General features: G+C 34.7%; 1 protein-coding gene and 1 non-coding gene across 2 annotated transcripts; both read left to right on the top strand.

The window, feature by feature from the left end:
- Positions 1–67861: 67861 nt before the first annotated feature.
- Positions 67862–67963, top strand: LOC113184582 (U6 spliceosomal RNA). Its single transcript, XR_003301017.1, has one exon. It is a non-coding gene; the product is annotated as a U6 spliceosomal RNA (small nuclear RNA).
- A 4161-nt stretch (positions 67964–72124) lies between these two features.
- Positions 72125–143304, top strand: Pja2 (praja ring finger ubiquitin ligase 2). Its single transcript, XM_026391306.2, has 10 exons — positions 72125–72256; positions 95643–95759; positions 97304–97504; positions 100482–101526; positions 112318–112503; positions 123461–123646; positions 127269–127380; positions 135278–135392; positions 135778–135899; positions 140655–143304. Exons 2-10 carry the CDS (start codon positions 95729–95731, stop codon positions 140778–140780), a joined length of 2124 nt encoding a protein of 707 aa, XP_026247091.2. The 5' UTR covers positions 72125–72256; positions 95643–95728; the 3' UTR covers positions 140781–143304.
- Positions 143305–144179: the final 875 nt, after the last annotated feature.

Genomic DNA, 144179 nt, shown 5'->3' with positions numbered 1-144179 from the left:
ACTGATATATTTCCAGCACCTATAACAGTCCCTATTCCCTAAAAGATGCTCAGTAAATATTTGTCAAATAATTTAATGAATAAATGCTTTTAATAGTCTCTCACTAGGTTTGAATTGCCTCAGCATCCAAGTTCTGCAAGTATAGAAGAATTTCTACCACTTTGGAATAGAAATGTACAGAATTCATTTCGTCTCCTATTTTCCTTTCTTATCACAATTCCTAGGAATTTTCTTGAGGAATAAGAGCTTACAGGATGAAGACTTGGTGACATGGTTGATCGCCTTTGGATAAATAATACAGGAATCAAAGAGGTCAGAGATAAGGATACACCAGAATCTACAAGATTTTTACCACAGTGAGATTCATGGCCTTTAAAAATGTGTAGAACAAGATGAAACAAATGTTTTCAGTAGATGTTCAGGTGCTCTTTTCTAAAAATAACATACTTAACCACAAATCAATGTTTAAAGCCAGATGGTTAATGAAGGCCAGCCAGGAAACTCCTATAATTCACAGTAATGAGTATGGTAATGAGCTCCCATTATAAACCAAACTGCATCGTGACACACTGTATCTATTTCAAATAACAGTGATTAGATTATTTCATATTTTTCAGAGCTCCAAAGTTAATTTACAGGAAAAAAATATTAGAAAGCCTGAGTGATGGATGAGTTATCATGCCCAATGAATCAAATAGAAGGTGGCCTAAATTTTATTAACCAGACCTGCCTGTTGAAACATCAGATGTCATCAGAAATAAAATCATACTCAAACCCAAATAAAGATTAAGATCCTTCAAAACATGAAAGAAGTCCCATTTCTATGGTTGAAAATAAATGTTTTTCCCTCAACTCTTTGATGTCTTTGCTTTTCAAATAGGACTCTGGGAAAGGTTATGTTCTGCTGAACAGAATGCTTTAGGGATTCTTCCACTATAGAAAAAAAAATGCCAGGGATTGAATTTTATTTTTAGTATCAAAAGCAAATATTTATTTTTACACTCAAAGTTCACCTGATTTCAGAAAGAGAGTCTGAAAAGGCCTCTCTAGATATTCAACAGGACGTGGGCAGAAGCATAGCACATGAGCAGACCAGTGAGCGTGGCTTCATGGAGCCACCTGCTCTTGGGAGACATGTCCCACTGTGCCACCTTCTTATAATGGGATAGGATGCTTAGAGTTGAGTAGTGACAAAGTGAGGGGTATGATACCCATCGTCATCTCCATCTAATGTGAATGAGGCTACTCACTCATTGGGTGTTTGGAATATGAACCATTAAAATTAATGTCCAGGTTCAATGCTCCATAATAATATTACTTGCTCTTGGGAATTCTGAGGCATTATTTTCCCTCAAATGTGCCAGTATAAACAGATGAGCTTGGACTACTTCTGATCTCCTATAAAATTTCTGAATAGGCCTCAGTTATATTTCCCGAAAATTAGAGGTTTATTTTCCAAAGTATATACAGGAGATGACCTCTGGCCTAAAAGCAAAAAGATGAAATTAAAGTTGTGAGTGCTGTATTGAAAGCTGGAAGATTAGGTATATTATATAGGTGAGTTTGACCACTTTTCCTCACTCAGCTCCCTATACACTGGTGTCCAGGAGAAAGATGAAAGGTCTCTGGACTATAATACTAACCCAAGATGAAAGTTCTGAAGATGCTAAATCAGAAACTTCTCAAGTAAATAGTCCAGCTTTGTCATCCCATATGAAATTCACAATGGGCACACCCACTGGAGCTCAGGCTCAGCCTAGACCCATCTCGCTGACCTGTGTAGGACCTCGGGCCCAGGGTAGGCCTGAGTCCATCCCATCACCAGAAGATCTCCACCAGAGCTCAAACCCAGCCCCAACACTTCTTGCTGACCTGTGCAGGAGCCAGGGCCCAGAATAAGTTGGGCCTGCCCCCACCCCCCCCCCGCAGCACCTGGGAGCCCAGGTCTAACCCACTTATATCTTGAGACATTGCAGCCATCCCCATTGCCTTCCCCATGGAGTAGTCTCTACCTTTGGACAACAAGCAGGGCCTAGAAGCAGCTGCATCTTGCAGCAGACATCCCAAAGCTAGGCCCATCCTTTCAGCTCCATCTCTGAAAGATGCTGCATCCATCTTGGGGCACCTCTGCTGCTATCATGATTTACCTCCTGCTATTGCTGCCACCACCTTAGTTGGAGTAGCATCCATCCTGGGACACCAACAGGGTCTGGAAACCCAAAACCAAGGTGAGATACAGATAATCTGCACAGATACTGCAAGATTATAAGGTAGAAACTGTAATACCTCGTATCCACATTGCAAGTAAGGAAATCACATAGACAACATGAAAAAACAAGGGAGGAAAGTCCCTCAAACAAACCAGGATACTACAATAACAGAACCCATGGACAGCACAGTTGATGAAATGTCAGAGAAGGAGTTCAGAAGGTTCAGAATCAAAATCATCTGCAAATTAAAGAATGACCTAAATGAGCAAATATAGGCAAAAATTGATCACCCCAACAAAGAGATAAGAGAGCAAATATAGGCAACTATTGATGACACCAATAAACATATATAGGAGCAAATACAGGCATCTACTAATCACAACAACAAAGAGATAAGGGAGCAAATACGCGTAGCAAAAGATTACTTCAAGAAAGGGAGATTCCAAAAAATAAAAAATCCTTGAAATGAAGGAAACAATAAACCAAATAAAAGTCTCAATAGAAAGCATCACCAACAAACTCAATCACTTGGAAGACACAATGTCAGATAATGAAGACAAAGTATACAATCTGGAAAATAAATTTGACCGTACAGTGAACCATGATCATAATATCCAACAATTTGGGACAGCATTAAAAGACTAAATCTTAAGAGTTATTGGGATAGAGAAAGGCACAGAGTTTCAAACCAAAGGAAGGCACAATCTCTTCAATAAGATAATATCAGAAAATTTCCCAAATATGAAGGATGAATTGGAAAATCATATACAAGAGGCTTACAGGACACCAAATGTACAAAATTACAACAGAACTACACCAAGGCACATTATAATTAAAATGCCTAGCATATAGAATAAGGATAGAATCTTGAAGGCAGCAAGAGAGAAGAATCAGATCACATTTAGGGGGAGACCAATTTGTATCACAGCAGATTTTTCAACCCAGATCCTCAAAATTCAGGAAATCCTGGAACAGCATATACCAAGCTTTGAAAGAAAATGGATGCCACTCAAGAATCTTATATCCAGCAAAACTAAGTTTTAGACTTGATGATGAAATAAAAACCTTCCATGATAAACAAAAGTTAAAGAATTTATAACTAGAAAACCTGCACTATAGAGCATCCTCAGCAAAATATTCCATGAAGAGGAATTGAAAAGCAACAATGAAAATCAGCAACAGGAGGTATTACACTAAAGGAAAAACTAATCAAAGGAGAAACCAAGTCAAGCTAAATACCAAAAATAAACAAAAATTGCTGGAAATACAAATCATGTCATAATAATAACCCTGAATATTAATGGGTAGCCGCACTGGATGCAAACATCTTTAACAGCTGATGCACCAGGTTCTGATCAATTATTGCCTTCAGTCTGGCACGGCAGTGTCAGGTCTAAGTAACTTGGTTATTACCCCAGCTCAGATAACAAGGTATGGCTCCAGAAGTAGGTGAAGCCTGTTGGGGTTGAGTTACACTCACCTGTTTCTTTGTAATCCTACCCCTGTGCCCTTTGGGGGATAGAATATTCCATGGAATCTCCCCTTGTGTGTCCCCTATATAAGAATAAAGAATTCCAGTGGCTCTCTTTCTCTTTCCACAGAACCTTAAGGTCACAGAGCCATCATGGATTATTGAAAAGGTACTTCTATGTGTTTGTGTGCTTTCTTTGTAATTTTCTTAAGTTATTGGAATAGTCAGATTTTGTGAGCCCAGCATTAGGTCACCATCTAGAATAGATGGCAATAATGGATTTCATTCCTTAAAAGAAGAAAAAGTCAACAAATAAAAGACTTAACATTACAGCTCAAAGCCCTATAAAAAGAAGAACAAATCAACACCAAAAGCCGAAAACAGGAAATAATTAAAATCAGCTGAAATCAATGAAATTGAAACAAAAGAAACAATTAAAACTTTGAAAAAAAAGTTGGTTCTTTGCAAAATAAATAAAAATTGGCAGACCCTTAGCCATGTTAATGAAGAGAAGGAGAGAGAAAACTTAAATTATTAACATATGTGATGAAAAGGAACTATCACAACAGACACTACAGAAATTATTTTGAAAACTTGTACTCCAATAAAATAGAAAATATCAAAGGCATTGACAAATTTCTGGAATCATATGATTTGCCCAAATTGAATCAGGATAATATACACAATTTAAACAGATCAATTTTAAGTGATGAAATAGAAGATGTCATCGGAAGCCAACCAACTAAGAAAAGCCCAGGATCCAATGGATACACAGCCAAGTTCTACAAGACCTTGAAGAACTAATACCAATACTCTTCAATTTATTTCAGGAAATAGAAAAAGAGGGAGCACTTCCAAACTCATTCTATAAGGCCAATATCACCCTGATTCCAAAACCAGGCAAAGACACACCAAAGAAAGAAAACATCAGACCAATATCTCTAATGAACATAAAATCAAAAATTATCAATAAAATTCTGGGAAATTAAATACAAAAACATATCAAAATGATAGTACACCTCAATCAAATGAGGTTCATCCCAGGGATGCAAGGTTGGGTCAACATAGAGAAATCAATAAATGTAATTCATCACATCAATAGACTTAAAAGATAAGAATCACATGATCATCTCAATAGATGCAGAAAAAGCATTCAACAAAATACAGCACCCCTTCATGTTCAAAAAACTAGAAAAACTAAGGATAACAGAAACATAATTTCAACATTATAAAAGCTATCTATGCTAAGCCCCAGGCCAACATCATTGTAAATGAAGAAAAATTGAAAGCATTCCTTCTAAAAACTGAAACAAGACAGGGATGCCCTCCTTCACCACTTCTATTTAACATAGTTCATGAAACACTGGCCAGAGCAATTAGATAGACAAAAGAAATTAAAGGGATATTGATAGGTAAAGAAGAACTCAAATTAGCACTATTTATCAACAATATGATCCTATACCTAGAAGACCCAAAAAATTCCACCAGAAAACTTCTAGAACTAGTAAATAAATTTAGCAAAGTAGCAGGATATTAAATCAACACCCACATATCAAGGCATTTCTGTATATCAATGACAAATCCTCTGAAAGAGAAATGAAGAAAACTACCCCATTTACAATAGCCTCAAAAATAAAATAAAATACTTGGGAATCAACCTAACAAAAGAGGTGAAAGACCTCTACAATGAAAATTACAAAAGGCTAAAGAAAGAAATAAAAGAAGACCTTAGAAGATGAAAAGATCTACCTTGTTCTTGGATAGGCAGAATTAATATTGTCAAAATTACCATATTATCAAATGCTCTATATACACTTAATGCAATTCCAATAAAAATCCCAATAATATTCCTCATATAAATAGAAAAAGAAGTCATGAAATTCATCTGAAAAATAAGAGAACCAGAATAGCTAAAGCAATCCTTAGCAAGAAGAGTGAAGCAGGTAGCATCACTATACCAGAACTTAAACTAACTACAGAGCAATAGTAAAAAAAAAAAAAAAAAAAAAAAAACAGCATGGTACTGGCACCAAAATAGACTGGTAGACCAATAGTACAGAATAGAGGACACAGAGACTATCCCACAGAATTACAGCTATCTTATATTAGACAAAGGCCCCAAAAATGTACATTGGAGAAAAGGTAGCCTCGTCAACAAATGGTGCTGGGAAAACTGGAAATCCATATGCAACAAAATGAAATTAAACCCTTAACTCTCAGAATGCACAAAACTCAATTCAAAGGAGATCAAGGACCTAGGATTAAATCAGAGACTCTGCCTGCACCTAATAGAAGAAAAAGTAGGCTCAAATCTTCATCATGTTGGATTAGGACCTGACTTCCTTAATAAAACTGTATAGCGCAAGAGTTCATATCAAGAATCAATAAATGGGATAAATTCAAACTAAAAATCTTCTTCTCTACAAAAGAAACAATTAGTGAGGTGAATAGAAAGCCTACAATTTGGGAATAATTTTTTTTACTACACGCACATCAAACAGAGCACTAATCTCCAGTATATTTACTCAAAAAACTTAACACCAAAAAAAAAAAGAAAAAAAAAATAACCCAATCAATAAACGGGCCCAAGAACTGAACAGACACTTCTCAGAAGAAGATACACAATCAGTCACCAAATATATGAAAAGAAGTTCAACATCTCTAGCAACTAGAGAAATACAAATCAAAACGACTCTAAGATTTCGTCTCACTCCAGTCAGAATGGCAGCTATTAGGAATACAAACAACAATAAGTGTTGGCAAGGATGTGGGGGAAAAGGCACACTCATACATTGCTGTGGGTCTGCAAATTGGTGCAGCCAATATGGAAAGCAGTATGGAGAATCCATGGAAAACTGGGAATAAAACCACCATTTGACCCAGCTATCCCACTCCTTGGTCTATACCCAAAGGACTTAAAAACAGCATCCCACTATGATGCAGCCACTTCAATGTTTATAGCAGCACAATTCACAATTGCTAAATTGTGGAACCAACCTAAGTGCCCTTCAATAGATGAACAGATAAAGAAACTGTGGTACCTATACACAATGGAATATTACTCAGCATTAAAAGAGAATAAAATCATGGCATTTGCAGATAAATGGATGGAGTTGGAAAATATAATGCTAAATGAAGTTAGCCAATCCCCAAATGTTGATTGCTTTCTCTGATTTAAGGATGCTGATTCATAATGTGGTTGGGTGGGGGAGGGTCATGGGAGGATTAGATGTACTCTATCTTTTCTCCAGTGTACTCTAGATAGGGCAAAGGGGAAAAGGGAAGGGAGGGGAAGAGAAGGGAAGGGAGGGGGTATGGGGGTAGGAAAGACAGTGAAATGAGATGGACATCATTACCCTAAGTACATTTTTGAAGACATGAATGGTGTGACTCTACTTTGTGTAGAAGGAAGGAAGGAAGGAAGGAAGGAAGGAAGGAAGGAAGGAAGGAAGGAAGGAAGGAAAAAAGGCCTATAGGATAATAAACAGGCTTCTACTTATGAAATCCCCCCCCCAAAAAAAAAGAAAGAAAGAAATTTACCATCTGTAAAGTTTGTTCATGCACTCCAAGTAGCCAGTGAGCTATAAAATACTATGAAACATGGGCAATATATGCTAAATGTAAGAAGACAGCAATATACATGCATATATAATTATATATGTATAAATAATATATGAGAAGACAACACAGGGTTATTAGACATTGGAAGCCAGCATATAATTTAAAATACAGAGACCCAAACAAATAAATGTAAAGCAACTTAGAGGAAACAGAGACTATTTCCTCTATATCTGCAGAAAGAAAAGAGAATATCATGTATCCTAAAACATGAACAGGATACCAGAGTTAAAAAAAAATCTCAGACAAAATAAAGGAGAGATATTACAAATTTAAATATTATACATAAAAATGAAAACTTCCAAGAGGAGTCTTTGGAAAGAGTCTCAAGTAGAATACACACCTGTAACCCTAGTGACTTGGAGGTTGAAATAGGAGAATCACAAGAGATGAGCCCATGCAACTTAACTAGACCCTACCTCAAAATAATATATAAAAATATCTGAGGGTGCAGCTCAGTGGTAGAGGGCCCCTGGGCTAAATCCCTAGTACAAAGAAGAAGGGAAGGAAGGAAGGAAGGAAGGAAGGAAGGAAGGAAGGAAGGAAGGAAGGAAGGAAGGAAGGAAGGAAGGAAGGAAGGAAGGAAGGGAGGGAGGGAGGGAGGGATGAAGGGAGGGAGGGGAAAGTTATTAAAGAGTGAGTGGTTCAATAGTGATTAAACTTAAAAATGAAACAGATGAAAATAATTTTAACTCCAGGGAAAAGAAAATGTCCAGGAAAGGAATAGTACTCATACCTCACTACATGTCTCCCCTATAAATAGAATTTACATAGTCATAATAGTACATTAATATGTAATATTATTTTAATTAAAATTACAGTATTGCTCTACCAGAGGAAAAAACAATGAGAAGCCTATTTGTATGTGGAGAGGAAAAGTGGAAGGGAAGGAAAAGGAACCACCTGTAAGTCTCATCTTCCACAGCCAGAAGTAATTACCAATTTCCCAAACTGAAATTTCAAGAAGTAGTGATGAGGAATGCTACTTGGAGTCATGAAGCTAAATAACAGCATAACCAGGTAAGAGATAAAAGTAATTGCTTCTAAAGAGGACAAGAAAATAAAGTTGGGCAGGGATGGAACAATGCTATGCTTCACAGAAAACCTTGTAAACTACTGGAGTCTTTAGAAATGTATGATCAACATTACTAAAAACTAAAAGAGAAAGAAGGATTGTGTTGAGGCAGTGACAGCCCTCCATGAATAGTGCAGGAGGAAGGAGGACATGGGTTGGTGATGGTCAGTATAGCTTTGTGTCTCTTCAGGAAACATGCAACTTGGGAAGAGAGAGAGTCAATGCTAACATGTTGAGCAGAGGTCCATGAGGTAGTATAATCAGCAGTGGGATTTACAGATCCTTGGCCCTCGGACATGTCTTGTTAACTCCTGGCTCACCAGTGACCTTGGACAAGTTACTTAACCTGCATACCAATAGCATAGCACTTCTCATTCATCTTGTGTTCTTCATAGCCTGTAGAGAGTGAGCACACAGATTATTTGGATTTATATTTTCTTTGGGAAAATATTTCCTAAATTTTAAAAAATGGTAAAATACATTTGTGTAGAATAACCTGTTTGGAGACTGACAAGACATATAGATAGTCCCCTATAATGATCATATGAAGCTTTTTACATAAATCAAATGTGGCCAAATCATTTTTAAGTTTCTCTGTAGTAATAATTACTTTCAAAAGACAAAGAAAAGAACTTCAAAAATATTTTTTGACTTACAAAATAAACACATTTATTATTGATAACTTTGGGAAATACAGAAACACCTGCAAAATTAGTGTTGATCCTACCGTGCAGAAATAATAAAAGAATTTGAGTATATATGTAGTTTAAAAAAATAACCTGAATATGCACATATTTTTTAAACAAATTAAAGATGTACTCCACATTTTATCATCTGATCTTTTTCAACTAGTATGTTCTGAATATTTCTCCTTTTCATTAAATATTATTCTTACAACTATTTTAATAGCTTTGTAGCATTCAACAGAAACATGATAATTTATTGCTGGATAAAGCTAATATTTTTCATAGTTCATTTTATTTATAAAAATGAACTATTTATAAATAACATTGTGACAAGTAATCTTGTACATAAATTTTTGCACACATCTATTTATTTCAGTGGACGTTATTCCTAGAAATAGAATTTCTGGGAAAAAAAAAGAGGGTGCATGTTTTTTTTTAAATTCCTGACACTTACATACCAAGCAGCTCACATTTCACATTTTTTTAAAAACTGACAAATAACAATTGTACATATATAGGGGATACAATGTGATGTTTTGACATATGTATACATTGTGGAATGATTAAATCAATCTAATTAAATCTTGGGATTTTTGTTTGTTTGTTTTGGTAATGGGAATGTTAAAAACCTATTCTCTCAGCAACTTTGGAAAATCTCAATATATTACTATTAAGTATGGTTATGGAATCTGAAAAAGTCAAACTCATACTTTTAAATATCCTCAAAATTGACAAATTTTGTTAGGTTCAATGGTGCACACCTGTAATCCTAGGGACTTGGGAGGCTGAGGCATGAGAATTGCAAGTTCAAGGGCAACCTTGGCAATTTAGTGAAACCCTGTTTCAGAATAAAAAAAATAAAAAGCTCTGGGGATGTAGTTCAGTTGTAAAGCGTTGCTGGGTTCAATCCCTAGGACCAAAAACACACACACAAAAAAATGACAAATTTTGATTTGGGGAAATAGTCTAGTTTTTACTATATATCCTATTTGCACTTCAAATTACAAACTCCTAAAATTCATCTTTTATATTCCCCCAAATGCCAAGAAAATGTAATTTTATATTATTAGTGATGAATAAGGTCAGTGATCAAACAGGGTGATGCAGTTGGAGTCAAAATAATATAACTATAAAGTAACAAAACTGAAGTGTACAAGCTTTGGAGCATTGACCTATCCTTACTCATAAACCTATAGAGAGCACAGCTATTGGAGAAGAAAGTGGAAAATACATTTCCTCTGGTGGTATCTTCAAATGGGTAGTTATATTTTCAGATTATTAAAAGAAATTACCAAAGCCATAAACCATATAGACAATAAAAAGTGCATTCTCATAAGTATAGTATTACATAATGAGACAAAATTAAAGTACAGTAAATACATACACATAGATGAATAAAGTCAGCCTCAATGAAAAGCATGAAGGACACATAAGCATTGTTTTGTTATTGTATTAAATCATCTTTTAATGGGGTTGGGGGAGAAAGAGAGGTAACCATTGATTTTTTAAAAGGAATTTGCAAGAAAAACTCCTTCAGCTGCTGTCTAAGAGTGCTATTCAAAGCTGCTCAATGCCCAGATAGGTGTTCATATGTATTCCCAGTGTTTTGCACCAGAAAAAAAACAGAGGCCTAATCTACACCTTTACAGGGTGGAAGAGGTGGTCAGAGTCAGACACTGCTGTAACAGAGGAGCTACTTTCCCTCAGCCTCTGACGTAAGGGCCCAGTGCCTCAAAAATCTGTTCAACTTCTTGTAATCCCTGGTGATTCATCTTGCCTGGCATCTCCATCTGAGGTCATCATTAGTGATGATCTGGGGCACCTCCCTCAGAGCTAGGTGCACAGCTACTTTCATCTGTAGTGGGCACTTCTTCTCTTCAACCCAACTTGATTGCTCCCTAGGTTAAGGCAGCTGAGGGTGCTGTGGGGAGAAAAACAAGCTCAGGCCTTGGTGAAAAAGAGAGCAGGTGTTTTTCCTGCCTTCTGCACAAACAAGAGTCATAGCAAGCTGTACAACTAGTGCTTCATCTGCAAGGTGTGAACATGAGGAGATGGGCTGGAAGGATGTATCTTGTACTTATTTAACCAGCTGTGGATACCGTTGAGGTCTCTGAGTAAAGTTTGGCCCTTTAGTTAAAATTGTAGAGGGAATAAAGTTTGTCATCACTTAAAAAACAAAACAAACAACAACAACAAAAAAAAAAAAAACAGGGATCCTTCAGCACCTACTCCAGTTCAGATGCCATCTTAGGTATTTGCACATTTCTTAGTTCATTTAAATCTGACAACATTGTAGGGAGTTGAAATAATGACTCCTGCTTCAACAGATGAAAAACTGAACTAAAGGAAGTACTGCATCCAAAGTTAACCAGTTAACAAAGGAAAATGTCAAAATGTAAACTTGGGTCTTATTAATTCTGAAATCTTTTTAAATGAACGTTCCCTGTTTTCAGTTTGATTGCTGGTGCCCCATCTTTTCTGAGTTTTTCCTGTTCAAATTGACTTTCAATTAACTACCATTTGAGAACAGATTTAATAATATAACTCCCAGAGTATTACTTTTTAAAAGTTTTGGTTGCATTTGAATAGGAAGCAGCCATTTTAAAAGTAAAACTGGATATCAGAATAATAATAAGAAATATTTCAAGATTATAGTGTCAAAGTTAAGCATAGTGGCACACGCCAGCAATTAGGAAGGCTGAGGCAGGAGGATCACAAGTTTGATGCCAGTCTTAGAACTTAACAAGACCCTGAGCAATTTAATAAGACCCGGTCTCAAAACATTGAAGAGGACTGGGGATGTGATTCATTTGTAATGAGCCCCTGGGATCAATCCCCAGTACCATAAAAAAATATACGTATATAGTCCCAAAAGAGGCGGCCAATGTTTCTAGTAGAACACCAGACAGTCTCAGGGGTCACATGTCTTTGTACACTTCTGTTGGAGTGATACGAACAGAGCACATTTGATAAATACCTTTGAAGAGTATGATAAAAACCCTGTGTTGGAGCTTTAAGAAGAAAAATATCTAAAGAAGATGATAGTAAAATTAGAATTCCTTTGTATGAACATCAATATCATTTTCACCCTTTTTCTGGCCTCTCAAAAATATTGTTATGAGTATAAACCTCGCCTATCCCTTTCAACCCTTAATTCATTAACATGAACACTCAACATAATTGAATAGGGAAAATGAAACATTTTCTTGTCACTAGACAAAGAAAATGTGTTATGCAATCCTCTTTAAGTGTATGTTCTGGTAATGTTGAAAAGAATTCGAATGAGATGTAAAAGAAGAATTATTTTCCTGAGTTTACATAGAAAAATGTGAGCTCTGACATTAAGCATGCAACTTAAAATTCTATAAAGCAGATATTCAACACCCAGAAAAAAATTGTGTGGTATCTGAACCTAGTAGGAATGCCTTGGTTATCATCCTCAGAGACCCAAATAAACATTCATTGAGCATCTAGTATGCTTAAAACTCTGAGACGTAGAATAAAAGGCAGAGGTTTTTAAATATGTTTTAAAACAGTGTCTACTAACCCAACTACACACTAAAAGAGCACGAAGTAGAAGCTATTGTGTTGATGTCTTCCATAAGTGACCTAACTTTACCACCAGCATCTCTATGATGTCACATAATTTTTCTTGCCTATGAAGGGGATCTACTGCCTCCTTTCACCTTTTCACTTTATTTTTTAGCACAGAAAACAAAGTCAAAGTTTTATCACAGTGATTAATATCTTTTTTATTTTTCTTAAGATATTTTTTATTTTGAGATGTTAGGCTTATGAAAGAGCTTTTTTTAAAAAAAAAAAAAAGAGTACAGAGTTCCCTTTCATCCAGTTTCCCCTGATGTTAATGTTATATAACCAAAGCACTTATCTCTAAACTAAGAAATTGCCATTGGTACAAGGCTATTAAACTACCGACTTCAGATTACATCAGTTTTTCTACTGATGTCCTTTTCCAAAATTATTCCAGCTTCTAGGATCCACACTACCCTGATTGCACATGCATCCTTATTCTGATCCAAGTTTGACACTTTGTTAGTTTTGTTGTCTTTATTACCTTGAGACTTTTGGAGAGTACTTATCAGTTATTTTGTAGACTTCTCAATTTGAGTTTGTTTGATATTTTCTCATTCTTTCAGGTGCATTACTAGACAACAACGCACAGAAGTGATATATCTATCACCACTATCATATCAGGTGTACGTGATGTGGGTATGTGTCTCATAATTGGTGATGTTAATCTTGGTAAAAGCTGTGTCTGCCAGATTTTTTTTCTCTGCAAATGTACTAGTTTTGATTTGCAATGAATGTTTATTTACTTATAATAAGAGATACTTTGACATTATGCAGATTCCCTATTTCTCCTCCAATGTCACCCACTAAACAACTTATATTTGAAGAAAAGGCAAACCTAATCTATTGGTAGAGAAAATCTACCAGTGACACAAGAAACCAGTAGTGATTTGGTGGCTGTTATAATCATCTTAAAGTAAAGAACATTAGAATTGCTAAAGACAGAGCATGTATAGCCAAAGCACCTTCAGAAGGGCATAAACAATTTGCATCAAGGCTGAGAAAATTCTCCTTTTCAATAACTTGAGGGCAGAGCTAAAATAAATGGATAAGATGCAAAGAGAAACAGAAGGACTTCCAGACGGATTCCACAGTTATCAGAGTTACATTATCATTTGTATTTCTTAACTCATTTTTGTATCAGTAAGTTATATGGTTCACAGATGGTTTAAAATCATATTTCCAGTGTTCCTCGGATCAAGTACATAAAGAACTATAGGCTTTAGGGTTTTTGAGTCATTAAAATTTGGCAGACTATTGAATGTCACTCGTTTGATTGGCTTATTAATTTTCCCTCAACACTGAATTATAATATTGCAAAATCAATATTCAAGTTACACTGTAAAATATGCCTTAAGAATTACTTATATACTTCCTATCCATAAGAGGCAAAATATTCATGAACCCAATTTTTACAGAATTTACCTGACCTTCCAAGAATTCCAGCTGAACAAACTGGAACATGTATTCAAAGGCATGCCACTGTCAGCTCAAGTGTCACTTGAGGAAAAAAAGTATTTTGAAATTAATTCATATACAATACTAAAATATTTGCCCTACTAATGAATGATTTATATACTGGTTTTATCTGGGATAGTAATAACATCAACAGCTCATATAATATTTAATATTTTCTATATGCCAGTCACTAAGTTCTTTACACAGTTTATCTCATTAGTTTTTACAGCCATATGAAGTGTCAAGAATTGTGAAGGGTCTGAGAATTTACCGTACTTGTAAACTAACAAGTTAGCCTACTACAGTTTTATGGATGTTGGCAGAAGACATGAGACTCCTGGGTCAGAGACAAAGGACTTTATTACCCACAGAAACAGTAGTAACCAGAGCATCAGCATTTTCTTGTATCAATTCTCCAATCCTTATTCCTCACAAGTGACACAAAGAGGGTCATCTGAAACCTGCACAAAAAGGGGATGGCATTGTGGGAAAGGAATCCCACCCTTTTGAAATGAACAGTAGGCATACTGCTATTTCCTCCAGAGAGAAACACTATCACTATTTTCCAAGGCTGTCAACCATACAAATGAAGACAGTCAGTGCTTCTGTCCTCAAGAAAAGCAGAAATGCAAGACATACTCATGGAGAATTATCTCCCAACATGATTAGGTACCATAGTTACTTCTCTTACAAACGAAGGACATTAAGCTTAGAGAAAACTACATGGATTTAAGGAGACTTTCAATGAAGGCGTAGGTATTTCTTTTTGCATGGGATTATTTTAGTATTTACAAGTGTATTTAATTAATTACATGGAACATGCTTCCCCATAAAAGGTTGCAATTCACACCTGCATGAATTCACAAACTGTGAAAGAGTGGGATTAGGCATAAAGATATACCCAAGATAAGCTTTCCATTAGACATTTTGGAAACTATATTGTGACTTCCTCTCTATAATGTCATTTTTAAAGTGTAAATATTAACTTCCACTGATAATTTTATGTCTACTATGCTTAGGGAGGAAATGTGCATCAGAAAAAAATATGAGCTCTGAGGCTAGATAATGTCAAGTTGGGATTCCAGTCTACATGTACTAATTTTTCTGGGGCCATTTCCCCATCTGTGAAATGGGAATCCCTTATAGGGTCATTGTAGGAACTAAATTAGATAAATGAACGCAAAGCTCCCAGTTCAGTGTTCTGGCACAAAGTGCTCAACAGTAAAGAATAATAATGATAACTTGTAGAAGGGTTATAAGCAAAGTCCCTCTAACATTTATTGCTTTCAAAATTTGGGAAATTCATGGGCTGGAGTTGTGGCTCAGAGGTAGAGCACTAGCCTAGCACATGCACATGCAAGGCGCTGAGTTCGATCCTCAGTACCAAATAAAAATAAATTAATAAAATAAAGTTATTGTGTTCAACTACAACTAAATATATATATATATTAAATTGGAGAATTCAAGAATACAACTAGAAGGAAATTTTTAAGCCCTGTTTTTCCCATGTAAAAGCTTTTCCAGGCATTGAGGATGTGTCATATTGAATTTGACTTTTTTCATTCAAAGATTAATTTTAAACGTGGAGTAAAAACTCTTCAAGCTGTCAAAGCATCAGCTTTTAGCCATGGAATGGATGTTGTTCTTTTAAAAGTTCTCCTAATATTTCTTTTAATGTGTTGGAGCAGGAAAGCTTGTCATTTTCCCTAACACCATGTGAATAAAATACAAATAAATGGTGGGAACCAGAGTCGGGAGGAGCTCAATAATATACATTTGCTATAATATGTGTCCTAGTGATCAATTCAAAGGGCCTTATGACTTTACATGGGGAGTTGTGCTGTGTTAGAGACAGCTTTGTTGATCTTTCTTCCATTCACATGGAGAGGTATTGGAAGATGAAATTGTTTTTTACATTCACTTAAAAGTTATGACACAGCCATTAGATAAAAGCAAGAATAATTGCCTGCTCAGTGGGCAGACTGCTACAGAAGAAGAAGCACACTCATCAAACAGTTGTGTTTTTCAGCTTTGGCAGATGGAACATCACATTCTTTGGTGAGTTCTTCCCCCTGTAAAATTTAATGATTTGCCCTCCCTGCAGATTGCTGAACAAATTATTGTCCATGATAGCTTGATGTCTATTTGCTTTCGAAAGCCTCTCAACTTTAACTAATAGTTGCAATCCAAATTAACAAAAACCAAGGAAGTATGGAAATTATGGGTGCATTCTGGTAATTCACTCCAAACTAAGCTTGTTATCTGCATGAAATACAACTGTGGCTCCATGAATAATTCTCAAAAATGTTGAATTTAAAATGAGCACTGGGTAGGATAAACAGTAGTTGAATAATACTTAAACTCCACCATCTGGTATTCTAGTATTTTAATGTGAGTTGAATTTCTTTTATTAGGTACTTATTTGAGATTCTTTCTGTATGGATTCTTTCCTTGTGCATAAAGAGCTCCATAAATTGGGGAGGAGTAAAAGTTATGATTCAGGACAATTTTCTATTATAGTAATTCTCTTAAAGGGAAGTATGAATGTTAAAATCTCACCCATTGCCCCAAGGGGCAACTAAAGAATTCCTGAGACAGTTTGTGTTAATTCAGAGAATTTATTTGTAAGACTCCATAAGGTTGGTGCATGTAGAGGGAGGAAAAACCACTTAGGTGGTAGGGAGATAAAGAGAGAAGGAGGAAGAGAGAATGTGATAAAGATTAGCAACAGAAAACAAACAAAAATGACAAATTATGCACAATGTAAGACTAAAAAATAATTTAATAAATGTACATTAATGGTCTTTGGGAGTAAATAAGAGAATACGATAAAGAATTTTTGAAAAAACAAAATGAGTTATCATGAAAGGTAGATGTAATAGGCTCACCACATTTGGAAAAAATATCAATGTTATTTCCCCAAAGTTTTATACCAAGCTATTCCAGTGACTTAATGTGAAATTTGCATGAGATATTTTTTCTTCCTGATATGAGAAATTCAAAATGAAGTTACAGGGTAGAAGCAGAAGACAATAATAATGACATTTACTTCCACATGCTGTACCCCTTTGATAGACAAGAGGTAAGCAGTGCTGATCTCATTATCCTTATGCAACATCACAAACAGATGTTGCTACTAAGTGGAAGTAGCCTGAGGTCAGTTTTACTTGAAAATTCCGAACTTTGGCTGGACCTGGTGGTGCATGCCTGTAATCCCAGTGGCCTGGGAGACTGAGATAGGAGTATCACAAGTTCAAAGCCAGACTCAGCAAAAGTGAGGGGCTAAGCAACTCAGTGAGACCCTGTCTCTAAATTTTTAAAAAATACATAATAGGGTTTGGAAAGCGGCTCAGTGGTTGAGTGGCTCTGAGCTCAATCCCTGTACCAAAAAAAAAAAAAAAAAAAAAAAAAAAAAACTCATCTTTAATTTTTGTGTTTTAAATTAGCACTTACCAACTGGCAAGGATATTTTGCATATGTTCTAAGCACAATTATGATCTGCTTGAAATGCAACTTCTGACCCCAGATTCAATCTAAGGATATCTGCTAAAGAAATCTGGCTCTGAAAAATAACCCTTAACTGCCTTAACTTCTCTAATCATCAACTTCCTGGAGTAACACTGATAGAGCAGTTAAAATGTTAGGAAGCACTTTTGGATCCATCATCTCATTTAATACTCATAGAAACTGTCTAAATATTTATTTTTTCTTTGAAAAATTTAAATTGAGAGTTGGTTAATTGTTTGGCTGAGATTATATCAATAATAAATGTTAGATTCAGGTGTTCCCTCAAGATCTCTAACCCACTGCCTTCCTAGGAAACTGTATTGGGTTAGACACTTTCTAGGGTCTTCTCCAGTTCTCAAAGACTCAGTGGGAGAATCTACTGTTACTCACATGTCGACACTGTTGTACTGGTAAATTGGATAATGTTTGGGGGGAAAAATAAAATATTTTACTGACAAGTTACTAAAGCACTCTCCGACACTTCCTTTTTTTTTTTTTTAAATAATCATTGCATCGAGAGGGAGGAGAGAGAGAGAGAGAGAGAGAGAGAGAGAGAGAGAGAGAGAGACAGAGAGAGAGAGAATTTTTAAATATTTATTTTTTAGTTATCGGCGGACACAACATCTTTGTTTGTATGTGGTGCTGAGGATCAAACCTTTCTACAAGAAATTGTGACAAGTGTAATGGAAAGAAGATGGACAAAACCTACCCTTGAAGACTGTATGCTCTAATTGGGGGCATAATATAGAAGCATCCCTGCCAAGAAAGCACCAAAGATGAAGTTCTCTGAGAGTCAAAGAAGGGAGGTAACTTTAAGCCTTATACCACAGGAGGAATTTTAAAACTCAAGAGACACTGGGTTTATTGGCTCACACCTATCTATAGTCCCAGTAGCTTGGGAGGCTAAGGCAGGAGGATCGCAAGTTCAAAGCCAGCCTTAGAACTTATCGAGGCCCTGAGCAACTTAGTGATACCCTGACACAAAGTTTTAAAAAAGGGGGAGTGGGCTGGGAATGGGGCTCAGTGGTTAAATGCCCCTGGGTTCAATCCTGATACTAAGAAAAAGAAAACAAAACAAAACAAACAAAAATTCTCAAGAGTTTGGGCCATACCTGGTACTAAGAAGAAAAAAAAAACAAAAAACTCAAGATACTGGAGCAAGGGAGAAGAAAAATCTCTTGTGCCATCTACCTTATTAGCCCCTATAAGTATCTCTCTTCTGTACCAAAAAGACATGGAGTGTTTTTTTTTTTTGTTTTTTGTTTTTTGTTTTGGTAAATGATTAAACAACATTATTATTGTCTGTAGTATTATTAATTATCATTGTAGCTCTCCTACCAAAATAGAGTTTAATAGATATTAAAATTCATTTAATATCTGAAAGATGATTATCATGAATATTCAAATTCATTAAAATCACAAATCCACAGAACATACAAACTTGAGGGACCAGCTTCACTCTTATCTTCAAAGAAATCTTTTCTTCTGTTTTGTTTGTTCTTATCAAGATCTGCCAAAAAAAAAAAGTCATTTAAATGACCAGTTGAAATATTTTCTCTCTTTTTCTAACTTTCAAAAGTAGGATAGAAGATTAGGAATGAATGAACAGCGAAAAACCAGAATGGACAAACAACAAAAACAAAGGACCAAGGTAATTAGTCTTAATAAGTCTGAATAATTGATAACTGATGAACCTTTAAACCACCCCTAATAATTGTGTAGTCTATTAAGATGTACCCTGAAATATTGCACCTAAAGCCAAAACAATTTGCCCACTTATGCTTAACTTGTAATGATGCACATAGTGCAGATTTTTCTGCACTACGAAACAAGTAAGATGGATGTCAGAGCAGTCCTTGGAATATATTGAAAACTGAGAACTCGATAGTGGATTGCTCTGGCAGCAGATTAAATAAGTAATACATGAGCATCTATTCTGAACACTCTTTCCATTTAAATTTCAGCACTGCATCAAACATCAGGCAAATGTATAAGATGTAGTAGGACCAAAGCAAGAAGGAAATTATAATAATGTAGCTTGCAATACAACTTCATTTCAAATAACATCTTTCATATAAACTGGTATCCAAAGTACTTTACTGAATAAAATAGTATAAGAAAGTGGACAGCATGTGGTATAAATTACAGAAAACAGAGGTGCAAGGATATTATATGTGGAGCAAATTAAAGTATTCCATCATAAAACCAGGAACAGTGGGAGAAAATCTGAAAGAAGTACAGGAATGTGTACAATTTTAGATGAGGTATAAGAAACTTGGATTGATACAAAAGCCATTTTCCTCCCTAGTTAGTTTTTTTCTTTTAATAAGTACTCACCATTCTCTTTTTGTAGAATGCCTTAAGCTATGTATTTGATAAAACTGAATTTTAGGGTAATTCAGCTTGAATATTACAAACCAGTCAGAAAGGATAAGAGGTTCTATGTGAAGAACCAAGCAACTTTGCCTCCAAATAATCTGATTGTCTGAAAGTGTCAAGTGTTGGGGCTGGGGTTCTGCCTCAGTGATAGAGCATTTGCCTAACAAGCCTGTGACACTGGATTTGATCCCTGGTACCACATAAAAAAATTAAAATAAATAAAATAAAGGTGTTGTGTGCATCTACAACTAAAAAAAATATTTTAAAACATTTTATAAAAAGTGTCAAGTCTGCAGATGGCAAAATTCCTCTTACAGGTATCTATACCATAGTAGTTTTGACAACAGACAACATTGTAATCTGATAAGTCAGTTCCATATCCTAACTCTGTCACTTAAGAACTGTAAGGTCTGGACACTGTATAATCTGTCTTTGTCTTTACTTACTGTAATGGTTAATTTGATTGTCAGCTTGATTGGAGTAAGAGATGCCAATGATTAAGAGGCTTCTGGGTATATTGATGAGGGTGTGTCTAGGAATGATTGGCATGTAGTTTCTAAACTAAAGTAGAAACCCTTCGTAAGCATGGGCAGCACTGTTGAATAGGATGATGGCTTGGATGGAATTAAAGTTGGAAGAACAAGGAAACAGCAGTAGACTTAAGCTCGATTCTTCTTCTTCTTCTTCTTCTTCTTCTTCTTCTTCTTCTTCTTCTTCTTCTTCTTCTTCTTCTTCTTCTTCTTCTTCCTCTTCCTCTTCCTCCTCTTCCTCCTCCTCCTTTTCTTTTCCCCTATTTTTCTTGAAAGGGCTTTTGATTGCTGCTGCAATTGTCTGAGTATATCAGAGTCTTACCTTTTCTCTCTTCCAAATTGGACTTTGCCAGTGATTCTCCAGGGAGTTTCCAGAAGCCTTTCCAGAAGGTCTCAGACTAGGGTAGCACCATTGATCCCTATTGTTGTGAGGCTTCAGCCTCTTGGACTGCACAGCTACTGGTTCGTCGGTCTCTCCAGCCTGCAGATGGCCATTGTGGACTATACAGCTTCTGGTCACATAAGCCAATCTAATAATTTCCCTTTTTTTAATAGTTATACTTCCTGTTGATTCTGTTCTTCTAGAGAACCCTGACTAATACACCTAATACTAATACAAAGGTTCCCATCTCTAATATGAGAATACAATAATACCAATGTAATAGGACTGCTATAAAATTAAATAATAATTCATACAAAATGGTTAGCAGGGGGTCACCAGCATAGCCATTTAGAACATTAGTAACTTCAAATATTAGGTATGAAGATTAGGTCCAAGTCCCTATGGAACTCCCACATCTCCAGTGAAGACCTCCAGAGTCAAGTAGTCAGGATTCACTTCAGAGCACTCCTGCACAAGAGTGAGGCACTCACATACCTACTTTCAAAGTCTGGGCATTCAAAGATAGGAATCTCTTAAAGGACTTCCAGTTTTGTAATCAAGAATCTGAAACAAAAGAAAATACACACTCCTTAAATTCTAGTAGAAGTTCCAGAAGCAGGGAAGACATTTTTTTTCCAGGACTGGGGATTGAACTGAGGGTGTTTTACCATTAAGCTACATCCCCAACCTTTTTTTATTTCTTATTTTGGGACAGGGTCTTGCTAAGTTCCCTAGGTTAGTCTCAAACTTGTGATCCTCCTGGCTCAGTTGCCTGAGTGGCTGGGATTACAGGCCTGGCCTGTACTATTGCACTTAGCCAGGGTATATACCTTTTGTTAAGAGGTTTTAAAGGGAAGTTAGAGCACATAAGCTCAGACTCCCTGGATTATGACCATCCTGTGTTACCTTACTTATTTCTGTCTTACATGACTTCCATGAATGTAACCCTCTATGGGAACCTTCAGTCTCCATCCTTTCTTCAGTATTGGTTCCATATTTCTGGGTAGCAAATTAGCCCCAAACTCAGCACTGTCAGACAACAAACCCTCATTATCATATAGTTTCTAAGGCCCAGGAAATGGGGGGTGGCTTAGCTTTGTGGTTCTGTGGTTTCTCATGAAACTGGTTTCTCTACAAAGTCAAGCATCCAGCTAGAACTACAGGATCTCTTTCCAGGGTCACTCATGTGGCTGTTGGCAGGAGTCCTCAGTTTACCACTATGTGGGCCTCTTTTAAAGGACAGCTCATCATCTAGGAGCTGGCTTTCCCCAGAACAAGTGATCCAAGAATGGAGAGAGAACACGGCATTAGCCACAGTGCCTACCCTGACCCGACTTCAGAAGTAACATACCATGATGTCTGGCATATTCTATCAGTCACACAGACCCAACCTGGTATAGTATGGTAAGCCTGCACCAGTGTGAATACCGGAGGCAGGTCAAATTGGGGGCCACCTGGGAGGCTGGCTACCATGCCACCTTCTGGCTAAACATTCTTCTGCCCTGACCTCTGCTGGACACTTTCAGTATATGTGTGTGTGTGTGTGTGTATACACACACACACACACACTCACACACACACACACACACACACACACACACATATATATATATATATATATATATATATATATATTTAGTTGTAGGTGGACACAATACCTTTATTTTATTATTTATTTGTTTATTTTTATGTGGTGCTGGGGAGCAAACCCAGTGCCTCACTCACATGAGACAAATGCTCTACCACTGAGCCACAGCCCTGGCCCCATTTTCAACTTATTGATGACCATTTTTCTAGTTTGTCACCATTTTTTCTGTTCGTTCCAGGCTAACCTAGTTTTAAACTGTTATATGATTCTGAAGCTTTTCTTCCTCAAACACAAACAAACACATTCATCTTATTATATATAACATAAGTCCTTTAGGGCTTTGACCTGTTGTTCCTCCCAGTAAACTTGAATGTTTTTGAAGAAATTAGAATGCAAGGATCATGTGTCTACGACTGACTACAGAGAATCTAGCATGCCATCCTGGTTTTTGAGAACTGAAAAATGTGATTATCATTAGTAAGTGATGCTCAGAGAAAAGCACACCTCGAACTTCACCCCCACCTCCCCCACCCCCCCACCCACCCCCCACACCCAGCCCCGGTCTTTGCTCAAGTTTTTCTACTCATTCAGAGTAGCTTTCTACTCCTTCCCCAAACTGTGCATTTCTGTCTTCGTGGTCTACTTCAGTTACACCTCCTTCAAGGAACCTTCCCTTTTCTACCATCCCTTCCTCTTCTGCACTACATTTACACTTCATCTGTCCTCTCTTTCCATGGTTTACTTCTTAGAAAGTAGAAGGCACCAGACACTGATCATATGGTGGAATCTGTGTCTAGAGATGGTTCACGAAGGTGAAAAGATAGTACCAGAAGACAGCCTGCTAGATGTGTTGCACGGTTACAGACCTCACAGGTGGAGAGATTCTCAAGTCATTCAATTTAAAAAGAACCTGTCAGCCAGATACAGGGTACACACCTCTAATCCCAGGTACTATGGAGACTGAGGCAGGAGGATCGCAAAGTTTGAGGCCAACCTGGGTAACATAGCAAGAATCTAAAATTAAAAAACAAACAGAAATAAACAACTGTTTTAAAGGACTGGGGATGTAGATCAGTTGCAGAGCACTCCTGGGTTCAATTCCTGGTACTGCAAAGAAACAAAAACAAAAATGTCAATTTTGCAATAGTCATGAAGATTTTATCCCTAGGATTCCAGGATAATGTGTTTTCTTTCCTGGAAAAAGTAAATGTTTACCTTCCTGTAGTCCCTGATGGTCAACAACAGAGCATGATCTTTTAAAACTATTTGTGCTGTAACCTTATGTACTCAACCCAAATTGTCCTTAGTTGCGTCAGGCAGAGCCAAGCATTTGCCCTTGCAGGCAATGGGGGTGGTACTGATCCCCAGTTTTCTCAGATTTCTCTTGCTCAGCACTTCTCAGTGACTGAAATTTTGAGCCTGCCTGCTTCTGTGCGTTATTTTTACCTCTTTTTATAATAAAAAAAACAATAAGCAATTTTTGGAACAACTGGAAAAAACTACCCCAACGATCCCATCACCCAACTGCAAAGGAAATGGAGTCTGTGAGGGCACTCCTGAGCATTCTCTGTTAATAAATACGTGTAAGTTCCTGATTTCTTCTGTTGGTCCTATTAAAGCCATTTCTTGTACACATGCACACTCCCGCACCCAATGTTTTCTTCTTCTTCTCCTTTTTATTTTTTATGGACTATTTCCTGATTATCTTAGTTTATTGGACACAAAAGCAAGCAACATGTGACATGTGTTCCCTTCCAAATTTTTTGTCCACGTGTATGAAGTTTACACACAGTTGTACCATGGACATCTATTTTTCTACTTTTCTGACACTTAAGATAAAATCATAAGCCAATATGAAATATATGGTAGTTCCATGTAATTCTGTATAAGAATTTTTGGTGTTTGATAGACCTGGGGTCTGGTTCCACCTCTGTAATTTAGTAGTTATATTTCCTTGGACAATTAATTAACCTTTCTGGGAATCGCTTTATCTCTAAATATAGTTGACAATGTCTGCTTCATGCTGTCAGGAGTAATTAATGAGAATTAATGAGAACTCAGTCTTAATACTGGCATAAGCTAAATGTTCAATAAATTTTAGCTAAAAGTCATAGCCTTCATAAAATATATATGTTTATGGTGGCATAATATTCCATCAAGTGGAAAGTGAAAGTTATTTTTTAAGATATAACTACTTTTATATATGATGAAATAAATGGTTATTATTATACCCACAATCTTTTTAAATTCCATTTTCAGCCACTTGAGTCTGATATTCATCTATTGTGCCTGAATTTGGTGGTTTCTCTCTAATTACAGGGTGTATTTCCTTTTATTCCCCTTGTCCTTACCTTCCTTCATACTGGATAGGCATTTATTGAGAGAGCTAATAATATTCAGCTGCTGGTGTTAATGTTTACACTGAATATATCCAAGGATGATCTGTAAGTTTTTTGTGTGTATGATAGTCAACATTGCAAGCAATAGTAGAATTTGGGATGTTTACATACCAGGGAAATAAGTGGTTAAGAACCCAGCAAATGAATGGAAGGCTTTGCAAAGATCAAACATGTGCTAATGAGGAAGTTGTCAGCTTCGCAGGTTCTATTTGAATCCTCAGATTATTTGTGAAACCAAGGAAACAGGAAGAATGAATTCTGCTGATAACCGCAGAGAAGAGGAGCAGTTTGGGCTAGAAAGTTATTTTCTTTTTAATTACTACAGCTCTGTAAATAAATAAATAGCACTGATTTACATTAAATTTTTCTTGTAAGTATCTATAAATATGGTTGGTCCTGATAGTAATAAAACCATTAGCAGGGAAATTTTACTAGTGTTGAATTTCGTTTGGTTTGCTTTGTTTCTAGGCAGGAGGAAGTGTTACCATTGGGCTAATATATTGGGCAGTTTTTCATTTCAATTGACAAAAACCAACTTTTGCAAATTTGAGTTGAAAAGGAATTGGTGAAAGAGAGTAGATATCACAGAACTTCTAATAGGGCCAGAGGATCAGATGACAAACTGAGCATCCTCGAACAGTGGCCAACTATTTCTTCTCTAGCAGATATACCATGGGTGCTGGTACCAAGCATTTAAGATGTCAGGACTGGGTTCCAGAAGTGCTGCTGCCCCAGGCCCCAGGAACTGGATCCTACCACACCCAGCTTGCCAGACAATGAATACCTTAGATGTATCTGCTTTCCCGTGTGGTTCCTTCAAATCTGTCTCTCAGGGAGAGTGAGATTAGAGGAAACAAGGTCACAACTATATACCAGGATGTAGGGAGTCTGGGAATACAAATTTACTGGATTCCACTTTGGGAAGGAGAGGCAGATAAGGTGGGAAATATCACAATGTAGGGAGAATATTCAAAGGCATCATGTGACCCAATAGATGAATGGACATTATATGGTCAGTCATTTTGAGTGTTCTGTAAACACTGATTGAGGATTTCTGTTCCGACAAGAGAAATTTCCTGCTGAGTACTTCTCAGCTTGTTGATGGTGGTCCCCACATTTCCCTGATCTCAGGATTGTTCAAACCTTTTGGTACCACAAAAAAAAAAAAAAAAAAGAATTCACAAAACATGTAGCTCTGTTTCCTCTATTCTTCTCCTCAAAATTAGCCTGGAGATATTGAGATGATGACAATAAAACTGACAAAAGTGTATGTGTTTGTTTGTAGACATACTAAATACCACACATTGTCACGACTCAAAACCTCACCTCTGGTTAATGGTCAGATACAATTGTAACAGAAAAAGGAGTACATTGTTCCCTAGAAATTTGAGTGGATTAAGGAGGGAAATAGGCCCTTGGGCAGTGGTGCACACCTGTAATGCCAGTGGCTTCGGAGGCTGAGGCAGGAGAATCTCGAGTTCAAAGCCAGCCTCAGCAATTGCAAAAAAATATGCACCTCAGTGAGACCCTGTCTTTAAGTAAAATATTTAATAGGGCTGGGGGTGTTGTTCAGTGGTTGAGTGCCCCTGAGTTCAATCTCCAGTACCAAAAAAAAAAAAAAAAAAGAAGAAGAAAATAGGATTCGTGGATAAGATAATTATAAAATGTCTTATAAAGCTAGAAAATAATATGTAATTTTACCTTTATTAGATATGAGATCCTAAGGTAAAATGCTAATTACTGTAATTGAAAACATAACAAAATAGTCAATAAATAAAAACTGTAGAGTAGTTAGATGGGAAGAAAACAAACCTATTCTTCAGTGATATATTTAGAAACCCTATCAATCTTTGACATTCATAGCTAAAAAGGATTCAATCTGCTTTGTTAAATTTACTTGTAGGCTAAATAATTAGTGTATAGAGAAAATTAATAAAGATATGTCAAGGTAATCATGAACCAAGTTTGAATAGCTAATTTAAGTAATGATAAGTTTCTCACTGAATCATCTGTATATCTTAGAGTGTTTCTCTAGTGTCATAATAATGAATTTTAAATGTTTTAAGATTACAAATATAACATTTTCATTACAGAAAATTTGGAAATAATTATTTTTAAAAATAAAGAAATCATTATCTCATATGTGTTCATCTGCTCAGGTACCCATAACAAAATGCCATAGACTACGTTCTTTAAACAGCAAATATTTATTTTCCTACAGGTCTGGAGACTGGAGTTCCAAATCAAGGAGCCAACCAGTTCAGTCCTGGCAAAGGCTCTCTTGCTGGCTTACAGATGGCTGCCTTCCATGCTGCCTCTTTGCATGACAGAGAAAGCACTTTCAGATGTCTTTTCTTAAAAACATTAATCCCTCTACAACAACCCAACCTACATGACTTCATCTAAACCTAATACCTCCCCCAAATCCCAACTCTAAATACCATCACATTGGAAGTTAGGACTTTAACATATTAATTGGTGGGCAGGGGTAGGGGACATACAATATTCATCTCAATAACATCATGGTCAGTATACAACCCCTGTCAATGTTTCCATTCTGAGTTCTGCACAAGAACAAAAACAAATTTGGTAAAAAAAAAAAAAAATGAAAGTATACTGATTTATGACTCACTTTCTGCTCTTCATTTAATATTATTCTGAGAATATCTTTCCACTTAACTGTGTATTACACAATTAAATACATTTAAATATTTTAAATATCTTCAAATATTCTATAACATTAATGTTATTAACAGCATAGAATTCTACTATAAATATATACTATTCTTAGTTTCCCAATTCACATATTGAACACTTTCATTTTTTTCTAATTTTTTAAAAACTTCAAGTAGTGCTATGAAAAAAATTCTTGTAACCCCTTTCTTGTTGCATCCCTGTAATTATCTGAGTAGTGGAATTTCTGGGGCAAAGGTTACATGTATTTTAAGACTTTTGAAAGCAATGGAAATTTCCCTTGAGAAAGTTTATTCCAAATATATTCCCAAGTAGCAATATAAGAATGTCTGTTCTTGATATTTTTGTCCCTCACTTATACTAACAGAGAACATTACATTTAAAATATTTTACCAAAGACATAACTCTGATGTTTTGCTTTACTTTTCTAGGTTCTGTATAGTTCTTAATTAACATTTACCCTAAAAATTATATGGGCCATTAGAAAGGTCTTCCCCACCCAAAAGTTCAGTAAGTTTTCACATGTATTTTACCCTTACACTGTTAAAGTCTTACTGTGTAATTTACATTTGTAATCCATCTTGAGTATATTTTGAATTTACTATCTTTTTCAAATGATTAGCAAGATGTTCCAATGTTCTTGAAATTGAGTTAAAATATGCATAAGATTTTGTTATTTCTCACACAAAGAAAAAACTTTAATGAGTAAGATATAAAAATAGGCCACATTTTAAAGGGTCCTTAACTATAAAGTCTTCATGGTACAGACTCTGAGGATCATGTTATTATAAATGTCATGTGCATTAACTCTGGCTAGCTGCTGCTGATTTTATTTTTTAAAACATTGAATGAAAGTGACCTATGATAACTCCCCGAATAACAATCTTGAAAATTAAATTTCTACCTATACAACCTGGCTCCTGCATGGAAGGTTGTATATAATTTTCCCCATAAGCATAACTGCATTCTAATCTTGACATAAGCAACATTAAAGACTACAGACATAATTAATTTTGATGTTTCAAATTAATACTTGCTGTTTCTTGACATTTCCAACAAGGGTATTGATTGTTGTTGTGATTTTTTAAATGCAAATACCTATCCAGTAAAACCTGGAAATGCATTTTACAATTTACTTAGAACTTCAAACTGCCACTAGATGGGGTCATTAGGTAATTGTCAAATTAGGTTTAATATAATGTAATGACCCCCCCCCAAAAAAAATCAATAATGGTTTAGTTAGCATTCCTATATATTTAATTATGAACCCACCCATAGATAACCACAATTCTTACCTGAGTTGAAATGGAAGTCAAATTTATTTATTTTATAAAATGGAAATATTGCAAGTTAGACTTAATCTTTCTTCTCAAGATGAGCTAACAAAAATCAATAACATTTCTATGTATACTTACAATGACCAATTGAAAACCTATATAAGATGGTTCAATTCATCATAGATACAAAACATGTAGAGCACCAGGAATAATTCTAACAAAAGCTATACAAGTCTTTAATGTAGAAAAATCCCAAGCACTATCAAAGAGCCTTCAAATGTCCTAGGAAAAAATGAAGAGATATACAATGTTCATGGATGGAACGACTAAAAAATACAAAGATATTATCTCTCCAAGTTAATCCATAAAGCATAAGAAAGTTCACTCAGAATATCAATACCATTGTTTGTGTAAATTAACAAGATAATATTAAATCATAAATAATAACAGGTCATCAAATACTTTGTTCAATTTGAATAATAAAAATATGGGAGCAATTTGCCTTACTTATCCAATGAAACAGAATTTAAATCCAAGAAAAAGAAAAATCCATGGTGGCATCCCTCCAAACCAAAGAAAAGACAAAGAATTGAATAGTCACATGTGGTAGAAATTAAAAGTAATTAAAATTAATTTTTTTATCTCACATAACCCAAAAGTAAATCCCAGGGCAATGAAGAACCTAGATATTTTAAACTATAAGAATAAACTGTAGAAGCTTTTTGTTTTCATCTCATGATAGGGAAGAATTTCTTAAAGAAAATACCAAAATCTAAAACAAAAGTGATAAATTTTCCCATATTAAAATGTAACACTTAGGGGCTGGGGTTGTGGCTCAGTGGTACAGCGATTGCCTAACATGTGCAGGGCCCTGGGTTTGATCCTCAGCACCACATAAAAATAAATAAATAAAATAAAGGTATTGTGCCAACTACAACTAAAAAATAAATGTTTTAAAAAATGTAACACTTATGTGTATCAAATGATACTACAAATAAAGGGAAAAATACAAACACTGGACTACAAAATTTTAAAAAATTATTGGCTACTATTAGTATTAAATTCATGGCAGTGGTCTTTTCTGGGGAGGGTGAAAAAGGAGAAATAGAAAATTTTACTTCATTTTGTTTACAAAAAGAAAACTCTCAAACAAATAGACAAAATTTGCCATATGTTCAGATTTGATAAAGTTGAGTAGCAAGTACATGGTATTAATTATTTGTTTAAAATGACATAATGCTTCATCCTTCAAATTTTTTTCAAAGACATAAAAAAACAGTCTGACCTGAACACACAGTTGGGTGACTAGAAAGCCACTTTTACAATACTATCTTATTTTTATATTTAGGAAGAAACTTTCATAGCAAATTGCAAAGTGGGATCTGTTGGGCATTTGGGGGGGTTGTTTCTGAGAATTTTATTTTGTTCTATTTTATTTTTAAAACTGTTTACTTCCAGCACATTCTTACAGGAACTAGAATTCTTATTTTGGTTTAACCATTTGAAAAACAATCTCTAGAAGCATGCAGACTATTAAAATCATGTTTCCAAAGTCCTATAACATTACTGGAAGTTTTGTAAAAGTACATTTTCTGTTATTAGTTTGGTTATTGAGTCACTCATCTTCCAGTTACTCTAAGACAGCCAAAAACCAGAAATTATAATTCTACCCTCTATGCAGCAAAACTATAGCTCTATTCAACAGATTCCTCCATCTCATGCCCATTTCTCTTTTGCACCCACTATTTGACATTTCTATGCAATAAATTTGGGCTTTCACTATAAAAATCATATTAAATTATATACTGTGTAGAAAAAAATAAAATAAAACCTTCTGAGGTCTTTAACCAAATGGCAAGAGCTGTTTCTCTCATGCTGTTATCAGTCTCCATCTAACAAAATAAACCTGCAAGTTTGAGTTTTTCTGTTGTTTTATTTGTTTGGTTGGTTTTGCTTTCAGTATCCCATAAATCATATCCTAGTTACCTGAAATAAGGGGAGGAAAGATTAGTGATTCATTTTTATTTCATGAGAAATAAGACTGACATTTTTAACCCTTCATTATATTATCCTTAACCTAAATCAGCTATCCTTAGTGTCATTTTTCCTCAAAATTATGAAATTCGTATGCCATTTGATCATATCAAAGGAAATTTTCAAAGTATAAATTTCAACTTTATCCCTTACTCTAGAAACTGGCAAGAAGAAGGGGCAAATATGAAAATCACTTAGGGATAAGTTTTTGTGTAAAGGAGACAATTTCCTTTTCTTCTAAAAATTGGATTTTATGGAATATTCAATTGCTGACATTGTTCAACTATGGCTTAGGTTTAGGAGAATATGATATGGATTCTCCTCCATCTTCTGATTTAGATGGCATGCTAAATTATGATTAATAATTAGTCAAATTTGCCATTTGGATGTATTCTAAGAGCTGCTGATGGAATTATTTGTATATCATTTTATCCTGATTATAGTAGACAATTTGGAAAATATGGTTTAATTTTTTTACTTAGCATTCCATATTAAATAGGACAAATGTTTAAAAGTTTTCAGATTTGAAAATTCACACACACACACACACACACACACATAATTTAAGTAAAATCAACAAGCACTCTCTAGTCATGTTTTACTGGAATAATTGGACATAAGGTGATGTGTTAAAAAAAATCTACTCAATTTAATCTTGAAAGTGCTTCTCAAAAATCATTTGTTTAAATAAAATTCTGTTACACTTAAATGTATTTAATTGGTCTTAATGTAGTTCATCATTTATTGAAAATTCCCTGAGCCAAATTGTTCTTACTCTTCCTGTCCCTTGCAATTCTTTTTGTCACAGAATTGAGGGAAACAATTAGCAATCTATAGAGTCATAAACAAAGATAACTCAGGGAACAATATTTTACATTCTACTCAAGTGCTCTTTCCCCCAAGTTCCATTAGAATGATGACTTATCTTGTACACTTATTCAGTGCTTGGCGTCAGAGTTCATTTCAGTATTCTCTCAAATGGTGGTTTGTGTCATTTCCACTTTTTGAAGTTCAGTTTGTTTGTGTCCACAATGCATTCCTGGAGACCACTCCATAAAGGGGTCTATGGAGACACAGGCTACTTCCTCCACAAGACCAGGGTTATTACTGAAGGTCTTGACCATAAATAAAGTATGCAAAAACAAACTGTAGCTATTTCTAGTTAACTTGCCATAAAAATGAAGATTCAACAATGAGATATGTCCATAATTTTAAACAGTAAAAGTTATAATCTATACCTAATAAAATGGGTATGGAACTTCCAATTACATTGAGCATAGATTGGACAAATATACTTAGAGCACATAAAAGGAATCAAATTCATAATTACCTAACCATTAATTAATTTAATAGATTCAATCACCTTTACTTTTAATGCATTTTTTTAGAATTTTCAATGGTAGAGTAATTTGTTTCTATTGTTCCAGAGCTTTCAAAAAAGTAACCCAAGGAATCCCCAATTGTGTCTCTTCCTTTTCTTCTTTATAAATTTCCACATATGGTCATTAAAACTCACTTCACGGCACCCACACATCAGAGCTAATGGTCTCCAAAGCGTAGGGAGAGGTAGCCTAGAAACCAATCCCAATAATCAAACACAATTCATTTTTTAAAAAGTGAATACAATATGACTAAAGTGAGTTGATTCTATTAATGCCAAATTGATTTAACATTATAAAACTGATCAATGTAATTCTCTGTATTAACAGAATATTAATAGTTGAATGTGTACATAAATGTGGTTTATTCATGCATAGAATAATACACTGTATTATAAATGATTATAACTGAACGTAATATAATGTCAAAAGTCAATTTCAAAAACTAATGAATACATTTTTTTAAATTTAAGTCCCAAAAGAATATGTACACTGTGACTATCTTTGTAAAGTTCAATAAGATGCAAAACAATAATTGCTTAAGAACAAAAAAATTATAGTAAAATGAAAAACTAGAAAAAAAATCACTTCATGGAATAGAAAGGAGAGTTTAATGGATGAGTTTATGGATGTTTGTTTATAAGAAAAAAAAAAAGATGACAGAGACAATTCAGGGGACATGCCATGAACACATCTTCTCCTTTTAACCTCACCCAGTACCTCAGTTGACTCAAAGCTGCTCTTATGGCTGTTCTGAGTCAGACCAATGTGTTGATGCAAAAGTCATATCTCCTTCCAATCCATCAACACTGCAAATAAGGCTTTCTTTGTTCTGCACAAGATTTGGGTGAATGAAAGCATAAGAAGCAGATTTGATAGCTATTATGATGGTAGATTCTGCATCATTTTAATAAAGATAGGTCATGATAGATGCTATGGTTTGGATGTTGTTTGTCCCTCAGTTTCAAGTGTTGGAGGCTGGGTCCTCAGGGTAGTGGCAAGAACGGTAGACCATTAAGAGATAGCCTAGTAGGAGGTCCTTAAGTCACTAGGGACAAGTCCTTATAAGGAATTAAAAGACCCCACCCTCTCTGTTTTCCTATTTCAAAATGTGATCTCTTCATTCAGCAAGCACTCCCACCATTGGCATCCACAAGAGTTGATGCAGCCAAGAGGGTACTTCTCTAGAGCTCCCTTTGCAATACTCAAGACTTTCGGCCTCCAAAATTATGAGTTAAAGAATCCTCTCTTCTTTATAAAGTTAGCCTACCTCAGCTCTTTAATTTCAATAAGAGAACTAATATGGTAGATTGAAAAGTCTTCAAATATTTTGCTCCTTCCATTGAGAGGCTCCTTTCATTTGTCTTGAATCTCAGCTATCTTAATGAATTACTTGATCAATGAGACTTAAGATTAGGTCATAAGAAATCCTGCAACTTCCTCCTGGTCCTTGTAGAATATTCCCACTTGTTGCTTAGCTTCCATGCTGTGAAAGAAACCCAAGAAACACTGTGGAGAGGTCTACAGGGAGAGAAACTGAGGCCTCACCTGACAACCCAGCAAAGTTCCCATCCAACAGCTAGCCCTCTCTGGCCAGATGTGATTGAACCATCTTGAGTCACACTGGTCAACACAATGTGGAGAAGAGAAAAGATGGACCTTACTCAAATTGCAGATTTATGAGCAATTAATAAAAGATTTAAAATGATAATTGTCTATAGTTCTTATGCTATATAAGAGGTCTGAGGTATCCCCCCAAAGCTCCTGTTAATGAATATTCTGAGGTAAATAAATAGATATAGAAACTGTAACCTAGTTGGTTCATCCTACTTTGGATGGAATAAATGGGTGGTAACTGTAGGCAGGTGGGGCATGGTTGGAGGAGGTGGGTCACTGGGGGGCATGCCGTGAAAGGGTGCATCTTGCCTATGAACCCTTCAACCTTCTCTTCTCTCCTCTCCCTCCCTCCCTCCAGCTCTCTCTTTATTGACCCCACCATAATCTCAGCAGATTTCCTCTGTTGGCTCCTTCCCTCGTAAAGTGCTGCCTCAACTTGGGTCCCAAGCAATGAATTCATCCATCTATGGACTGAGACCCCTGAAACTATGAGCCCCAAATAAACTTTCTCTCTTCTAAGTTGTTCTTGTCAGGTATTTTGGTCACAGTGATGCAAAAGCTTACAGAAAACAATAGTTTAAAAGTTTTGAAGTAAAATTACACAAAATAGACTATTCTTCAACTATTTAGGATATTTCTATATGATGTGAATAGTATGAAAAACTGTGGATATATAAAGGATATTGCTAGAGACTGGTGAAAATTATAATTTGGGGTTAGTCTTATTTACCTTGTTAGCCATGATTTAATATCAACCTCTATAAAAATATGAAATCCAATTAAATCTAAAGTGAACTGCAAATTTATTTGAGAATATACATGTCAGAGAGTAGAAGCTTTTAAGGTAAGAAAATATTGGTTTCATTATTAAACAATTTAACTAGATAGAATATTATGATTACCTTCAATAGATATGAATTGTGTAAATAATGTATAAGATCAACATTGGTCTCCAATTCATCAGAAAGGAAATTATGTTAAAGTGCATGAAAAAGCAACATTCAAAACTATCTTGACTTTCTCCTTATTTCCAACAGGTTTAAGGAAGTTTGCAGATGTTGTACATCAATTTCCCATAAAAGTTATCCTAATGAGAATGTGCAATCTAAAAAAAATTTAGTTCAAAAAAGAATTCTTATATTTCAGAGAATATTTATAAATTTATATATATATATATATTTATTTACAGGTGTTTGTCAGGAATATACCTATGTATAAATTTCTTCTAAATACACTTGGTCATACAATGTAGCCATAATGAAAACTGTAAACCTACTTTTTTTTCCAAAAAATAGGCAAAACTCCCAAATAATGTCACTTAAACCAATAATTTTAAAGAGAAACCATTATTAGAATAAATAGTTGCTTCTTCAATTTATTTACGAATGTTTTAAGTAGTTGGATAACACATCTTTCACCCTTACTTATGGGTCCTACTGGCAAATATTTTTCAATAAATGACTTATATCAATCCATCCAGTATGGAAGATTTGCATTTGGCACTCCATCTGCTTTGTTAAGGAGTATGATGACAACTATGTTTTATAAAGGCTTCAGTAAATAGACTTTAAAGTTGAAATTGGAATTATTGAACTTCTTTTCATGTGTCAAGAATTTTTAAGAGCATAACTCACAGCATCTTTCTAGTGAACCAAAAGTCAACGTATTTTTACAGTACTCAACTTTTCATGGAATGGCTTTCACCTTTTTCACAATAGGTCAAAACAGAAAAAATATTGGAATCCCTTTCATCTACCATCCCATTAACTATAAATATTCTTTGTGTGTACACTGTCTGTCACATCTTAAGAATGAAAGTAGAGATGAAGGAAGGGAACCTGGGAGAGAAGGAGTAGGGGAAGGGCTCTTTTAGAAATCACTGTTGCTTCATATTAAGAATCAACCTGAGACATTTCTGCTAGTTTCTATGATTTACAGTTGCTGTGCAAAACAGGATGCAAATATACATTTGTGCCTATAGGGTAATATGTCATAGATTTGGAGGAATGTAATTTCAATAGGGTGATTCTGGTTTAAAATATGAAGCACCTCTCTTCTCTCACTGCAGCTATTGCAATCTAGGACTACCTCACAGATCTCATAGCATCACTTTTATTAGGGCCACTCCTAACAGTCAGGCCAAAAATCTCAATCTTACAAAGTCCTGCAGCTGAAGAGACAACAGAAAAAGGAATCTCCTTTGCCATTCTGTTATGATGACTAACACATCACTGGGAAGAGTTTAGCTTTAACTTACAAAACTTCAAAAATTTAGGTTATATGGCACTCAGTCTGTTCTCTGTATTATGTATTATCAGAACAGCTGATATTAGAAGAAGTTATAGTAAGGATCATAATAACTACTACTAAGTGACCATAGGTTCAGATACTTGTTAAAATCTTTGTATGCATTATTATTGTGCTGAATTTACTATAAAAGCCCACTATGATAGTATTGTTATTCCTATTTTGCAAATAAAGAAGTAGAGGTTAATGTTTTCATAAGGAATGGATCTAGGATTTCAACTCTAGAAAATCAGTCTCCTAAATCCCTTCTTTCCACAACCCCTACCCTTATATGCAGAGCAACTGCCTTCACTGAAAAGCTATGGGTAGCCATCACCATAAAAGTAGTTGGTGTATAATATCATGAGTTCCCAAATTTACTTCAAAAGACCTACCATCTAAATTTTCCTAGGAAATCCAACTTCTAGAACTCCCTTCTTTATCCAAGTCAACTTGATGAGTTTTATAATTGATATAAGATCATTAAAGATACCCCAATTTGAGAACTTTAAGAGAGCTCCAAGATTCTGGAGCTCAGATCTTGGGACAGGATTCATTCCACACTTACTGAATATCAAGCACTTGGTTTGATATTGAAGATGTATCAATCATGACATGTAAATAACCTTGATCTTGACTATCCCACAGTGATATCTCTATTTGCTGTTGTTCAAGGAAACAAAATGCAATAATGTTATTGGAATGAGAAGAATGTATTGAAGGGAACAAATGACACCAATCATTTGGAGACTTCAAATTGTTAGGTCTGAAAATTGTTGAATTGCTAACTATTTATTAAGAACCAAATTATCTTGGGTCAGACAAAACTAAAGATCTCTCCTGGGACCCCTTAGGCTCCCTCTTTTGAAACTAAATGTCAAAATATGATTCTGTAATGCATTCCCAAACAGAAATTGAAGCTCACTGATGCACTTTAAATTCCATCAAAGGATTAAAAAGGAGAAGAAATGTAAGAGAAGCTTAGGATATGGTTGGGCACCCTTAGAAACGGTTAATACATTTTTAATTCTGCTTCCAAATACTATAGATATTGAAGAACAAGGAGAAATTAAGGTGAGGCATAGTGAAGCATTCTTTGCCAGGAGAAGAAGTTCAGTCTGTGACCTATGACATTACTTATCTAATATTTTTTGATACCTTTCTCTGTTGTACTTCCACATAACTGTAAATGCATCATTCTGTTTATTCCTCCTGCTCTGTGCCTCCATTCACATGCTTCCTTCAAGTTAGGGAAATCAACTATCTCTAGAGTAAAAATATTACTGACAACTACAAAGTGAAGACAGCTCTAATGGGAAATACCTTGGCACTATCGCAGGCGCTGCCAGCACGGCTGTTTCTGGCTATCAGTTAGGAACCAGCAGATGTTAAATTGACATATGTTAGGAAATAGCTTTCTGAGACTCATGTTTCAAAACGTATAAAAGAAAAACAGATGACATTACTTTTTTGGGCTTAAACCAGATAACTAGAAAATCACACCAGATGTGCTAAGATGTTTCTCTTTAAAGCCGTGTTCTGTTTCCTGAGAGCGAATATATAAAAGCAGAAGTCAGAGATGTGCTCCTCAAAGTACACATTGGTCTTCTCTACATAAATTTTAAATTTCTATAGTGACTGATATATTTGGACCAAAACCTATGGAGCAAAAACAGTGGATTCAATATTTTTATAATCATTAGAGATTTTATAAATTGATACTAAGTTCCCCATAAGAATTGGTTAGTGGAAGATCTAAATAGAATACCCTGGGGAAACACATCATAGTGAAGCCAGAAAATGGGGAACAATTGAATAAATTAACTCAAAAATTGAAAAGTTAGTATCACTTGTCTGACAAGTTTATCATAAATGATTCATTTTCACATAGGTAAGATATTAACACATACCAAAAAATGTTATATATACACCATATTTAGGAAGTTGGCATTGTCACTATACAAATTACAAGTTGACAAGGATATTGGTTGCTTTGTCAGCTGGTGTTCATTCTTCTTCAGATGTCAGCAACTGTAATATGTGACAGCAAGGAACCATACCTTTTCCACACACCATGCAGCAGTTCTCTGTGACTGGATTGGTCTCCAAAGGAGAGCATATGACAGATTCTAGGCCATGTTACAATTCATGCAGTTTTGGGTACATGACCCATATTCCTTCACTTTGGGTAGGATCATTGAGAAAAACAAGGTTTATTATCCTGTTGGAATTAAATGCTGTTGGGATATGATCACTGAACTCTCAGCAAACATTTTGTCACCACAAAGGAAGGATATATTCAAGAATTAAATCAGCCCAGAAGAAAAAAAGAGGGATAAGGTAGAGAGAAGGATAGAGAGAAACAGAGGCAAAAAGACAAAGACAGACAGAAACCAAGTTTGGATGACAATTTTTAGCCTGTAGATCTGATCTATTTGTGAACTTCTAAATTAGTTAAGCTCTAATTCTTTTCTTTGTTTAAGCATGGTTTCAGCTGAGTTTCATTCGATTGCAATCAAGAGTACATGATGATTACATGAGAAATCACTTTAAGGAAGATTCCTTGGAGAAGTAGCCCTGGGCAGGATCTTAAAAGAAGCTAGACAGGAATAAGCAGAGATGGAGAGAGAGGCATCGCTGATGATCTGTCTGCATGGAGGGACCAGGGTCAATGTGAAAGGGTGGCCACAGTCACTGAAGTTCAGGAGGCATAAAAGACTCCACATGGGGTCTCAGGTCTCAGCCATTGCATCTAGACTGCAGTCAGTCCTGATGAACACAGAGTATTCCATGGGATGGGAGGTACTTTCAGGGAGAATGGATGTGCTTTTGTGGAGACATGCAGTCAGTCTGGAGTCTGCACAAATAGACTCTGTGCATAAAGGAAATGGAGACCAAAGAGAAGCACTAACCTTCAAAGATAAGAACCCCAGACCCACAGTCTGAAACTCCAGGCCCATACAGTATGAGAACTTCATATCTTTCCTATTGATATCATGCTTGCTCAAGGAGAACTGCAGAAGACTAGTTTGCCTAGCAAAGGCTACCACTGAGCATGGTGCTTTCTAATATTTTCATGCTCAGCAAGAAAGACCTGTTGTCAGAACACATATGCAGAGAAAAAAAATCAAAAGTTCATACATAAGTGCTTACCTTTTATATTATTTTATTTATTATTATTATTATTTCCCTTTATTAGTTTAGTTACCATTATTTACTTTTATGTTTGAGTTAATGACCCACTTTCAAGCCAGCAGTTTGAAAATCACTGACCTGACAGTGTTATTGGGAAGCACTAGCAGGCACAACTGTAAGTGACACACTAGTGTAATAACCATTGCAGGTGACCATGGTAACACTTGCTCCCTGTGAAAAACCATAGCATTGCTTTACTGTTTATTTTTCCTTTTTTTTTAATAGGTCAAGTAGTCATATGTTCTGCATTTCAAAAATACAAAAGGGTACACAATGAAAACTCTCATTTCAATTCCTGCTTCTTGGTCATGCAATTTCCTTCTTCATGGGCAAATCAAAGTTACTTGTTTCTTCTATTTTCTTCCAAATATAGTTTATGCCAATACAAGTACACACACACACACACATATACACATTCTTTATTCCCTTCTCTTACAAAAATAGCACTATTATAACACTGTTCTGATGCACCAGTTCTTGTTATTCCTAAGCGTATCTTAGGGATTATTCCACCAATACAAATAAAGAAAACACCTTCATTCTGTTTATGATTGCACAGTATTCCACTGTACATAGTGCCATTATTTATTTAAAGAGACATCTGCTGGCAAAACATTTGAGTTGTTTATGTTTATGAACATCCCCTGAGATGTTTAAGAAAACACTTAATGTGTTTATTAGTACAGCCTTATTAAATATTAATTTTACCTTAACTAGGAGTTACAACTTTCTCACCAAGAATGATTAGGTTCAGGACCACAACTGTTTCATTGTATTTTCCTTTATTAACCTTACCCCCTTCCTAAATTCCACACTGGCCTTTGCCAATTAGATAAATGCTTTTGAGCTCTTCTATAGTTGCTTTAGAATGTGACTAATCATAAGATTTTCTAACAATGGGTTCAGGAGCACTGTTCACCTTTGCCATATCTAGAATCTTCTCATGTCCTCTCATTCTCTGGAGATCTGCAAGTCACAGTCCTCTGTGCTGGCCCTACCATTTTAAATGGTTCTTCCCTGCTCAGTAATTCCGGTTTTCAAGAAAATATGTCAGTCATAAGTTCTGAAGTATTTTCCTTTTTGTAATAATTCAGGCTTTTTTTCTGACCCAGAACTTTTAAAAAAGAGATCATTGACTAAGAAGAAAAAAGGAAAAAGTATGATTAAATGATATTCATTTTCATTAAACCTTTCATTTGGGCACTAGGTACCCAACTTCCCAAATGTTATAGCTTGGTACGAAGTGTCCCCTGAAAGCTCATTTGTAAGACAATGCAAGAATTTTAGAGGTGACATGATTTCATAATAAGAGGCACAGCCTAATCAGTGAGTTAATCTACTGATATGGATTAATTAGGTGGTAGCTATAGGCAGGTAGGGTATGACTGGAGGTAGGGTATGACTGAGGCAGTATGTCACTTGGAGCATGTCTTTAGAGTTTATATTTTGTCCTTGGTGAACAGAGCTCACTCTCTCTAGCTGCTTCCTGGCTATCATGGATTGAGCAGCTTTCCTCCACCACACCCTTCTACCATGATGTTCTGCCATACTTTAGGCCTACAGCTATGGAGTTAGCCAACCATGGACTGAATCTCTGAAGCCATGAGCCCAAAATAAACTTTTCCTCTTCTAAGTTGTTGTCAGAGCTTTGGTCACAGTGATAATAATAATATTTTAAAAATGACTAAAACACTGAGACATACACATACACCGAAATAAATTTTTTAAAATAAACAACTAGTATATCCTTTACAGGTAACTGATCTTCAAAAGGCCATAACTTTGGGCCACCAGCCAGAAGGTTCATGACTCATTCTTTCAGCCTTAAAATTAAATACACTTTCTCCCAAATCTCTCTTGTTACATTGTCCATCTTGACTCCAGTGACACTGTTGGCCACCAGCAGCCTTGCCCCAATTTGGTCCATGACTGGTATTGGTCACACAGTGTTCCATAATTAGACATCTCCTTTCTTAGCTCCTCTGATCATTGGGTTCAGCAAGTCCTTGGTTTATATTTCAGGACACAACAAAGACCTTGGTCTACTGTGCCATGTTTTGCAAAAGAAAGAATAGCTTATATAAGAGAGCTACTGACTTTGAGTTCTTCTCCATATGTCCCTCAGCTCTGTGGTTTATCATTATGATGTTGCAACTAAAGACTGTACATGGGAATTAAACAAATATTTTTTCTATTTTAGCTTACTTTTTCTGAAGCAATGGGAGCTAAGAGCTCAAAATATGCTTTCTCCATTTTTCTCATTCATTCTTAGCTAATTTTTCCCATCATTGTTGCTGATAGCAATGTGAGAAAATCCCCTTACTTACTTTTAAAGCTTTATTTGCTTGTTTATTTGTGGGTTGTTTTGGCTAAAGTATGAATTTGCATCACTTCTAATAGTAGAGTTACTTTTCAAGATTTCACCTATTACTTACTTGAGACTATAAAGGGTTCAGGAGCAGAGGTGGAATTAATAAATATTATACCAATGCTTAGATCTGCCAGGCAAACTACCATATATAACTCTTATGTGATACCTAGTAGGTCAACCCCCAGACCTCAAATGGCAGCTATATGACCCTTTCCAAATGCCCTTAGTGCCAAGGAAAAGTCTCAGTGTGTTAGATATAGAGCCATTGAGTCCCTTTTGTACTCAGGATGTCTTCACATTAATAAAGCAAACCAACAGCAAATATTTCAACATTCACTGACCATACTTTAAAGTTTGAAAGGGGAAATTATTTTAAAAAAATAATTCTAGTGGCATTCAAAATGGCCTGGAACTATAGAATTTGGGGAAACTTTTTAAAATTATAAATATACCTCATTTATCTTTATGACATTTATAGAGTATTTTATTAGATATCATTTCATTTTTATTAATTCTCAGCTCTATCAAATGGTAATGCAGTAAAAGTTGCAAGATCATATTTATTGTCAGAGACATGCAACCTTTTTTGATGGCAGTATTTTCTAAAAGCTAAACTGAACTCTTGATGGGAGACTTTCATTCTGACAATACTATGAACTGGTATATTTTTACATTTCTAGTCCCTCTTTATTTGCAATATCCAATCAAGAAAAAACAAATCATGACATTAAATCTTGAAGGCAATAATAAGCCAGGGTTTTTCATAAATTCCATGATTAGATGGCTGATTGTATATGAGTAGACGCCATCATGAACAGAAGGAATCAGAGATGAGTAACAGCTCTAATTTTGTTTCAGCCACAGAGGTTCTCCTTTTCCAGGAATAATTGGTACCAGAAGAACTATTTGCAAAGAATCTACACTTAAAACTGTGGTGCAGGCAAGTCTTTGTGTGCATCAGAATCTGTTTCATTTCTTTTCCTGCACACAGAACAAAACAGCATTTCACAACTCTCCTTGTACTTAGGTTGGGGGCCAGGTGATTCATTCAGGCCATCAGTGTGTAAGAGGAATGAAAAGGGCCTCTGCCACAACCATATGTTGACACAGCAGAACCTCAAGTAGAGGCTGTCTGGATCCCCAAGTTGATCACCAGATAGCAGCAGAATTCTTCTTGCACTGGAGTTTGTTATGAACAGGAAATGAACCTTGTTGTGTTAAGTCATAGACGCTTTAGGATTAGTTTGTAGTTTGTAGATTAGTTTGTAGTCAGGATTAGTTTCTAGTAGCAGAATAGCCTAACCTTTCTGAACACAGTCCGAAAGCAAATTTTCAGTATAAGGAGTGGGAAAAAATTAAAAATAAAACAAATTGTAAAAGTGTTTTCTCTTTTATTTAATAAGATGTAAGTTATAATGTTATTACAATTGTATTTATGCTTACAACAGAAAAATGAATCAAATGTTAGAGGTTGTGGCTCAGTAGTAGAGTGCTTGCCTAATATGCATGAGGCACTGGGTTCAATCCCCTGCACCACATAAAAATAAACAAATAAAATAAGTTATTGTGTTCATCTATAGCTAAAAAAAAATTTTTTTTAAAAATGTTAGGCTTTTGGAATGGCACATTTTTATTTTTAAAATTTCTTTTATTTTCTTTTATTTCTTATGATTTTTAAAAATGTATTATGATATTTTATTTTTGGTATTGGGGATTGAACCCAGAGGCATTTTGCCACTGAGTGACATACCCACATCCCCATCCCTTTTTATTTTTTATTTTGAGTCAGGGTCTTGTTAAGTTGCTTAGGGCCTCATTAAGCTACTGAGGCTGGCCTCAAACTTGTGATATTCCTGCCTCACCCTCACAAGTTTCTGGGATTACAGGTGTCTGCCACCATGCCTAACTTGTTTATTTTATTTTATCTTATTTTTATTAAGGACTTTAATAAGCCTAATAGCCTTCACAAGGCTACTCCAAAGACAGAGTATGTCTCTTTCTCAATCTTTCGAATTACTAAATTAAAATAAAATATTCATTCATTTAGGATTTCTCTTTGGTAAAATTATGAAATGTAACCATCAGCCATTCAGAGAACATCTTTCAAAGTTAAAACAGTTCATGCAGAAAATTCTTTTGGAAGTCTTAGATAAATTAATGTATAAGAAAATCATATTTTATATACTTCTTGGAAAGAATAGATACTATTATTTTTATCAAACTTCAGGGGTTTCAAAAAAATCCCAATTCTGGATTTTTGTGAAAAACAAATTGGAATATATTCCAGGCAGTTCAGATGAAATCAGTGAAAAACAACTTCTTGTTTAGCTAAAAATAAGTCCAGAAAGGAGGCTCTGACAGGTTAGATGCCATCCCAAGATTGATAGGGAATAAATTGTTCTCATCAAGATGCTTTAATACAGAAAGAGATAGAGACTAAAATCAAAGGGATGGAAATATTTTGAAAATTTTAAAACAAAAGTTATCATATGTAACTGATAGCATTGTCATAGAGCAATATTATAAATCTAAGTATCTAAAATAATAGAGTATATTGCATATAAAGTAAGAAAAAATATCCTTGGTTTACCAAGAGATTTTTTTTTATGTTGTAGATGGACACAATGCCTTTATTTATTTTTATTTTATTTTATTTTATTTTTATAGTTGTAGATGGACAGCATGCCTTTATTTTGTTTGCTTATTTTTATGTGGTGCTAAGGATCAAACCCAGGGCCTCACATACGCTAGGCAAGCACTCTACCACTGAGCTACACACAACCCCAGCTCTACCAAGAGATTTTGATGGGATCTTTTGGAAACTAAAACTTCAACAAATATTCCTTAAGAACCAGAAAAATTCTACAATTTTTATTACTTAATTTCCCCAAAAGTAAAATTGTTCTTTTAACACTTGTATATTCTTAAATAAATTCTCTGATGACCATGAAGATTTGATCCCTCCTTAGGTATATGTAAATTTTTTCTTGTGCACTTCTCATACTAGAAAGAAAGAAAGAAAGAAACAAACAAACAAACAAACAAGGGTCCCAAAGCTTTTTAGCATCAAGATAATGCTTTATAAAATATCAGAATATTTTAATTTCTTGACTGAGAGCCAGAAATGGTTAATCACCAAAATATAAATAAAATGTTTCCCCAGTCCAAATATTGGGAAAGGTCTTCTCTTTTCCAATTCAGATACATTAATGATTTTTACCAGGGATTTATTGCATGGATTTCATGCAAATGATGACTTAGATCATTTGACCCATTAAACCCAATGTTGATTTCAGAATAAAATTTGGGAAGTTTATATATCTTGCAAACATGATATAGATATTAATAGGAGAGTTATTAATATAATTAATTTTTGTTTAATTTATTGATGTGTGTTATATTCATATATATATATATATATATATATATATATATAACTCAGAAACCTCAGGAGGTATGCAAAACATAAATTATATCCACTATACACATTCCTCAGCTGCTCAGGGCCCACTCTGCTCTATGTAATGATGCTTCTTAAATTCTTATGAATCATTTTAGTGTTACTCTATATGCATATGAGTTGATGCAAATATAGACCAGTTATGGTTTTCACTTCTCAGTTTACTTGTCTCTTCTGCAGCTGTGAATGTGGATCCCTATGCTCTGCATGTGAAAAGTCCCTTGGCGCTTCCTGGTTTTTCCTCCCTCTCTACCACTCGTCTTCCTTCTCTCTTGTAAGTGGTCTTCCCTTGTGTCCCTCACAAACAGATTATTCCATTTCCACATGTTCTGTTCTTCCCAAGTAATCTATTCTCATCCAGCATAAAGAAAGGTATTGCCATCAAAGTAATTTGTGGGCTAAGTCTTGGCAGAATAAGGAGGAGTTTGTTAGAAAAGAAAGAAAGTAAAGGATTTCTAGACAGGGGTAATAGTATATAAAGACACGAATAGATGAAAGAGGGGAAAAGATGTTTTGGTTTAGCTTTTTTGCTGCTGTGACCAAAAGACCTGACAAGAAAAATACAGAGTTTATTTTGGGGCTCATGGCTTCAGAGGTCTCATTCCATAGATGTCAACTGCATTCCTCAGGGTCCCAGGTAATACAGAACATCATGGCAGAAAAGTGTGGCACAGGAAAGCTACTCAGTACATGGCACCAGGAGAAAGAGAAAGAGATTTTCCTTACCACTGACAAAATACATAACCCAAAGGCAAGTAAGCCCTCAATGACCCACCTCCACCAGCCACATCCTACCTGCCTACAGTTAATCCCCATCAGTGGATTAATGTACTGAGTAGGTTAAGGATCTCAAAATCCAATCTATTCACCTTCAAAATTTCTTGCATTTTCTCAGACATGACCTTTTGGGTGATACCTCATATCTAGCATAACACAAGACTTTACAAACTAAGTCACCAGCTCATCTAACTTAACAATATTTGTAGCATTAAATGCAAGAATGAGTAATAGCCAAGAAAAAAAGTAATTATTCTGCTAAATCAGCCATGAAAATTATAGAAACTGAATGAAATGAAATGAAAACTACAAGGACTGAGCCTATGAGCAATGCAAAATGTGAATGAGAGTGAAAATGATCCTTGCTCTACTTACCAGTAAAATGGTTCTTGATCTACTGGAATCGCCAACATGATACTCTGCTTAGGGCACCTCTGTGTGGGAAGGTTGTCCACAGAGCTTTACAGACTGACAATTTGTGGACCTGTCTCCCATGCTATACCACACTTCACAACAGTACTTGAATAGTCACTTTCAAATGGGTGGAAGATCTTCATTTCCATGTTTACTGTTTCTTAAATCTCTCAACCCTAAGGACATGTCAAATACCAGTTGCTTTCTAATGTAACCCCTTACTGACAGGTTGAGTAGTATGAAAAGCATTAGCTTTTTTTTTTTTTTTTTTTTGATACAACGTTTATGGTAAACATCTTAGCAGTTTTAGACTTATCTTCTCAGATGAAAGAATAGTTTCACAAATTTATAAATTCGTGCCCAAAAACTGGAATGAAAATAAGGCATGTTTAGCCTATTTTAGCTAAAGAACATCCCTTCCTCTACGAAGAGAGTGTTTTGACGGGGTTACAAGATTTTTAGCCTTAACAGAAAATGTTCTGTTGTTTAACCTTCACATTCTTCTAAATTGATTGTTTTGTCTCGTGAGACTCCTCTAGCTGTATCTACAATAGACTAAGAACCTGGGGAATAGCTTCCACATGCAGAACCAGAATGGTGGCCCTTGCTCTGTCACTTCATTTCTCTGTAGCCCATTATCCTCATCTGTGGGTGCTAGCCACAGAACTTGTAAGAGAATCATACAAAATAAAACTGATTTTAAGGCATAGAATGCCATCACACAGTTTTAGGGATCTGCTCAACTTGCATGTATCTCCTATTTGATGCTATACTGTGCTTCTATTCGTTTCTATTGCAATGAGAGGGGACATGGCAGACCAACAGTGATGGAGCCTTTCACTCTCCTTCGTTCCCTGAGTGGTGTGATGATGAGCAGTAGCCAGGGCCTCCAGTGTTCTGCCCAAAGGTGAGAACATTCATTGTCTGTCCTGAGACCCTGAGATCTCTTTTGTGGCAATCAGGAAGTAGATGATAGGAGTTTTGCCCATAGTTTTAAATCTAAGTCTCTGGGGTTGGGGCTGGGGGGGACGGTTGGGGGGAAGCCCTACATTAAAAAAAAAAAAGGTATATCTGACCCTTTTTAGTTGTTCCCCAAGGCAAAACTGTGACCTCAATGAGAAATGCAATTATGGCTTCATTGCAGGAGATTTACAGATATTACTCACGTACCTTCACTAGAGACATGTAGCTCTTTCGGAAAAGGGCATAGTGACCCTGTCATCCATTACTGGAGAGCAATGGTCATGACCTAATGATCCCATGTTCCCATGAGAAGAAAAATCATTGGTTAGAAATGCCAGAGGTCTCCAGGTCATTTGGAAATTTTCAGGAATGTCTTCTCATCACAAGAAGTAGTATAATATGGTATGATTGAAAAAGAACTGAGCCCAAATAAGAAGAGAATCATAGTCTGGCTATTACTTTGTGCTGTGTGACCTTGACAAGTTCAAACCTATGCTGTACTGTTCCCTCACCAGCAATGGTCATCTGTATGGTCTCTAAGATCCCTTATAAATCCAATACTCTGACTTTCTAATTGCAGCTGTCTTTAAGTACATGAATCTGGATGTAACTTATTAGAGAAGAGAATAAAATAGAGTTTGAATCTCTCAGTCTGTTTCAGTGACTTTTAAAAAACTAAACTTTTTAATCAGAAGGGAAATCTTTAGTGAAGCTAATAAAGGCCTGGCAATGACTTTCTTTTTTTCATGCAAATGTGGAAGGACTCTATCTGCATGTAGGCTAATTTTGTCCATCACTGAACCAGAACAGATGCAATGAACTGTACCTGAATGTCTACCTCAGTGCAAGGAGCATTGATGAGAGTTGAGATGAGAGGAGATAGGGTCTCTATATCAAATAAATGATCTGTTTGCATCTGAAGCCACAATGTTTATTCAAATGCCATGTTTTTGAAGGGCTAGTTTAAAAGTAATGCAGCAATTTGGGGGTTTCTAGTAAGGAGAACAAAAGGAATGAGCCAAGAATTCTAAGTTCAGTTCAGAAATGAAATACCTGAGCAACCCCATGTTAATAAATACAGGCTTAATGTATAACTTCCCTGACAACTCTATGTCTCTTGGCTTATTCATAAATTTTAAAAAACAATTGAATGCAGCATCAAGAGTTGTTCTTGCATTTGTTAAGGTGATGGAATAAGGATTTAAGTACAGGGGCATCATCTCACAGAAAGCTTGAATTTAATTTTTTTTAAAGTCTTAATTTTCTCTACATGAAGGCAATCAGTAAATTTAGATAAACACAAAAATAAAAATAATAAAATAAATCTATAAACCCAGAAATCTGCTCATATTTCATGTTTTCTTTTTTAATATTCTTTTTTCATGTATTTATGGGGATGCTCATTTCTTTAAACAAAAATGGAACCATAGCACACATACTATTTTTTATCCTGCTTTTCTCACCAACACTGTATATTAAACATTCTCACACATCTCTGAATTTTCAAGTCTAAACGGTCAGTTTCAAAGTGCCACTCTTAGGAGACCTAGGGCTTTCTCTGAGATGCCTGAGGGGTTTCTAGGATTTGGAGTGTGGTTGAGGAAACTGAGTTCTATCCCTCCACCTCTACTTAATCAACAGGACCTTTAAAAATTCTACCTTATATATTTAAGAGTTCTGACTGCTAAAAAAATAACAACCATTGCTCTATATCATGTTTAACATTTATTATTTTTGGCCCCTAAATATGTATCACATTCCAATGAATAGATCTCTTTTGGTATAACAGGTAAGACTAAGGCTTTCTGGGTTTAAATCCCAACCCTATAATGGAACAACTGTGTGACAATGGTAGTTTTAGGATATACTCGTACCCTCATGAAGCAGTGGAGTCCATTCTATTCCCCTGAGATATTAGCCAGTTTTATTGATTTGTTTCTAATGAAGAGACTGCTTCAGAAGTAACTTGGCAAGACTCACAAGTAGGTCAGAGCTTGTAACTGAAGCAAGGATCTTGGCAAGGTACTACTTCTCTTTGTCTCACTTTTCTTATGTATGAGATGAGAAAAATAATAGCATCAGTTTCATAGGGCCTTTTATGATTTCAGAGTTAATATTCACAAAAGCCTTATCATAGGCCGCTTATAAATACCATATAATTATCAACTACTATTATTAAGTTGCTTATCCCTTTTTAGATATTTCTGCCTGTGTATGGTAAACATTTGACATATGGTTAAATCTCTGCAGGCAATATCATTACTTTCTTAAAAATTTGTAGGCATAGAATCGCTGGATAGAGGTATAATGATTCATTTAGAAAAAGTTATTGTTAAACTCAGTTCTCACTTTGTAGTGAGAAATTCTGTTCTATGTAATTGTAAAAGACACATAACATCATTGATTCTTACTTACAGGGTGAATATTCATATTATTTCTAATTCAGTTTCATATTTTTATTAAAAAATAAAAGCAAAGAAAAATAAACCATAATATACTTGAGTTAGCAAGAACTTTTATAAACCTCTATGTCTTTTGCTATAAGAGTAAGAAGACAGAATTGTTGATTAACCTACATAAATTATTCCCATAATTATGGGAATGGATAAGAGTATAACATGAAAGGAGGTTGTAATAATACATATACATACATATTATATAAACCAAGAGCTTAAATTAATTAGAATGCCTTCAATTGCGATGACAGATAAGTCAACCAAGAATAACTTGCGAAAAAAAATTATTGACTTACATATCTATTCATATTAGCTTCAGGAAAGGCTAGATCCAATACTTATCTTACATCCATCTATGCTAATTTCAGTTTCAAGCTATCTTCAGGTCAAGGCTTCTGAAATCTCCAGGACTACTAGTTTTATGATGTTAAAGAGTTCTTACTTGTAGCTACATCCTCTGACTCTGAGGATTACAGAAAAGGAGTCTATTAAAAGACTACTTTGTAGGTTACAGGATTGTTTATAAAGGCTATGGAATCTTGCCTACAGCCAAACTTCGAACAAGAATGTTCCAAAGAAACTATAAACAGAACTGCTGCAGCCACCACCACCAACACAACTTTGTTTGCACTGCTGCCAAGAGCTCAAACGCTACTTCTACCAAGGCCACTGGAGGGCCAGGAATTCAACCATTCAAAGGACTGCCAGCCCCCAAAGCTGCACATCTCAGTTACTACCCTCACCAAATAATGCCCCCAGAGCTTCCTTCCTTGACTTGTCAGCTTCCCAGACAAATGTAACATGACTGAGTGATGGTGAAGTTATCTCTCACATGTGCCTTCCTCTGCTAAAGAGCCTGAGAAAGCAGGTTTTCTGTGTTCTACCTTGGTGAGGCAGATCTTGCAGAAGGAAATTCTCTAAATGTTAAGAATTTTTCTCAAAGGCACTGGGCCAGAAAACATGATGAATGTCTGCAAGAATAGCTCCAGGGATAAGAGTGTCTTTCTACGTGTTATACCCAAATTCCTGAATCTAACTGTCATGATGCTGGCCGAGATCAGGAATTGTGGCTTGAGTAGGCAGTCCCAAATGAACCATGAGAACTGATAAGGAAAAATGGATACTAAGAAGCAAAATCACCCAGTGTCCACCACAGACTCTATTCTGGTCCTTATAGGGCTACACCAAACCTCTCAACCAGTTATCACTGCCCATTCCTCCCTGGTGACAACTGATCTACAAGTCATAATTAATTCAGGCTCCAAACCACAGGCCATGTTACAACCCAGCCCACACCAAGAACCTGATGAGCCAGGAACCACAGCATTATGCGAAACTATCTATTCTGTCTTCTTGGTTTGGGGAACAAAAGACACAGAGGTGGGAAGACAGAAGTGAGTTCCTTTGGAGGAATAATTCTGGGAGCAAAGGAGAATTGAGGAGAAAGAAAGAGAAAAAGCGTTTCTTTCTTATACGCAGAGCAACTTTTCCTTTTATACGTAGTGAAATTCTATCCCATCTGCTCTCTGGTTCTACCCTAGATTTACCCATTGTGTATCCTAATAGTTTAAATAATTTAAAAATGTTTAATTTCAGAACAAGTTGTCATATGTTATTTTATAATTTTAGTTTGTTTTTCCTTTGAAAATCTATAGTTTTAATTTTTCCTTTGATCTGAAAGTTGTTTGATAAAGTGTAATTACTTAAAATGTGTATATTGAAGGGCTTTTAAATTGTTATTATTTATAGTTTTAGAACCTCATGCTGTGAAAGTGCTATTTGTATTATTTCTAATATTTGGACTTTATTGAGATTTGTTTGTGGGTGCATGTGTGTGTGTCAGTGTATGTATGTATCCTAAGGTATGGTCAATTTTCATGAATATTCCATGAATATCAAAAGACAAGATATAGTTCATATTATACACAGATATCTCTAAGCTCTTGTTTTACTGGTTGCAATTTTAGTTCTTCTATATACTTACTTTATTTTGTTCATTTTATCTGTATTGGACTGAGAGGAAAGTAAAGGTTTTATTTTTAATATGTTTCCAGTTATTTCTTTTTGCATTTCCTATTGTTTTTATATTTCATAACTAAAATCAGGTCAAGACAAACATTGAGGGATAAAACTGAGGGAGACAAAAATCACAAAAAAAGGCTGTAGGAGCTGTGAGTGGAGAAGTAGAAAAGATCACCCCTGTTTTGCTTAAAAATAGAGAGGAAAGAGAAAGATACATCAGGGATGAAGTTCTTCATAAAATCTTCAGATCTTTTGTTGCATTGATAAACCAAGTCACTCCTCTACCCAGGGCTCCTCAGGTTATTGCCCAGGCACTAATGGCATAAATGCAGAGCCAATATCACCATTATTCAAACTTAGAATGGTTTTTTGCTCCAGTATTGATTCATTTCCAGTCAGGATATTCATCAGTATGAGCCAACAACAAAATAGAGGGAGGTCTTCCTTTCTAAAATCCTTCTAGCAAACATCTATTGCATACTGTGAGCTTTTAAAAAAATGGGGTAGAGGGGCATGTGCGAAATGAAGCTAACTTGGCAAACAGTCAAAATAAAAAATTGCCATGAGTTGATGACATTTCATAATTTTAAACTTGGCCTAATAGAAAAATAATTGAGATTTATCAGTACCTCTATGTGAAAGATCAAGAAAGGAAAAAAATGTATAGACATCAGTGTCTGAACAGCTCTGAGCTTATAATACAATTCCTCTGGTACTGTTAATATTATGTTTGGATCTTTCACATGGATATGGATTTGGTCTTCACAAAATGGTTCTAGAACATTATTCACTCTAGAAAGAAGTATTTCCTTGCCTGATACTGATCAATACTGTTTAGTTATTAGGATAAAGATGCATCAAATATTAAAAATCAATTAAATCACAGAAAACATGATATATAGTTCAAAAGGATTGCATGACATGTTGGCTCAGAATAAATTTCTGCTTTTGTTACTTTATGGATATGTCTTTTATAGTTAATTTAACTTGACAACTCAACATTTTTGCACCTGTCTATTGCCTTTCATAATATAAAGAGAAATTTCTTACAATTTTTCTCTCCACATGGCAACAAATTGAAAATGCTATGTTTGTCAGAATCTAGATGTGGCATATATTGGATAGTACATAAATAGGTGGCCCTCAAGAACTTAAAAATGAAGAAAATTGCTTTATTAGACATCTACTCTTAAATGAGCACAATTGCCAAATATTTGATTGGCAAATTCTCCTGCATATAAGACACTTTCCTAAGGCTTCAGAACCATAATGCAAATGTGCTATTTTCATGTACCTATCAGATCAGCCAAGAAACACAGAAAAGGAAAGTCATAGAAGATAGTTTGGTATTCTTAGCACACACAAAGGAAAGATGTAGAGGATAATGTTGGCAGTATCCATCTCAGCAGGTTTTGGATGAGAGGGAATCATAGAATCATATGAATTCTATAATATTTTGAGTACTCTGGTCACTATGGCAAGACTATGTTCATAGTGATATGGACACATCAACTTGAGAATAACAAACATTCATTTAACTCCCGAAGATTTTTATGTTCACATACCTTTTAATCAGATGCACCTTGATTACAGGAAGAGAACAAGCTCTTCATTCTTTTTTTTAATTGGTTGTTCACAACATTACAAAGCTCTTGACATATCATATTTCATACATTAGATTGAAGTGGGTTATGAACTCCCAATTTCCCCCCCCCAAATGCAGATTGCAGAATCACGTTGGTTACACATCCACAATTTTACATAAGGCCCTATTAGTAACTGTTGTATTCTGCTATCTTTCCTATCTCCTACTATCCCCCGCTTCCCTCACATCTTCTCTCTCTACCCCATCTACTATAATTAATTTCTCTCCTTGTTTATTTTCCCATTCCCCTCACAACCTCTTATATGTAATTTTGTATAGCAATGAGGGTCTCCCTTCATTTCCATGCAATTTCCCTTTTCTCTCCCTTTCCCTCCCATCTCATGTCTCTGTTTAATGTTAATCTTTTCTTCCTGCTCTTCCTCCCTGCTCTGTTCATAGTTGCTCTCATTATATCAAAGAAGACATTTGGTATTTGTTTTTTAGGGATTGGCTAGCTTCACTAAGCATAATCTGCTCTAGTGCCATCCATTTCCCTGCAAATTCCATGATTTTGTCATTTTTTAGTGCTGCTTAATACTCCATGGTGTATAAATGCCACATTTTTTTATCCATTCATCTATTGAAGGGCATCTGGGTTGGTTCCACAGTCTAGCTATTGTGAATTGTGCTGCTATGAACATCGATGTGGCAGTATCCCTGTAGTATGCTCTTTTAAGGTCTTCAGGGAGTAGTCCAAGAAGGGCAATAGCTGGGTCAAATGGTGGTTCCATTCCCAGCTTTCCCAGGAATCTCCATACTGCTTTCCAAATTGGCCGCACCAATTTGCAGTCCCACCAGCAATGTACAAGAGTACCCAACTTGTTGTTGTTTGATTTCATAGTGGCTGCCAATCTTACTGGAGTGAGATGGTATCTTAGGGTGGTTTTGATTTGCATTTCTCTGACTGCTAGAGATGGTGAGCATTTTTTCATGTACTTGTTGATTGATTGTATATCCTCCTCTGAGAAGTGTCTGTTCTTGATTATGGGTCTTCAACTTTCCATGATAATTATTTTTCATTTTAAGTTAATAAACTCAGATTCCAATATTTCCTACTGTCTTCTGGGTGGTTGAAGTTTAATCAGTGTCACAGAATTCACACAAAAGGACAAATATTAGTGGCCTATCCCTAAGCCAATTTGCAAATACCAGTCTATCTATGGACTTCCATACTGGGTTTAGAGACCATGGTATCATGGCCACAATATTAGAAATAACAAAATTTCTGTGAACTAAATGAGAATTCACAGTTTACTAAGAATGAAAGAATCAAGGAACAGCTGCCATATGAGACATTATCTCTTTTGATAGGAGACATTCCTCTCTGTGTGTTCTCAATTTTATGGTTCGCAAATGGTATGTGTGTATGAGAGAGAAAGAGAAAGAGAAAAAGAACGAGAGAGAGAAAGAGAGAGAGAGAGAGACTGGCTATGGATTTTTTTTTGATGGCACACCTAGAAATCCAAATTAATATTTGTTCAAACATGTCACTAAGGTAGCTCATATGATTGATATTTATAATGCATGTAGGAAAGAAGGAACAGTAACAGCCATTTATTATAATTATTGAGTGCTATGTACTGTACATAATTGTATTGCTATTCTTGGATACAATAGGCAATGCAGTAGTTTCATTTACAACAGGATCACCATAAACACAAAAGTAACACATTGTGCTCTGACCTCACAACTGCAATGCCATTAGGCAATACGAATTTTCAGCTTTGTTATAATTTTATGGGACCACTGTCATATATGTGGAATAAAGTTCACCAGGATATCATTGTGTGGCATTTAACTGTACTTAATCATGTGGTTTTCAAATTTTTCCCCATTTTATTAAGTTGTTGAATATATAAGTGTATTGTTTTTGTAATGATTTTTTATTACCCTTCTCATTTCTGCACAATCTGTAGTGATATTTCTTCTTAAATTCCTGATATTGGGTAATTATGGTCCCCTCTATTTTTCTTTGTCAGTCTTGATAAAAGTTCACCAATTTTATTTTCCTGGTTCTAGGGATTAAACCCAGGGCTTCATACATGTGAATGAAGCAAGTGCTCTACCACTGAGCTACACCCTCAACCCAAAGTTCATCAATTTTATTAATCTTTTCAAAATAGTTTTTATTTTAATTGATTTCATTATTCTTATGCTTTTCACTTCATCAATTTCTGGTCTTAAATTTGTTATTTTCTCATGCTTGCCTTCAATTATTTTGGTTTTTGTTTCTTGTGTTAGAAACTTGAATTTTTTTCTCAAAACTTTTCCTATATAAGTATTTATTACTATAAATTTCTCACTAAACACTATTGTGACCCATAGATTTTGATACATTGGATTTTCATTTTTATTTAGCTCAATATTTTTTGTTCCTCTTGAGAATTATTTTTTGACAGATTATTTAGAAGTTTCTTTTAATTTCCAACTGGTAGAAGATATTCCTGATATTGTACTGATTTTTGAGTTTAATTCCTTTAAAGGCAGAGAATATATTTTACAAAATTTAAATTTCTTAACATTTGTTGAAGTTATTGTATGACCAGTCTCTCCTGGTAAATGTGCTCTTCAAAACAATGCGTATTTTACTGTTATTGGGTGGAATATGTCATAAATGTCAACCAAATTCAGTTTGTTGATAGGATTCAGATTTTCTCTGTCACTTTTCTGACAATGAGGTCTGTTCTACTGAGAGGGAAGTTTGGAAGTCCCCTTTGCTATCTTTAGTAACAGAACTTCAAAATCATAGCTGGACGTTCTGATGCCTTGTTAGAGGTCATGTTCCTTAGCGTCTTTAAAGCTGAGTAAGATTTTGTGATTAAGTTCTGGCAATGAGATGTGAACTGAAAGGATGCATGTCATTTCCTAGTCATGCCAAAAAAGATTAAAACTATTTAACTCTTACCCTTTCCTGCTCATGCTGGAGAATAAGAAAAGTCACAGCAGAAACATCTTCATCCCCCACATGAAAACCATGTTGAAGATGGCAGAATAGGCCAGCTCTGCCCACCTCTGAACCATTATGTGACAGAGAAAATGTTTATCTAGTTTTAAGCCACTCAATTTTGAGGAGTTTTGTCTGTTATTTAATTTATACACTACCAGATATCAAAATTAGAAGTATATTAGATTTACCTATTTGATACTGAATTGAAAAAAATCAAACCTTTCAGTGAAAAAAAAGGAAGTTGCTGAATGATTTATACGGAATGCTATTATGTATTTAAGTCTGATAATGTGAAAAATAAAATTACATGTTGCTTATGTATAAATAATAGAGTCATAAAAAATAAATGAGAGGCTGGGGTTGTAGCTCAGTGGTAGAACACCCGACTCGCACATGTGAGGCACTGAGTTCAAGCCTCAGCACCACATAAAAATAAGTAAAGATATTGTATCCATGTACAACTAAATATTTTTTAAAAAATGAATGACAGAAATGACAAATTGAGGTTGAGATACAGTTAGGGAATTTGGGAAAGAGATGAGATCAAGAAAACTATTATCAAGGGATTTTATTCTACTATTTTATTTAGTTTTAAAAATACTGAAGCAAATATTACAAATTTTATAATTTAACAAAACTGGTGGTAAACATGTATAATCATGATAAATTTCTTCAAATTTTCATAAACACTTGAAATATTTGAATTTAAAAATTAAAAATAAAAGTCATGATAGTGGAAGTGATATTTGCCTCGAAGGATATATAGGATTTATGCAGTCATGCTTTGTGAAACTTAATAATTTTCCACTACTGCTTTAAAAAAATTATCACAATTTACACTGGGTGTGGTGACACACACCTGTAATCCCAGTGGCTTGGGAAGCTGAGACAGGAGGTTCATGTGTTCAGAGCCAGCCTTAGCAACCATGAGGTGCTAAGCAACTCAGTGAGAACTCTATCTCTAAATTAAATACAAAATAGGGCTGGGGATATGGCTCGTTGATTGAGTGTCCCTGAGTTCAATCCCCAGCACTCCCCCCTAAAAAATTATCACAACTTAATAGTTCAAAACAATATAAAATTACTATTTATAATTTCAGATTTCAGAAATCCAAAATAGATGTCACTGAGCTAAAATCAAGATGTCAGCAGGGCTGTGGTCCTACTCCAGCTCATGGTTCCCTTAGATCTTCAAATCTAGCCGTGGCTGTTATATCTTTATTATGATGTCATATGTCTGGTTTTGAGTCATCCGTTTCTTTCTTTCCATTCAAGTGTTGTATGATTATACTGGGGCCACCTTGATAATCCAGGATAGCCTCTTTTCCTTCACGTCAGCTGATTAGTGACTTAAATTTCATCTGCAACCTTAATTCTCTCTTGTTTTGTAGTAAAACATGTTACAGGTTTTGGGGATCAGGATGTAATTAAACATCTTTGGAGAGTCATTATTCTGCCTATCACAGGACCCACTGGCTCTTGGTTTACAAGCAATAGAAATTGTCTCTAGATTGGGTTTTTATTAGAGGAAAAAAAATTACAGAAAACCTAAGTAGTTTTATATCCAAAAAGAATGTGAGATCTGGGTGTCTAAAAGTAGGCGATAATTGGCAATCTCTTAATAAGCACTACTATCTTGATGAATCGGCTCCAACAACTTTTTGTTATTATGCTATTGAAAATTCAACCAGGGGAAGATAAAATATAACTGGCTTTTCTTGAGTAAAGAAGTCACTTCTTAACCAGAGGTAGGATAAGCACCTTAGAAGAACTCACCAATGGGATAAGGTGCTTTTTTGAAATGGGATAAGGTTCTTCCTCAATGAAAATTCAAAGTATCATATCATAAGAAGAGAACATATGTAATAGGCAGGCAAAGCCAGAGATTTTCACTGTACTAGAAAATCACAATTTGTCTGATAAGAGCAGTGTCACTTAGCTTGTACTGGAATCCTAATAAATTGTTGTTTTAGTCAGTTTTGCATTGCCATGAACAAAATACCTGGCCAAAACAACTTAAAGGAAGTAAAGTTTATTTGAAGCTCACAGTTTCGATGTTCAGTCTGTAGTGGACCAAGTCCATTGCTCTGATGAGGCTGAGCATCATGGTTGAAGGGCCCAGCAGAAGGTGGGGGTCTGGGGAAGTTGCTCAACTCTTGCTGGGGTCAAGAAGCTGAGAAAGGGGAAAAGGTTGACGGGGAAAATGAACCCTTTGAGGGCATGCCCCCAATGACACACTTCCTGGAGCCATATTTCACCTCCCCACAGTTAGCACCCAGTCAGTCCATTCAAACTAAGATGGACTGATTAGGTCACAGCTCTCACAGTCCAATCACTTCACCTTGGAACAGTATGAGTTTTAGGGGAACATATCATATCCAAATCATAACAATTGTAAAATTTGTGAACAAGCTTAGTTTTGCTGGCATGAACATGTAAATAACCTTCACAGGATAACCACTGGGAAGTAGGCATTGGTGTGTAGAACTCTCCCTGAATGCCCAAGGGAAAGATTTTGCCCAAAGTCACAAGGAAATGGACAAACATTAAATGTTTCAGGATAGAGGAAAAATACAGTTGGAATGGTTGTTCAGGAAACTCAGGTAAATGGCTTTATTAACAAATAGACAAGGAAGGGGTCATATTCTCTAGTAACTAACAATAAATCTTACCCAGCTATCTCCACTTTCTCTTATTAGATACTGAACTTCTGGTTAGTGACAGACTAGTCTGCTTTCCTAGAGATCAATAATTTCTTCGATCTTTGGAAAAGGAAGTAAGATTTAAGACTTTCTATGATGACATGTCTGTGTCAGCCCTCCACACAATCAGTATAAGCTCACAAAATAACCACAGAAACAAGCACATGCAGAAGTCTCACTCTACTCTCTTCATTTTTGTCTGTCAGACCCCATAATTTTCTCTCATTGTTCTTTCTTATCCACTAGGCATTTCCCCAATTATTCAATGAAGGAATTATACATTCATCCTAGCCACATTCTTAATTAGTATGTTCCACATAAAATTGCTAGGTGATTTTCAAAGAAAGTAACCCAAAAAAATCACAAGTTTGAAGGGTGATCTTTAGTCTTCACAAAGACAAATGACTAAAGTAAGTCTTTTGAAGGTCATAAATATTTACAACTTACATATGCACCAGACAGATAAAAAGAATTCCTGGTCAGAACTACTCCTCAGTAGGAATCCTGGAAGCAATGTGAAACCCAAGCTGTGAATCTGAAAAGGAATGTAAAGTATTAAAATGTACTATCAATGTACCATCACCATTGCCTAGAAATATTTTCCCCTTGCTTCTGAAACATCATCCATTTTTATCTGGATTATAACAGCTCCTCTTCTGTCTCCCTTGCTTTGCTGGCCAGTGGAATAGATGAGTCATTTCACCATCTGGGCTAAAGGAAAGGGAGATGTATGGCTGAATAAAGCTGAATATTATCTGCATAATGACGGCCCTGTAGTCCAAAATATCTCTCTTTTTCAGTGTCCTCATCTACACTTAGTCTCTCTCCAAAACAAAATTAGGGGGTGTTCTACAAAAGCAATTTCTGGCTACTTATTCCCATGTCTAAGTCAACATTTTCAAACTTTTGGCAATAGCAACTCCTGGCGATACTGACTTTTCAAAGGTTTGGTACTGTCTAAAAAGGTTGGATTAAAATAATTTAGCAAAATATATAGAACCATATGTTTTTTTAAGTGCCATTCAAAATCCTAAATAACACCAATCCCTGAAGACAAACTCAATACTTGAAAAAGTAAAGCTTGTAGGTAGAATTAGTGTTGTTCAAATGCTGTAAGTTTTCAAAATATTTGTGTGTATACATACACACATAAATTCTGATAAATATTAGGAAATCATGAAGTTAGACATTTATCTAAAATATATAAAAATATAGACTGTATGTAGAATAAATATAAGCTTCTAGGAAGAAGAGACCTCTATTTAAAATGTTACAGTATAGATAATTCTTGCTTAGCCAAGATTAGAGTTGTTTTATAAAGAATTAATGAAAATCTGGGAATTGTGGCACATGCCTGTAATCCCAGTGGTTCAGGAGGCTGAGGCAGGAGATGGCAAGTTCAAAGCCAGGCTCAGTAAAAATGAGGTGCCAAGCAACTAAGTGAAATCCTGTCTCTAAATAAAATACAAAATAGGGATGGGGAGGTGGCTCAGTGGTTGAGTGCCCCTGAGTTCAATCTTCAGTACCAAAAAAAAAAAAAATGAGAGCTATGATTCATTCTTTTATATTGTTATTCTTTGTGTGTATATATATATATATATATATATATATGTATACATACACATATATGTGTGTATGTATACATATATATATGCTACATACATATCTAATGCTCTATTTTCAATTTTTAAAATACCCTTAAGTTATTTGAAGAAATAAGCCTACTAATAAAATAATAGCCTTAGTGTTACATGCTAAGAGTGACATTGACAAGCATTGTTAAGGAAGGTGACAAAGGCTACAATGAGTCTAGCATCAAGTTATGATATAATAAGAAATAAATATTTTTGGTTTTTATGTTCATTTCATATAACACAGTTCCTAAAACCTTATACTTTTCTAAGCAATAGGGGTTGTTTTACTATTTGGTCTTTTGCCATGATTCCTGACCTAAAGTTCTTAAATCCCTTAGAACCTCACAAGTGACAGGAGCATCTTTTGTTCTAATGAGGTATTTTCTGATGAGCTCCTGCATAGCTTTAGTATAGGGGCTAATAACGAGAAAGAACAAACTATAATTAGTAGTTTGGAACTTTCAGCCTCACCCCATTCTCCACTGAGTGGTGCTATATATTGAGTTAAGGATTGATCATTTCTATGTGATGAAGCCTCCATAACAATCCCTAAAGTGGAAAGTTAAAAAGCTTCTAATTCATAAAAACATCTATATGCTGGGAAAGTGGTGAATGTCAACTTTACAGGAATTCAACCTCTTGCATTCAGGAATCTACTGAACCTTTCACATGTACCTCTCTATCTGGCTGTTCATCTGTATCCTTCATCATATCTCTCATAATAAACCAGTTTCCCTGAGTTCTGTGAGCAATCATAGAAAATTCTCAAACCTAAAAAAAAAAAAAAAAAAAGAGAGAGAGAGGTTTGTGAGAACCTTTATGTGCAACCATGCAGGACAGAAATGTGGGTAACGTGGGGACTTACTAATTGTGATTGACATCTAAAGTTGGAAGTACTCTTGTAGGGCTGTGAGATCTGACACTAACTCCAAGTAGATAGTATCAGACTTGAACTGCATGGTAAGACACCCCACTTGTGTTGGAGAATTCATCAATGTAGAAAAAGCCCATACACATTTTGTTGGAAGTATTGTGTGTAGTGGAAGAAATAATTTGTTTTCCAATTCAATTTCCTATGCAAGTTATATAAGGTTTAGTTGAGAGAACTGATAATGTTCAGTACCAAAAACATGATGTAAGTACACATAGAGTTTCCGAATTTTAGAGATGAAAGGGATCTTTATAAAGTAGACCAAATATTTCATTTTGCAAAGAGAGTAATATGGTAACTTCTGAAGTATGGAATTAGTAGAAGAATCATATTACAACTGAAAAGTCAGTTCTGTGTTCTTTTTCCAATATCATTCTACATTTCCATTGCAGCTGACTCTTAATTTTGGAAATGAAATCATCATCATCATTAATCAGTGATCATTGTCACTAATTACTGAATGCTCACTATGTTCTGGTTACTGACCTAACCACTAATTATTTCATTATTCTTCACAGTAACTCTTTAGTAGGGGCTGTTATGAACCTTGTTTTCCAGGTATAGAAAACAAGATTCAGGTCACCCAATTAGTAAGAAACAAATATGGGATCCAGACAAAACATTTAACTACTGTGCTTTAGTCTGAATAATGAGAGCCATCAGATATGGAACTCATGGGTGGATGTTGTAAGAAGGAAGATTGCATCTTATCTGAGGAGTAAATTTCTGACATTCCATTTTTAACAATTCACAGAGTTGAAGTGAAACCTTATTTCAATGAGCTTCACAAATATTGCTAAATATTGAATGGATCTCGGGAAAGAATCTGCACACTGAGTAAGAAGATAAACATCAATATCAACTCTTTCTTCTGATTCTTCAGATTTTTATTCTTTTCAATAATCAGTAGACAAAGTCTTATGTATCTCACAGTCTATTGTCTCTACATTTTTTCAATTACTACAATTAGAGTATATATTTTAAAAGTACTAAACATTCACATTTTAAAAAGTCATGTTAAATGTTTGTTCTTACATTGGCTAGGTGTTTTGCTGGTACACGTGCTATTTCTTTTGGTTACCTGGAATCTGAACTTATTTTATTTTATTTTGAGGAATTCCCTATCATACAAATCTTAGGCAGAGGCCGAGCTGCCCATTATAGTAGCAGAAAATGTCAGCTACCTAATTCCTACTCTTTACTGGCACATGACTTAGGCTCTGGTAATCAGATACCCCTTCCAGGGACTCTGGCTCAGGCCCTGGTGAGATAAAGAAGCATGATCAGGGAAGGATTTACTTTGACAGCAGCAGCAGCCAACTCTGAGTGGTCAAGTTGCCAAGAGCACCACCCTATATTGGAGCAGTTTGTGTCAGCTGGTGCTCAGTGAAATGACAGCAGTGTCCTTGCTAGCCTGGTTATGTGGCATGCCTCAGGCTAGGATTTCAATAGCCAGCCTCCCCTTGCACCTGCTAGTTTCCCAAGTCTGCTTTTCTAGTCTTCTGGGAGCTACCTACTATCTTTTTAATTCTTTTCTTTTCTTCTTTAATCAGCCAGTTTTAGTTTTAATCCTAACCATTGATAAGGAAACAGGATTAGTTACTTGCAGTTTGATGTCATCCTCTTACAAGTATGAGATTCATTAGAAGTTAAATGAATCTCTGTTTACAATGCTCAGTTCTAGCAGTCTTGAAGAAGTACCTGGGCATGTAACCTAGGGAATGTCCACTAGGCTTGAATAATCTATTTGTCAGAGAGTGTTCAAAACAGCATGTTATTGCCTCTTCGTCCTGGACCTATAGTAAAATAGTATTTTAAATGTAAAAGTATAAGTCCTCAATGGAAAGGCAATGGGAATATATCAGCATCTGAGAGATTTCAGCAAATTTTTAAAGAACAGTTCTGAGGAGTGTAACTAATGATAGAAAAAGTTAAAATTCAAGGATTCTCAGGAAGAGTTACAGCTAACGTGAAAAACTAGTGAATTTAAACTTATCCTAGACATATGTAGGATTTTAGAATGGTAGGTATTAGTATAAAAGACAAAAAAGATACAAAAGTACAAAAGACAAAAGATAAAGTACTGAAAACAGAAGACATCTTTGTATTAGAATAGGACAATATATACATTGAATCATATAATTTTAAATTTTCAAATAGCAAATTAAAACAAGTAAAAAGGTGAAGTTTAATATATTTTATCTAACATAATATATTAACGTTTTAATCAATATAAAATTTGTTAGTGAGCTTTTTATATAGTGTGTGTGTGTTTGTATGTGTGCGCGCGTGTGTGCGTGCACTAATCTTTAAAATTTGGGTTGGATTTCATATTCCCATGCAACTTGAAATGTGCCATATTTTAATTGCTCAGTAGTCATACATGGCTGCTGGCTACTATATTGGCCAACAGAACTCTATATGATATTCTGTGCAGAAAAAACATTAAAAACCCAGGTGTCTGTTCTCCCTTATAGAAAAGTTAAAAATGTTTTGTTTATAAATATATATATACATGTATATATACATGTACATATATATGTACATACATATATATGTATATATACATGTATATATGTAATCTTAATGGCCCTGCAACAAAATTACGAATTTTCAGCATTCATTGTTTCCCCAGAAGAGTTAGCTATATTTAAATTGAAACTGTTAATCAACAAACTCAGTCACAGAACTCCCAATTAGTTATTTTCAAATTAGAACACAAGCCCAAAGTATTGCAAATATAGCAGAGAAATATTTCAATAAGAAGGAGAACTATTAAAGTTGAAAATATTGTGACACTGAAGAAAATAGAGTTCAAAGAACAGAAGGGAACTTTAAACAATAACAACAAAACCTTTATTTGGTATCTTTGGAGGTATTCAAACAATATTCTGTCCACAAAATGAGTATAAAATGAAAAGGAAGAAATCATAGAAATTAAAAGTATCATGGTTGAAAAAAAATAATTCAATAGAGGAAATAAAGTTCAAACACTCTCCTGGAAATTTAGACAAAAAAAAGAAAAAAGAAAAAGAAAGAAAGAAAGGGTGTAGAAAAATATTGAATGATATCTAGAGAATAAAGAAAAAGAGAAGGGAGAATCAATGTAATGATATAGAAAAATTTCCCTGGGAACAAAATTTTAAGTCTTTATAAAGAAAGATCTACCCAATGCCCAGCACACAAATAAAACTGACACACGAAGGAGAAATTGTTGTAAAGTTTTCAAGCACAAACTAGAGAAAGTGCTAAAAGTCTGGGGGGAAGAGAATAGTGTTACCTGCTCTATCATTTAGAATCTGTTGTAGAGATTCACTGTAGCAATAAGCATCAAAGAGATTTCTATTTGTTATCCAATGGCTTTCACTACTGGTGGGTAGGCTGACAAAATAAGCTCTAATTTGAGCTTCCAATAATTACCTGCATATCACACTGCAAAACTGGGCCACGGAAAGAATATTTGCCCTCACCCTGATCAGGAAAATACCACCTAGATCTGCTTGACATTTCAGGGAAACCATCACCTGCAGTTCCCAGCTTCCCAGCATCACACCATGTCCAGCATAAGCTACACAAACAAAATGGATGACCCATTCCCTAACTCCACACTGCCACAGAACTCAAGACCACACAATGAAATCTCTGTCACAAAGAGAATTGTTACCAATGAAAATGGGTAACTTTGACTTACAACATCCCTTTTCCCTTCTAAATTTCATGTGAATGTATCAATTAGCAGAACCTAACCTGGTAGCTCCAGTAACAAAGGTATCTAGGAAGCAGAGTTCTTAGTTTTCTAGTACCTCCAGCATAGGAAATTGTGTTATAAAGTTATGAAGGCCAAAGAAGCCAATCCATAGTCCCTATTTTAACACAATGATCTTTCTATTCTTGAACTTTTACACAACAGTTCCACGTAATGGCTTAAACTCTACAAAAGGAGAGAAAGTCTTTGCAGTTACTGCTCCCATGTCTCAACACAGAATTGATGTAGAGAAGTTGTGGCCTTTCAAAGACTAGCTTGCATTAGAATCACCTGGGGAGCAGGTGAGTTGATTAAACAGGTAACTGGGCCCTACTTTGTTTCTGATTTAAATGGAATGAAATACAGCCCCAAATTTGTATTTATAGCAATTCCTAGGTTGTGCAGATGCTATTTGTTCATGGCAACAGTTTCAAAACCACAGCTTAAATCTATAGAATAATTATGTTACTAGCTATAATTGGTATTTATAACCTTTTTCTGACAATTTCATCTTCCTGTCTGTCACTCAAACAGCATTCAGCTTTTAGCTCTTTGGTGGGGATTATCAAAAAAACTGGGAACATTGAGTTGTAGATGGCTGCACCTCTCCAACACAGGGTCATTGAATTACAGCAGAAAGCAGAACCTCTCTCCAAAGCTCTCTCTCTCCCACCAGTAGGTGAATATTATCTATTCATGAAATATACTTCTATTGGGTTAAACCATAACAGTTTAGCCTTCATCTGTTACATGAACTAATGTTGCTTAATGAAAACAAGATTTCTTATAATAAAATATTGAAAATATGTGGCACTGGCTTAAGAGTTGCTTAGTGGATAGTGAAGCTAAGTGCTAAAATGATAGAAATACATGCTATGCAGTCTCAAAGCATTTGGTTAAAAAATTGCTATCACTGTGGCAATTTGGGAAGCAGGTATAGTGCCTGTTGAGTTTATAATTCAAAGGAAAAAGATTTTATAATAGAATATTACAGTTCCTGACTGGTTAGCAAAGTATAAGATGAAAGAGAGAAATACAGGCAAGAAATGGCTGTCTGAAAATAGAAATGAAACAAATTTCAGAAATTTGGAACTGCAAATGACTAGGAATATGGACTTACACTAGACCCTAAATTCTTGAGATAAAACACTGAGGAAGGTTTTGATCAACAAAGGCCAATTAAGATTAATCTTTTCCTTAAACATTTTTTTAAAGTTAAAAAACAAACAAAAAAAAAAAGAATAAACTTTATGGAAAAAAAATTCAGTTTAAGAACCTGGCTTTCCTATTCAAGCCCAAAGGCCTAAAGGTAGTCACCATTAAATTGAAACACAGAGGATGAAGGTGAGGAAGGAAAGATTCAAACCAGATTTGAAATTAAATCTGGGAAAGAACTCTGAATATGGATAATTATTCACAAAACTGCCTGGAAGGAAAATATTTTCAGAAGTTTATTAAAATTTGAATTTGGATTTATTAAAAGATTTGCAAAGGAACAATGAGTCTAGACTAAAAATGTGTTTCCTGTTAAAAGCTTTAAAAACAATTATCTGGTAGACTTTTGGTTACAACTGCTACTGATTGACTTCTTTCAGACTATCCTTCCCACCAAAGACAATGACAAAAAACAGGAAAATATATAAAACAAATATTTGAAGGCACCGAAAACATATCCATGCAGGTAAAACTTGAGAGCCTATGATCCTTGAGAAGGGAAACACACGAGGTGAGCTTCCAAATCATCCAGAGTTTACCAAATTGTGGTGTCAAGGAAGAGTTTGAGCAGAAAGAGGCATACAGAAAGCACCTTATTACACAGAGCAGACAGGTCAGAGAACAAAAGTGCCAAAATAGCTGAATTCATGGAGAAAAATTCCCAAGAGGAGAGAACTACAAAGAAAGAAACTCAAAACCTTTATACAAATTCCCCTCAAATTGTTGACGGACTCCTAAACGATTCATATGAAGAGTACAATTTTCAGAAATTCAGCAGAAAACAAAAGAAATTGGAATAAAGCAAATCAAAATGCTACAAAGTTTTCAATTCTTAAAGAAATTCAGTCATTTTTCTTTGAAAAAACACTCCCCAGATTGCAGAAACTTTTGATCAATTTTCAGAGTTCTGGAAAAGTTGATTCTGACAATTTTGCCAGCATTCTCGTGACTTTTATGGAAAACACATGCAGATTTTCAGATGTCCTTATTGCCTCCATTTTTGCTGACATCAACACAGGTTCTCTGTCCATAGCCATTGCATTTTATGTGCATCAGAACTAGCTGGAAGGCTTGTTAAAAATACAGCAGTGCCCTACACTTAAAGTTTCTGATTCAGGTCAAAATATTTGCATTTTTAAAAAGTTCCCAGGTAATACTGATGCTATTGGTTTGAGAATTGCTCTTTAAGAATTACTGCATTCTGTTTGCTTTGGTGACACAAATACCAAAATTGGATCAATACAGAGATTAGCATAGCTCTTGCACAAAGATAACATAGAAGTTTGTGAAGCATTCCAAGAAGGAAATTGAAGAAGACCTTAGAAGATGGAAAAACCTCCCATGTTCTTTGCTGGGCAGAATTAATATTGTCAAAATGGGCATATTATCAAAAGCATTAAGCAGATTCAATGTGATATCCATCAAATACACATCAAAATACCCATCAAAATGACATTCTTCATAGAATTAGAAAAAAACAGCCCTGAAATACATTGGAAGAATTAAAGACCAAAAATAGCCAAACAATCTTGACCAAGAAGAATAATGCCAAGACATCAAAATACCTGATATCTCAAATTATACTACAAAACTACAGTCACAAAAAGAACTGTGGTATTACAAGTGGAATAGAATACAAGATACAGAGACAAATCCACACAGATACAGTCATCTGATACTTTAAAAAGGTGCCAGAAATATATGTGGGAGAATAGAAAACCTTTTAAACAAATAGATACTAGGAAAACTGGATATAGATAAGAAGAAGAATGAAACTAGATCTCTATCACTCACCCTGAACAAAAGTCAAGTCAAAGTAAATCAAAGACTTAGGAATTAGGCCAGAAACTTTGAAACTGCTAGCAAAACTGCTAGGATTAACATTCTATCACACTGGCACAGGTACCAACTTCTTTAATAAGACCCTTAAAGCTCTAGAAATAAAACTAAGAATTTGTAAGTGGGATGGCATCTAATTAAAAAGCGTCTGCACAGAAAAGAAAATGATTAAGAGCATGAAGAGAGTGTGTACAGAATGGGAGAAAATCTTTGCCAGTTACTCCTCTGATAGGGTATTAAAAATCTAGAAAATATAAAATCCAAAAAGTTTAACACCAAAAAACAAATCAAGAAATGGCAAAAGAACAAAATTAATATTTCTCAAAAGAAGAAGTACAAATAGCCAACAAATATATAAAAAAAAATGTTCAAGGAAATGCAAACCAAAACTACATTGAGATTTCATCTCACTCAAAAAAATACCAATAATAATAAATGTTGGTGAGGATATGGGGGAAAAGGTATACTCATACATTGTTTGTGGGACTATGAATTGGTGCAACCATTCTGGAAAACAGTAGGAAATTCTTTTTAAAAAATAAAAAAAATAAGCTAGAATAGGAACCAATATGTAATCCAGCTATCTCTGTCTTCCATGTAATCAGTGGCATTTATTCAAAAGAACTAAAATCAGCATATATAAGTGATACAGTCACATCAATTTTTATAGTAGTGCAACTGCAATAGCCAACTTATGGAACCAGTCCAGGTGCTCATCAATAGATACATGGATTTTTAAAATGTGGTGTATATACACAATGGAGTATTAACCATAAATAATGAAATTATGGCATTTGTTGGTAAATGAATTGAACTAGATAACATCCCGCTAAGTGAAATAAGCCAAACTCAGAAAATCAAGGGTTGAATGTTTTCTCTTAACCTATGCAGAAGCTAGCACAAAGTAAGAGGAAGAAAGGAAGGGGGTCAGATATTATTAGAGGAAAGACAAGTGAAGTAGGAGATTGAGGGGGAGGGAGGAGGGACAGGAAAGGGAGGAAATGAGGAATGAATTAGACAAAATATGCTATGTGCATGTATAACCATACCAGTGAATTTTACCTTCATGTATATCTATAAAGTGCCAATTATAAATAAATAAATAAATAAAAGGAAGACCAGTAGAGAGAGGGGGAATAGAGAGAGGAAGGCAATGCAGGAAAGAAGAGGCACCCCAGACTGAAAAGGAGCAAATTAAATTCCATGCATGTGTGATTATGTCAAAATAAGTCCAACTATTATGTATAACTATAATTCACTAATAAAAGGATTTAAAAAAAACACCAAAAAAATTGCATTATATACCATGTGGTTAGTTCAACTCATTGGCTTAGGGAGTGCTTCCCAACTCTAGAATCAATAATACATTGTATCTATATATGCATACACTAATACAGTTACATAAGCTAATATGTATTTAGTACTTCATTCTATGCATCATATACTTTATGTTGATTAGGTTATTTAATCTATACAACCCATTTAATCTACATAACCCATACATAGGTATTATTAGTTTCTCATAAAGAGGAATTCAAGGCCAAAGAGGTAAGTAGGTTGCCTAGAGGCAGGGAACTAGTATGAGAATATCTCTTTGTTTCTAGAGTTCATTTCTCAGAGTAACATAGATCACTTCTGATACTTTGGATGACTGTACTTGCGACATGCATGCAAGATTAAAAACAATGAGTCACACAGTGAGCAAGTGATTGCTATTTTGGTTCTATTTTTCTATCCTTTGATGGTTATGATAAAAAATGTTTTTGTGCTGTCTTTAATATTTGTTTAATGCTTGATAATCTATCTTTTCAACAAAAGATGTGTTTTTTAGTCTCAGAGCCTTTAGTGGGCAATAGTTTTTAACCAGATCCCCCCTCCCACAACAGGATCTAGTTAAATTGCTGAAGACTGGCCTGAAAGTTGCGATCCTCCTGCCTCAGCCTGCGAAGTCACTGCGATTATAAGCATGTGCCACGGTTTCTGGCTCTAACTAAAACATTATTTCATGGGTACCTTTACAGTTCAACTTAGGATAAGTGATACTAAGTTGCTAATTTACAGCACTTTCATCAAGTTTCCTTCTTAAAGAAAATGAAGAAAAATACATTAATTCAAAGAAAATAATGCTGAGTCATATACACAAATATGATATGAAAAAGATTGAAATTTGAAAAACACTACCCCCCAAAAGTAGGTTAATACTTTCTATAAGACTAAAGGGAAACTATAAGAATGTAATTAAAATATGAATTCTCTTTCAAGGAGGGAGGGACTTGGATAGAAAGTACAACTCTTAACAGCAGCATGTGTAAAGGTGGAGTGATATCAAATTGGAAATGGTTTCTTGGTGAGATATTCACCATGAAGGATGGCTGGGAATTAGATTTGCTTTCCCAAAGTGTCTAGCAAATTCTCATAGCCTGTTTCTGCAATAAATTTCGGATAATTTGTTTTCATCAATAGCGGGGGCGGGGGGGGGGACTCAGTTCAACTGGCGGATTTTACAGTTACCAAAGGACAGCCAAAGCAATAGGGCTCTTAATTCGTGGGGGAGGGGACGCGATAAATATATCCTGGGCACTAGGCTATGGGGATGGGGCGGGGTGGTGGAGTGGGCTGGGGAGTTGAGAGAGGAAAGCAGGACTGTAATCGGAGAAGCGGACATGTTTCGGGATGAAAGAGGAGGAGATGTGCGGAACGAAAAAACAATTTTGCATGGCTGACATAATTAAACTGTTACCCGCGTTTAAATTAAGCAAGATGCCCGGGGACTACAGCTGTTGTATTAATTCTGTTTGCAAGTGATGGGAGCTGTTACTTCCCGGCTTGACAACCGGTTAGCCTCAAGACGTAAACTGCAAGGCTTCGGTCAGGCCAAGGCTATAGAGAGGAAAGGCAGGCCTTCCTTGGTCTGACAGCGGGGTAGGAGGGTAGACCGAAAAAGCACTACACAGTGCGTACCGTCAGGGTAGACAAATACGCCCTTCCTCCTGTGATTTTTTTTTTTTCTCCATTTTTCCCCACTGATTCGTGAATCGCAAATGATTGCATTTTATGCTAGGAAATCCTAACCTTGTTAGGTTTCCAGTCGAATTGAGACCGATTTTAAGGCCTCCATCTTGGTAGCTGCTGTTAGAATTTCTGAAAAAGTCTAACTGCGCCAGTCCTTCCCTCGATTCTCCCCACCCGCATCCCTCTCCCTGAGACCCCGCCCTTTTCTCCCAGCCCAAACCACAAAAGGCTGTGCCGTCTCGGCCCCAACACGCTGCCCCGCCCCCTCCCCCAAACGTCGCAGTGCTGCAGGGAGAGGGGGTGGGCCCGGACTGGGGGGGGGGGGTATGTGGAGTCGGGCTTCGTCTTTCCGCTCTTCGCCCAATGGGTACAGTCCCTCCGAGAGATGGGGGAGTGGGGCGTGGAGACAGTCCAAGTATTTTTCCCTTTTTCTGCCACGTCCCAACCATTGACGTGGGCCCACTCCTCAGGTTCCCATTGGGTGTGTGTATTTTTCCCCGCAGAGGGACGTTGAGCCTATTGGTCAGCGCGGTTCTGGGGGCGGGGCTTACGTGTTCTCCTCCTCCTCCGCCTCGGACGCGGCGAAAGGGGCGGGACTCGCCGCCACCGCCTCTGCTTCCGCCGCCGCCGCCGCCGCCGCCAGCCGCTGCGCGTTCGGCGGGGGAGGAGTCGGAGGCGGAGAAGAAGGCGGTGGTGGCGGGTGGAGGATCGAGCGCTGTTCTCGCTCCGGAGCCGCTGCACATTTCGGTGAGGGGATTTTTTTTTTTTTTAATCTGGCTGGTTCTGATGTCGGGAGTGTGGGGGTCGGGGCGAGGAAATTGCTGCCTTCAGCTCCTCGATTTCTTCATCTCTTCTGGAGAAGGAGCGGGGCCTGTCCCTGGCCCGCTGCGCCGGCCATGGTGGGTGGGGTTGATGGCTGTGAGAGGCCTCCTTCGCCTCCTGGGCCCTGTCCAGCCCGGACCTGGGGCTGCGCTCCTATCTGGGGCTGCCGTGTCTGCTGCCTCCCCCGAAGGATGGCATCGATCGGTGTCGGGGGTCTCCGCCCGCTGCCTTTTCCTGCCACCTCCTCTGCTGTCCTTGGTGCCTCGGCCAAGGACCCTGCTGCCGCTCTCCCCACACTCGCAACTGCCCTAGAGTGTGCCGCCCACCAACAACTCACACCCGCCTTCTCTGCCCATTTTCAGTCACCCCGCATAGAGCTGATCCATGTTGCGCCACAGGCCTGCAGCCCCCCTTCTCGGAGAAACCTCCCGTTGCGGCCGCTCTGTTGGGTATATTTGTATTTTTCTTGATTGTCACGGGGTCTGGGCCCGCAGACAACCTGTTCAGACCCTAGAGATCGTTCTCTCGATGTTAGCACCATTCCATCAATGCTTCTCCCCGTTAGGATGTCAGGTCAGAGCATGCCTCTGGCAGATGCACCTCCAATTTTGGCCTCCCTAAGATTACTGCTGGTAAATCATTTTGCGCACATTCAAAATGGTGAGTTTAAAGCCATAGAACAAGTTGAAGGAAAGGAGAGGAGGTAAACGGTTTCTCTTTTTTTTGCAGGAAGGTAGAATAATCGGGATTTCACTCCTCGAGTATTAAAAAATAATTTACCATCCGCATAGATAGTGCTTTCAGTCTGCTGGTTCTGTGAAGTGTACGTTTTTTTTTTTAAAGGTTAAAATACTTTGTTATTTTTTTCATGAAATATTTGGTCACATTTCTTTTAAAATGGCAGTCACCTTTGCTGAAGACTACAGATCTTTTGGAGACCATGTAAATAAACCTGGAAATAACAGAAATAAACGTTTAAACTATTTTTTCAATTTTGTAATTGTCTTCTGGATTCATGTCATTTGTATATGAAATAACTAATTTTTTTATTTAATTAATAAATACAGACATGCATGTTTGATGTAAAATTTAAATAAACGAGTATTAGGTAAAATGTGAATATTTCTTTTTATTTTTTCCAGCCCTACTGCAGTATCTGGAGTTAACAATTTAGTGTTCACCTTTCAAAGTCTTTTTACAAATGTCCTTTTAAACACACATAAAAATGCAAACTTTATTTGGGGGGTGGGCATATACTGAGCACTTTTGTATATCACTTGCTTTTTTACTTAATTGTACATCTTGCACATCATTTCCTTAGTATATGTAGGTCTCCCAAATACTTTTTAAAGGCTATATGGTATTTCACAGTTTGAATGGCCTACAATTTAACCATTCCCTTATTGAAAGAGGTTTAAATTAGTTGCAGTTCTTTTTGACCCACACAAATCATGCTTTATAATAAAGAGAGCTTTCTAATGTATTAACTGATGTTTAATTATCAAGTCCTTCATTTAAACAATTTAAACACTATGGGAGAATGTAAGATTTAAAAAGTGCAATTCCCATTTCTCTTTCTAGTTTTACCTGCATCTTAAGAATCATCCACTGTTGGTCTGGAGTTGTAGCTCAGTGGTAGAACACTTGCCTAGCATGTTTGAGGAACTGGGTTTGAACCTCAGCACCACATAAAAATAAATAAATAAAGGAATCGTGTCCATCTACAACTAAAAATATATATATATATATATATATATATATATATATATTTTTTTTTTTAAAAAAAGAATCATTCACTGTTTACAATTCAGTAAACCTTATGTATTATTATTTTTTCCTGAGGATGGATTTCTAGAATAGAATGAAAAGGGTATGCATACTTAAAATTTTGATAACTGTTTCTCCCTCAGTATTCTTTGTGAAAATGTTATTGACTATTTCTTAGGTATTTCTTCTTCTATAAGAACTTTATACTCAATTTGTTATTTAATTTTTAAAACTTAGTTATTTTAAATGAGATTATATTGAAATTTTAGGTTAATATAAAGGGAGCTAATATAGCATTTAAACACATACACATATTGAAATGTGGTCTTGTCATTTTAGTCACATCTTGCTTTATATTTTCAGGGAAAGTTTAATAGTCCCCCCCTCCATCTCCCATGTTTATGACATTCCTTCTCAGTATTCCTAGCTGCTTTATGGTTTGATTGCTATGGGAAATGAAAACTTACAGTAACATGCCCCCACCTCCCCCCATAGTAAAGCTTTTGAATTTTGTTTATCATGTATCTAATCATTATTGTATTGATACTTATTTATAAATATTCATAGTATTGTGGTTTCCTTTTCAGTTTTGATAATATTTTTCTCATTGCTTTGGCATTGTATCTAATGTTGAACAACAGTTCTAAGAGCTAAAAACTATTGGTTTTGTCTAAGGGAAATGCTTCTGATGTTTTTGCATTGAATATGAATGTTTGCTGAAGCTTTCTGATTAATAGCCAAAACTAAGTTTAAAAATTTCCTTCTATTTTTGGCTTTCCAAGATATTATCATCGTTTCAATTTTTTTGACATTTTTTAAAACTATAAGTGTGTATTAAATTTCCTTAGATTTTATTTGACATATTTTAAAGTGGTTTATATGGGCATCACCAGTATTCCCTGGTTAATAGTTTAAAAATCAACTTTATTGAGATACCTTATATACAATAATTTGTACTTATTTAAAATTTAGTTAATTTTGTTCTGAGAAATGTGAGCACCTGTTACCACCATCACAATTAAGAGTCAAATATTTGCATACTACAAAGAACATTTTCATCTCCCAAAAAGTTCCCTCCTGGGCTTTTGCAATTAATCATGCTTTTACCCTCAGCCCCTGGAAACTACTCATCTTTATCCCACTATATAGTAGTTTCATTTTTTCTAGAATTTCATATAAATGAATTTATGTGATATATACTCTATTGCATCTGTTTTATTTATTTTTTTCCAGCATGATGTTTTTAAGGATCATCCTTTTTGTGTATTTAACTGGTTCATCTCTTTATTCCTAAATAGTCCTTGATATTGTTTTACCACAGTTTGTGGCCCTTTCACCTATTTATGAACATTGGATTGTCTCCAGTTTGGGCTGTTATTAATAAAGCTTCATTTATTCATTCTGAGTTCTTGTGTGAATATATATTTTTATTTTTCTTGGTAAATACTAAGAAATGGAATTTGTGGAATTGTATGGTAAGTTAATATTTAATCAGTTAAAAAAAACTGCCAAACTGTTTTTCAAAGTGGTTGTCCCATTTTACATGTCCATCAACAATGTATGACAGTTCCAGTTGCTTCACATCCCCATCAACACTTGGTTATTTCTGTCTTTTAAATTTCAGCCCTTCTAGTGGGTATGTAACAGTATCATGTACTACAGATATTATCTCCTTGATCTTGTGCCTGTAATTTTGCCAAGTACTACATTGTCATAGTGGTTTTACTTTATAGTACATCTTAAAGTCTGGGAAAGTGAAGAATTCTTGAGCTTTTTTCTTTCTAAAAATCATTTTGGTTAGTTTAGTTCTTTTAGTTTTCCATAAAACTTTTTGAGGCATCTTCTAAGGGGATTTTAATTTGGATTTTATTTAATGCCTAGATTGTTTGGGAACAATTGAGGCTTCCAATTCACGAACATAGTTTGTTTCCATTCATTTAGATAATTTTTAAATTTCTTTCATAAACATTTTATAGTTTCAACATTCAGCTACTGTTGTTCATTGTGTTAAATTGTATCTAAGTATTTCATACTTTGGTTGCTATTATAGATGATAAATTTCAGTTTCCATTTATTCATTGATGATGTATATAAATACAGTTGGTTTTTCCATGTTGACCTTGCATTCCGCAAACTCGCTAAGTTCATTTATTCTACTTTTTATTTTGGGAGGGGGGTGGATATCTAGTTAACTTTTTTGGTAGATGCTTTGAAAAAAATTTTAGACATGTTATTTGCAAATATTTGTGGAACAGTGTTATCCTTTTTTAATTTGTATATTATCCCCCTGTCCTTTTTGTCCTTATTGCACTGGTAGAACTTCCAGTATGGTGTTGAATAGGAATGGTAAGAGTGGATAATTTTTGTCTTGCTCCTGATTTTAAGAGGAAATCTTTCAGTCTTTCATTAAGTATGATAGAGAGGTGCTACAGATTGAATATTTGTGTCCCCCTCAAACTTTCTATTTTAAAACATAATCCCCAGTGTGAGTATTTGGGAGGGGTGGGATCTTGGTGGGGGTAATTGGATTATGAAGGTTAATGAATGAATTAGTGTTCCCTGCTTTTTTGGAGACTGGGTCTCTATGTTACTCTGACTCACCTTCAACTTGTGATCCTCCTGCCTCATCTTCCCAGTATCTGGGAAGATTAGCTAGCTTCTTTTTAAAAGAAGATCACGAAAGCCTCCCTTGTCCATCCACCATTGCACCATGTGAAGACACAGTGAAAAGACTGCAGTCTATGAATCAGCAATCAACCCCTCACCAGATTGAATCTGATGTCAACTTGATATTAGACTTTCCAGCCTTCAAAACTGAGCAATACATTTCTGCCTTATATAAACCACCTAGTCTATCCTAGTTATTTTTATAGCAGCTTTGAATGGTATAAAGGAAGTGGCCTTTTATCATTTTGAGAACAGTCACATTCTGTTCTTAGATTGCTGAGATTTTCTGTCATGGGTAGATGTTTGTTTGGTCAAATGATTTTACTATATTTACTGAGATCATATGATTTTTTTTAGTCTGTTAATAAGACAAATTACATTATTTTCAAATGTTCAGTTAACCTTGCATTTGTACCTTGTACTTGGTGATGCTATTTTCATTTTCAGAAATTGGTGGTTTGTATTTGCTAATATTTTGTTGAGGTGATTTTTTTTCCTTCTTTGTTTTCTGCCTCAGTGTCTATGCAGGATACCTTTTCATGTGATTATTTGTATCAGGGTAATACTAGCCTCATAAACTGGGGAAGTGTTTCTTTCTCTTACATTTCCTGAAAAAATTTTTGTAGGATTAGTATTATTTGTTTTATAAAAGTTAACTATAGTTGCAAGATAACGTTCTGGGCCTACAGTTTTCTTTGTTAGAAGTTTTGAGGGGCAAAATCAATTAATAGGTATAGAGTTATTCGAGTTATCCATTACTTCTTAAAAGCTTTTAGTCTTTGAGAGTCATTTCACAATTCTGAGCTTTTGAAGTTTTTGTCTTTTGAGAAATTTATTTCAAGTCAAGCTTGATGGTGTATGCCTGTAATCCCAGCAGCTTGAGAGGCTCTTGAGTTCAAAGCCAGCCTCAGCAATTTAGGCCCTAAGCAACTCAGTCAGACCCTGTCTGTAAATAAAAATATAAAAAAGGGATGGGGATGTGGCCAGCATGTAAGGCAAGCACTCTACCACTGTGCTACAACCCCAACACCTATGTTAATATCTTAAGATATGCCCTTAGGTTATTGATTTGTCACCTGTTCCTTCTAAGTAATGCATTAGATGCTCATACAAATTTACTATGTTGATATTTACTAAGTTCTTAATATGACTTCCACTTTGACCTATGAAGCTTGTGAAGTTTGTTTTTCTTACTAATTTCTATGTTTGTTCTTGTTGTAGACTGACAACATACTTTATATGATTTCTTTTCAATGTTTTGATGTTTGTTTTATATCCAGAATTTGGTCAGCCTTAGTCACTTTTCTATGTACACTTTAAAATAATATATATTTTGCTATTTTGGTTGGAGTATGTTCTCTTAGGTATTAGGTCAAGTTGATTGATGGTGTTTGTTAGGACTAATACTTCCTACTGAGTTTTTGTTTACTTGTTTTTTTACCATGGATATCAGAGTTGAAGTCTCCAAGTAAATGAAGGATTTGTCTTTTTCTCCTTTTTGTTCTGTCAGTTCTTGCTTTATGTATTTTTGAGCTTTTGGTTTTGGAATATATAAATTGGGATTTTTCTGTCTTCTAGGTGAATTAATGAAATTTTGTTCTATAATGCCCTCCTTTTTATCTCTGATAATATTTCTCATCCTGAGTATACTTTATCTAATATCAATATAGTCTCTCTGTCTTCTGGTTAGTGTTTGCATGATATATCTTATATATCTTTCCCTTTCCTTTCTTTTTTTTTTTTTTTTTTTTGGTACCAGGTATTGAACTCAGGGACCCTCTACCACTGAGCCACATCCATCTATGACTTTTTATTTTAAATTGGGTTTGCTTTGGATAACCTATTTTTTCAAGTCATTCTAACTCTAACCCTTAATTAAGATTCAATGTACATTTGATGTAATTATTGTTTTTCTATTTATCTGCTTTCTTTTTAAAAAATAGTAGTCTCACTGTGTTTTCCAGGTTTAGCTCAAGTGATTCTCCTACCTCAGCCTCTGAGTAGCTGGGTCTCCAGACATGTCCCACTATTCCCAGCTTAAAACTTTTTTTTTTCCCAATGCTGGAGATCAAACCCAGGGCCTCACACATGCTAGGCAAGTCCTGTACTACTGAGCTACTTACTGCAGCCCTCTGATCCTGTTTTGTTTTTTTTTTTTAAGTTTATTTTATCTTTACTAGTGCCTTACCTTTTATACTATTTTGCTTTTTAAAAATGTACTTTTCTCTATGATTTACATTATAGATCTTAAATCATAGACTATGTTCAAGCAATATTATGCTACTATTTGTTTAGTGTAAGCTCTGCCATAGTATCTTTCCAGTTTGTCCTCACTGTCTTTTGTGCCACTTTGTTCAATTTTTGACTTTTACATATACTATATACCCATAATATCTTTATATAGTTGTCATCTTTCAGGATGAGTTCTAGGACTTCCTCTTGGATACCAGTATCCATGGATGTTCAAGTTCCTCACGTTACATAAAATGGCATAGCATTTATATATAACCTATTAGCGTCCTCTTGTGTATTTTAATCATCTTTAAACTGTATTCATGCTATGTAAATATTTGCACTGTATTTAGGAAATAATGACAAGGAAAAGTCTGCTCATGTCAAGTACAGATGCAAGGATTTTTGTTTGTTTCCTCCAAATATTTTTGATCTGAGGATGGTTGAATCCATGGATGTGGAACCCATGGCAATAGGACAGCTGTATGGTAGTTTTTTAGATGTGCACCATCCAAGGATGGTAGTCACCAGCCAGTGTAGCTACTTAAATTTGAATTTAAAGTTGGTAATATAAATTTAATTTAAATTCATTCCTTCTGTTTTACTAGCCAGTTTTCTTTTTTATTGATTTTTTTAAAAAATAAATGATAGCGGAATGCATTACAATTCTTATTACACATATACAACACAACTTTTCATATTTCTGGTTGTGTATAAAGTTTGTTGACACCAATTTCTGTCTTCATAACATGTACTTTGGATAATGATGTCCATCACATTCCGCCATCCTTGCTACTCCCCTGCCCTCTCCTTTTCCCTCCCACCCTTCCACCCCATCTAGAATTCATCTATTCCTCCCATGCTCCCCCTCCCTACCCCACTATGAGACTATCCAGTTTTCAAGTACATGTTGCTTCTACTTAAAGAACTTCCTCAAACCAGTTCTTGTTTCTAGTAGTTCAGATCTTCTGGTAACAAAGTGTCTCAGGTTGCTGCAGCAATATTTGTTTTACCTTTTGAAAGATGTTTTATTAGAAATAACATTTTTTTAACTCAGAAATATTTATTTCTTTATTTATATTTTATCTTTTATTGATTTTATTTTTTTAAAATACACAACAGCAGTGGAATGCATTACAATTCTTATTTATTTATTTGTTTGTTTTTGCATTGCAATTCTTGATACACCTTAGAAATAACATTCTTTGTTCACAGTGTTTTTCTTACATCCAGAATGCCATTTTATGACTTTTAGCTTGCATAGTTTCTGACAAGAAGTCCCCTGTAATTCTTCTCTGTTACTTTTTTCCTGACCATTTATATCAAAGATGTTTTATCTTTGGGATTTTTATAGTTGGTTAACTGTGATGTTTCTTGTGTGTGTGTTATGTTTATCCTGTTTCAGGGAAAGGAGTTTCTTGGATTTATGATTTTTAAAATCATATATGGAAATTTCTGAGCACTGCCCCCCCAACTTTCTTTATCCCAGGGCTTGAACCCAGGAGTACTGGACCTGCACAATTGAGCCAATCATCATGTCCTTTTTGTCCTTGTTTCCTTCTGTTTCAGGTTACTTGACAGTATTACTACCTCAAATCTATAATCATAATAAACATGATTTTGTTATTTATATGGCATTTTCTTATTGTTGGCTGGAGATAGCACTATATTCTAGTAAGATGTGGCAGCCCTACAAATGGTATATTTTGAATATATTTCTATAAATATTTATGATTATATTTAATAATGACTTTGTATCTTGATGTTATAGCTGGCTGTCTTCGTTTATTCCTTCAGTTATAACAAAATACCAGAGACTGGGTGATTTATAAAGAAAATCAATTTTATTCTTATCAAAGAAAATCAAATTTATTCTGAATCCTAGAAACCCAAATCAAGGTGCTGGTAGATACAGTATCCAGTGAGAACTTTCATCTGCTTCTACGGTGGTACCTTTTGGGTTCATACAGGGCAGAAAGTGGGAGAACATAAGGGGTCTACCTGCTTCCCTTCAGCATGTTTCACCCACTAATGACTTCTCAGAAGACCTCACTTCACATTAATTTTATTCATCAGTTTTGGAAGGGGGCCCTGGTGTTCAAACCATAGCACTAGCTATATGCCAAGTTCTTTTGTGTGTTTCACATTTTCTATTTGTTTCTTTTTGACTTTTTAAAATTGACGTTTTTAGGGCTGGGGCTATAGCTCAGTGGTAGAGAACTTGCCTAGCATGGGTAAGACCCTGGGTTTGATCCTCAGCACCACATAAAAAAATAAATAAAGTTATAAAAAATATATGTTTAAAAAATTGACTTTTTAAATATTCTCCCCTAATAATTTTTGTGTGTGCCCCTCCCTTTCCTTCTACTACTCCTCCTACCAGAACAGTGGATACTACTAAGTAGAAGTGATGATTGGGCATTTAGAAAATATAGAATAATATTTACATTTTACCATTTGATATAACTTTGTAGCTTTTTAAAAAGATTTTTTTTAGTTGTAAATGTACACAATACCTTTGTTTTATTTTTACTTCTTTTTTTATGGTGCTGAGGATTGAACCTAGTGTCTTACTCGTGCCAGGCAAGTGCAGTACCATTGAGCTACAACTCCAGCCCCATAATTTTGTAGCTTTTTGATTGACATATTTTATAAGGCTTGAGACATTCTAATTTTTAGTTCTTCCTCTTCATTAAAGTTAAATTTTGTTGAGTGCTTTTTCTATTTCTACAGAGATATGGCAGTGTAATTCTTCACATGTAATGAGTTCATTTTGAAGTAGACTCAATTTGTACCTTTTAAAAACATCACGATATTTGATTTGCAGGTATCTTGTTCATACTTTTTTGGATTTTTATTGCTGGAGTCATCCTGTGATTTTTCAATTTTGTAATGTCATTTTACAAAGATTTTATTGTGCTCATAAAGTGAGTTATGTTAGTTACTGATATGAGTTTTTGTATTCCCCAGGGTTTGTATAGCATTGGGCTTACTTCTTCCTTAACTGGTTTATAGAAATTTCTAGTAAGACCTGGGCCTAGTTTTCAACTTTTGGAAGATTTTACCTTTTTTATTTTTATTTTGAGACAGAATCTGTCTTAATTTGCTGAATCTGGCTTCAAACTTGTGATCCACCTGCCCCAGTCTCCTAAGTCTCTAACATTACAGGTGTGTGCCACTATGCCTGGCTTTGAATTTCTTTCTTTCTTTCTTTTTTTTTTTTTTTTAATATTTTTCCAGTTGCCAATGGGCCTTTATTTATTTATTTATATGTGGTGCTGAGAATTGAACCCAGTTCCTCATGCATTCGAGGCAAGCACTCTACCACTGAACTACAACTCCAGCCCCATGGCTTTGAATTTCTTTAATGATGAAGAATCATAATTCATTTATATTTATTTTTTCAATCAACTTTGGCAATTTAGTTTTCTTGGACATTGTGCATTTCATTCAAATTTTCACATATTGTTTATGTTTTTGTCTTTCAACTTCTTCCTCTGGAATTCTGTTCATATAATCATTCCTATATTAATTATTTGGACTTCCTCCTCATCTTCCTACCCACTCTAGAAAGCTTTGTCTTTTCCATAGCTTCTCTTAAGGTCTTCTTTGTTGGTGAATGCACTCTTTGTCTCCTGTGGTTTTCATTGCACTTGACTAAAATAATCTTTTATTTATCTTCTTGAGATTCTTTGAGCTTTGTGAATCTAAGAATTCACTTTTATTGCTGACTATTGATATTCATCTTTCTTCTTTGACTATTAATCATTTGACTATTGATATTAATCTGTTCTCTCTTCTCTGTGTTGGAATGCTGCATAGAATTATTTTCCACATTTTTTATTTTATCCTCCATGGCTCTTTTATATTTCTATTTTATTCATTCTCTGTATTACATCCTTGGCATTTTCTTAATATCCCTCTTCTATTATGCTGATTATTTTTTCAGCTAGGTCTGATCTCTTCTTTTATTCATGTATTGTGTTTTAGTTTTAATTGCATATTTTATTGTTAGAAGTTCTAATGGTTCTGTTTCTAATTTTCCTAGTCATCTTTAAAAGTTTCTTTTTCTTTTCTTTCTTTCTTTCTTTTTTTTGGTACTAGGAATTTCCCTTGGGGCCACTCAACCACTGAGCCACATCCCCAGCCCTATTGTGTATTTTATTTAGAGTTGGGTCTCACTGAGTTGCTTATTGCCTCACTAAGTTGCTGAGGCTGGATTTGAACTCAACAATCCTCGCGTCTCAGCCTCTCAAGCCGCTGGTATTACAGGTGTGCACCACCCTGCCCAGCTAATAGTTTCTTCTTTTTTTTTTAATCATCCTTTTAATGTCTTTTTTGTTTTTTATATATTAAAGAAAAATTTTAATACCTGATAATCTTAGTATCTAAAGTTGTTGTAGACATTTTCCTGTTGTATCTTGTTTTGCCAACTCTTGCCAGCTTTAATTCTCATCTGTTTCACATACTTTTCATAATTCTCATGTACTTTTAATTGTAAGTTCACATCCTTTAAATATTTATATAAAATTCACCCTGGATTGAGACAGTGTACCCTGAGACTACAATATTCTTTGCTTGTGGTTTATAAGCAACTTATGCAGGTAGTATGGTTTGCCGCCACAGATCTAGGTGCGGTACAGTGTGTGGCTTTGAATTGTTAGGCAAGCAGTACTCTTCTTCCCTACCATCTGCCTCTAACCCAAAGCTAAGACATTTTCATGTGCTTTGATTTGGGAGGTATTTGTTGTTGTTTGTTTTGCTTTTGCTTTTGGCTACTATACTGTTGAAAATGGAAATTGCGAAATCGAAACCTCATGAGATGTTGTACTCTATTTATTAGGAGTATGACCAGATGTCCTGGTATGCTCAGGATAATTCTACTTTATGCCTTTGATTTTTGCATAATTATTAATTGCATCTCCCTGAACTCTTAAAACTTACTTTTGACAACCTAGCTTTAAAGTGGCCATAAAAGCTTGATACTAATAATGACATTATTGGTCCATTCATCAAGTGACATAATGATCCTTATTCTACCTTATTCTTTTTGAACGTGATCTTGGCTCTCATTTAACTTTTAGAATCATCTTGTCAATTTCTACCAAAAATAAATAAATAAACAAAAGCATGCTGGGATCTTATTAAAATTGCATTAAACATGTTGATTACTTTGGGAGAATTGGCATTCATAAAATTGAGTTTTCAAGCCAATGAGCATCATATTTCTCTCCACTTAGTATGTCTTTTTAAACTTCTCTCAGTAGTTTTCTGCATCTTTTATTGGGTTTACTTGGAGATTTGATTTTTTAAATTACTATTGTAAAGTATATACTTTTAAAATGAAATTTGTAATAAATTTAGTTGTGTAGCTATGCATTAGAATGTTAATGCATTTTTATATTTGTATCTGTCAATCAGCTAAAACATTTATCATTGTGGAAGTTCGTATGTAATCAGTCTCTTCCAATATTATTGTATACAATTATTGTTATCTCTGAATTAGATTTCTTTTTTCCTTTCCAATCCTTAAAATTGTGTTCCTTTTTTCTTTTAATTTTATTGCACTGATAAGAAACCTCAACTATTAGATTTTTGAATACATTAATTTAGCAGAGATGGCATAGACGTCTTAACTGAAATTATGCAAGCTAAAAGACAATGGAATTATTTTTTTTTAATTTCAGAATGAAAAAAGAAGAAAAGAAAATACAAATCTAGATTTCTATTCCTTTGGGAAATATCCTTTAAAACTAAAAGTAGTAGTTTTAGACAAACAGAAGCAGAGAGGGAAGTTGTAATTGGCAGACCTATAATATCTCAAATATTAAAGGATATTATTTGGGCTGAAGATACATTGGAAAGTCAAGACATGGAAATGGAACAAGGAGTGGATATCTTCAGGAAGGAATATTAAAAATTATTTTTGTTTGAAAAATACATGGTAATTTTTGGTGCTTATTCACATTGAACTACATAAAACTGACAACACAAGACATTGGGGAGTAAATGGAGTTCAACTGTTGTAAGGTTTAAGAAGTAGTTTGGAATAGACAGTAGGAAAATAGCTCATACTTTCATGTAAGAACAAGCAGAAATGGACTTGCCCTAATATAAACCAAAACTGAACTACTGTAATATTAAGGTGATTTGGTTGCAATATAATTGCCTGCCAAATGAAAAGGAAGATAAGTTATCCAGAACTTTCAGGAGATAGCACTCAGCATGTAGTAAGAATGCATTTTGTAATTTCTAGGGAAGATTTGATGAATACCAAAGAAGTTAATAAAGAAGGAATTAAAAGAACAGATAAAATGAATGAGAATTAAAACAAAGTGGTACACATGGGTCAAACTACATTGTTAAGTATGTAAATGGATTAAACATTGTTATAAGTAATGGATTTTAAGTGTAAAGGCACAGATAAGATGGAAATAAAAAGATGAAATAAGTATTCTTGGCAAATACTAAAAGCTGATATGGATATAATAACATCAAAATAAGTTTGAGGAAAGAAGTATTGTGGTAGATTAGAAGGAAAATAATAATTTGTACATAATAAATGGGTACATTCATCGAGAGATGATGATCCTAAATGTGTGTTCACCTAATATCACAGCTTCCAAATATAAAAGGCAGAAGTTAATATAGCTTCAAGGATAGATAGCTTTATATTTATAGTGGAACATTTTAAGTATATACCTAAAGTAACTGAAAACATTTAGATAAAGATATTGGTAAGGGAATGAAAAAGTTGACAGAATTAATCAACTTGACCTTATTAACATTTATACAACATCATATCTAACAATTGAAGACTACATTATTTTTAAGTGCACATGGGATGTTTGCCAAAATATTCTGAGCAGTAAAGAACTCATTTTCAAAGGATTGAAATTATATAGTTCCTGGTTTATGATCACTCTAGAGTTAAATTACAATTCAGTAAAAAAATAACTAGAATGGTTCCAAATATTTGTAAATTAAGACACTTCTCCAGTGGTCCATGAATTAATAAATCAGTTACTATGGAAATTAGAAAACATTTTAATTTGATAATAAAAATATTACCTATCAAAATTTATGGAATATAGCTAAAGCAATTCTTAGAGGTGAATTTACAACTCTTTGCATTAATTAAAGAAGATGAAAGGTTGGAAGTGAATAGTCTAAGCCCTTAACTCAAAAGGGCAACATATCAAACCCCATTAAAGTAGAGCCAGCATGGTGGTGTACACCTGTAATCTCAGCAGCTCAGGAGGCTGAGTAAGGAGGATCGCAAGTTTAAAGCCAGCCTCAGCAAAAAGTGAGGTAGTAAGCAACTAGTGAGACCCTGTCTCTAAATAAAATACAAAATAGGTCCAAGGATGTGGCTGAGTGGTCCAGTGCCCTGAGTTGAATTCCCAGTTACCCTCCCTCCCCCAAAAAATAGAAATAAGTAGTATAAAAATAAAAATCAGTGAAGCAAAATTTTTAGTCTGTTGAGAAGATTCTTGTAAAATGAAAATGTGTAATAATGAACTGATTAAGAAAGAAAAAAGGGGGATAAAATATAAATTATCAAGACCAGTTATGAAAAATATATTACAGATCCTATTGATATTAAATTGTTAGTAAAACAAAAAAATTATGCAAACACTTTTTGACCACTTAAGGGTCATCATTCCTAAAAAACATAATTTATCCAAAATGACATGTGAAACAATAGAAAATCTGAGTTATTAATGCTCCAGTCCTGAGCATTAAAGTCAGTAAACATTCTGTCAAAAACAAACAACAACTGGGGATGTAGCTCAGTTGGTAGAATACTTGCCTCCCATGTACAAAGGCTCTGGGTTTGATCCCCAGCACCACAAAACAAACAAACAAAAAAAATTGAACCCATGAAACCTTTTCCAAAAAGAAAACCCAGACCCAGATGCTTCACTGGCAAATTTTCTGTTTATTTAAGTAAGATATATACCAGATTTACACAGACTCTTCCAGAGAATTAGAGGGGAAAAAAAAGGAAACATTTCTTGAATTTTTTTTATAATTTTAGCATAATCTTGATACAAAATCTGACCTCAGCTTGATAAGAAGACAATTATAGGCCAGTATTTTCCAAGAAAATAATATAGGTATACATAAAAAGGATAATATATTATGACCGACATGGATTTGTTGGTATAGATCCTGTCTATAAGGTAGACAGGAATACAAAATTAGTTTAATATTTTTATTTATTTTTTTTAAAGAGAGAGAGAATTTTTAATATTTATTTTTTAGTTCTCGGCGGACACAACATCTTTGTTGGTATGTGGTGCTGAGGATCGAACCCGGGCCGCACGCATACCAGGCGAGCGCGCTACCGCTTGAGCCACATCCGCAGCCCCAGTTTAATATTTTTAAATCAAAGTAAACCATCACTTTAACAGAATAATGAAGGAAATCCATAGGGTCATCTCTATAAATAAAATCATTTGACAAAATTCAACATATGCTTGTTAAACACCATCTTCCAACTAGCAATAGAAGGAAACATCCTTAATTTGGTAAAGTGTATCAATAACAACAAAAAACTATAATATCATGCTGAATGAGAAACTGTTGATTCATATACAGTATCTCCTGTATTCAACATTGCATTGTAATTCTAACCAGTTTCCTTAGGCAAACAAAATAAATACAAAAACTAGAAAGGAAAAAGTAAAACCCAATGCATTTGCCAGCAAACAAAAAAGTGATTTTAGCAGGGCTATTAGATTGGAATTTGTGTACTAGTAATCAAAGAGTGTGAAGTAAACATTTTAAAGTACCTGTATAATAGTATCAAAATATATAGGAAAACTAAGACTATCTAATAAAACTTGATGAGACTTATGTACTAAAAAATATAAAAACATGATATTTTAAAATGCTTGAAAAAATATTCCATTTCTTTATAATCAGACTTAGTATTGTTACAAATATTAAACCCCCACTTGATCTATAGATAAAATGCATTCAGCAATTAAAATTCTATAATTTGGTCAAGTGAATTTTGAAATTTATGTGAAAAGCTACTATCTTAGGTATCAAGAATTGCTATGAAGTTATAGTAGGACAGTTTTGTATTAGAATAAACAGTCAAAAGATCCATGGAAGAAAATGAGAATCTAGAAATAGAACTTCACATGTAATTTCTGTCTTTATAACAAAAGCTCTACTGAGGTTAATAGAGAAAGCAATTATTTTTAATAAGTTGTGACTAGGTCAACTCAATACCCATAGGGTCAGGGGAACCTTGACCATTGCCAAATCTATGTTCAAAGGTTAATTTGAGTTGGATCACAGATCTAAATTTAAAAGGTGAAAATATTAGGCTTCTAGAGGAAAACCTAGGAGAAAATCTTTACAACCTTGGTATGAGCAAATAAAATATATAAGGTAGACAAGATAAAGTTAGGAATTTCTATTCTTCAAGACATCATTAAGAAGGGAGAAAGGCAAGCCACAGACTCCAAGAATGTATTCACAACAAATAAAACTGGTCTAGGACTTGGACTGAAAAATGATAAATAACAAAGAAATCTAAAAAAAAAAAGGTGGATAACCCAATATTTTAAAATATGCAACAAGATGAGCAGGTCTTAACAAAAGGAGACATCCAAAAGGGAAATTTCAATTTGGGGAAATACTGCAAAATAAATACAAAATAAAGTACAAAAATAAAAACAAAATTTAAATTCTGAATTTACAGAGTATCAATATCAAATTTACCTAGCTATGAAAAAATTGATCCTTGGATATTGATGGTGGGAATATAAATTGCTTTAGCCACTTTAGAAAACTGGCAGTATCTGTTAAAGCAAAACATTATTTCTATACTGTCTAATTCCAGGTCATATTTGCCTTAAAACAATGAAACACATGTTCAAGGGTGTTTGTAACAACCTGAATGAATCCCCAAAATGTATTGAGTGAAAGTAGATAGGCACAAAAGAGTTCATACAATATTATTCCACTCATGAAATTTAAGACAAGAGAAACTAATCTGGGCTATTGGAACTCAGGAAATTGGTTTTCTCTTAGTTGGGAGAAAGTAAGGACTGGGAAGGGGTAAAAGAGAAACTTCCAAACTAATGGTAATGCTCTACATCTTGATCTAGTTGGTAATTGTTCATATTTATATACCTATAAGGAAGTTTGTTAGGCTGTGCATTTAAGTTTTGTTCTTTTTAGACATAGAAAATTCTTCAGATTACTGCAGAGAAAAGGAAAATACAAGTTGTTATTATAAAAATTTCCAAATTTGTCATAAAATGAAATTTATTACACTTTGGAATGCACAATAATGTTGAGTTTCTTATTTTCCTATATATTCCCTTATTTCTGTTCTTTTCCTGTACCATTAACATAGAAATTAGTCTCTGCTGCTGCTTTATTCTGATGTGCTTTCTGACTTGTGCATTTGAAAGGAGGGTAGAATGAGTTTTTGCCTGGTATGTTGGACACTGGATTTGATCTCTAGCACCACAAAAACAAAACAAAACTTATGTACCACATTTTAATGAGCAATCTTCCTAACTAAATGACAGGTGAAGTTGAGGAGAATTTTATTTTATTTCATTTTTTTTTCTGTAGTACTAGAGATTTAATCACTAAACTATATTTCTAGCCATTTTTATTTTGAGACAGGATCCTGCTAAGTTGCCTATCTGGCATTGAACTTATGATCCTACTACCTCAGCCTCCCAAATCACTGGGATTACAGGAGTATGCCACCATGCCCAGTTCATTTTGGTTTTTAATGGGCTGATTTTATTCTTTCATGGCAATTTGTCATGGCAGTCACCCTTTATCTCCGCTCCCTTAACCAGTTATAGTCCTAGGATCAGCTGAACAATTTTTCATTTGTGTATGTGTATCGGTAATCATATGTGCTTGTGAGTAGAAGATGTGAAAACTCTACAGATAGGTTGAAAAGAGTATGCAAGTGTAAAAAGCTTTGTTATTCAAAACACATATCTACTAATTTCTTGAAATATTTGCCTTAGCAGCTAAAAATAAAGATGAACTAATGTTAGTAAACTACATGGTAGTTAATTCCAGCATATACAAAACAGCTTCCTAACAATATTTGTCATCATTTGTCATCAACTCATTTTGTCATAAAGTTCATATTTCTGAATTTTTACCTCCGGTGTGCTAAAAAGTGTAAATTATCAAAATTTTGTGTGTCTAAGGAATTACTTTAGTAAAAGGAACTGCAGGCTAAATAAATTATAGAAGTTTATTTTAGGAAAAACTTTAAGAACATTTTAGAGGTGTATGTATAAAGTTAAATACAGGAGTATGTAAAATAAATATTCTAATGGGATTCAAAAGAGTAGTCAGGACTTTCCCTTTAAGTAAGAGTCATATTTCTCAAATACCCTTTCTTTTTCTAGAAAAGACACTTTAAAAGTGACTTATTTCTCTAGGCACCATTGCGCACGCCTGTAATCCCAGCAATTTGGGAGGCTGAGGCAGGAGGAGTTTAAAGCCAATCTCAGCAGATTATCGAGGAATTTAGCAACTCAGTGAGATATCCTGTCTCTAAATAAAATATAAAAAGGGGCTGGGGATGTGGCTCAGTGGTTAAGCACTCTGGGTTCAATCCCTGGTACCAAAATAAATAAATAAATTTTGAGTTATTTCTTAGCTCCCCATAGATGGCTCACAAGCTACCAGTTAAAACTTCTGGAAGTTCGACTGATTCTCATTTACTCCCCCAACCCCTCTCTTTCTGCCTAAAACTTTATTTAGATCAGTTGTTAAAGTAAGTGCTTCTGATCCAGTATGTATTTAATGAGTGCAGGTTCTTGAGCAACAGTTCCAACATTGCCAACAGAAGACGAGTATAAATCATTTTGATATTGCCAACTTCAACACTTCACTTTTCATGTTGATAATAAGTAGATCTTCTAAAGTGAGAAAATACACTCTCATGAGATGATATTAGCAAACTTTTTTTCTAGTAATAGATGGAAAAGTTGGGCTGGGAAAGTAAGAAAATCCAGGGGGCTGGAGCTATGGCTCAGGGGTGGAGCGCTTGCCCAGTATTTGGGAGGCACTGGGTTCCATTCTCAGCACGACATATAAATAAATAAAGTAAAGGTCCACTGACAACTAAACAATATTTAAAAAAAAGAAAGTAAGAAAATCCAATATTTAAGCACATGTTTTTATGTTATTTGTGTTTGTTATCTATTGTTAGGATAACAATATCCTTCAGTAAACATAGTAGCTCAGAAGTTTATCACACAGTTTCTATGGGGCAGAAAATCAGGAGCAGCCTCGCTGGGTGGTTTTGGCACAAGGTCTCATGAAGATGTACTCAAAATGTAAACTGAAACTGCAGGTATCTGAAGGCTTGACTGAAACTAAAGGATCTGCTTCCAAGCTGGCAGAAGACCTCAGTGTCTTAGTGGTCTTTGTGGTCAATAGTGCTTTGTGGCTATTGGCAAAACTCTTGATATTTCAACATGTGGATCTTTGCATGATATGGCCCCTGGCTTCTCCCAGAGATTAAGTTGAGAGACAGCAAGGAGGAAGCTATAATGCCCTTTATGCCTAATCCTGTATATCACAGTCTTATTTACCAGATTATCACCGAAAGAAAGAAATCATAAGAGAAGCCCCTAATACTAAGAGCAGCTATGAACTTACTCAGGTATCATTGTTGGAGTTTGAATCCAGTATGCCCAAACACGTATCATATTTCATTATATTATCACATTTCCATCAGAGAAAAGAACACAAAATTGTCTGGTTCATTCATTCAGCTACTGTTTTAATGTATACTACGTTAGACAATGTAATAGACTAGTCCATTCAAATAAAATAAGGCCCTTTTCTGAAAGTTCACTGGTTTATTGTATGGAGTTAAGAATGGGGAGTATTCTATTCCTGTACTTCTCTTTATGTTCCTTCAAATGTTGTCTATATGGCCTGTCTATGGAGCTGTTGGCATAACGTATCCTAATTAAAATGCTAAAAATGATGACTTCTAGGTTAGTAACTGAAAGATCTAGAATTGTTTCCTTAATTCACTCCTTTAATTCTTAGCAACACATTTATATATTTTTTTAAAAAAGTAAGAAGTATATTAAAAACCCAAAGCATTTGAAATGAATAAGTGTCATATGTAGAGAAGAGTCATATGTTATTTATTAGGTGACTAATACCTAGAACAAGAGACTAATTCAGTAGAGACTAATTCTGTAGAAATAGCTACAGAAAACTAAGAGTAAATGTTCCTATTTTACTTTATATACAGACTTGGAACAGATAAACTAATCATTTTAATCCTGATCCATAACTATGATCTTTATTTTATTCATTCCCCTTTTCTCCCTTTTCTGTTTTTTTTTCTTTAATACTTCAGAGATAGAAGCTAGAACACTATTATAACACATGATTATAGTGGCCTCAGATAAAATAGAGATAACTGATATCTATATAGTCTAGTCTAGTCTATGTATTATTCATGAAACAAGAACCATTATTGAAAATAATCAAGATGAAGAACATTAAAAGAAACAAAAAATATCACTATTACTAATGGAAGACTAGAAAAGTGTATAAAATCTCCCAGTCCAAAGAGTAAAATTATGAAAATTTTAGAGACAAAAATTAATCCATGTGGGCCAAATACAGAGATAATAGGAAGAAAGAAAGGCAAAACCTTGTCTATGTGACACGGATAAGACGTTGAAATTGAAAAGGCGAAGCCTTTAGTATATAGGAGAAATTTTTAAATGGCCTGCTCCTAAATAAATCCTTATGAAATTGCAGATACTAATTATTAAAACAAGATTTTAAATATTCCACAGAGAAAAATTTAGTTTACCTCTAGAAAAAGAAGAAATAAATTTGCAAAAGACTTTCTTAATAGTAACAAGGAATACTAGAAAACAGTGTATTTCATAGTCTAGAAAAAATGATTTGATCTTGAACTACACTTAATTATGAGAGAAAGAGAAAAAATATTTTCAGACATGTAAGGACTCAAGAGTTTAGCTCCTCCCTATACCTACCCCCAAAATTTTTAGATGGTTTTCTAGGAAAGAAAAATAAAAGGAAAATATGGAAATCAAAGCAGGAGACTAAACTCAGTAATGCAATCAAAATTACCACAAAAGTAGTTGGTAATAGGCCTTGATAACAAATAGATCAGGATGTTGGAGGATTAAGAAACAGTATTTTTCATGATTCCTATACTCTTTCCAATTCCTTCCTCTTATTCTCTCTTAACAGCTTTCCATTCAGGCTTTTGAACACAATATTCTATCAAAGGTACCCTTAACAAGATCTGTGGTATCTTCTGTGCTGATGGTCAAGTATAGGTACTCACTGTACTTTACCTTTTGGCCCAGTGGATTGGTTATTCTTCCTCAAACACTTTCTTCTCTTGACATACACTCCTGATTTTTTCTTTGTTCTTGCTGGCCCCTCTGTTGTTTTTTCTGGTACTTCCCCCCTGACTTCTTAAAGTTGAATTGTTGCAAGACTCAGTCCTTACACTTCTTTATTTCTCTAGGTATGCTTAATTACCTCGTCTGAGTTCATGCCTTTTTAAGTATTTTCTATGCACTAACAACTACCAGATTATACTAACAGCTCAGATTTCTTTAGTCAACTCCGGACTCCTGTTTAATGTTTCCACTTGAATATCTAATAGCTAAAACTTAACACCCAAAATTAAAGGCAAGATATTTTCTCCAAACCTACTGCTTTAACAATTTTCCCCTCTCTTTTCTCCAGTTGCTCAGATGGTAAATCTAATTGTCATCTTTGACTCCTTTCCTTCCTTCGTATCCTTTATGAGTAAATATTGTTAGCTCTGTTTTCATAAAATATCCAAAACCTATTTCTCACCACCTCTGTTTTTTACCCTGATCTGAACCACTATGATCTCTTGCCAGTATTATTTTGTGAGCTTTGTAGTCAGGCTCCCTGCATTTGGCCTTGTTCTTCTTTAGGCTGTTAAACATATTCAACAAAGTAGGTGGAGGGGTCCTACTAAGCCAAAAGTCACATAATGTCTCTTCTCTGCTCAGAGTTGTCAGTGGTTTTCCATCTTGAAATAAAATCTGCATTTCTTGCATTAGCCTATAAAGGCCTGTGTAGTATGTTCTGCTTCACTCCCCTCTCCTTGTCTCCATTATTTTCTAACATTATTACTTTCTTGTTCATTCTCTCTGATACTGATTATTACTTGATTATTTCTGGAAGCTTTCACTTCACAAGTTCTCTGTATTAAGCCTAGAATCCTCTTTCCCTAGATTTACACATTTCCCTTCTTTACTCCAGATGTTTGTATCAGGGATCCCTTTTCAGTGAAGTTGTTCACCCTCAACAACTGGTTATTCTCTGCTTTTTTTTTTGCCCATAATATGTATTATTTAATTATTTTGTTTAGTGTCCATGCCTCATATGGTAATTTTAGAAAAGAAGAACTATTAATCCAATATGTAGTCCTTGTACCTGCAGCTCTGAAAATAGTGTTTGAAACATGGTAGAATAAGCCCTTATTCTAAGGAAAAGATTTTGGGTAAAATATTTGTTATATATACTGATATCCATAGTCAGTCTTTTAAGATTGCCATGTACTCCACTATGATCTGTGAATATTCAAGTTATTTAAGGATTATTTTTCTTATTAAAACAATGTTAATTAGCACCTAGTTTTTGTCAGTATGCTAAGATTGTTTTTTATTTAAGATTGTATTTTATTCTCTCTTTATCTATTGCTTATGATCTGACTTGATCCAGATACATTAGAGGATCACAAACTGTTAATGAACTTGTGATTCATATGAATGAATGTGGGTGTGTACCTTATGTATGCTAATATGTAACTCTTAGTGGTCAGATAGATAACACACACAATTAAACTCATTTGCTGAGCTGTCATCTTTTGGACTAATGGTAGGCAAATGCAGTGGCTCAAGTGTTTAAATAACTAAGGTTTCTTTAAATAAAAAAAAAAATTGAGCCTTTATTAAGTTTAAAATAAAAGCCACAAGTTGCAACTTCTCAAGGAGTAAATAGATGGTTTCATTTCAAAACAGAAGAAAGTTTTTTTGTGTTAAATGGTACATTGTAGTTTCTTATGACTTAGGCTAGACTTATTTGGGTTTATTTCATCAATTGAGTGTTGTGAAGAATAAATTCATCATTATTTACACATAGTATTATTAGCCATTAAACATTTTAAAAATTGAGTTTGCATTCTTACATTTAAGAATTTTAACAATTTTAGGGGTAAAGGGAAAATAGTACTTGATGAAGAAGCAGCGATAGCGTTATAGTAGACTCCCAAATAGTTTGGTTAGTCATGTATCTCAGCCAGCATTTTTTCCAATGTATTTGCTTATACTTATAAATTATATGTGTATTGTCAGTGGCAATAATAAGGATGATACCAAGGGCAAGATTTATCAAGAGCAGATGTAAATCTGAATTTCATATAGCTTGTTTTGATAGTTTTGAGGGTGTTTGATTTGTCAGATCAGGTTATGTTTTTTCTAAATTATAAAACTAACAGAAATTTAACTAGGAGGAGAAGTATCAATCTTCCCATTTTTATTTTGTGCTTTCATTACTAATATTTGTTCAATACATTGTTTCTTTGTAGGAATCTTTTGCAGCTTATCCATTGTGTGAGTAAAACTAAATCACATCCATAATTCTACTAAATTGGACACACAGAAACTGCCATATATGTCACAGTACACTGAAAAGGAGCCATCAGGTAAGGAGGATGTAGTTCTTCTACATTAAAGACTTCTTGTTTTTCTCTTCTGTATACTTCTCTCTGTATACCTTTTGTGTAATATGTGACATGTCATCATCTGATATATGGTTTAAAGGCTAGTTTTAACTAAACTATAAAGGCTAGTTTTGATTCATGTATTGTATATTTGTAAAGCTTAATTTCTAACTTTTGATATAAAATAAGTGGAAATTCTGATATTCTTTTCCATACCCCTTGGCTTCTGTTGTGCCTTCCACTGTAGAGACTATTCGTTTGGTTGTTAATGATATTGGTTCTTAGACTTTTGGACAAATGGCCTAAACACTTTATTTTAACTTTTCTATTTTCACTTTATTTAGTTTTTCTATTTTCAAAATAGAATACAGAATCCACCTAAAGGTTGTTTAAGGGATTAAATAAGATAGTGAAACATTTGATATTGTGTTATATACACATGTTTTTCTTTGATGCTCAGAAGTTATTATTTTAATATAAAACAAAAGTATGAAACTGTTCCATTTTTGACTATTCGGTACACATTCTGCTCCTGCCTACTATATGTATATTATATGATTGACTAAACAAATTTAGACTTTATATATATGTGTATAAATATAATATGCTATTTAGTAAAAGATGCTACTGTTTACTATTATGTATCATTCAGTCATCAAAAATTAACATCCACATTTAAATGTTGGTGGCTTTTTTTTTACCATAATGTATACCATTCACACATAGATTTGATAGATAAGGTAGCATCTGTTTAACTTGGTCCGTGACTGTTTTCTTATGGAGAATTTTATTGACCCTAGGCTTTGGGACATATTTTATTGTGATCTGCATGGAACACATACCATTTTAAGAAGTTACCTATCACCTTTGATAGGAATGTATTTATTCCTGAAAGGAATTGAAACCATCATATTGTGTTCTAGAAATTCATTATATTCATATCGAGCACTTTTATGGAAGGTACTTTATTTAGGTTATTTGGAAGATCATTCTCCAATCCAGAGAGAGCTTTGGTGGTATAATAATTTGGTATATAAAAAATATTTTCTGGTGGATTTCATTATAAAAATATAAAATACCAGCCAGGCATGGTGACACATGCCTGTAATCCCAGCAACTAGAGAGGCTAAGGCAGAAGAATCACAAGTTCAAGGCCAGCTGCAGCAAATGATTGAGGCCCTAAGCAACTTAGCAAGACCATGTCTCAAAGTAAAAACTAAAAAGGGCTGGGGTAGTTCAGTGCTTAAAGTGTCTCTGAATTCAATCCCCAGTACTGGGGAAAAAAAAAATCCAAAATACCTTTGATACCTTAGAAGAACCAAATTTTGAAAGGAAGAGGCAACTAAGTTGCGTTATGAAGTATTTCATGTTGTCTTATTTAGTGTGTGAAAAAGAGGTTTTAAGATACTAATAAGGTGCACTTGATATTCAGTAGCATATGATTTAGTAAATGATAATATAAACATTAGTTCCTCTCTAACTAGTTATCATTGATGTCCTTCTTTTGTTGTTGATGTTTTCTTCAGCAATGGATCAAGACTCCAACAAGGCTGGTTGGCCCAAACCAGCAGGAGGCTATCAGACAATTACAGGCAGGAGATATGGAAGAAGACATGCCTATGTCAGTTTTAAACCATGTATGACCAGACATGAAAGAAGCTTAGGTCGGGCTGGTGATGACTATGAAGTATTGGAACTAGATGATGTTCCGAAGGAAAATTCCTCAGGTATGTAACGTGTTATTATAGGGTTATTAATAGATACATAGGAATTGGTCTTATAATATTTCAGATTTTGAGTGGGTTTTATTTATGTGTATGAATGTAAATATAGTACAGTTTCCCATCAAGAAATTCTATATTGAAATTTTTATTAAATTTACTATTTGGGGTGGGGGGAGGGTACCGAGGATTGAGCTCAGGGGCACTTGAACACTGAGCCACATCCCCAGCCCTATTTTATATTTTATTTAGAGCCAGGGTCTCACTGAGGTGCTTAGCACCTCGCCATTGCTGATGCTGCTTTAAACTTGTGATCCTCCTGTCTCAGCCTCCATAGCTGCTGGGATTACAGGCATGCACCACTCTGCCCAGCTAAATTTAATAGTATATACATTTAAACACAGAAGGAAATAGAATATGAAGAAACGTTAAAATAGAACTATATTGTTATGGAAGTGATTACATTATTACATCCTTTTTGCCAAAAACTATTCTTTTCAGCAACAACAACAAAACTCTTTTTCATGTAAACTGAAATATATTTCTCCCTGCATACTACATTTAAATACCTCTTCTTTTAGATTTTATCCTCTAAATAATTTAGCTCAGCTAGTTTATTTTTTAATCACTTTATAAAATACAAAAGTCAAGTAATGCTTAGTTATTCTAATAAAATTTCTTAATTACACAGGGATTTGAAATGTATTTTTCAGATATTGATGTATTGTACCTATACATTTTTTTCCTGTCAAGAAACTTTGGTTTTTTAGTACCAGGGATCAAACTCAGGGGCACTCAATCACTGAACCACATACTCAGCCCTTTTTTGTGTTTTATTTAGAGACAGGGTCTCATTGAGTTGCTTAGTGTCTTGCTAAGTTGCTAAGACTGGCTTTGAACTCATGGTCTTTGTGCCTCAGCTTCCCTAGCTGCTGGGATACAGGCGTGCACCACCTCGCCCAGCTCCTGTCAAAAAACTTTTAATCAAACAAAAATCTCATAAGAAAATACATGAGCATAATGAGAAAGTGTGAATATTAAGAAAGAAACACAGCAATATATAAGAGGCATACCTAACACTGGTTTTTGAGAGGTGAAAAAAAAGATCAGGGGTAGAGGGGAGGCTAGGTAGAAATACTAACACAAACATTTTGAAGTGAATTTTGGAACCATGTACCCTGCTAATAGGAATGCAAAATGGAAAATAGTATGGAGATTTATTAAAAATAGGCTGAGTGTGGTAGTAGATGCCTATAATCTCAGTGACTTTGGAGGCTGGGCAGGATCCTAAGTTTGAAGCCAGCCTCAGCAACTTAGTGAGATTCTGTCTCAAAATGAAAAGAGAAAGGGCTGGGAATGTAGCTCAGTAGTAGAGTGCCCTGGGGTTCAATTCCTAGCATGCGCACACAGACACCCCCCCCACACACACACACACTTTGTGTGATTTAATAAATTCCATTTCTAAGGATATACTGAAAAGAACTGACACTAGGGTCTCAAAGTGTAATTTTGTACGGCCATTCCCTTGGCATTATTATTTACAACAGCCAAGTGTTCATCAACAGATAAATGGATAAATAAAATATGCCTCATACATACGATGGAACATTATTCAGCCTTAAGAAGGAAGAAAATTCTGACATATGCTACAATATGGATGAACCTTGATGGCACTGTGCTAAATTAAATAAGCCAGACACAAAAAGACAAATGCTACATGATTCCACTTATGTGAGGTACCTAAAGTGGTCAGAAAGTAGAATGCTGATTGCCGGGTCGAAAGGGAAATAACTGTTTAACAGATAAGAGTATTGGTTTGGAAAGTTGAAGAAAGTTCTAGAAATGGATGATAGTGGCAGCTATACAACAACTTGAATGTACTTAATATCAGTGAACTTAAAAATGGTTGAGGTGGTAAATTTTATGTTACGTATATTTATCATAATAAAATAAAACCAAAAATCATCTTGGTCCTTAAGGAGGATACAATCTAACAGGCAAAACAGACAAATAATCATTAAGCAAAAATAAAGGTAAAATACCTGACCCACTTAGTGAGGGTAATTATACATTTTTAACTGAATTCACCATCCTCATTTTATCTCAAGCAGTAATTCTAGAATATTTTCACTGTCATTTATATCTAAGAATTTGGATTAGTAGTTAAGGTCATTCTAATAAAGAAGCTTGTGATAAGATTAAACATTTATTTTATAATTTATAAATTTTTGTTCCAACAAATATCTGTCTTTATTATTAAATTAATGATGAAAGATAGTCATGCTTAGAGTAGTTTATGGTATAGATTTTATTTGATTCATGTTTTAGACTTTTGACAATCTATGGCAAAGAGAGTCAACATACTGAATTTTTTGTTGTTTTTTTTCAGTCATAGCTATAATACATCTAAAATGAACTCATTATAAATATCTTACAACAATTCATTTTGGAGATAGAAATCCTGTGTCTAGAAATAGACACAGTCTTTTGAATTAACATCAAAACACAATGGTGTCTCACTTCTCTTAGATTCTATTGCTTGTTGATGTCTTTCATAAGTACTTAAGAAATTTTTTCTTTTTTCTTTTTTTCCACCTGTATGTAATAAAAGTAGGTAAATTTGAGATTACAGCAAGGGCACATTAATTCCTCCATTACTCCACTTATACTTCCCATTGTTTATTCTCTCATAAGCTTCTCCTTTATTTGGCTTGCAGAAGGTTTTAGGTATTACTTAGGCAAAAAACCATCTGCAAAAGAAATATGAGGGAGAATATATTGAGAATCTACACAGGGCATAAATGAACTCTTAGGGTAACCATTCTGCCTTGCCAATTAAGTTAGGAAGCAATAAAATCAATTGCCACATCACTCATTTTCAAATAGGTAATAATTGGTATAATTTCCACATAAATGATAGTTATTCCATAAAATTTTATCTAAATTAATCTTTTCAAAATGTCTTCTTTTGTTCTCTATGAAGGTTCCAGTGCATTGGATCAAGCTCATTCTTTACCCAATGAACCCATATTTGAAAAAAGTGAAACAGAAATTCCCACCTGTGGTACAGCATTGGATCAAACCATTGAGAGCAGTCCACCCGCTGCTGCTGTGCACCAGAGTGAGGAAGGCAGGGAGATCTTAGGAAGCAGTGAGAATGTTCCTAATCACTCTGAGGGAGAGTACACTCCAGGAGCTTGTAATGCCTCAAGTGTCCAAAATGGAATTGCATTGGTTCATACTGACTCTTATGATCCAGAAGGCAAACACGGAGAGGATAATGACCATCTTCAACTTTCTGTACAAGTTGTGGAAGGTGATAAATATCAGGATGCATTAGGCAATATAGTAATTGAGTTGGAAAATGGAGAGGCAGAGGCATACAATGGTCTTTCACCAGTTCCCTCTCTTAACTGTGAAATAAGAGATGAGTTTGAAGTGTTAGATTCAGCACCTTTAGTGAAAAATTCCACTGGTGATACTGAGTTTGTCCATCAGAACGGCCAGGAATTAAAGAGGTCCTCTTCTGAAGATGAAGTTGTTAGAAAGAAACAAGATAATACTGACCAGGAAAGACAAACAGAAAATTCAACTGAAGATGCCACCTGTATTCCTGAGCGTATTTGTAGTGAACAAAATGGCAGTGATAGGGACAAAAACCGTGGAAGTTCTCCTGAACAGGTAGTGAGGCCAAAAGTTAGAAAAGTGATAAGTGCAAGTCAGGTGGACCAAGAAGTGGGTTTTAATAGGCATGAGGCTAAACAAAGAAGTGTTCAGAGATGGAGGGAGGCTTTGGAAGTTGAGGAGAGTGGCTCAGATGACCCCTTAATAAAATGTGAAGAATATGATGGAGAACATGACTGTATGTTCTTGGATCCACCCTACTCAAGAGTTACACAAAGGGAAACAGAACATCACCATGTAACACCTGAAAGTGGAGCCACAGCCGGAAGGCAAGAAGTTCGGGATAACAGCTTTTGGAATGGCTGTGGAGATTATTACCAACTCTATGACAAAGATGAAGATAGGTAAGTCCTCAGGAAGTACTTGGTCAGGTTATGTTGAATAAAGTGGTTTATTTCTAGTGTGAGGCTTTATGGGCTCTTGGGTATGATCAGGAACTTAGATATTTTGACTTATAAATATTCTTAGAGAGCATTAATCATTAGAATTTTTCATAGGTACTTATAACATTATAACAATCTACAGAAATTAGAAATTCAGATAATGATTATTAGTTATTAAGGGTAAAGATGCTAATTATTTCAATTCATAGTATTTCAATGAATGAAATGCAAAGTACCTGTTATATTAAAAAATTCTACATAAAGCCAGTTTGGGGTTTAAAAAGTGATTAAAATCACAGGAATTATTGACTAGTAATATTGCATTAAGCTTGCAAGTAGTTGTTAATGTCATCTATTTCCCTTTTTATTGGTTCTTCCTGTTGCTCTTCCTTTCATTAGGTTTACTTTTTATTTATTTATATTTGTTAGCATTTAAAAATTATCATCAACCACTACATTTGTAAGTACTGCTATGTCCCCCAATAGTAACTGAGGAACTGAAGCGTAAAGAATTAACTAACTTCTAAGGTTACAAAGTGACTGAATGATAAAGCTGGAATTTGAGTTCCTATTCTTAACTCCAGAGGCTGTGTTCTTCACTGTACTATGCTATTTTCAAGAGAATGTGTAACTTTTCTTATCCTCAGCATTCTGACTCCTTTTACATACACAATTCCTTTTTTTCCCCCTCCTAAACAATAGGACATCAGAACAAAATGGAGAATTTGTTTGTAAAACTGGTGAATTTTCACCTCCTCAGAGTCCAAACTTTCATGCATCCTTTTAAGCTGTTACAACCCTGACAGTGCAATTGTAAGATTTTATTAACTAGTAAAATAATCATCTTTTTTTTTAACTAGATAGTAGCATAAAGGAAAAAAATTATCATTTCAAATATGAATGAACTTTACTTCATGTCATAAAATAGTGAACATTTGATTGTTAAGTATGAATTAAGTATAATATAGTATGTTCAACTTATTTTAGAAACAACTAAAATATAATTTCTATTGCTATCATGAAGCTTATAAGCTTTAAGGGATAGCAGAAAATTTTAGTGTTCTGTTTTTTAAGCTAAGAGTAAATTTAGTTAAGAAGTTTTGCTTGACTTCTGTTTTTTCAGTTTGATTCTACAGCTTTTTATTCAAAATCCACAAAATTATGAAAACAGAAATTGGCTACAAAAACTTGACCCAATGTTAACCTTCTTGATAGCTGATCTGAATCTGATCTAAAATGAGGCCCTTTTTTCAAGTATTCATGCATTTTAATACAGAAACATGAATCTGCTCAGTTATTAGTTGTTGGCCTGAATGCCTTGGGTGTTGTTAAGTAGTATTTGTAAACCTGGTGTGTATTGGGGGTGGGGGGCAGGGTATATCTAAATTCCTCAACATATTCAACCCTCAGATTTTTGGATTGGATTGTGAACCTCTCTTGTATCTCTAGGTTACTATGAAAGAAAAGGTCTTTGATAATCTATCTTTTGGAAAACATAAGGTTGTTGCATTTTTTTCTTAGTTATATTTTTGATTCTTAGAAGAAAATTGCTTAACTTGACTATGCCTTCACCATTGTGAGAACACTAATCAAAAATGGAAACCCCATAGTTTTGCTTGTTTTTTTATGGTCAGGTTGAATATCATATGATGAAGTTAATGAAATATCATGTTTGTCAGCCCTCAGAAAAAGGGTAGTTTCTTTAGCTTCTGGGTTTGGGTTTTTTTGTTTTGGTTCAAGGGCTTGAACCTCCCCCCAGCTATGGAAATGTTACTTTTCCTAGAAGGACTCTGGACTTTAAATGGTTATATGGTATTTTCTTAGTATATTTATTTGTAATTTTTTTCCTGAAGTGATACGTTAGCATTATTAATGATGACTGGTTTTCTTTGTTTGTTTGTTTGTTTGCAGGGGAGGGCAGTTACTGGGGATTAAACTCAGGGGCACTCAACCAGTGAACCAGATACCCAGCCCTATTTTGTATTTTATTTGGAGACAGGGTCTCATTTAGTTGCTCACTTTTGCTGAGGCTAGCTTTGAATTTGCCATCCTCCTGCCTCAGCCTCCTGAGCCACTGGGATTACAGATATGTGTCACCGAATTCAGTGATTTTTTGTTGTTGTTGTTGTTGTTATTTTCCTAACAAATAGAATATACAGATAGGATAAACACTTATAGTTAATAGAAACATTAGTAACATTGACTTACAGAACTTGTATTAGGGTGTGCCATAACAACGGAACTGATTTTGTAGCATTATTTAAGACACATTGAAATGCTAGAAACAACTTGGGTTTTTTTGTTTTTTAAGATCACAGAAATAAGTTCTGAAGCATAGTGCTTCTCCTTTCCATTCCACTTATATTTGCATACAAATGTATATTTTAGGACCTTATTTCAGTAGTCAGAATAGTGTCAAGGAGTAATTTTATTTCTATGCTTCTTCATTCTGTTTTTCTATACTAACTCCCTTCCAAATATTATAGATGCCCGAATGCCTTTTAATGTGATGCCTCTGAAGGTTAAAATTGAATAGCCATACCATTCTATTTAGTTTCATTTTGCCCCTTGTTCATCTACCTGATGTTTTACTGTTGCCCTGTGCGGTGATGATATTAGCAGATTGGAGAAATAGGGAAATGGTGGCTCGACTTTTCTCAGGTTTTTGAGAAGCAAAGTATAAAGAGCTGATTCTCAATTTGTGCCTGTGAGCTTTTGTTTTGTTTTGTTTGAGTTGATTTATCTGCTGTGTAATACTAAAGGTGATATACTTGAAACATTTTTTTTTGGGGGGGGGTCATGGTTATATTATAAAAGTGATAAATCATGCAGGAATAGTGGCAGAAGACAGTAATCCCAGTGACTCCAGAGGCTGAGGCTCAGTAGTAGAGCACTTGCCTGGCATGTGTGAGGCCTTGGGTTTGATCCTCAGCACTGCATATAAATAAGTAAGTAAGTAAGTAGATGTCAGCCTCTTAAAAAAGACTAGGGATTAAAACTCAGTGGTGAAGAACATCTCTGGGTTCAAACCCAGTTCAAAATAAAATTTAAAAAAATAAAAAGGCAACAAATAAAACACCAAGAACATAACTAAAATTTATTGTGACATTTTTTAGATATCAGAACTTGGGCTACTTTTTTAAAAATATGGATTTTTTTTTATATGTGGAAAAATATTTTTAAAAATGCATGATCACCTTCTTCCCTGAAAAATTCTAAGGGATCACTTAATCACATCTGAAATGTTACACTCTGTGGGGATAAGCATTGCAGCTGGTAGCATTGCTCTAGGCTCCTTGACAGAAATGGAGCACCACCTTATTAAATTAGAACTGCAAAGGGAATTTTAATAGACAGCATATAATTACAAGACTTGGAATTAGACCAAAGAGTTAAGGTTAGCACCTTACCCTTTTGAAATATACCCTGAGAACTTTAGTAACTGAGAATAAGATGTTGAGTTTAAAAAAAAAAAAAAAAAAAAAAAACTTTCAGCAATACTAGTACCTGTTAACCTTGGGCATGTTTTGAAGAGAGGCATGCCATCTGTTGACCATTCCTTATAGCACTCAAGGGGTTTTTTTTAGGGTTTTTCTGTTCCTAGGACTTAACTTTCCTTTGAAAATGTTAAAAAATAATAAAAATAATTAAAGGAAATGTCAGGACAACTATTTTTATTGATATTATTGGGAGAATAAAATGAATATTTGCCATTTAGTTGATTTCAGCTTGATATATTGATTTCAATAAGGTTTATTGAAATTTTCTTAAGTACTAGGGTTTATTTCATGTGCTCTATAAATGTATGATAATAGTGATCCCTGTACACATGGTATTCAGCAGCCTTATGAAGAAGACAAAATTGTTGTGTTCTTGTTATGAAGAAACTCATTGTTGAGGCTATTAAGCTTTTTTGTATTCTATATAAGTTAGTTGAGAGTCATGAAGAAAGAGGTCCCTTGACAACCACAGCAACAAATAAAACATCTATAAACAGCTTAAACAAAGATCTTTAAGCACATGCTGCAACATTTTAGCAAACTTTTTATCTTGTTTCCAAGTTCACAGAAATTTAGTAGTAAATTATAGATAAATGAATGTGTTCCTCAGGCATGCTCGGAAGTTATTGTGTTACAACATTCTGGTATAAAGGGAAAAGAAAGTAATAAAAGATAGGCACAATTCAAACAAGCACAGACATGTGGGTCTTGTTAACTAAGTTTAAGTAGCCTTATATATTTGAATATACTCCATTTGTATCGGCATATTGCATCACAGTTCAATGTTAGTAGTGATGAAATGTCCCAGAATGAAAATTATGTCAGATAACAAAATTTTCAAAAATTTCACTTTCCCTAGGTTCCTCTATAGAATTTCATAAAAATGAGGTAAATGGCAGAAAAGACAAACCTATCATTTCCTTGGGGAATTAGGGAATGAAAGATTACTTGGGTTGGTTTTACTTAGAAATCTTATTTCTGCCTGGAATTTATATCTAAAGTATTTTTGTCTGTCTGTAAATCACATATAATTTTACTTCTATATGAAAAATTTCCTTTGCTTCACAACTGAATGGATAAAGTGGTAACATTTGAGTGAGTTGTCTACTTTTGAATGTCACTTTAAATGCTTCTTGGGAACGATACCAATGAAAGACCATATGGAGATCAAGGAGGTACTTTCTTTGATATTTACTTTGAGAATTTTAAAATGCTTAACTTACCTGCTTTTAAAATCCTATTTATTCTGTTGCTTTCTGGCAGTGAAAATATTTTTAAATCTTTTTGTTTTTCATTCCATGTACTCCTGTCAATCTTAGTGGATAACTTTGTTTCTTTGCTTTCCTAGATAGGTTAAAATAAACGTGTACTTTGTCTCCTTTGTATTAGAATGTTGTTTTTAATTTCTTCTTCAATAGAGAAGTAGTTTTTCTAATTCTGTGCTGATAATTACTTTGTGCCAATAGTTACTTCTGGCACCTTACTTATTTATTATCCTTGCCCCTAGATTGTATCTTTCTTCCTCTCAAGCTTGATTTTTTTCTAAATCCTGGGTAAAACCTTCACTTTATCTTGCTCAGTTAACATTTGTCCTGTTTGTTTTCTCTTTCACTGCTAAATTTTTAGTGTTCATATTCCACATATAGTAACTGCCTTAAAATCCAATTTCCAGTATTAGTTCTATATTCTCTAATGTTACAGTGACCTCCTAATTTCCACATCTGTTCATCTTTTCTCAGAATCTATTTTCCTTGACTTGTACTCTTCAGGCTATTTATTCATCCTTCCCTACAGTTTCTCTTCCATTGAGCTAGGTTCCATCCTTCCCTACAGTTTCTCTTCCAGTTTCTCTTCCAGTTTCTCTTCTTTGCTAACTCTTTTCTGGATATCAGAGGTCTGCCTTTTTCTTAAAGAGTATTCATATAGTAAATATTTTAGGCTTTGTGGGCCAAAGGCAAAAATCAAGAATATTATGTATATAACCATGTAAAGTATAAAACAAACAAACTCATTTTCTAGGTCTTGAGAAGGCAGGCAGGTGACCTAACTTGATTCTCGGCCAGCGTGTAACCTCTGGTATAAAGGAAGACAAAAGTTTGGTGGGTCACCAGGAAGCTGATAATTGTTATTAAATATAGACAAACTGGAGGATGTAGAGTAGGTTTTCTTTGGTTAAAAAGGAAAATAGTAGTGTGCTGGTAGGAAATCCACTGAAATGTCTGAAGAGATAGATTATGTTATGAAAGAAGTAATGGTTGTCTTTTTTAAATGTTTGCTGTTTCCAAAAGTTGTACTTTTTGTCTGCAATATTCATCTAAATATCACTGTAGGCTTGAAAAGCGAATATTAATATCCCTATTTCATAGATGAGGAAATGTGACCTCACTGAAGTTTATTGCCCAAGCTTGCATCACTAGTAAGTAACTGAGATAAGGTTCCACCACCAGTGCTAAGGAAAAGGCAGTAGTGACTGGAACTTTCACCTGATGTTAAATAGTGCTTTGTTTCTTAAGTTCTTAAGTAAAGAAATTGCCCACAGTAGGATTTTTGTTTAATTTTTTTTAATATTAGAAAATCTGTATTATAATTGAATAGTCTCCTTTTACTAATGCTCTGAAGCAGTTTAGATTTTTAGAGTTACAAATTGGTAATAGACATTAAGTTTGAAATTTGTCAGAGAAAATAACATTGACAATGAAATAGTAATAGAAATTGTTCATATACTAATATTTCTCACTCATCAGAAATGTAAAGTAACTTTTAGAACATACTTGAAAGTGTTAATTGTTGGCTCTTTTCAAAAAGCTAATTGTGAATTAAAATTTCTCTATTTAAAATCATGTGGTTGCACAGTCTTTAGTACCTCCCAAGAGTTTTTAAGCATTTTATTATTCAGGCTCCTTGGACACTACTGGTAAATTATTAAAGAACCTAGGACTTTGCACTTATAGAAAAGGGAAATGCCTTAAACCAATTAAATTAGTAGACTTTATTTGAGCAAAACAAAAACAATTCATAATTGGGCAGCTCCCAATTCAACACATACCAGCAATGTGATCAGGCAGCATTTGTAGAAAGATGGAGATGAGAAATGGAAAACAATTTAATTGACTACAGCTTAGTTTATTGATTGGTCATTTGGTTACATCTTAGTTAATTGGCTGCAGGACTTCCTACAGCCAAGCAAAGCTTACTTCATATGATTAAATTCTGTTGGTTTGCTTTGATGAACCCAGCTCAGATTACCAGGTCCATGAACTCCCAAAAATTTTATTTAACACTTATGAAAAATAAATGATATGTTAAAGAAGCAGCTGTACTATAATGAGTTGGACTGAAAAAGCAATAATTCTAGTTCATGAAATAATTGGAAAACAGAATCTGCAATTTTACATAGAAGGATCTTGAAAGAAATTAGGTGATCTAGTGCTCAGTGAGGAAAATAGGGTGAAGTTGTTGTGAAGGGTCTTGATGGTGAGAAAAATTGTTTTGGCAAAATTTTATGATTTGGGACTAAGGTTTGGAATAGAGCGTTTGTCTAAGGGAAGAGTTGGTTGTATGAATGTTCTTGAATCATAGTGTAATGACTCATAATGGTTCTCAAAGAAGTTTAATGTTTTTATTATGTATGCCAGTATTTCAAAAGTGGGTGCCATAGAATTGGGGATATAGCTCAGTTGGTAGAATGCTTGCCTTGCATGCACTAGGCCCTGGGTTCAATCCCAAGCACCACCAAAAAAAAAACAAAAGAAAGTGGGTGAAGGGCATCAAGTGGTACATAGAAGTGTTTTTTATTTTTATCATTGTTTATTTATTTGAGAATTTTTTAAAATATAGCTGGCACATTAAACCTGGGATTTATTGATCTTATTATTTTCCAGGCCCTCTTAAAGTGATTGATAAATTATACTTATCCCTCACATGAACTCACCAAGTTACTAGATACTGCATTATATGTACATGATAGTGAGGATATAATTGTGGGGAGCCACAGTGAATGACCACACCCTTCTAGTCCTGATGCCTCAGATTCTGACCAACCACTGCATTCACTGTGGCTTGGGCGGGGTCTAGCTCCAATGATAAGGAGTCTTCTTTGTGGGATGTGCCTCTAGGGTTGACTTACACTCACCTGTTCCTTGTAATCCTGCCCCTTCTGCCCGTTTTTGGATAGAACTTTCTAAGAACAAGAGTCCCCCCAATAAAAGCTCATTTCCGAATGTATTGCCTCTCTTGTCAGCCTCTTGTGACTTTCTCTTGCTCTCTTTTTTGGGGAGCCTGAGGCTGAGAGCAGGGAAGCCATCTTGAAGCTTGTGTAAAGGTAAATTGTAAAGGTAAAACTGTGTTTTATTTGGTGTCCCTGAAAATTCACACAAGTGATCTTAAGTTCAGCTGCCCACTCTGTTTGAGGGCAGCATATAATGGTACAGAGAAGTTTTCACTGCTAGTAAGTGGTAGGTTCAAGTCCAGAAAAGCTAACTGCAGAACCTGTATTCTCACCTGTTGTTCCTTAGGACACAGTGTTTTGTTTTATTTTGTTTTGTTTTTTATGAAATTTATTTTTTATTTTTAAGTGAATACAATATCTTTATTTTACATTTATATAGTGCCAAAGATCAAACTCAGTACCTCGTACTTGCTAAGTGAGCACTCTACCACTGAGCCACAACCCTAGCCCAGGACACAGTGTTTTTATGCAACTGTAGCAAAATCCTGAAGATGATCAATACATGGCTTAAGTTTTTGAAATACTGCTTTAAGAACAAAAAGAGCTATTAAAGGTTTTTGGAGTATTATACTATAAATGTACCATTTAATATAAGTTGAAAAGAAATTATATTGTTACTCAGGATGGATTTTTTAAAAATGAGTTGAAGGAATAGGATTAAATTCAGGAAGATATTTAAGAGTTGATTAGAGAGGTCTAGGTTTGGATAAAAGCACTGAACCAGAGAACTTTTTTTTTTTTAAGTAGAAATGGGGGAGGTACATAAGAGTGTTTGCGCAAAAAAGAATGAAAAGTAAGAAAGTACTTAAACATGAAAGATTAGAGAAGAATCAAAGATAAGTGGTTTTTTAAATGAGAGCATGGTAATGCCATTAGCAAATAGGAAATTGAGGAAAGAGACTCATTTAGAGATGAATTTCATAATAAAAATATAACTTTTGAAAGGAGGGTGAGAAATCTAAAAAATGATCAATGAGCAGTTAACAATAATAAAAAAAATAACATCAGTACATTCAGATGTTGTCTCCTTAGAGGTGAGGGTTATGTGTAATGAGTAATAATAATATAGACACAGGATCTGCAAGCTTTTTAAAAAAAAGTCAGATGCTCAATATTTTAGGCTTTGCTGACCAAGAGGCAGAACCAAGATAAACGTGTAAAACTATTTTTAGTTCACAATTTAAATAGGTAGTAGGGCTAGGTTTGACCCAAAGTTTGTAGTTTGCTAATCTTTGACATAGATTTCTTAAAATATATTGACTTTTGAACCCAGGGGCATTTAACCACTGAGCCACATCCCCAGCCCTTTTTTTATTTTTCATTTTGAAACAGGGTCTTGCTAGGTTGCTGAGCCAGGCTTTGAACTTGCCATTCTCCTGCCTCAGCCTCTCAAGCAGCTGGGATTATAGGCATGTGCCGTAGTGTCCGGCTGCCATTCCTTTTGTATTGACATTTAGAGCTATTCCATAATTTATTTCATTAATCTGGGAAAGTACAGAAGTTTTATTTGTTATGTTTCTGGACAGGCTATATTCTTGAGTTAAATATTTTAAATGTGGTCTTTTATATAAGTATGTCTGAAATTGCCACTTTACACAGAAATCTTATATTGTTAAAAATATATCAAAATTGAAGTTAGTAATTTAGGAAACTTCGTAGTCAAGGAATCTTAAAGGAGTTTAATAAACTCCTTTAAAACTATATCTTGTTTTAGATATTGATGCTTATATAAGTCTAGAAATGGTTTACTTGATTTTAGATTATTCTTTGGGTCACAGAACATTTCACAGAACACAAATTACTTTGGCTCGTACCCAACTGAACATTCTTTAGTTGCTGTACCTAACTATATTGCATTCCTTCTCTAGGATATTTGTACCCTGATACCCATTGTTGACTCAAAATTGGAAGTTGGTTATTTTTATTTTTTAATTTTTTGCTTCTAATAAACCTCTTGGAGCTTAGATTAGTGCTGCTCTGCTGTTTATTAATAGCATCTTGATCTCTTGATTCATCTTTCTATAAAAGGAGGAACTCACTAGATATTTATAGCATTATATCATGTAATTTCCTACCAATTATCACTTCCTTCCAAAATATGAGCTAAGATAAAATCCCCAGTTACTGCCAAAAGAGAAACAAGCAAGCAGCCCCCTCCCCCAAAAAAGTAAAATAAAACCAGATTAGCCAAATGAAATTTTCTGAGTTTTATGAAGTTCATTATTAATCCTCTTTATTTTACCTTTTGTTTCCCTATCTAAATATTCTGTTGAACTAAAATTCATTTTTTGTTCAGTGCTCCTTCTTAGGAATTTGAATATCCTTTTAAAAGTGTTTTGTGCTGAGCACGGTGGCACAAGCCTTTAATCCCAGTGGCTCCACAGGCAGGAGTATTGCAAGTTCAAAACCAACCTCAGCAGTTTAGTGAGGCACTAAGCAACTGAGTGAGATCCTGTCCCTAAATAAAATACAAAATAGGGTGGGATATATGGTTCAGTGGTTAAGTGCCCCTGGGTTCAATCCCTGGTAGCAAAAATAAAAAAAATAAAAATAAAAATTGTGGGTTTTTTTTATGGTAGTAGTTGAAATTTATACACAGAATGTAAGTCATTACATGTCAGTATGTAATTAGAAAGTTATTTCAGTCAGATCAGGTGAGCAATAAGTTTATTATTTAATCCAGATAGCATTTGTGATTACCAAATTTTATTTAAAATATTATTTAGAAATACATCAAAACTATTGAATGCCTATACGTAAGCACAATGGAGTTATATGCGTCAGTAAAAGAAAAAAATAATGTGACATGTCTGCAATTTGCCATATGCCCTGCTCATTTGAAAGAATTAATTCTGCTGAATCTATTTCTGAATTTTTAAAAAATGTTTTAAAAATTGAATTAACACCTAAGCATGTGTGACATCAGCTGTCCCCTCTATACCGTGCTGCCTGGTTAATATTTCTAATGATAAAACTAACTGAACATGTAATGATGGTATATTTTATTTCTGTTTTGATTTGCAGTTCAGAATGTAGTGATGGGGAATGGTCTGCTTCTTTGCCTCATCGATTTTCTGGTACAGAAAAAGATCAGTCCTCAAGTGATGAAAGCTGGGAGACTCTGCCAGGAAAAGATGAGAATGAACCCGAGCTGCAGAGTGATAGCAGTGGCCCTGAAGAAGAAAACCAAGAATTATCTCTTCAGGAAGGGTATGTTAAAACAGTGAGATTTACCTTCTTATTTGTTTTTTGATGTGTATTGTACAGTAATGGTATATATCACATTTAAATGTTGGGTATACCTCTGAATACCTTTTTAGAAACCATTCAGAACCAACAGGCTCTACTGATTTTTTTTTCATGATGCTTTTAAAAGGGACAATTAAGAATACTAGTCAGTATCTTCTACAGAGATATAATGTATGCTGTCACTTTGCTTTTTAAGGAAAATGTGTATATTTAAAAGGTCCATTTAAGCTGCATGAGGTGGCATATGCCTGTGATCCCAGCAACTCAGGAGGGCAAGGCAGGAGGTTCACAAGTTCAAGACCAGCTGCAGCAACTTACCAAGACCCTAAGCAACTTAGTGAGACTCTATCTCAAAAAATAAAAGGGGCTGGGGATGAAGCTTAGTGGTAAAGTGCCCCTGGATTCAATCCCCAGTACCTAGTACAAGAAAAACAGATAAATGAGATAAAAGGTCAATTTAGTTGAGTTAGGAATGAATAAATTACAGTTGCCATTGCTATACATGTGAAGCATTGGCTAAAGAGAATGGGCAACCTCAAGAGGGAAATCAGTGATTGTTTCACAGAAATGGAAACAGTTGCAAAAACTAAAGATCTAATATTCTTGTCTAATTGCATTGGATGATATCATCAAAACATCAGTGTATGATGATAAACATCTTAGACTTTTCCTAACTCTAATGGAAATGCTCCTAGTCTAAGTGTTGTTCAACTTACACTGTGAAGGGCCAGATAATATTTTTTACTTCATATGCCAGTTTCTGTTGCAGCTTCCCAGACTTCTGTTGTATAAAAGTAGCTATAGGCAATATGCAAATGAATGGGTGTAGCTGTGGTTCCAATAACAGTTTATTTACAAAAATGCTGTGAAGTTGTAAATAACCTGTGGCCCATGGTGTACCATTACTTATTCTAGTATTTCCCCAGTAAGAATGATCTTGGTTTTTAGGTTGATTTCTTTCTTCAACATAAGAGCATGTATGTGCCTACACTCACAGGTTCTTTTTTAAATCACTAAAGAAATATGTACCTTTTATTATTATATGGGTTTTTGTTGACTGTATTAAAGTCCTTTTAGCATCAGTGGAAATGATCATAATGATTTTCCACTTTTGACCTGATGATCTTGAGGAATTATTCTCATTAGATTTGCTAATATTCAACTACCCATGCTCTTTGAATAAACCAAACATGATCACATAGACATAGTTTAATGTTGGATTCTGTTGCTGTTATTTTGCTTAGTACTTTTGAGATCCTTAAGTAGGCATTGTTTCTACAATTTGGTTTCAGTATCAGTTTGGTATTTGCTTTGCTAAATAAAACATGTACTTTTCTATTATCTGCATCAGTTGTTTAAATAGCTTAATTATTCCTTTAAAGTTTGTTAATATTTGCTTGTGAAATGATCTAGGTTTAGTGTAGGGGAATATCTTTTTAGGTAATTTTAGTTTTTTCCCATGATAGCTGGTTGGTTTCTAATATTTATTATCTCATTGTCTCTATTTTGGTGAATTGTTTTCTAAGAAAAAAAAGTACTCTTTCATCCTGTACTAGTAATAAAATTTGTGCTTCTCAAACTATATAAATTTCCTGCTTGATATTAATGCTCTAAGAAAATCTAGGTAGGATAGACAGATAATAAATAAGATATAAATACAATAAGTTACAAACTGTGATAATACTACAATGGAAATACAACAGCAATGTGCTAAAAGATAACTAATAGGGTTACTCTTTTGAAAACAAAAGGTTAGACACTAAGCAAATCAGTATGGAGTTTCCTCAAAAGACTAGGAATATATGATATATCACTATATGATCCAGTAATACCACTCCTTGGTATTTGTCCTAAAGAATTAAAATTAGCAAACTGTAGTAATAAATATACATTCTTATGTTTATAGCAGCACAATTCACAATAGCCAAATTATGAACCAACCTAAGTATCTGTCAGTGGATGAATGGATAAAGAAAATGTGGTATATGGGCCCAATGGAGTTTTATTCAGCCATAAAGAAAAATGAATGAAATTATGTAATTTACAGAAAAATGGATTGAACTTGAAAGCATTATTTTAAGCAAAATAGGTCAAACTCAGAAAGTCAAGGATCCTGTGTATTATCTCTTATGTGGAAGCTAAAGATAAAAAAAGAGGAAAAGAGTGGTGGTAGGTTCTCCTGCAAATAGAAGGGAGATGAGTAGAGAAAGGGGATTAGAAGGAGGGAAAAAGGGAGGAAATGATGTTGACCAAATTATATTGTGTGCATGTATTAATATGTAAAAATAAATATATTATGTGTAATTATAACACATCAATAAAAATATGGAAAAATTTAAAAATTTTAAAAAGAAAGTAAAAGGTTAGAAAATGATATTTCAGGGGCTGGGGATATAGCTTAGTTGGTAGAGTGCTTTTCTCGCATGCACAAGGCATCAATCCCAAGCATCACGCACACACACACAAAAAAAAAAAGAAAAAAGAAAGAAAGAAAGAAAATATTTCAGGCAAATACTAACAACAACAACAACAAAAAAACCTGAAAACATTGCATAACATTTACAAAGTAGACTTAAAAGACAAACATTATTAGAGAGAAATAAAGTCACAACTTAAGGTAATAAACCCAACTTCCAGGGAAATAAATGTACCAATTCTAAACTTGAATGCACCTAATGACATGGAGTCAAATTATACAAATCAAAATTTGACCAAACTATACGCAAAATTTACCATCTTACTAGGAAATTTTTACATACCTATCTCAATTGCTAATAATTCATGGATATTAAAAGCTCTATCTTTAGCAGACTTGTGTAAGTTAAGCATGATTTAATGAAGATTGCATTCTCAGAAATACACAAAGAACAATTATAAAAACCAGATATGTACCATTCTACTAAGTACAAGTTAACACTTTCCAAAGAATCAAATACGCAAACTGTATTCTCTGACTACAATTAACTTAGAAGAAAAAACAAAAGCATAAGTTTTTTTTAAAAAAAAATACTTATACATATGGTTATTCTTTCTTTAAATAGCCAGTAGAACAAAGAAGAAAGTATAATAGAAATTTAAAATTGTTTACAACTCAATGATAATAAACATACCATCAGTCAAAACTTGTAGAATACAGTGAAAATTATATTCAAAGGAAACTTTATGATCATAAATGTTGTGTTAGAAAAGAAGAAAAAGTGGCTGGGCATGGTAGTATGTACCTGTAATCCTAGCAACTCTGGAAGCTAAGGCAGGAGGATTTCAAGTTTAAAGCCAGCCTCAGCAATTGAGTGACACCCTAAGCAACTTAGCAAGACCCTGTCTCAAAAGAAAAAGAAAAAGGTTTGGGGATGTAGTTCAGTTATTATGTGCCCCTGGGTTCAATCCCTGGTACCAAAAAATAAGAAAGAAAAGAAGAAAAGCTAACAATGAAGGAGCTGTGCATTTAACTTAAAATAGAAAAGGAATATTAGAATAAAGAAAATAATAGGAGATAAGAATTAGTATTAATAAAACTATGAGCAAACATCGATGAAGTAGAAAAAAAGTTGAAGATCAAAGAAGTCATAAGTTTAACATAAGTAGACAAAGATTGGATAGAACTGAAAATAGTACTGTAAAATTTTGTGTGGTGAATTTGAAGACTTTCAAGATATTGACAAGTTACTAGAAAAACAACTTACCAAACTTTAAGAGGAAAACGGAGGTCTAAATAATCTTAAAACTATTAAAAATATGGAATCAATTGTTTAAAATGTTCTCATATCAGATCATAGCTGATCTGAATGATTTTAGAGCTGAATTCTCTTTAATAATGGATTCCAGGGTCAAATCACTTCATTCTTATGTAAATTATTTCCAGAGAATAAAAAAATAACTACATCTTCAAATTAATTCTGTGAAAGTCCAGTGTAACCCTAATTTTAAAAGTGTATGTGAAAAAAATTAAGCTTATTTTATTTATTAAAATAGATTCAAAATCTTAAAAATTACTGGGAATTTGAATATTTAATTTTTTTAAAGAAAGATAAATTACCAATCTGAGTTTATTACAGAAATATGAAGGTAGAGTCACATAGAAGATCTGTAATTATTATTCATCACATTAACAAAATACAGGAGAAAATCCATATTATATAGTCTATAGATGAAATGAAAAAAATTACTTAGTACTGTATGATGGAAACTCAAATTAAGATTGGAACAGTATTTCCTTGACCAAGGAATGGCATTTCTTTGCTATTATTGTATTTACAGCAATAATAGCAAAATCCGTAGAAATTATTTTTAACAAGAAAATATTAAAAATTTTCCTTCCTTGAATTTAAATTAGTAGTTAAGAAAAGTTTGCTCATTAGCATTGTTTTTATAACCTTCATAGTGGAGGTCTTACCATGGTACTGGGAAAATAATAAAAGGCAAGATATAAAAGGAAGAAAATAAATTGCTGTAAATATATTTGAAGTTTTTGAAAAATTTAAAATTATAGTCTTTCATTCCCTTGGGATATTTGTTTCTGCCACTAACTCTACAAAATTGAAGATACTTTTGACCCTACTATTCAGAATCTTATTTATTTGTTTTAATTTATAAAGAATTGATATTTATTTATTTGGCTTATGGTTTTGGAGGCTGGGAAGTCCAAGAGCCTGGCATTGGCATCTAATGAGGGCTGTCTTCCTACTTTATAGCATGGTAGAGGACATCACATGGCGAGACAGAGCAAGCATGCCAGCTGGTTACAATCACCCATGCTATCATGGTGTTCCACCCTCTTAACCTCATCTAAATCTAATTGCCCCTCAAAGACCCCAAAGTAGCATATGAATTTGGGGGTTAAATTCCCACAATGTGAACTTTAAAATTAAAACCATGGCTGGACCCATTGCTTCCCCCCTGCAGGTGCTGTTTTTCTTCTCCCAGCTGTTCCTTACCTTGCAGCCTGCTATTATGACTGTTTCCCCATCCCCACAGAACCACTTTCTCCTTGGAAATCCTGCCCCTGTCTCTATCTGCTCCCTCAGTCCTTCTAATCCTCTTTGAGACTATGCAGAGAGCATAGTGGGATCTGAGTAGATATGAAGTAGGAACGTGAATGAATATTTTTTCTTAACGTGGTTAGGCCTTTATTTTTAATTAAATTTATTTTTAACATACATAAAATTGAGCATATTAAGGGGTACCATGTGTTATTTCAAATACATTTATACGCTGTGTAATGGTTGAAAAAAATTAAACATAGCTACCTCCTGAAACATTTTTCATTTCTTTATGGTGAAAGCATTCAAAATTCTTTTTTACCAGATGTTTGAAATATACATCATTTAAATGTTATAGTCTCCTTACTATGTAGTAACATACCAGAACTTCGTATTCTTATCTAACCTCACCCTAGCACCCATAGATTAAATAATCACCTTCTCTCCTGCACCAGTTCTGTTCTTTTATTTCCTTTTTTAAATCAAGCCAATTGTAGTCTCAGCATAGTACCAGTCTTCTTACCTAGTAAATTTTGTGTTAAATGGTAGGAATTGGTTTGTAACATGTTGATAGCATATGTCTTATCCCAATAATTTTCTTTTTTTATAACTGTTAAATGAATCATTAAGTCAGGCATGGTGGCACATGCGTATAATCCCAGTGATACAGAAAACTGAGACAGGACATAGCTCAGTGGTAATGTGCCCCTAGGTTAATTCCCCAGTACCCCCCAACACAAAATGTGAATCAGACCAAATGTTTAAACAAATTATGTAGATGAGAATTGTTTATGCAATAGGAGTATTAATGACATGTTACAAATTATTTAGATTCACAATGATTTCTTATTTTAATTTTGTTCTTTGAGTTTAAAAAACCCACAAGTTAATACTTACTTATTACACTTAATTATTTTCACCCACATATTAATTTTGTTTTATGTTACATATCTGAAGCACAGAATAACTGAGTCATTGTGATATGTCTGTAATAGAAAAAGAAATGTATTTTTTGTTGGAGTACATTAGAAATAACAAAAATTTCCAAGGACTTTTCCAAATTTAATAATTGAATTTTTTAAAGCTATTTTCAAGAATTTATTATTATATTCACAACATCAGATAGAGAGTACCCGTTATTGTGAAGCATGTGTTAGAGGACGAGGCTACATGATGAGTCACAACACTATGCCCTTTAGAGCTCCCACTCTAGTGGAGGAGACAGATGAGTCACCAGATGAGCTATAATATGGTGTGATCAGTGGTGCCATCAAGATGTGAATCAAGATCCGTTAGAAATTTTGAGTTTAACCTTGTATCTCTATTCCATTTTGGGATTAATTTTTCGTTGGGTCTAATTATGCTACACAAAAGGAAAACATCCACTTTATATATTAAATATTAAAATTTAAAGGAAATAAGCATATTTGTTGTGCTCATTTCACTGGTTTTATTAGACTGGCCATATTAGGTGCCAAGTCTCAAGCCTGTTTTATTAAATTTTCAGTTTAGTATTAGAAATTACTTTAAAAAAATTTCATTGGTTTGGGTACATAAAGAGCTTCCATTTCTGTGTATTTAAAATACATTGATTCTTACATGTAGATATTGTCTGAGTCTCTTTAAACATAATAGTCTCTAGTATCTACTCAGGGATTGCTCTTAGTACCCTCTGCCTATATCAGAATCTATGAATGCTCAAGTCCCTTCTATAAAATGGTGTAGTTATTTGCATATAATCTATACACATTCTCCCATATATTTTATTTTTCCAATTTTGCAGGATTTGGGATTTAACCCAAGGCCTCCTACATGATAAGCAAGCATTCTACTACTGACCCTACCCATCCCATATACTTTAAATTATCTAGATTACTTACAACACCTAATACAATGTCAATGCTATGTAAATGATGGTTGTAATTTATTAAATAAGGAATAATGACAAGGGGAAAGTCTGTATATACTTAGTATAGTCACTTTTTTTTTTCTGAGTATTTTTAGTCTAGGTTGGTTAAACCCTTCAATGTAGAACCTGTGGATACAGAGGGCCAAGTGTATACATCATTTTTACTCCTCTAAGTTAAGCTTGCACCAAATATTAATAGAACTCTAATGAGTTTCTCTTGAATCTGAAATATATGAATTGTATATTTTACAAGATACATTTATCAAAAATGTATATGGTTGAATAATCACATCTGTTAAGACCAAAACTAAAATTCAACTTTGCCAAGAATTTGCTCTAATATTAACCTCCTTTTACATTCTAAAATGCATACCAATTCTAAAAGTACCTTCTGTTCAGTTATTTGCAGTCTGAAAAATTGATAATTTAGGAAGACCAGATTTTCAAAATTAGTCTTTTACACTGATGTAATGCCAAATTACAGTTTTGCTCATATTTTTCCTATTTAGACTTGCTCTTAGAGAGTGAACAGCCTTATTTGAGCAATCTGTGACTACATCTAGATTTAATTAATTTATTTATTTTTATTTAATTTTTTTTTTTTTTTTTTTTTTTTTTTTTTTTTTTTTTTTTTTTTTTAGTTTTAGGTGGACACAATATCTTTATTTTATTTTTATGTGGTGCTGAGGATTGAACCCAGTGCCTCATGTGCATGCTAGGGCACTTTACCACTGAGCCACAACCCCAGCCCCTAGATTTTATTTTATTTTACTTTAAATATTTATTTTTTAGTTGTAGTTGGACACAACGCCTTTATTTCACTTGTTTATTTTTGTATGTGGTGCCAAGGATCGAACCCAGGGTCTTGCACATGTGATACGAGCGCTCTACCGCTGAGCCACAAACTCAGCCCCTAGATTTTATTTTTTAACAGTAATTTTTGAGTAACTGTTTAATAAACTAGTTTTTATATTACCAAGATAAATGTAGGTCCAAAAGTCTTCTTCCAGTTTATATATATTTTGCATCCAGAATATATTCATTAGGAATGATGGGGTACATTCAATGTCAAATGCATAATTCTGATGGACTGATTATATCAAGAAATGACTAATGTCTGAAGTGGAGCAAAGAGAAAATTAGAAGATAATAATAAATTAGTCCATTTTCAGAATTCTGACTTGTTCATATAATAGGGCTTTGACCAAAGGGAAAAAGGGACTCTTGTGGTTGAAGTTAAGAAAACCTTCAAGATTTAAACATTTGTTAAATTTTAGACATCTTTTAGTTTTAGCTATATTTGAAATTGATATACAAACAACTCCTTATTGATTGGTCAGATGACCCACATAACTGCTCATTTCACTCTTGTAGTTTATAGTAATTGAAAAGATGATTCTGAAATATGATTAGTACGAGTGAATACAGCTTTACCTTTTAATGATACAGGCTTTAGTGTTTTAGAAATATTTAATGAATTGCTAATAATTTATTGCCAAGTAGTGCTTTCTGGTTTAACTTATTTTGCTAAACAGATAAAGTAAAATTACATTTTAAGAATACAGATTCTGCGAGGTGTGGTAGTGCACGCCTATAATCCCAGGGGCTCCTGAGGCTGAGACAAAAGGATCCCCAGTTCAAAGCCAGCCTCAGAAAAAGCAAGGTGCTAAGCAACTCAGTGAGACCCTGTCTCTAAATAAAAAAAATACAAAATAGAGTTGGAGATGTGGCTTAGTAGTGGAGTGCCCCCTGAGTTCAATCCCTGGTAACTCTCCCTGCTGCCCCCACCCCCCCAAAAAAGAATAGAGAGTCTAATATACCTGCTAAAAAGTGAATTTGTGTAATGTGAGGAAAATAAAACAACAACGGGGGAAAAAAATAACAACAGTATAACCAATTTCCTTTGTGAATTTCCAAAGATATTCTATTTATATAAAAGCATATGTGCACTTCTTTATTTTTTTATACAACTGGTAGCACATTTTATCTGTGAACACTTTCCTTTTGTTTCTGTTTTGTTCGTAGATCTATTTTTTAATTGTTCTGTATTCATACATAAGGATTTCTTTCATTCTTTTAAAAAATCTTCGTAGTATGGTATACTAATTTCCATTGGTAAACACTTAAATTTTTTCAGTTTGGGCTTTAATAGGTATGAACATTGTACATACTTTTTGAGAAGTATCTAAAAGCAGACTCTTAATTTATAGCTATTAACATTTCTTTACAAAGGATGTTATATCAGTTATATTAGTTACTTTTTATCAACAGTGTATTATCAATTTTTTTACATTTACTAATCATTGAAAAATGTATTTTACTGTTTAGTTTACATTATGCATGAGGTAAAGCATCTCTTCATATATTTAATAGCTATTTAAATTTCCTTTTCTGGCAAATAATTATATCCTTTGCTCCCTTCTGTTGCTGTGTGTTGATCTTTTCCTTAGTGGTTTGCTTTTACATCTCTCTATATATATACATTTATTTTTATATTTTCTTTAATATGTGAATTTTAGCAATCTCTTTATGGCTTCAAGATTTTTCATTGTGCTTAGGAGCTTAGGATGACATGAGACTTGTAAAAATTTCTCCCATGATTTTTCCTAGTTCTTTTATATGTTAGTGATAATGGTAGTGGAATATGTATGCACATGGATTTCAAAACAGAAAGTTTTTTGTTTGTTTGTTTTTGTTTTTTTTTTTATGTACCCAAGATTAAACCCAGGGCTGCTTAACCACTGAGCCACATCCCAGCCTGTTTTATATTAATTTAGAGACAGGGTCTTGCCAAGTTGCTTAGAGCCTTGCTAACTTGCTGAACTCGCAATCCTCCTGCCACATCCTCCCAAGCTGCTGGATTATAGGCATGCACTACCATGCCTGGCAAGAAAGTAATTTATTTAAGGATAGTTACTTAGGGATTAAACCTCTCTGCCTCCAGGTGAGCATCCAGTTTTCGCAATATCATCTTTAGCTAGTCCTTTTCCTTCTGTTTTAAAGTGCTCCCTTTACCTCCTATTTTCTTGGTCTGTACCATTGATTTGTCTGTCCCTGTTTCTGTGAACTTATATTCTACTGAAAATAAACAAATAAGAAAATACTAGGTAAAAATAAATTCTACAATTTAAATCAGCAGAATGCTGTGGTAGCTAGTAACTGGAGAGCTACTTAAATACAGTGTTAAGATATGTCTGAGGAGGTGGCATGCAATGTGACATTAATATCAAGAAGGGAATAACAATGTGAAAATATGGCAAAAAAAATTTCAGGTGGAAGAAATATCCCTAAGATAGAAGTGATCTCCATGTGCTCCAAGAATAAACAAAAGGATTAGGAACATAATAGACCAGGGACAAGTGTGGGCAGAAATGATGGTGGAGAAGTGGGTTGCAAAGAAAGCATGAATTACGTAGGCACTTTTAGGCCAGGTTGAGGAATGTAGATTTTAACTGTGAAGGGAAACCACTCAAAAACAATGTTTAAAAATTCAAGTAGTCTAATATGGATTTCTCGTATTTTTCTCCTGCAAAAAAGGAAGAAATGTAGGAGCACAGCACAGACAGTGCATAAACCACAGAAACATGTTTTTGTGTAATTAGGAACTTTCTATACACATATGACCCTGTAACAAATTTGTTACCTTTTTAAATAATTTTGTTGTTAAGGAAAATAGTTTTTTAGAATCATAGGAGTACAAAAGCTTAGTACTTCAAAAACAGTGTTCAGTTGCAGTAAATAGAATTCTTTAAAATAAAGAATGTTAATGCCAGGCATGGTGGTGCATGTGTAATCCCAGCAGCTCAGGAGGCTGAGGCAGGGGAATCACAGGTTCGAAGCTAGCCTCCATAACCTTAGCAAGGCTATGAGCAATCTGCTGAGACCCTGTCTCAAAATAAAAAATATAAAGGGCTGGGAATCTGGCTCAGTAGTTAAATGCCTTTGGGTTCAATCCCTGGTACAAAAACAAAACAATGTTAATGATATATTTTAAATAATATTTTTTCTTCCTTTAAAATGTTTGTGTTAGGGAACAGACATCTTTGGAAGAGGGAGAAATTCCTTGGTTACAGTACAATGAAGTCAATGAAAGCAGCAGTGATGAGGGCAATGAGCCTGCCAATGAATTTGCACAACCAGAAGCTTTCATGTTAGATGGTAACAACAACCTTGAGGACGACTCCAGTGTGAGTGAAGACTTAGATGTGGACTGGAGGTATGTAGCTCAGTGTGATGAGCGTGTGTCATTGCTCAGGGTACAATTCATTCAGGATTCTGAATTGTAAGAATTGAATTTCTGAGGTAAAGGGTATTCTGATTTTCCCATCTACTAATTGTCTCCTCCTTCAAAGCTCATATTGTCTCCTCCTTCAAAGCTCATTTCAGATGACACTTTGGACATGGACTCTCCTTTTCCTCCAGCTGGAGACTTCTTCCTTCTTCGATCTATAGCTCTCATGAAGTTCACCTTCTAACCTAGTTATTTATACACTTCTCAGGGATTTGAACTTTAGGGGTTTTTTTGATTTACCAAATGTGAGCTGTAGCACTTAGCATAATCATCCTTTTTTTTTGGGGGGGGGTACCGGGGATGGAACTCAGGGGGCACTCAACCACTGAGCCACATCCCTAATCCTATTTTGTATTTTACTTAGAGACAGGATCTCACTGAGTTGCTTAGTGCCTTGCTTTTGCTGAAGCTGGCTTTGAACTCTCCATCCTCTTGCCTCAGCCTCCTGAGCCACTAGGATTACAGGCATTCGCCATCACACCCAGCAGCATAATCTTTTTTTTAAAAAAATTGGTTCTGAATGAATACTACTTGAAGAAATTAAAACCTGTGATTCAATCATAGGAATCTTAAGAATATTGTTATCATTCTCTGTCTTTCCTTTTCCTTGTCTGTATGTAGAATATGGAAGATAATTTTATTTTATTTCATTTCATTTACCAGAGCTTGAACCCAGGGGGCTTAATCACTTAAACCACATACCCTGTCATTTTTATTTTTTATTTTTAGACAGGGTCTCACTAAGCTAGCTACTTTTTTCTATTTCTTCAGACAAGAAACTCACCATCTCCTTGAGATCCTTTATCCTTTCCCATTACTCCCTAGGAGGGGAAAAGTCATGTATGTAAAACAAACTTTTGTCAATAATTTTGTGGATGTAGAAGTGGGGTTTTATCAAAGGCATGTAATTTAAAATTTCACCTTAAACATTCCTGTTCTCAAATGCATTTTCTGATTTGCCAAACATAATGGAGAATCAGTTGATTCTGGTCTCAGTCTTGCTGGCCTCGAGGCTTCTCCTTCTTTTCCTTCTTTTCTTTTTTCTCCCTGTTAACTACCTCCTGAGCTCCTTAATTTTTAAATATTCTCTCTGTTACGCTGAGTAATTCCTCAGAGTGATCAGAATAAAGATTAAAGAATTGTCATTTAGTATCATCTGTACATCTTTGGAAGCAGTTGTAGTTTCACATGAGGGCATTTTTTCTCTTGCATGTTTTCAGGACTAAAAATATTTTTTTACAGCTCCATTATGTAGCTGGCTCCAGCCTATAGGTACACTAAGATTTAGTGGAGTATTTATCCTTTGAAATAGTGCAATGGACTATTAAACATGTTCTGTATTTCTGGTTATTCTTTTAGGACAGATAAATAGAATTGACATTACTAAGGTATGTTGTGTTTTTCAAGATTTGATACATACTTCCAGATATCTTTGAAAAAAAGGTTAATTCACATAGCAATTCAAAAGAATTATGTCTTTAATGAATATAATTTTAACTTCAATTTGTAAACTTTTACTTTGGGTTCTAATTCATTGATGATCTTTCTGGATGTATATGTTGTGTTTCAGAGACGTTACTGATGGTTCTAAAATTTGCAGAGCTTCAAAGTAGGATTTTAATGTGGAAAGTATTTTATCATTGATTTTAAAACAAAATTTTTGAACTTTGCTCTTTTGAATTTAAATATGTTAACATCTGATTATTTGCATGTGTGGCACTACATTAATTTATGTGGTAGTGACTAAGGTTGATAAGGTGAAACTAGAGTTACATTTTCATATTAAAATAGCATGTCATTTTAACAACTGAAATGAAAAGCCATGGCAAATATTAGCAATTCTTGTTTCTAAAGTCAAACTCTGGTACTACTTAGAAAAAAATGCAAAGCCTTTGTTTCCTTATTTTAAGTAGAAAAAAAAATAAGAGAAGTCCACTACCTTGTGTTAATTTATTTTGATTGAAATTGTAAGTATTTTAAAATACCTTGAGTATCTCAGGTTAGTGTGGTAGGAAATGACATGGAGAAAACATGGTTAGAGATTTAGATAAATCCTACCTATTACCATTCATTTGTTCCTTGATAACTCCTTAACCTCTGTCTTCCTGTAAGAAGTTAAGATTATAATGATTAACTTAATAAAGTGTGTGAAGTTAATTTTGTAAGTAATAGAAATTTTTGAAATAATTCCAGACTTATAGAAAAGTATCAAAAAGATCCTCTTTATTTTATAGATGAAGAAACAGTCACAATTAAATAATTCAAGTTAATTGTGAATCATTTAAATCTCTGACTGACTCCAGGGCTCTTTGCTTTATATCTCACTATTAGATGAAGGAATTCTAGCATCACAAGGGTGTGTGGATTCAGAATTCTTAGTATTAATTCTGATTCTAAAATTTGTGATGGTATGAGAATGTTCCTTTGCACCATGTTGATTCCTAAGTACTGTTAAGCTATGCTATGTTCTTTATGAGAATCACTTCTGTGTCTCTTTGCAATTTATTTGTAATTTTAATAATGACACACAGGTTGACATCAACACTATTTTTGAGCTACTTTGTGTGACTATGGATGTTTCTGACTATCATATTGAAGTTTGGATAGGATGTGGAATTCAACAGAAGCTTGTCTTTAGATAAAATAAGTTGTTTTAGAGATCCTGGGTTTATAAGATGGTAGGAGCACATCCACACAAAGTGCCCCCTAAACAACTAAAAGTGTCAGTTGTTCCAGAGGAGCTCAGAATTAGGTAGAGATTCAGAAATTACCTACAGAGAGGACAATTGAATAAATGTAATGGAATGTAGCCTCCAAGGGAGCAAGATTAAAGAGAGAAGGGTACCAAGGAAATACTTATTTCCAAATTTTGAAATACTTAGCATTTCCATGAAAAGAGAAAAAGGAGGAATATGTTTATGTCTAGGGATTAGAAGAAAGAGATTAATACTGGAATGGAATGTATTTTTCTTCAGGGGCTTATAGTTCCTTAAAAAAAAAAATGAAGTTAGGAGCAAATTTGTTTTCAAGCATAATAATGAAAGAGGCCTAATTCTTATCAGAGTTCAAAAAGAAACATTAATTAGAAAAGTCTGAGAAAATAAAATATTTTAACCCAAAGTAATTAAGCAATACAAAGTGAGAGAAGAAAAAGAGGCCTTGACTAATGAAACAATTAAAATAAATGTAACAATTTTCTTCCTCATTCTCACCTACACTCAGATTGGAAACACAGAAAAGGAAGTGTAGGAAGTATTTGGATGGGGAAAAGCACTGCATTTAAGCAGTCCTCAGAGTTAGCCTTGAAACACGAAAAGAAAAATTTCCTATAGACTTTGTGCAGTGAGTGTGGAGGCTGTTGGGTAAGAGAGTGACATCTTATGCTTAGCACTTAACTTTTATGCTGGGTCCTTCCTGCTCCTTATCCCACAAGATTAACATTAAAATAATTTAAGAATTTCTGCTTGCAAGAAATGCTAATATAATTATAGCCTCGGCATAAAATTTTCTAAATCATAGTTACGTGTTTTGTGTTTTTTCCCTCCAGCCTATTTGATGGCTTTGCGGATGGACTGGGAGTGGCTGAAGCTATTTCTTATGTGGATCCTCAGTTCCTCACCTATATGGCACTGGAAGAACGCTTAGCCCAGGCTATGGAGGTATTTTAGTAATTCTGATACCTATGTTGATGGGACAGAAAATGATAAAAGTCAAAGGCTTCAGGGTTTTTGTTTGTTTGTTTCAACTACTCTTAAGGAAAGGTGAAACCGGGTGCTCAGACGCCGTGGCATGTGGCTGTAATCATAGCTGCTCAGGAGGCTGAGGCAGGAGGATCTGAGTTCAAACCTCTGGCACATTCAATAATTATTAGTGTTCCTCTACTTTAGAATCACTTTAGAATTAGTGATTTCAAGAAAGACTTCTTAGAATGAAATCCACTAGAGCAGTGGAGATTCCTAAATGTGAAAATACTGGGGGCTTTTGACTTTATAAAAATATATTTTAAAAATAAGTTTTTCTGGTTTAGTCAAATAATGAAAAAAGGCAAGAGAAATTTTGGCAGCAAATATGCTATACCTGTGAAAGTAGTGTGTGCGTGGGTGTGTGTGTGTGTGTGTGTGCACGTGTATGAGTGGAAGAAAATTTCCAAACTTTATTATGCAGCAACACAATAGTCAGAAGTCATGACAACAAAAGAAAGGAAGTGATTTGTAAGATATCCTTGGAGGTCTTCCATTTCAGTTCACTAATATGCCTTTGCATGTGTATACATGTATAAAACAGTCACACTCATACCAACATACTTAAAGAAAGAATTGTATTTTCTAAATGTAAGCAAAACATTTTCTATTCTGCAGTAAAAACTGAGAAATATTGCAATTTGAGGTACACAGGCAGAATATCAAGTGAAATTTATATACACCCATTGGCAAAAATTTGGTATTCAGTAATTGTTACAGAATGGATGAGAAAACTATTCACCTTTTTGGGGGGAAGGGGCGGTGCTAGGGGTTGAAGTCAGGGCATTGGACCACCACTGAACCACATTCCCAGCCTTATTTTGTATTTTATTTAGAGATAGGTCTCAGTAAGTTGCTTAGCACTTCGCTTTTGCTGAGGCTGGCTTTGAACTTGCAATCCTTCTGTCTCAACCTCCTGAGCTGCTGGGATTACAGGCGTGCACCACCACACCCCAGCTCTGCTAAAAAATTTTAATGTTAAAAATTTATTTATGCCGGTTGCTGTGCCACACACTCGTAATCCAGCCACTCTGGAGCCTGAGGTTCCAGGAGGGCAGCGAGTTTGAGACCAGTCTCAGCAATTTAGCAAGGCTCTGTCTCAATATAAAAAGGACTATAGGTCAGTAGTAAAGTGCTTCTAGGTTCAATCCCCAATACTGGAAATAAAAGTTATTTAAATTGAGTTACAGAGGCTAGGGTTGTGGCTCAGTGGTAGAGTGCTTGCCTGGCACGTATGAGGTACTGGGTTCAATTCTCACCACCACATAAAAATAAAAATAAATAAATAAAATAAGGGTGTTGTGTTCATCTATAAATATATATATATAATAAATTATATAAAATAAATATATATATTTATATAAAATAAATAAATTGAGTTGCAAACAATAGCATCCAGGTAATCAAAGATAAATAGAAATTTTGATAAACAATTCTTTAAACATCAAATTTTATTGGAAATGAATCTCTTAATGAGGTGGAGGTTTTCTTCTTTTCCCATATTTGAGCATAAATTGTATTTGTTTTTCATCTTTATGAATATAGGCTTAAGAAACCTTGTCACATACATAAATTGATAAGGAAGAAATTTATCATAGAATTGTCACTTGGTTCTTCTATTTGCCAAAAATCATTAACCTCCTTTAATTTTTTAAAAGCAAAAAAATTGAAAGGCACCTAAAAAGATTTATTATTAAGTTGTTAAAGTTTGTTTTGACCCTGGTACTTCAGATTGCAACCCTGAATGAGTAATAGGTATGCTTTTATTTATAAAGTGGAAGAAAGAGCCAGATGTGATGGTGCAAGCCTATGATCTCAGCGATTTAGTAGGCCAAATCATGATGATTACAAGTTTGAGGCCAGCCTCTGCAACTTGCCGAGACCCTGTCTAAAAATAAAACAGAAAGAGTTGGGGGTGTAGCTCAGTGTGTATAATATCCTTGGGTTCAATTCCCTGTACTGAAAAAAAAAATTTAATTAAAATAAAGTGGGAGAAAGGTTAGTATAAATGGAATACGGAAACAGAAAACCAACATTATACTTTAGGTACATTGTTAGGTAGATCATTTTGAGGAAAGATTACTTGAGAAGTTAATTGAAGGGCTGGGATTATGACTCAGTGGTAAAGCACTTACTTCATATGTGTGAAGCTCTGGGTTCGATTCTCAGCACTGCATATAAAAGAATAAAATAAAAGTTTTAGAAAAGAGTCCTAGCATTAAAACTTAAAAAAGAAGAAGTTAACTTAAAATTGTCCACACTTATGAACCCCTTGGAAAGTCTTAATATACTCAGAAGGGCACTCTATAGACACATAAAGAATAGGAATATAACATGTGGAGGTTAAGAGCATGACCTTTTGACTTAGTGGGCTCTATGACCTGGGCAAATGCACCTATTAACCTCTGAACTTAAAGAATCTCATCTGTAAAACAGGAATAATAAAGTCTACCTCATAGGTTACTTTGAGACTGTTATTTAGCAAAAATACTAGTATAATGGTAAGCTGTCAGGAAGTGGCTATATTCATAGGCATCTTCAAGTCATCAGTCAACCAAGTTTTAATTATCTAACAAATCTTGAATCAGTGATGTTCTTTCAAAGTTGTCATTAAATCATTTGTTATAAATCTTCATATTTAAAAATTAAATTGTTTTATTCCTTTGAAATTAAATTTTGTGATTGAAGGAATATGCTACTTTAAACTTAGATATGTTGCAATTTAGGGTTTTTTGGTATAACTTTTGAAAATATACTGTACTGCCTAATGAATTAGATTTTTGAATTTTTGTGAAACTTTATAACAGTGGCTATAAAATGGTCTCTTTTGCTCTTAATGCTTATAAATGATCCCAGATCATCTTATAAATATATGTCATACCAAGGCAGTAAATAAATTTTACATATGAAATACCAGGTGTTTATTAGCACTGCAAATAGGCAGAGATTTATCAGAAAGGAATACTGAACCAATTGAAACAAGTGTGTATCAAAGTATAGTTAGCCTGAAATAACCTCCTGAAATGGAAGTCATGATAAATAGTATCCCTTCTTAGTGTTTATTTGTAGCACAGACTAGTTCTTTCAAACAAAGTCTATTTTGAGAAGTCCATAGGGAACTGGAAGACATTCCTGGTTACCGTTATGTGAGAAAGGAAGAAGCAGATAACAAGGGCTTACCTTTTATTTCCTATCTCCTGATAGGAAAATTTGATACACAGAATTATTAATTATATCAAGATATTAGAGCTGAATGTGATAGTGCACACCTGTAATCCCAGCAACTGGGGGAGAGTGAGACAGGAGGATTGCAAGTTCTAGGACAGCCTCAGCAACCTAGCACCCTTCAATCCTCAACAAGGAAAAAAAAAAGTAACAAGGAATTGGCTAATCAGAAATAAAGATAATTATTTTAAAAAACATAGGAAAAGTACATGAAAGGAGCAGCTGCCACCTGTCCAGCTAAGATAGAACACCCAAGGAAGAGTTCCCCTTCCACCCCAGAGCTGAGATCCCAGTCTTGATGGAAATGGCACAGCTGGGCTCATTGGATGGCAGAACAGTCACTGTGGTGCCGTGCTGGCAGAGCTTTCTGGAAAACTATCCTCTGGAACTTGCTGGAAGTCATCCCTCTGGGGTGCCAGGGAAAGCTATTCATAGGAAGGTGTCCAATTGTAAAACACTTGTGCTGCAGAACTGTCCAAGGGTTGATGCTAGGGGAAATTGCTGGTCAAATGAATTAAAGAGCTGGCCACTGGAGAAGCTGCATACCCTAAGGGAATCAGTGCTAGAGAAAACCATGACTGCCACAGAAACCTGTCAAGCAAGCACATCAGGCTCAAAAGCAAAGTCCTGTTTCTCCTGAACTGTAGTTTCAGCATTCTTTGTGAACAAAGCTTAGCATCACACCATCTGTTAGAAAGGAAAATATTGAAATGGCCCAGATCCATTTTTACAAAGCTGACAAAAATTGTGAATTTGGATTTGAGGAACAATAATTCAGTAAATGTAACAGTCCATTATTTGAACTATTTGGTTTCCATGTATATTTTTCTACTCACATTTGAGCTCTCATCCAACAATACAGCTATGTTGTTACCTAACAAGGTATAATAATTCTTCCAAATAAAGTTTTTACCCTGTTCCCAAAATGAGCCAGATGCACAGTCTCAAAATCATCAAAACTATTAGTTGTGTTAATCTCACCACAAATTAAGTCACACTGAATATTCTCTCATGTAAAGACTAAATTGCAAAGTTATTTTCTAACAACTGCTATATGAAGTAGAAATAGGAAGAGAGAAAAAGAAAATGGCTACCACATATGCATCCAAAAAACAATTAGATAGAAAACATGTAAAGCTACTAGTATCTTTCTCTGTATTTGATCATGAGGTCATTAATTGGTAGTTATGGCTTCCTTCTTCAATAATCCATTTTATATTTTACATGCCTTCACCAAGTCCTCAGCTAATTAGAAATGATTTACTTGGTAGAATGACCCTAATCTACATTTTTAAAGTGTTTTAGAACCCAAATTGTCTTTCCCTTTTCTAGTTGATGTAGTTTTTTATTAACTCTATCAGTGGACATGGAAGAACTAAGAGATGTACACTCCAAATGAAATTATCAGAGTTTTCAAACCAGTGATCAGAATGACAGCCATTCAAGATCATCACTTTCATCTGAGTTCAACCAGATCTCCTCATTTCAAGATTCAGAATCCTATTTTGTTTGAATGTCTGTCACTTTGTTTTTGCAGTGCTAGGTATTGAACACAAGGCCCTTACACATGCCAGGCAAGCACTGTACCATCGAGCTACTTCTCCAGACCCAGAATCCCATTCTTTTTTTTTTTTTTTTTTTTTTTGGTACCAGGGATTGAACTCAAGGGTACTCGACCACTGAGCCACATCCCCAGCCCCATTTTGTACTTTTTAAATTTAGAGACAAGGTCTCACTGAGTTGCTTAGCACCTTGCAGTTGCTGAGGCTGGCTTTGAACTGTGGTCCTTCTGTCTCAGCCTCCCAAGCCTCTGGGATTACAGGCGTTTGCCACCATGTCCACCCCTCACCCAGAGTCCCATTCTTTAACCAGTCAATGATACAAGTTTTGAGGAAATACAGAATTTTGCTCTCATTTTAAGTTAACTATCTACACAAATAGTTTGCCTTTGATTTTTGAAAAGTAAGAGCTTCTTCTTAAGGCTGTCATGGAACCTCTGGTTCCTATAGTGTCTTAAGCTGCGAGTTAACAGACCTGAGTTTGTGATTTTCTCTATAAATGCACAGGCTCTCAAAGCAATCCATCCCCATATCAGAATTTTTATTGAACTCATTACTGCCATAAGGTCAGGTGTAGCAGTTACTGGGCTCCAAAGACACTGGCTTCAGTTAACACTTCATCACAGTGAACCACAATGATAGCTTGATTAATTGTGATGGCACTACACAGCTTAGGTTAATAGCATCCCATTCCCCTGGAAGTAAAGTCAGCACTGGACTCAACCCCAGACCAGCAGCCCAAGCAAAACAATCCAGAAATCTTATTCTTGCATGTATGTGTCCTCGACCACCCCCAATAATACCAAAATCTGTGTCATTGTGGTATCAGTCACAAGAGAGAAAATAATAGTTTGAACAGGGAAAGTTTAAAATAAACTATTATCGCCTCCAATAGGAGATTATGGGTCACCTTATTATTAAGATTAGAATAAAGTAATGAACTCTAAAGAATATAGAAATATGGGCTGAGGTGGTTGGTGGATCAGCAGTAGAGCCCTTGTGTAGCATGAGCGAGGTACTGGGTTCAGTCTTCAGCACCACATAAAAATAAATAAATAAAATAAAGGTATTGTGTCCAACTACAACTAAAGAAAAATATATTTTTAAAAAAGAATATAGAAATAGCAGACTTAAAGAATAATTTTCAAGCTAAGATGGGGTATTCTTCGTCTCCATCCCAAAGCTGAGATCCGGACATTGCTGGGGAGGACATGACCACAGTGGAACTTTGCTGGGTTTCTGCCCTCTGGGATTCCTGAGAAGCTATTCACAGGGCAGTGATTCACTGGAAACACTTTCTACAAAACCACCTAGGATGAATGCCAGGAAGCTGATGCCACCTTATACTGCAGTAGCTAGGCACTAAAGGAACCTGGTGCTCTGTGCACGGGGAAGCCTCGCACACTGGGATTCTGCCCAACAGGCTAAAGGGAACCACAGTGCAAAAGTCATTTCCTTTTGTGATCTCTCCCTAGCACTCTCCATGGACGAAACTTAAGATCATGCTAGCTGACAAAGGGAAAATACTTGAAAGGTCCAGATTTATTTTCAGAAAGCGGGGGTGGGGGGTGAATTTGGAGCTGTGGGGCAATAATCCAGATACTGGCACACGTTTTTTCTTTCTGCACTGCCTCTGCAAATCCAGAGTAAAATTTGGTGTTCGGTATTGTTAATTATGTTCATAAACTTATGATGAACCTTTTTGCTTTTTCCTTTTTTAATTCTGATTTTGATTTAGGCTTGGCCCTATCCTCTATTTTAAGTCTATACAATATCTGTAGAAATATCTATGCTAAATCCTTAGGCATATATAAAAGATCATGTTTACCAACTAAAAGACTACAGTGTTATCAGACATAATTCTTTTTCTACATAGAAAAAACAGCTTTTTTGGTGGGGGGGTACCAAGGATTGAACTCAGGGGCACTCAACCACTGAGCCACATCCCCAGCCCTATTTTGTAGTTTATTTAGAGACGGAGTCTCACTGAGTTGCTTAGTACCTCGCAGTTGCTGGGGCTGGCTTTTCAAGACTGAATAATATTCCACTGAATATACATATATCACATTTCGTGTATCCATTAACCAATCAATAGACAGTTAGGTTGCTCGTCCTACCTTTTGATCTTGTGAGTAATGCTTCAGGGAACATAATTGTAAAAATATTCATTTCGGTCTCTGCTTTCAGTTATTTTGGGTATATACCCAGAAGTGGAATTGCTGGATTAAACTAGACTAATGCTAAGGTCTTTTATGACTCTGAAGCCTTATGATGCTGTGATTAGGATATAATAGAAACAAGTAATTATTTAACTGTATAATATTAATTATTTGAATATGGTAGCAATTCAGAAGGAAGATACCAGTATGGTTTGGGACCACTGACATAGACTTCCTAAAAGAGACAGGACTTTACCCAGTCCTTGAGGAACTGATGGGACTTAAACCTGGTACAGAAAGTGCCAGGCAGAGGAAGCTGCATGTGCACTAAGAACTTGTATTTGTACAAGCGGCAGGTAAAATATAAAGGTCTTAACTGCCGTTCTGGTCTAATGGAACTCAAAAGAATGAGAATAACTCATGATAGATGGTCATATGATCTATTGTTCTTTCCATCCTTCCTAATACTTTTATCTTTCATGAAATGAACCTTTTTTAAGTGTTTACTTTCTTCATATTGTTCATCCCACACAGGAAGCTGTAAGTTGGAAGACATAACCACTCCTCTGAAAATATCATTGTAATGGGCAATTAATTAGATGATTATTGGGACAAATTATATTTTTACTCATGAGAAGTAGGGCTTTGCATATGTGTGTGTGTGTGTGTGTGTGCGCGCGAGCGTGTGTGTGCTTGACAAAATGTTTTGGTTTAATAGTGATGATGGTAGTTTCTTTTGGAAAGAGGCAAAGGACTGAACAAAGGAAACAGAAGAAGAATATGGTAAATATAATTTTGTAAAATACCTTAACAATAGTTTTCTAATACTGTTTTAAAGTATTTTCTAACAGAACTGTAACTTTTCTTTTTCAGACTGCACTGGCACATTTAGAGTCTCTGGCAGTGGATGTTGAGGTTGCCAATCCACCAGCCAGTAAGGAAAGCATTGATGGTCTTCCAGAAACCCTTGTTCTTGAAGATCACACTGGTAAGGGCAAAGTTGATCTCAAGTATTGAATTATACATGCTGCATATTTAAGTATATTTTCAGTGCACTAGAAGATGAAATACTTGACTACTAGAATCCATCATCTGATTTTCTGTTGAAAACAGATGCTGACAAACTTTCACCTAAAAGAATATTTTTAATTATAACATGATGGACTGAGACAAATGTTCCCCAGTCAAATTTTCTACAAAAGCGATGTTTATTAAATGCCAAATTGTCGTGTATTATGCAGAAACACATGTTTGCCAATTAATCGATCCAAGTCTACTTCTTTTGTATCATCTGTGAGTCAATATGTTGATTTATACTTTTATTAAAATTGAACTTTATGTGATTGATAGAACTAAATTGTTTATGTTTTCAGCTATTGGTCAGGAACAATGCTGTCCAATCTGTTGCAGTGAGTATATTAAGGATGATATAGCAACAGAGTTGCCCTGTCACCATTTCTTTCACAAGCCTTGTGTCTCAATTTGGCTACAGAAGGTGAGTTTTAAATCTGCTTTTTAAAAATTAATATTTAATAGTGTCTCCTACACATTAATGATGATGATAGTCTCTTTTAAGCCTGTTTTATTTAGCTATGAAATATTTATTTATTTTGAAATATAGCTGGGTGCAGTGGCACATACTTCTAATCCTCTCAACTCAAGAGGCTTAGGCAAGAAGTTTGCAAGTTCAAGGCCAGCCTCAGCAACTTAATGAGGCCTCAAGCAACTTAATAAGACCTTGTCTCTAAATTAAAAATAAAAAGGGCTGAGGATGTGGCTCATTGGTTAAGTGCCCCTAGGTTCAATCTCTGGTACAAAAATAAAAGCAAGACAGTATTTCAGGGTTAAAGAGTGGTTGTCTTTAATGATTACAGATTAGGAATAATAAAGAACTATTTTGCTTTACTAACATCTTAAAAAATAGCATTGAAAAATAGCAAGAAAACACAGTAACAATATATTTTTAATTACAATCCTGAATTTGATATTTTAAAAAGTATCTCAAGGAAGTAAGTCTTTGACACCACTCAAGGTGTAGTGCAACAATAAACAAATATCCTACTAATGTAGATTGGTGTTTCCAAAAATAATGTGAGAGTTTTGTTTGTTTGTTTGTTTGTTTTGGTACCAGGGATTGAACTCAGAGGCACTCAACCACTGAGCCACATCCCCAGCCATATTTTGTATCTTATTTAGAAACAGGGTCTCACTGAGTTGCTTAGCACTTCACTTTTGCTGAGGCTGGCTTTGAACTCTCAATCCTCAGCCTCTCAACCCTCTGGGGCTACAGGCATGGGCCACTGTACCCAGCAATATGAGAGAATTTTAATAACCTACCAAGTACCTCCTATTCTGTTTTTTATACACTGTCCTTCAATACTTATCTAATAATTTTTAAATGTATTGAAACTACTTAAAAAAATAAGAGTTTTACTTAAATCTTCTGTCATCTCTGTTTTATACAAAGGATATTTACCATCTCAATAGGAATTCCCAAATTACCTTTCCTAGTTCATTTACTTATGGTTTTAACTCCCTCTCTTTTTGATAACTACTTTTTTCTTTTCTGTTCCATTTTTTTCCTCCCCTCTTCTTCCTGCCTTCTTTCTTCTTTCCTTTCCCTTTCTTTGCTGTCTTCCCCACCCCCCGCACCCATGTGACCACTTCATTTTCTCGAAACTAAAATCCAACATAGAAATGTTCATTATTTCTTTATGAATCAAATATATCTTTTTTTTTTTTTTGTATCAGGGATTGAACTCAGGGGCACTCAATCACTGAGCCACATCCCCAGACCTATTTTGTATTTTATTTAGAGATAGGGTTTCATTGAGTTGCTTAGCACCTCACTTTTGCTGAGGCTGGCTTTGAACTCCTAATTCTCCTGTCTCAGCCTTCTGAGCTGCTGGGATTACAGGGGTGTGCCACCATGCCCAACTCACATGCATCATTTAATTGTTGCCATTAGCTCCTGTTCTATGTCTATAAGCATACCAAATTTGTATTATTTAGTTTTGTATTCTTTTATAAAATGTTATTTGCACATTTTTCTATTTGCTACAATCTCTTATGTTCTCCTGCTCAATTCTACCTTTCTTCCTCACTACTATTCCTGCTCCCCAAATAACTGGTGTTTCCATCCATTGATGTATATATCCACACTTTTTCCAAGTTGCTTAAACCCTTTCACTAATATTTGTAGTACCGATGTCTTTTTAAATTTTTTATTATTTTTAATAGTACATGCTATTTTTTCTGTTTATTATTTTGCATATTCTTCAGCATTTTTTTTCTATTTGACTTCTCAGATAGTTTTATCCATTTGCTTCTTATCTCCAAAAGAATTCACTTTAGGTTGCTAATTGTGATTACGTTAAATTTATGTGTTATTTTAGAGAATTGCTCTAGAATGCTTTTAGAGTAAGGTTGATGGAACACAAACATGTTTATGAGCTATAATGCTCATTTGAGTTAAAGTCAAAGTTATATAATTGATTACTGCCAGATTTTTTTTCTAATTTCTTAACATTTGTTAAATGGTAATTATGATGATATATATATCACATAATATGAGAACTAAATGAGATAATCCATAGTGCCTGGAATGTGGTGAATGCCCAGTAAATGTTTAAAAAAAAAATCTTATCAAAGATGTAATTAAAAATTAGAGATGGCTTTACTAACAAAAGCACAAGTGTAAACTTAATTTATGATACAACTTAAAAAAACAGCACTTTACCAACATAATTGCTATTTGGTATGTATTGCCTGTGTGGTGATCAAGAGTGTTTCAACTCTCATAAGATTTCCTGCCTTCAGAATTGAGGCATGATCTTGGATTCAGAATTATTTGTAAAATATTGTTTTCTTTGATCTCTTCCCTCCCTGAGAATGTAATATGGGAACTAGAATGCTAGGTGATTTTTCTTAACCAGTTTATTTGGCATTATGTTGATACAGCCTAGATGACTGAACTAACACAATATATCCACTTTTCTAGAGCTTTTATAGTGGTTGAAGTAAATAATTCATACCGAATTGATATAGTACCTGGAAAAATAGCAGTAAAGTTAGTAGTAATTAAAACCAGAATTAAATGGAAAAGAACTACTAAAACAGAATGCCTATGGTGGTAGTGGTAGTAGTAGATGTTATTAAAATTAGTGGGAGGGGCTGAGGTTGTGGCTTAGTGATAGAGCACACATGCGAGGCAATAAGTTTGATTCTCAACACCACATGTAAACAAATAAAGGTCCATCAATAACTAATAAAATATTCCTTAGAAAATTAGTGGGAAAGAACAAAATGGAGAGCCATCAAGTGTTGAATATGCTTTTATATCTGTGAGGTCCATTCTCTCATTCATTTCCACCCCCACATAGTAGATCTTCAATCCATGCTTAACTACTATGGTAATTACCTACTTTGTGTCCATATCTCCTTTCAACATATTACCTAGCTCTGATCATATTGCTTCCCTACCCAAAAAAGAGTAGGGGAAGATGTTGGGATTGAGATTGATTTTTGGTCACCTGTGGAATAATTTGTTTTGGCTTTCTTGAAAACACCTCTGGGTTCAATTCCCAGTCTTTTATGACCTCACCCCCAACTTCTGTCTTATAACTTACTTATTTGCATGTTTCGGTGCATTTATTTTTGAAGCCTGTTGTGATCATCCATCTATACCATCTAATAGATTATCTAAGTAGATACAGCTGAAATGCCACCTTTTCTATTTTTAACATAACCTTTCTTTAAATTCCCATGATAGATTCAGAGACTTGAGAAGGATCAGTGTTCCGTGCGCCTGCTGTGATTCAGGCACTGCTAGATGATTCATCTATATTGTCACATTTAATCCTCATAACTACCTGATGACATACTGGTATCCATGTTCCCATTTTCAGTGATCATTACTTATTCAATGTTACACAATTGGTATGTGGTTGACCTCATCTGCACTCCTGTGTCTGACTCTAAAATGTTACTAATAGGGCCCAATCTGTTTGATAAGTAAATGTTCACAGAATTGAATTCTTAAATTGTAAATATACCTGGAACTGTTCTTAATTTTGCCATAACCCAAGATAATGTCCTGTTGAGTCTCTGTCGTAAGGAGACTGCTTAATGAAAAGCCTTTCCCAGTTCCCCCCAGAAAGAAGGTTCCTAAGATAGTTTTCTGTCACCTTCAACAGCATGATATCTTCATCCTTCCTTCTGTCTAGATTTCTTTGGGAAAAATACCAGATTTGCAAGGAATGATCTGGCATCTAATGACTTATCTCTAGTATAAAGACATCTCCTTCCTTCCCTCATTCCCAGATCTGCCAGTTGAATTACTTTGTCATATAAAAGGCATCTCATGCCAGGCATAGTGGCATACTCTATAATCCCAGTGACTCAAGAGGTTGAGGCAGAAGGATAGCAAGTTCAAGGGCAGCCTCAACAACTGGGCAAGGCCCTAAGGTTTTTAAGTGAGACCCTGTCTCAAAAGATTAAAAGGTCTGGGAATGTGGCTTAATGGTAAAACACCTCTGGGTTCAATTCCCAGTACAAAAAAAAAAAAAAAAAGAGGAAGAAGAAGAAGGCATTTAACTCCAGTTCTTCTCATAAAGGTATTAACATGCCTTCTAAGAAAGGTCTGAGGTCCATCTTTATATATATCTACATATATAAAGATATTATATATAAACTATATATGAAAAGTCTGGAGTAATAAATTGGATAAGTATGTGTATGGTTTCTTTAATATTTGCATAATAGATGAAATAATAATAATTTAGTTCAGATCATTATTGAGTTAAATGCTGACTTCCATGAGGAAATGCTCTGTGATCTTTTGCTCATTTTTTACCACTGGCTTCAGTGCCAAGCATGGAGACTCTTAATTAAAATGTACTAAATAAGAGGTGAATTTCTCTTTACTGGGGATTGAATCCAGGGCATTGAGCATGCTAGGCAAGTACTCTACCACAGAGCTACATTCTCAACCCTTGGTGAACTCTCTGAAAAGTATAGACATAATCATAAGACATTTCTCCCTCAAAGAAATTATGGTCTGATAGGGTGCAGAAGAAATAACATTAAAAATTTGTCCTTTTGTATTGTGTGGTTTTTAAGTTTATTTGGTTTTATTTTTCAGATATTTGATTTGTTATTAGGATAATGAAACTATCTTTTTTTCTATTTAGACACTTATGTGGCAGTTAAGATGTTTCTGGTGGTTGTTAACTTGTTTTTTTCCCTCCAGTCGGGAACATGCCCTGTGTGCCGCCGTCATTTCCCACCTGCAGTTATCGAAGCATCTGCACCTGCTTCCTCCGAGCCTGATCCTGATGCCCCACCTTCAAATGACAGTACTGCAGAAGCCCCCTAAACCTTATCGGTTGAAATGAGATCAGTCTATCAAAGTTAATCTGCAAATTCCTTCTAAATCTGATGTGCAAATAATTATATATAAATATATTGAAAATGCTATATATAGTATATGCCATAGTTTAGAAAGAGGATATTAACCTTTCTAAACTGAATTTAGGTTTGCAGAAAGTACTAAACATTTTCAAGCTGAATGTTAAAGCAGTGCATCCATTTTCTTTAGTTGAATATGTTGGTATTAATTGTAAAGTCAGGCTTATCAGTTAACTCCGAAAGAAATAGTCATCTATGTGGCACACATTAATGATTTTGTCAAAAATTCTGCCACTAAGAGATTATAGCTAAGCTCTCCTATTTGCATCAAATGTGAAAACTGTGATCACAGCAGTAGTAAAATTTGGTTTCATTGGAAATAAATTGAATTCTAAAGCATGTTTTTTCATTGGTCCCTTTGCTTTTGCTCCATCAAAACCTCTTGGTTCATAATACTGGAAAGCTTTTAAGAAAGGTGTCTACTTTTTCATCTTTGCTTACAATTAGGACTTTTCAGAATGCCATACAAAAGCCAAAATTTTGACCAGAACATCACAAAATTTTAAAATCTTAGATGTATACCCCCTGAAATGGTTCGGTAATAAAATAAATTATTTAATAAATAGTAGATGTACCTAAAGGTTGGTAATGCATATGAAGAATTTGGTGTGCTCTGTGCTTGGTACAGTGAGGTAAATTAGAAGACTATATGCAACCCTTTTTAAGCTGAGAGCCAACCTTTTGCTATTGGTTAAAATTATACCTGAAAGTCCAAAATACTATTGGCACATTTGTTTAATAAACATTGGATATAGTTAAAGTAATTTTGGTTCTGAAATATTTTGGAAGGTCTAAAAATCAGACAGGATCATCTTTGTAATTATATAACCCTAACCAAAATGACACAGCTTCTCCTTTAGGTGATCGCATGCATTAGGCAAGTTTGTACAAACATAAGCCTTATATTTAACTTAAAGATGTGACTTAATATCAACACCAGAGAACGATGGCTTTTAGAATATCACATTTGAGCAAGTAAAATAGCAAAGCACATAGTTAGTGTACATCCATCCAGGTGGTCCATTGATAATTTAATTTGAAGAATATTTATATGGCTTCCCAATTACATTTTGTGTAATTTCTCTTGAGTATTTATATTCTGTCTCTTTTTGCCATTCTTTAAATGAATTTTCACTGTTGGCACATTTGAGGCTTAAATATAAGGAACATAACACTTGCATTCTAATTTTTGCATATATTGTAAATGTGTCTGGTATTTACAGCAAAATACTGTGTATCCTTTTATGGGTAAAACAAAAGTGAACATTGCATGCATGTAATGTGGTGAATTTGTAATTTAGGGGTTCTTTGGGGCTTCTGTGACTTTGGAAATGCTTACATTCAGGCCTTAATGTTGCATTAGCTAGCATGTTTTCCTGCAGATGTATATAGTCACTGTTGTATAAACTAATCTTTGCTTGTTTTCTACTTTGTGATCTTTCCATACCATATTTCATTGATGATCAGTTAGTGTCAAGGAGTCAAATCAGATTACAATTAATTCTCATGTGTATATTGTGGAAATTCGTGACTATTGTGATTTTTTTGTTTGTCTGTTTCTTTTCAAGTAGTGTTGATCAGTTGTGACACTTACTGGTTAAACTTACATTGTTACAGATCTATCTGTAATAAGCCATCCATTATATTTAGGCAGTATTAAGGGACCTTGGTTTTCTTCTCCTACATAGCAGCTGTCCCAAAGAAAATATTTCTTCTCTGCCTGTTAAGATTTAGCTAGTATCTGCCAGTTGTTAAGAGGTTTTGGTTCCAAACTCAACCACCAATGTTGAGAGCTGACTTTAGATAGCTGTTGTACTTTTTGCTTTCCATCTGTTACTGTCCTTCATTGTTGGCTCCCTACTATCTATAACAGCTGCTATGAGGGGAAAAAGTTAGTTTAAATTTTTTTAAAAAGAAAGTTGAAGTTTTAGGATTTTCATAACAAGCCAGTATAAGCTGAGGCTGACTAGTTCAGACCCCAAAATATTATTTGATCTTATCTTGGATCCTTTTGAAAAAGTTAAGAATATATGAAGGTAAATTAGAAAGAAGTATGAATATTATTAATAAAATATTGTTTATCTTATTTCTCTATTTTATGTTGTGACTTGACCTAATAATTTTATTTTTTGAACATTTTCTTATTTCTTATAATATGAATGCTGATATTTAAAGTTAGATTTATGTGGTTTTCTTTTGTGTTTCTTAATTGTTTTATCTCTGAGCTAACTAACTCTTAAGGTTATTTGTGATCTGGATTTATATATATGCTGTTAAATATATATGAACTGTTTAAATGGAATGCAAGTTTTTCAAAAGCCCAGGTCTAAATGTAATGATTGGTTTATTGTTCTACAACCCCAGCCCATCATCTTCCGTGTAAATCATAAACAATAAACAGGATATACTTGGTGGTCATTTCTAATATTTAATTGTGTGATCGTGTCACTTCTATAACATAACCCCTGAAGGGATTAATAGCAAGAACACAACTAATAAGGAAGTCTAGAATAGGCTCCCATCACAGGATTTTTTAATTTCTTAATCTATAATCTGAGAAGGACTGCCGAGAATTTACTGAAGTAGTAGGTGGACTAATGTTGCCCAGGAGACTCTGAAGGAGTAGTCGCCCTCTCCTCCCTAATGTTCTGGGCAGTTCTGTAGGTTCCAGCAGAGCCTGGTTTCACATCAACTCAGGACTGCCAAAACTCTCAAAGTTCAGGATGGGGGTCCACCTTTATTTATTATCTTTCTCCAAATCTAGCTTGTGGTTTACAGAGGGTTCAGAGACTTCATGCATTTCAGCAGGGTCAGTTTGGGTGCTGATTATGTCCACCTTATTAGACAAAAACTAATAGTTTTGTTTAGAAAGTTTAGAATTCTGATTTTCCCCTGGCAGAATAAATGGGCTAGGAAAATATTATCCAGAGCTATTAATGGCAATGGTACCCCTCTGCTATCGTGCCACAGCCCTCTAGTGATTATAATGTTTATCCAGCCATTGCAGGATGGAGTTACTTGGCACCTACAAGGGATGGGTTTCATTGTTAGAAGAGTGTCACCTAGCTGAGCACAGTGTCACACACCTATAATGCCAGCACCTTGGGAGGCTTAGGTAGGAGGATCGCAAGTTCAAAGCCACCCTCAGCCACTTAGCAAAGCCCTAAGCAACTCAGTGTCTCAAAATAAAAAAATTTTAGCCAGGCCCAGTGGTGCATGCCTGTAATCCTAGTGGCTCAGGAGGCTGAGGCAGGAGAGTTCAAAGGTAGCTTCAGCAAAAGAGAAGTGCTAAGCAACTCACTAAGGC

Source organism: Urocitellus parryii, chromosome 1 (genome assembly GCF_045843805.1).
Source record: "Urocitellus parryii isolate mUroPar1 chromosome 1, mUroPar1.hap1, whole genome shotgun sequence".
NCBI classification, from domain to species: Eukaryota; Metazoa; Chordata; class Mammalia; order Rodentia; family Sciuridae; genus Urocitellus; species Urocitellus parryii.
The sequence above is the reverse complement of the archived record's forward strand: the minus strand, read 5'-3'. Positions and strand labels throughout refer to the sequence as shown.

Coding starts and splice junctions, on each gene's coding strand:
- Pja2 (XM_026391306.2), top strand. CDS start 95,729: ATGTCACAGTACACTGAAAAGGAGCCATCAG. Junction 97,505..100,481: donor TCCGAAGGAAAATTCCTCAG/GTATGTAACGTG, acceptor TTCTCTATGAAG/GTTCCAGTGCATTGGATCAA. Junction 127,381..135,277: donor GCTTAGCCCAGGCTATGGAG/GTATTTTAGTAA, acceptor TTTCTTTTTCAG/ACTGCACTGGCACATTTAGA.